The sequence below is a fragment of the Eumetopias jubatus genome, unplaced genomic scaffold, assembly GCF_037043125.1.
Source record: "Eumetopias jubatus isolate StellerSeaLion01/CBP00866 unplaced genomic scaffold, mEumJub1_p1.0 scaffold_11, whole genome shotgun sequence".
NCBI lineage: Eukaryota > Metazoa > Chordata > Mammalia > Carnivora > Otariidae > Eumetopias > Eumetopias jubatus.
This window is the reverse complement of record NW_028274817.1, coordinates 22,981,288-23,125,466: the sequence shown is the minus strand read 5'-3', so window position 1 is coordinate 23,125,466 and position 144,179 is coordinate 22,981,288. Positions and strand designations below refer to the sequence as shown.

The 144,179-nt window shown below is 37.7% G+C and overlaps 1 pseudogene; it reads right to left on the bottom strand.

Annotated features, from left to right (window-relative positions):
- Positions 1 to 74,820: 74,820 nt before the first annotated feature.
- LOC114223763 (metallothionein-1 pseudogene) lies at positions 74,821 to 75,005 on the bottom strand (annotated as a pseudogene).
- Between the last annotated feature and the right edge of the window lie 69,174 nt (positions 75,006 to 144,179).

Below are 144,179 nucleotides of genomic sequence, written 5' to 3'. Positions count from 1 at the left end.
AAAAGCTTTGCACAATCTTGCAAGAATGAAATCTGTTTAAAACATAAGATAACCCCGTATAACTACTTTTTCCCATGTAATGCTTGTTAGCATCCCACAAAATTAGTGATCCAGGCAGCATGCTTTAAAAAATGCTGGCCTAGCTCATTAATGGTACTGCTCATCCCAGAACTAAACTGCTTGCCAAAACCTTTGCAGTAATATGTAACTCATTTTTAATAATGTAATTATTCAGGTATTTCTAATGTCATCACTTTATAATGCCAAGTTAATGAAAGAGAAATCAAATAAGGAATTTGATTAATTCTGTACATCTTGGGTTTTGTGCCAGTATTGTTTTTCTTGAAGGACACATAGATTATTCTAAAGAGAACACATTTTAATAATGTTCTATATATACACTGTGTTTTAAAAATTTTGAATAAATAGGTTTACTATGCTTAACATTATTAAATTTATTATTACTGGTGTTGATCACCTTTTATATAACTGTTGGTCATTTGTATGTATGTTTTCTTTGGGAAAATATCTGTTCAAGTCCTCTGCCCATTTTTAAATTGGATTATTTAGTTGTTTTGTTTTGTTTTGCTATTGAGTTGTATGAATGAGTTCTTTGTTCACTGATTATCAAGGAAATTCAAATCAAAACTACAATGTGATATCACCTCATACCTGTTAGGATGACTATTACTTATAAGACAAAAGATACCAAGTGTTAGTGAGAGGATGTGGAGAAAAGGGAACACTTGTGTACTATTAGTAGGGATGTAAATTGGTATAGCCATTATCGAAAACAGTATGGAGTTTCCCCCAAAAAGTAAAAATAGAACTACCATGTGATCCAGCAATTCCACTTCTAGGAATAAATATCCAAAAGAAATGAAATAAAGATCTCAAAGAGGTATCTCCACTATCATGTTCATTGCAGCATTATTCACAATACCTAACATATGGTAACATATCTTGTAGCCATAAGTGTCCATTGATGAATGAATGGATAAAAAAAATGTGGGATATATACACAATGAAATATTATTCAGCCATGAAAAATAAGGAAATCTTGCCATTTGTGACAAAATGAATGAACCTGGAGAACACTATGCCAAGTGAAATAAGCCAAAGACAAATATTGAATGATTTCACTTTTCTGTGGAATCTAAAAAAGTAGAACTCATGGAAGCAAAGAGTAGAATGGTGGTTGCCCGGGACTGGGAATGGGGGAAATAGTTATTGGTCAAAGGATACAAACTTTCAATTATAAGATGAATGAGCTCTGGAAATCTAACGGATAGCATGTTGACTGTGATGTTGTGATTTAAATAAGAAATAAATACTTGGTGTTTGGCCTGTTTCTAGCATAGACCTTCTAAAACCCTTGGAATTTCCTAAGTGTAAAGAGATAAAGAACATTTATTTTAGGGGTGCCTGGGTAGCTCAGTTGGTTAAGTGTTTGCCTTTGGCTTAGGTCATGATCCCAGGGTCCTGGGATCTAGCCCTGCAAGGGCTCTATGCTCAGGGGGAGTCTGCCCCTACTTCTGCTCCTCCCCACATGCTCTATCTTACACTCCCAAATAAATAAATAAAATCTTTGGAAAAAAATTTATTTTAATAAATGATCCATGAATTGCTTATTGTGAAATACTGGTTTCTGGTGATATAGGTTTCTTTTGTTATATTAATGAGGTGGTTTTGGAATGCTTCTAGGTCACCTAAAGAGGTGGGACAGTTGCCAAGGCAACCAACCCTGTGATTGAAGGGTTGGAACTTTGAGGCCCACCCCTTGACCTCCAGGGAAGGGAGAGGGGCTGGAGGTTTAATTGATAGCCAATGGCCAAAGATTTAATAATCATGCTTTTATAACGATGCCTCCATCAACACCCCAAAGAACTAGGTTTGGAGAGCTTCTAGGTTGGTGAACACATGGAGGTGCAGGGAGAATAAAGCACCTGGAGAGGGCATGGAAGTTCTGCACACTTTTCCCATGCTTTGACCTATGCATCTCTTCCATCTGGCTCTTCCTAAGTTATATTTTTTTCAATAAATCAGTGACTTAGTAAGTATAATGTTTTTCTGAGGTCTGCAAACTGCTGTAGCCAATTACTCAAACCCAAGGAGGGAGTTATTGAAACTTTTAATCTATAACTGGTCAGTCAGAAAAACAGGTAATGACTTGGACTTGGAATTGGCATCTGGAGTTGGGCAGAGGGGTGGGGGGCAATCTTATAGAGCTGACTCCTTGACATATAGGATATGACACAATCTCCAGGTAGATAGTGTCAGGATTGAGTTAAATTGTAGGACACTCAGCTGGTATCAAAGGATTACTTGTTGGTGTGAGGAAACCCCACTCCCCTCCCACACACATCCACATGTTGGAATTAATGACCAGAATCTCTAGTGGCTATAGTTAATTATATCATTTTGTATACTTGAAATTTGCTAAGAGCATAGATCTTAAGTGTTGTCACCACACACACACACACACACACACACACACACACAGAGGTAACCGTGTGAGGTGATTGATAAGTTAATTAGCTTTATTATGGTGATCATTTCATAATGTGAATATATATTAAATTATCAAATTAGACCCTCTGAATATATACATTTAATTTTTATGTGTCAGTAGTATTTGAATAAAGCTGGAAAATATTAAATTAACCTATTAATTTACACCAAAATTTTACTGAATATAGTTATCATTACAAAAATTAAATGATATTGATTCCTCAGAAATTAGCAAAAAATTATTATTTATATTCTGTTTCCATAAATTATATGGAATATAATTTATATTTATATTTGTAATCTGATATTTATCTTAATTCATAGCTAAAAATGTAAACTCATATAACAAACTTGGTGAGAAATAGTTTCCCAATCTCCAGGTGAACCACCTTCTACAAGCCTTCTTCTACAATGATTAGAGAAAATTAGCCCAACTGATTAGGTACAATGAAGTAAATATTTTAAATATTGGTCTAGTTATAGACCAAAATCTGAACAATTTTCACATAATACTAATGTAATCAGACATGCGGTAGTCTTGAGGGGTGGATGGACAGGAAATTTGGGTGGGTAACAAAGTTGTTTGATAGTAGGCTGACATAGCTAACGTTTTCACTTTTTAAATGATCATACTGGCTTAAAAGAGTAATAGAAAAATAAAATCAATGTATATTGGAATATTAGTGATGAACATAAGAAAATGAAACACAAGAAAGTTTATAATATTAGAATGTATAATATTATGGTTGATATTGAATACTAACTGATATGTACCATTTCAGACTTAGCTATTTAATGTTATACCTTGATCTATTTTGGGAAATGAACTAAAACTTTATCTTGTAATTCTGGCTGCAAAGGAAACTACTGTATTTTTTGTTTGCTTGTTTTATCTACTTTTGACCTTGCAAATGTAGGTCAGTTTAGTAGCTGAGGAAGACTGTTGAAATCTGCTCTTTTTTTCAGTGTGCATTACATGAGAGTTATTCTTATGAGAAAAAGTAATGTACATACTGACAGAATCCCACTCTTCCCAGATAACCAAGAAGTTATCCTTATATTAATGCAGTAAAAAGAATAATAGTATTTTTAATATTTACCTCTTGACTTTGAGTGGCCAGTTGTCTCTATTCATTCATAAATAATAAGCTGTATTCCCTCCCTTATCTCCTGACAAAATTCCAAAGCAAATGTTAGTTAGTTAAAAATAGCAATCAGTAGGCAGAAATATTGCCAAGAAGAGCTATATAAAGGCATCCTAAAAACACCTGAAGGAATTAGCAATGATGGGAGCTCAGTGGAAATTGCATGTTGGTGATTAATTGGCTCCCTGCCATGCTCTTACCTTCTGCCTTCAACTTCATTCTCCATAATTGAGAAGCTTCTGTTGGGAGCAAAGCCTGTCTAGAGATAATCCAAGATGCCACAGGAGGTCACGAGGCTAAGAGTGGTAGGCCTAGTGCACTGGGGCCTCTTTGCTGGAAACCATAATTCACTACTAGGTTAAGGACACTATATATGATGCACTATCTCATTAATCGTCTCTGCAACTACACTAGGCAAACATTGTATTATTATCCCATTTTACAGAACAGGTAAACTTTTACTAGGTAACATTTCACACTGACTCATCCATGAGGAGGTAATATACTTTGGAGCATCATATTTCTGGATACCAGGCCACTTTTTGCAGCCAAGGGTGGTTTGATTTTTTTAAAAACATTTCTGAAACTCAGATTCTTAATCTGTAAAATAGAGATATATAATAAACCTTATATCACAGAGTTATCAGGAATAAAGGAGATGATGCATGTAACATACTAAATATAGTACCTTGCTCATAGTAAGTGCTCAATACCTGAAAATAATATATTTTATATTTTTACCAAAACTTGTGTGAAATATTATTTTTTTAAAGATGTTTATTTTATTTTGAGAGAGAGAGAGAGAACACAGAGGAGAGTGAGAGGGAGAAGCAGACTCTTTGCTGAGCAGGGAGCCCAATGCAGGGCTTGTTCCCACAACCCTAAGGTCATGACCTGAGCCGAAGGCAGATGCTTAACCGACTGAGCCACCCAGGCGCCCCTGAAATATTATTTCTAAGATTATTTCCATAAAATATACAAGCCTCAATAGAAAACTATATAGTAGATCATTTGAGCTTATGCATATAGATAATTATAGATTATAATTTCAATAAATGACTATTTTTATAATTTTAGCATTACTCAGCATGATTTTCTTATATAGTTCCTATAGTCCTGTAGAGAAGTAGAATAGCATACTGGTTAAAATATGGCTCAGAGTTAGACAGCCTGTTTGAACAATCTAGGATCTATCATTTACTAGTTGGCTGAGTTTGGACAATTATTTAGAATTTATGTGTTTCAATTTCATCATTTAAACAAAACAAGATGTTATCATTATTACTATTAAATGAGGTAATATGTGTAATGTTCCTTGTTCATAGTAACTACTCAATACATAGTAGCTATTATTATTCTTCCCTCAACAAAGTCCATTTGTATTAGTATCATATTGCTCCCATACCAAATTACCACAGATTGAGTGACTTAAATTAACACAAGTTTATTTTCTTATAATTCTGTAGTCTGACATGGATCTCACTGGGCTAAAATCACAGTATTGATAAAGCTGTGTTCTCTTCTGAAGGCTTTAGGGGAGAATTCTCTTCCAATTTCATTCAGATTATTGGTAAATTCACTTCATTGTGGTTATAAGACTGAGCATCCTGTTTCCTCACAGGCTATCAGCATAGAGACATTCCTGCTTCCATAGATCACCAGTATTCCTTGGTTTGTGGACTCCTCCCTCCATCCTCAAGGTCAGCAATAGTGGGCTAAGTCTTTCTTACATTTCAAATCTCTCCTGCCATCCTTCCATCACATCTCTGATTGACTCATCAGTCTCCCTTTTCTACTTTTAAGGGTTATTGTGATTACATTGGGTCTACTTGTATAGTGCAGGATAATCTCCCCATATTTGAGGTTCTTCACCTAAACTCCATTTTTTTTCAGAGTTTCACTTGCCATGTAACATAAAAAATTTATAGGTTTGGAGGTTAAGACATGGACATACTTAGGGTGAAAAGAGCATTATTCTGCCAACCACACTATAAGACTACATTTTCCAGTTCTCTCTGAAATGTGTACTTATAATAATAAATTCAGAATTTTATGCACATGCAGTCAGCACTTAAAAATAAAACTTTCTGGTTATTGTGAAGAGGTAAAAGTATGCCTCAGTTATTTAAGATAATTATAAAAGGTATTGATACTTTAGAATAATCGTATAGTGAATGTATAAATATTGAGAGCTATTTGACACATTGAGAGAATTTGTTTTCATAAGTTTATATTTATACCACTTCTCAAAAACTTATCATGTAATGAAGGAATGCCTATAATCTACTATTAATTGTCAAAACAAGTCCAGTGTAATTGAGATAAAAGCAATACATTTCCTTACACTATGGGCAAAAATTCTCTAAATTTGTAATTGTAACAAGAAGCTTATTTCATATCTTTCATAGTTAATTTTCTATCCATTTCTATAAATTGAACATTGATTATTATAACTCTTACAAATGCATTTAAGATGAACTTAGAACAAATGTATACAGTTTTGCAAATGAATAATAAATTTAATCACTAATTCCATTTAGAAAGTAGCTATCATTTGTCAGACTTTCTCTACATAATGGGAATTTAACAAAAAAACAGATATGGCATGCTTGGTATGGGACACAGATGAATGTTGATAAAGTTATGCACTAGGAGCAGTAGGAACACAGGGGGCTAATCCAGCTTCTGAGTTGTAGATCAGAAAACTTTAAATGGCAGAGGTGAAATATGTTATTAGAAACAGTAGTTAGGGGAACCTGTGAAGTATGTTATTATAAACAGTAGTTAGGGGAGTCTGGGTGGCTCAGTTGGTTAAGCGTCCAACTTTTTTTTTTTCTTTTGAGATTTTATTTATTTATCTGTCAGAGAGAGAGAACATGCACTAGCAGGGGGAATGGCAGGCAGAGGGAGAAGCAGGCTCCCTGCTGAGCAAGGATCCCAGTGCAGGACTTGATCCCAGGATCCTGGGATTATGACCTGAGCCAAAGGCAGATGGTTAACCGACTGAGCCACCCAGGTGTCCCTTAATGTCCAACTCTTGATTTCAGCTCAGGTCATGATCTCAGGGTTGTGAGACTGAGCCCCCACATCAGGCTCCACACTGAGCATGGAGTCTGCTTAAGATTCTCTTTCTCCCTCTCCCTCTTCCCTTCCTCTACTTCTATGTTTCCTTTCAAAAAAAAAAAAAGCTACCTAGATTTTTAGGTTAGCTGTTCATGTAATAGAAGTAAAATAGCCATGGCTAAATCTATTTGTATTAAAAAAATTGAAGAGTACAGAAAGATGGCAGAATAAGAGTACCCTAGGCTCACCTCATCCCACAGATAAAACTAGATAATGCTCACATCAGTGTACATAACCCAGAAAATGACCAAAGATGGAAGAATAAAATCCACAACTAAATGTAGAGAAGAGACCACAACAAAGAGGGTAGGAAAGGAGACAAGAAAGAGATAAAGAGTTTCCCAAGGAAAAGTTAAAGGAATTTATGACCACTAAAGCAACCCTATAAGAAATGTTAAAGAGGACTCTTTGAGTGAAAGGAAAGACCATAAACAAGAGTAAGGAAAGTAGGAAGCACAAAAATAGTAAAAATTAGTATATTTGTAAAAATCACTCAAAGGACTCACAAAAAAAAAAAAGATATACAATATGACACCATATACCTAAAATGTGGGGAGGAGAGGAGTAAAGAATGGGTTCAAACTTAAGCAACCATCAACTTAGTATAGATTGCTATATACAGAAAATGTTACATACAAACTGAATGGTAATCACAAATCAAAAACCAGTAATAGATACGCAGGAAGAAAAAGGAATCCAAGTATATAATTAAAGAAAGGTAACTAATCATGAGAGAAGAGAGCAGGAGAAGAAAGGAATGGAATAAAACTACAAAAACAACCATAAAACAAGTAACAGAATGGCAATAAATACATACCTATCAAAATTAATTTGAATGTTAATGGACTAAATGCTCCAATCAAAAGACATAGCATGACAGAATGGATAAAAAAAAACAAAACCCATCTATATACTCCCTACAAAAGACTCATTTCAGACTTAAAGGCACATGCAGATTGAAAGTGAAGGGTTAGAAAAGCACTTAACACGCAAATTGATGGGTACCAATACTTGCATTGGACAAAATAGACTTTAAAACAAAGACTGTAAAAAAAGACAAAGAAGGACACTTTAAAGGGGACGGGGTGCCTGGGTGGCTCAGTCGGTTAAGTGTCTGACTTGATTTTGGTTCAGGTCATGATCTCAGGGTCCTGGGATAAAGCCCTGTTGTCAGGCTCTGCACTCAGCGTGGAGTCTGCTTGAGGATTCTTTCTCTCCCAGTGTCCCTCCTCCACTCTGTTTCTCTCTAGCTCTAAAAATAAATAAAAAGTCTTTACAAAAAATAATAAAGGGGACAATCCAACAAGAAGATACAACAATTGTAAATATTTATGCCTCCAAATGAGAGCACCCAAATACATGAAACAGTCAATAGCAAACATAAAGGAAGTAATACAATAACAGTAGGAGACTCTAACACCCTACATAAATAGATGGACAGATCATCCAAACAGAAAATCAACAAGGAAACAGTGACTCTAAATGACACATTGGACCACATGGATATAGTAGATATATTCAGAACATTCTATCTTAAAACAGCAGAATATACATTCTTTTCAAGCACGCATGGAACATTCTCCAGAATAGATCGAATATTAGGCTACAGAACAAGTCTCAATAAATTCAAAAAGATCAAAGTCATCCATTTCATCCTTTCTGACCACAACACTATGAAACTAGAAATCAAACCCAAGAGAAAAATCTGGAAAAAGCACAAATACATGGAGATTAAGTAACATGCTACTAAACAATGAATGAACCAACAAAGAAATCAAAGAAGTAATAAAAAAATTCATGACAACAAATGAAAATATAATGGACCAAAACCTCTGGGATGCAGCAAAAGCTGTTCTAAGAGGGAAGTTTATAGCCATACAGGCCTACCTCAAGAAGCAAGAAAAAACTTAAACAACCTAAGCTTACCACAAAAGGAGCTAGAAAAAGAACAAACAAAACCCCAAAGTAGTAGAAGGAAGGAAATAATAAAGATTAGAGTAGAAATAAACAAAATAGAAACAAAACAAAACAAAACAAAAAAAACAGTAGAACAGATCAATGAAGCCAGGAGCTAGTTCTTTGAAAAGATCAATAAAATGGATAAACATTTAGCTAGACTCATCAAACAGAGAGAGAACTCAAACAAAATCAGAAATGAAAGAGGAGAAATAAACAACACCACAAAAATACAAAGGACTATAAGAGAATATTATGAAAAATTATATGCCAACAAATTGGACAACCTAGAAGAAATGGATAAATTTCTAGAAATACATAACCTCCCAAAATTGAATCAGGAAGAAATAGAAAATTTGAACAGACCAATTACTAGCAATGAAATTGAATCAGTAATCAAAAACTCCCAACAAACACAAGTCCAGGACCAGATGACATCACAGGTGAATTTTACCAAACATTTAAAGAAGAGTTAATATCTATTCTTCTCATACTTTTCCAAAAAACAGAAGAGGAGGGAAAGCTTCCAAATTCATTTTATGAGACCTGCATTTCCCTGATACCAAAACCAGAAAAGACACTACAAAAGAAGGGGGGGTGGACTACAGGTCAATATCTCTGATGAACATAGATGAAAAATTCTCAACAAAATATTAGCAAACTGAATCCAGCAATACATTTTTTAATGTAATGTAATGTAAAACAATCATCACGATCAAATGGGATTTATTCCCGGGAAGGAAAGGTGGTTCAATATTCAGAATTAATCAATGTGATGCATGATATCAACAAGAGAAAGGATAAAAACCATATAATAATTTCAATAGATGCAGAAACAGCATTCGACAAAGCACATCCATTCAACAACAACAACAACACAAAACCAACAAAGTGGGTTGGGCCATAAAGGCCATCTATGAAAAACCCACAGCTAACATCATATTCAATGCTGAGAAACTGAAAATTTCCCCCTAAGGTCAGGGACAAACAAGGATGTCCACTCTCACACTTTTATTCAACAAAGTATTAGAAGTTCTAGCCACAGGAATCAGACAAGAAAAAGGAAAAAAAGGCATCCAAATTGGTAAGGAAGAAGTAAAACTTTCACTATTTAAAGATGACATGATACTATATATAGAAAACCCTAAAGATTCCACCAAAAAACTACTAGAACTGATACATGAATTCAGTAAAGTCATAGGACACAAAATCAATGTACAGAAATTTGTTCTATTTCTATACACTAATAATGAAGCAACAGAAAGAGAAATTAATAAAACTGTTCTGTTTACAATGGCACCAAAAAGAATAAAATACCTAGGAATAAACTTAACCAAGGAGATGAAAGACCTGTATCTGAAACTACAAAACATTGATGAAAGAAATTGAAGAAGACACAGATGAGTGTAAAGATATTCCATGCTCATGGATTGGAAGAATAAATATTGTTAAAATGTCCATCTACCCAAAGCCATCTATAGATTTAATGCAATCTCTATCAAAATACCAACAGCAGGGCCACCTGGGTGGCTCAGTTGGTAAAGTGTCTGTCTTCCACTCAGGTCATGATCCCAGGATCCTGGGATTGAGCCCCACATCGGGCTCCCTGCTCAGTGGGGAGCCTGCTTCTCCCTCTCCTCCTTGCTTGTGCTCTATCTCGCTATCTCTGTCATTATTTCCATCTCTCTTCCTCAAATAAATAAGTAAAATCTTTAAAAAAAAACCAACAGCATTTTTCACTGAACTAGAACAATCATAAAATTTGTATGAAACCAAAAAGACCCAGAATAGCCAAAATGATCTTGAAAAAGAAAATCAAAGCTAGAGTTATCACAATGCCAGATTTCAAATTATACTACAAACCTGTAGTAAACAAACAGTGTGGTACAAAAATAGACACATGGATCAATACAACAGTATAGAAAGCCTAAAAACAAACCCACAATTATATGGTCAATTATTCTTCAACAAAAAAGACAAGAACATGCAATGGGAAGTCTCTTCAACAAATGGTGTTGGGAAAACTGGACAGCTACATGCAAAAGAATGAAACTGGACCACTTTCTTACACCATATCCAAAAATAAACTCAAAATGGATTAAAGACCTAAATATGAGACCTGAAACTACAAAAATCCTAGGAGAGAGCACAGGCAGTAATTTCTCTGACATCAGCTGTAGCAACATTTTTCTATCTAGATAGGTTTCCTGAGGCAAGGAAAATAAAAGCAAAAATACGCTATTGGGACTACATCAAAATAAAAAGCTTCTGCACCGTGAAGGAAACAACAAAATTAAAAGACAACCTACTGAATGTGAGAAGATATTTGCAAAAGACATATTTGATAAAAGGTAAGTATCCAAAATGCATGAAGAACTACAACTCAACACCAAAAAAATAAATAGCTAAAAATCCAATTAAAAAATGTGCAGAAGACATGAACAGAAATTTCTCCAAAGACATGCAGATGGCCAACAGACACATGAAAAGATGCTCAACAGCAGTCATCACCAGGGAAATGCACACCAAAACGACAATGAGATATCACTTCACACCTGTCAGAATTGCCAGAAACAACAACAGGAGAAACAGGTTTGGGTGAGGATGTGGAGAAAAAAGGAGCACTTGTGTACTGTTTGTGGGAATGCAAACTGGTGCAGCCACTGTGGAAAACAGTATGGAGGTTCTTCAAAAAATAAAAATGATCTACCCCATGATCCAGTAATCACACTACTAGATATTTACCCAAAAATGCAAAAACACTAATTTGAAAGGGTATGTGCACCCCTATATTTATTGCAGAATTATTTACAATAGCCAAATTATGGAAGCAGCCAGTGTCCAATGACAAATGAATGGATAAAGATGTGGTATATATAATATATATTTATATTTATAATATTACTATATACTATATATTATATTATACTATTATTCCATTAATCCAATATAATAATATTCCATTATGTATGTTACATTATAATATGGAATATTAATATTATTATTATACTTATATTTTATCAATAGTATTATATTTATATTATATTATAATATATTATAATTACATATAAATAATTATAATATAGATATAATAATCCATTATATAACACATATATACATATATAAATAATGGAATATTATTATAATAATGGAATATATTATAAATATATATTATATATAAAATATGTAGCATATATAAAACATACGTATATATATAAATAATGGCATATTATCCAACCATATAAAGAATGAAATCTTGCCATCTGCAATGACATGGAGGGAGCTAGAAAGTATAATGTTAAGTGAAGTAAGTCAGAAAAAGACAAATACCATATGATTTCACTTATATGTGGAATTTAAGAAACAAAACAAAGGAGAAAAAAAGAGAGGCAAACCAAGAAACAGACTCTTAACTCTAGAGAACAAACTTGATGCTTACCAGAGGGGAGGTGCGTGGGAGGATGGGGGAAATAGGTGATGGGGATTAAACAGTACACTTATCATGATAAGCACTGAGTAATGTATAGAATTGTTGAATTACTATATTGAACAGCTAAAACTAATATAATACTATATGTTAGCTATACTGGAATTAAAATAAAAAATGTACTGGGTGTTATATGCAACTAATGAATCATTGAACACTACATCAAAAACTAATGATGTTATCTTGGCTAACTGAACATAATAAAAAAATGTAATAAAATTTTAAAATTTGGGTAGTACATATAAGATGCATGTATAAAGAAGGAATATTCAGTGATTTGATACGTATTTCCCCATTATTTGAAAGAAAGAGAATGAGTACATGCCAAAACAAAATCCCCTCTTATTCTCCTATGTATTGTATTGAATAACAACACAGGTAAATTACTGAGGGTAGAGATGAAATTAAACTTATGTATTTCAAGGATTCAGGGGGAAAAACTATGTATATATTTCTGTGGAATACATCATGAAAACCACAAGAACTGTACTTAGTAAAACTGAACTGTAGTTTTCAAAATGTTATAATAATGAAATAAACACACAAGTTAATTTAGGAGATTAAAAAGTAACATTTTATCAACAAGTCCTTGATTTATGGATAGAACTTGTTAAATTTTATTGGCACAGTTTCCTATTATGCTTTCTGCAACAGCATTTTTAATTTTAATCTCCTGTGATAATAACTCAACAGAGTAGTTTGCCAACATTTTTGTTGTTGCTCCTGTTGTTTTGTAGGAGTTTAAAACTTTTACTGTTAATATCTTTATTATTTTAAAAATCAGACTGCTGGATGGGAAGAAAAGACATTTTTTAATGGAACATGGCCTTGGTCATGATTGTATCAAATCATAACTCCAAGAGTGTATTCACTGGCTGAAAGTAGTCAGTTTTTGGCCAAGTTAACATCTTGAAATTATTCTTACACAAGTGACTGTAAAAATTTCCATCCCATTTTAGTACTTTAGGTGAACATGAAAGCCTAATGCGAAGCCTAACAGTTAAAAAAGAAAACTGTACATATTATAGGGTTTAAAACAAATTTGGCTGAAGTTTTTCAAACATTAATTTTAAATATTTTTTGTGATGTTATCTATAAAAGCATACTTTCCAAATCCCTCCTGGGTGATTATCAGTGAATTGTTTAAATTTCCACTGTATCCTCCTTTCAGATCGGCTAACTGTCCATTCACTACTTTTTTAGGCTGAGCCCCTGGGCCAGTATCACTTAAGTATTAAGTGATAAGTTAAGTATTCACTTAACTATCCCTGGCACATTTAGAGCTATACTTTCAGTGCAGCTCAATGAAGCCTTCTGCCATATGTGATGACCAAGTTAAATTATGGTAATAAATGAACAATAGGATAGAATTAGCTGGTAGTAGAACCAGTTATGAACACTAGCAAGGTCAGATAGGTAGTCAGAAATATTATTTGATTTCATGATTTCATATATTTTCACAAACACACTGTTTTTGTCACTTTGTGCAATTTTTATTAGATAAATGTTATTTCAAGAACAGTAAGGCCAAACCTAAGGACAATTTTTCATGCATGTGTGCACCCATCCAAAATTTATTGAGCACTCACTGTGTGTCAGTGTATTAAGGATGGGTGGATACAAAAATATTAACAGATGGTCATGATTCAATCCAGTAGTATTACAATGGTGAGATGAACCACTTTCTAGAAAAATACAAAGGAGAAAATAAAATTATATTGGGTGAGGGGCCAGCAAGAGGGACACATACACATTTGGAAAGGTAAATCGGGCCATATTGAGAAGGGCTTTGTTAATTGCACTGAGGAGGTTGAAATCATGCCATAGAAAATAGATATCTGCCCTGAAATTGGTAATTAGATAGGGCTCCATTGTTAAGTAATGCTAACAAGATCCCAAATGACAATGCTTACAAATATATGGTTTATTGCAGAAATATGATACAACATAGAAACCACAGTAAAGTTAATAAATGAATTACAGTTGAAGGCTGTCTCGGCATTAGGTCTGGAAAGGTTGGGCACAAGTTTCAGTTGTGTTCCTTTTTCTTTTTTTCTTTTTTTTTCTTTTTTTAAAGATTTTATTTATTTATTTGAGAGACAGAGAGAATGAGAGAGAAAGCACATGAGATGGGGGGAGGGTCAGAGGGAGAAGCAGACTCCCTGCTGAGCAGGGAGCCCGATGCGGGACTCGATCCAGGGACTCCAGGATCATGACCTGAGCCGAAGGCAGTCGCTTAACCAACTGAGCCACCCAGGCGCCCTGTGTTCCTTTTTCAAATCCATTCTTGCTATGTAATCTGCAAGACTCTGGGGTCCTCACTGAGACCAGGTGAAAGTCATCAATTTCACTCTTAACAATAAACAATGCTGAAAAGTAGAGACAAATCCCTCAGAAACTCCTTGGATCTACAATGATAAAAAAAAATACATGCCTTGGGGTGCCTGGGTGGCTCAGTTGTTAAGCATCTGCCTTCGGCTCAGGTCATGATCCCAGGGTCCTGGGAACGAGCCCCGCATCAGGCTCCCTGCTCAGTGGGGAGTCTGCTTCTCCCTCTCCCACTCTCCCTGCTTGTGTTCCCTCTCTTGCTGTGTCTCTCTCTGTCAAATAAATAAATAAAATCTTTAAAAAAAAATACATGCCTTCACCAGAGATCAGTGCCAGGCAGGGATATTTCTTATTTCAGTATAATAGCCCAGGTCAATTCTAAGCCTGCTAGAATTAACCCTCAGAGCGTAGTATTTAGTGGAGATTTCTGGGCACAGGATGAAAAAATAATCACCACAGATATTCTTTGACTATGCATTGCATTTTCAATTTAAATTAAAGTGAGGAAGTGAGAATTTTCTAGGGACCTTTCTTCCATGCTGAATATGAGTTTCTAGGAGTGACAAAAAGGAAAAAAAAACTATTTTGAATGTTTTTGATTCATATCAAATTTTAAAACTATATTATGATGAACACATAGTCACTTTTAAATGTATTCTTAAAATTTAAATTATTTCTGCATTTTAAAATTTAAACATGTGGTTAACTACAATTAAAAGGAATGCATAGTATTTTTGAATAGTGAAATGCGAAACAATGCCTTCTCAATCTGAATGTCACTATTTCTGTTCTATTCTAATTTTTCTTAGAATAAATCCAAATGTTCTTAATATGACCTTCAAGATCCAGCATGCTGTGACCATGACTTACCTATACCAATATCATTATACCCAATGACTCTTTTTATAACTATTTGTTATCTACAGTTCTGACTAAAGCCTCCATCACAATTTTGCAAACAAAGCACCAAGAGTGGACACTTTTATTTTGATCCCGATCTTAGGAAAAAACATTCACTCTTTCACAATTAAGTATGATGTTAATTATGGGTTTTTTTTAGATGGCCTTTATCAGGTTGAGGAAGTTTACTTCTATTCCCAGCTTCGATGTTTTTATCATAAAAGGATATTTGGTTGCATCAAGTGTTCTTTCTGCATCTGTTGAGATGATGATGGGGCATTTTTCTTTTAGTTTATTAATATGGTGTTTACACTGATACATTTTTATGTTGAACCAACCTTCCATTATTTTATGATAAATCCCAATGATCATGGTGTATAATTACATTCATATATTGCTGGATTCAGTTTGCTAATATTTTGTTGAGAACTTTTGTATTTATATTCATACAGAATATTAATCTGTACTTTTCTTGTCACAGGCTGTCTTTGTCTGGTTTTGTATCAGGATAACACTGGCCTTATTTAATGAGTTGGGAAATGTACTCTCCTACTCTAATTTTTTGGAAGATCTCATGTAAGATTGGTGTTGATTCTTCAAATATTTGGAAGAATTTACCAGTGAGCCTATTAGGGCTTGATATTTTCTTTGCTGTAAGTTTTTTTTCATTTTTGTTTGTTTGTTAAATGACTAATTCTATCGCCTCACTTGCTTTAGGTGTATTCAGATTTTTTATTTCTTCTTATGCCAGTCTCAGTTGTTCATGTCTTTTTAGGAAGATGTCCATTTCATCCTAGTTATATAGTTATTTGGCTTTCAATTGTTCATAATATTGCTTTAAAATAATTTTTCTGTAAAGTCTGCAGTGATGTTCCTTCATTCATGCTTAATTTAAATAATTTGTAATGCCCCCTTTCTTTCTTGTTCATTGTAGCTTACCAATTTTGTTGCTTTCATCAAAAAACTAACTTTTATTTTCATTGATAAATCTCTTTTATGTTTTCTATTTCATTAATTTCAGAATTTATTATTTTCTTTCTTCTTTCTTGGCTTTTGTTTGCTCTTTTGTTTTAGTTTCTTAACATGTACACTTAAATTATTGACTTGACATCTTTCATTCTTCCTAACATTGGTATTTACAGTTATAAATTTCCTTCTAAGCATTGCTTCTGCAGTATACCATAAGTTTTGGTATGTTGTGTTTCCATCTTCATTCCTCTCATAGAGTTTTTTATTTCCTTTTTTTAAAGATTTTATTTATTCATTTGAGAGAGAGAGAGCACAAGAAGGGAGAGGGGCAGAGGAAGAAGCAGACTCCCTGCTGAGCATGAAGGCAGATGCTTTACTGACTGAGCCACCCAGGCAACCCTGTTTTTTATTTCCTTTGTGATTTCTTCTTTGATGCATTGGTTATTTAAGAATGTGCTGTTTAATTCCCACATATTTGTGAATTCCAAAATTTCCTTCTATTAATGATTTCTATTTTCATTCCATATGATCAGAGAAAACACTTTGTATGCTCTCATCCTTTTAAATTTGTTGAGACTTATTTTATGAGCTAAAATATAGTCTGTCTAGAAAAATATTCCATGTGCACTTAAAAAGAATGTGTGTTCTGGTGTTGGGTAGAATTTTCTAAAAATGTTTTTTGGTCTAGATGATTTGTAATGTTGTTCAAGTATTCTATTTCCTTGTTGATATTCTATCTAGTTGTTTTATCCTTTATTTATTTATTTATTTATCTATTTATTTTTAAAGATTTATTTATTTATTTTAGAGAGAGAGTAGGGGAAGGGGCAGAGGGAGAGAGAGAATCTCAAGCAGATTCCCTCTGAGTGGGGGAGCCCAATGCGGGGCTCAATCTCAGGACCCTGAGATCATGACTTGAGCCAAAATCAAGAGTTGGACACCTAACCGAGTCACACAGGCACCCCTGTTTTATCCATTATTTAAAGTAAGGTGTTGAAGTCACCAACTATTATTGTTGAATTGTCTATTTCTCCCTTCAATTCTGTCATATTTGTTTAATGTATTTTGGAGTTCTGTTAAGTGCATATAAGTTTATAATTGTTATCTCCCCAATGGATTTATTCTTTTATCACAAAAAAATCTTTGTTTCTAGTACCAGTTATTATCTTATTGTCTTTTTTGTCTTCTACTAGTATAGACACTCCAAGAAGAGTGAACAGTCTCTCCCCTGTGAGCTTTAGGTATTCCTCAGATCATGCTGTCTGCCCCTGGGTTGTTTGCTTGCCTTATCTAAGGAAGTAGGGCAGTGCCCTCAGGGCTCTATCCCAGCTAAGCCTGGGGACCTCTAGCACTCCAATCTTTGAGCCTCACTAGTTGGAAAAACTCATAAAAATCAGCCCCTCTCCTTTTCCCTGCCAATGCCTTTGTGAAGTGTTATGCCTGTGTGATTCCCTGTGTGCTCCCCTCTCTCTCACCTTTCTCTGAGACCAGGGCTCTTTCCCCTCTGCAGGACACATAATCTGTTTCTCCTCAAACTATGTCTCTGCACTTCCTATCTTCCTCGAAGTGGCCTCTTCTTTCCCTGTAGTTGTGGATTTTGCTCTATCAGTCCTCAGGTCAACTTCTGGGAGTGCATCTGTGAGAAGTGGCTTTTCTAGAGTTGCCTCTCCAGGGACAAAGGAGCTGACAGGCACCATTTTTGTTCCTCTGCCCCTCAGCATAGATACAGAACCACCTGCTGAGGATGGTTCACCCCAAAACTGTCTGCCTAGCCTGCTTGCTCCAAATACTGTGCCCCTGTACTCTGGGGAACTTGCCCTTCTCGGTCAACCTGGCATCAGTCCCAGTGCAGTGAGACACTGCCCCAGAAGACCAGTACAGGCCCCTGTCACAGCATGTCCTTAAATTTTGGAGTTTTAAAAGTCAGCAGACTTGGTTGAGACAGAGCTCAAATTGCACTGTGCTGCTCTGGCAGGTAAACAACCCAGAGACAGACAGTGTGAAAATAGTAATCTGAAAAACACCTGGGATGTATGGGGAGAGAATATTCACTCTTCTGGGAGTGCTTCCCTGAGAGCAGCAAGCATGGAGACCCCTCTCTAGAGACAAAGGAACTGGCTGGTGCCATGTCCCTTCCCCACCCCTCAGCATAAAACAGCTTCAGTAAATAGCACAACCCCAACACTTGTTGCCTAACTTGCTTACACCAAGTCTCATCCCCTTGCACACTGTTGGTACTGCCCTTCTCTGGCAAGTGTGCCTTAGTCCCAGTGCAATGGGCCCTTTGCCCAGAAAACCAACAGAAACACACACACACACACACACACACACACACACACACACACACACACCACCATGTCTTCTGACCAGAAAGTTCTTCAAGACTTCAGTCCTAGAGAAAGTACCATCAGGTCACATTTAAGAAGCCAACAGGAGCACACCTAGTTAAAAATTGCCCATTCTGGCCAAGGACCACACACTGCCCACTGAAGACAAGGAAAGCCTCTACAGATGACTGGCCAGAAGGATAGAGCAACCAAGACACAGCAGCAGAGCACAAGGCAAACACTGGAGACACTTCCCAAAGCACCAGGCTCTGGACACTATATGACCCCTTCTTCATAAAGGCATTACACACAGAAGCAGGAAAGATAACTGGCTTTTGTAATACATAGAAGAAGACATAGACTTAGGCAAAATACCAATATGGAGGAATTCATCCCAAAGAAATAACAAGAAAAGGTCATGGCCAGAGATCTAATTGAAACACATATAAGTAATATTCCCAACGGAGAATTTAGAGTAACAATCATAAGTATACCTGCTGGGCTTGAGAAGACAATGGAACATTCAGGGAAGTCCTTACTACAGATTATAAAAGAGTTAAAAAACATTCAGAAATGAAAAATGCAATAAATGAGATTCAAAACAGACTAGATGTAATGGACACATGGATGGAAGAAACAGGAACAAATAAGTGATATGGAAGACAAACTAATGGAAAATAATGAAGCTGAAAAAAGAGGAAGAAGAATTATGGATCATGAGAATAGATTTAGGGACTCAGTGACTCCATCAAGCATAATAACATTCCTATCATAGGAATCCCAGAGAAGAAGAGAGAGAAAGGGGGACAGACAATTTATTTAAAGAAATAATAACAGAAAACATTCCTAATCTGGGAAAGGAGACAGACATCCAAGTCCAGGAAGCACAGGGAACTCCCACCAAAATCAACCAAAGCAGGCCAACACCAAGATTTATTGTTATTAAATTTGCAAAATATAAAAATAAAGAAAAAAAAACGTAAAAGTGGCAAGACAGAAAAAGTCCCTAGCTTACAGAGAGGACCCATAAGGTTATCTACAGATCTCTCCACAGAAACTCAGAAACCAGAAGAGAGTGGCATGATATATCCAACATGCTGATTGGGAAAAATCTTCAGCCAAGAATACTCCGCAACAGGCTCTCATTCAGAACAGAAGGAGAGATAAAGAGTTTCCCAAACAAAAACTAAAGGAGTTTTTGACCACTAAACCCGACACAGAAGCAACATTAAAGGGGATTTTTTGAGTGGAAAGGAAAGATGAAAAATGACAAAGACTAGAAAGGAACAGAAAATCTCTGAAACAACAAAACAAGTAATAAAATAGCACTAAATACATACCTATCAATAATCACTCTGAATGTAAACAGACTAAATGGCTCATCAAGATATAGGGTGTCAGAGTGCATTAAAAAACAAGACCCATTGATATGCTGCCTATAAGAGACTCATTTATTTTTTCCCTTTATTTTTTTTATTATGTTATGTTAGTCACCATACAGTACATCATTACTTTTTGATGTGGTTTTCCATGATTTATTATTTACATACAACACCGAGTGCTCATTACAACATATGCCCTCCTTAATACCCATCACTGGGCAACCCCATCCACCTACCCACTCTCCTCTAAAACCCTCAGATTCTTTTTTTTAATGTTATGTTAGTCACAATACATTACATCATGAGTTTTTGTTGTAGTGTTCCATGATTCATTATTTGCATATAACACCCAGTGCTCCATGAAATACGTGTCCTCCTTAATACCCATTACTGAGCTTACCCATCCCCCCACCCCCACCCCTCTAAAACCCTCAGTTTGTTTCTCAGAGTCCATAGTCTCTCATGTTTCATCTCCCCCTCCAATCCCCCCTTCATTTTTCCCTTCCTTCTCCTAATGTCCTCCATGCTATTGCTTATGTTCCACAAATCAGTAAAACTATATGATAATTGACTTTCTCTTCTTGACTTATTCACTTAGCATAATCATCCAAGTTGATGCAAAAGTTAGGTATTCATCCTTTCTGATGGCTGAGTAATATTCCATTGTATATACAGACCACATCTTCTTTATCCATTCATCTATTGAAGGACATCTCAGCTCTTTCCACAGTTTGGCTATTGTGGACATTGCTGCTATGAACATTGGGTTGTTATGGCCCTTCTTTTCACTACATCTGTGTCCTTGGGGTAAATACTCAGGAGTGCAATTGCTGGGTCATTGGGGAGTTGTATTTCTAATATTATGAGGCACCTCCACACTGTTTTCCAAAGTGGCTGTACCAACTTCCATCCCCACCAACAGTGTAAGATGGTTCCCCTTTCTCCACAACTTCTCCAACATTTGTTGTTTCTTGCCTTGTCAATTTTGCCATTCTAACTGGTGTGAGGTGGTATCTCAATGTGGTTTTGATTTGAATTTCCCTGATGGCTAATGATGTTGAACATTTTTTTCATGTGTCTGTTAGCCATTTGTATGTCTACTTTGGAGAAATGTGTCTGTTCATGTCTTCTGCCCATTTTTTTGACTGGGTTATTAGTTTTTTTGGTGTTGAGTTTGATAAGTTCTTTATAGATCTTGGATACCAGCCCTTTATCTGATATGTCATTTGCAAATATCTTCTCCCATTCCGTACATTACCTTTTAGTTTTGTTAACTGTTTCCTTTGCTGTGCAGAAGCTTTAAATATTGATGAAGTCCCAATAGTTCATTGTTGCTTTTGTTCCCTTACCTTTAGAGACACGTCTTACAAGAAATTGCAGCAGCCAAGGTTGAAGAGGTTGTGCCTTTGTTCTTCTCTAGGGTTTTGATGGATTCCTGAATCACAGTTAGGTCTTTCATCCATTTTGAGTTTGTCTTTATGTATGGTGTAAGAGAATGGTCCAGTTTCATTCTTCTGCATGTGGCTGTCCAATTTTCCCAGCACCATTTTTTGAAGAGACTTTTTCCCCTTCGATATTCTTTCCTGATCTGCCGAAGATTAGTTGACCATAGAGTTGAGGGTCCATTTCTGGGGTCTCTATTCTGTTCCATTAATCTATGTGTCTGTTTTTGTGCCAGTACCATACTGTCTTGATGATTACAGCTTTGTAATAGAGCTTGACATTAGGCATTGTGAAGCCCCAGCATTGGTTTTCTTTTTCAAGATTCCCCTGGTGATTCTGGATCTTTTCTGGGTCCATACAAATTTTAGGATTGTTTGTTCCAGCTCTGTAAAAAATGTCGATGGTATTTTTGACAAGGATTGCACTGAAAGTGTAGATTGCTCTGGGCAGCACAGACATTTCAAGAATGTTTATTCTCCCAATCCATCAGCATGGGACATTTTTCCATCTCTTTGTGTCTTCCTCACTTTCATAAGTGTTCTGTAGTTTCTAGAGTATAGATCCTTTACCTCTTTTGTTAGGTTTATTCTGAGGTATCTTATGGGTTTTGGTGCTATTGTAAATGAAATTGATACCCTAGTTCCTCTTTCTATAATTACATTGTTAGTGTATAGAAAAGCAACTGATTTCTGTGCATTGATTTTGTATCCTGCCACATTACTGAATTGCTGTATGAGTTCTAGTAATTTGAGGGTGGAGTCTTTTGGATTTTCCACATAAAGTATTATGTCATCTGCAAAGAGACAGAGTTTGACTTCTTCTTTGCCAATTTGAATACTTTTTATTTCTTTTTGTTGTCTGATTGCTGATGCTAGGACTTCTAGTGCTATGTTGAACAATAGTTGTGAGAAAGGGCATCCTTGAGCATAGTCAGTACCTCTTCAACATCGGTCACAGCAACTTCTTTTAAGACACATCTCCAAAGGCAAGGGGAAAAAAAGCAAAAATGAACTTTTTGGACTTCATTAAGATAAAAAGCTTCTGCACAGCAAAGGAAACAGTCAACAAAACAAAGAGGCAACCCATGGAATGGGAGAGGATATTTCCAAGAAGACATTACAGATAAAGGGCTGGTATCCAAGATTTATTAAGAACTCAAACTCAACACCCAAAAAACAAATAATCCAGTCAAAAAATGGGCAGAAGACATGAACAGACAGTAGACATGTGAATGGCTAACAGACACATGAAAAATTGTTCAACATCATTAGCCATCAAGGAAATTTAAATCAAAACCACATTGAGATACCACCTTACACCAGTTACAATGGCTAAAATTAATAAGGCAGTAAACAAGCAATGTTGGAGAGGATGTGGAGAAAGGGGAACCTTCTTACACTTTTGGTGGGAATGCAAGTTGATACACCCACTTTGGAAAACAGTGTGGAGGTTCCTCAAGACATTAAAAATAGAGCTACCCTATGGCCCAGCAATTGCACTACTGGGTATTTACCCCAAAGATACAGATGTAGTGAAACAAAGGGGCACATGGCACCCAATGTTCATAGCAGCAATGTCAAAATAGCCAAACTGTGGAAGGAGTGAAGATGCCCTTCAACAGAGGAATGGATAAAGAAGATGTGGTCCATATATACAATGGAATATTACTCAGCCATCAGAAAGGATGAATTCCCACCATTTGCATCTACATGGATGGAACTGGAGGGGATTATGCTAAGTGAAATAAATCAAGCAGAGAAAGACAATTATCATATGGTTTCACTTATATGTGGACCATAAGGAATAGCATGGAAGACATTAGGAGAAGGAAGGTAAAAGTGAAGGGGGGGAATCAGAGGGGGAGAGGAACCATGAGAGACTATGGACTCTGGGAAACAAACTGAGGGTTTCAGAGGGGAGGGGGCTGGGGGGCTGGGTATTAAGGAGGGCAGGTATTGCAATGAGCACTGGGTGTTATACACAAATAATCATGGAACACTATATCAAAAACTAATGAAGTACTTTATGGTGACTAACATAACATAATAAAAAGCAATTAGCATATCACAAAAAAATACATGCTTTCAATTATACATATTTATGTAATTGTGACACATCCTCATTTCGTAATACCATACCTCTTGAACTAAATAAAGTCCTATGTGAATTCTTGATATCTATTACTTAAATATGATAGAGCACTCATTCTGATATAATTAGAAAAATACTGAAACTATTGAAAAATCAAAAGTAGCTTTCATGGTTTATTGCTTCCTTCACACAATTTTCTAAAATGTTTCAGAACTTCCAATGACGTTTTATGTACATCTTAATGTGAAGCATCAATGTGCTGACGGATTATTGACATACTCATATGTCAATGTGAGGAATTTTTAAATCACCATAATACAGAAGATAAACTTTCAAACGTTCTAGAATTAATCACTGTAGCCACAAACTGAAATATATGACAGATGAATCAACCATTCAAGAATGATATTCACTGTTAGCATTTATAATGAGAGTCAATAAAAACAGTGTTTTATTTGAAAAAATTTAAAAATCTGTTTCTTAACAAAGTAAATTTAATTAACAATGGTTTTAATTAAATATAATAATAATTTAAAATATATATTTGAGTATTCCTAAGCACTTCAACTTACTTAATTACAATGATTATGATTTGAGTGTCTACCATGTGGTTCGTGTTGCACATTACAGAATCTCTCTATATACACAAACACTGTACAGATATTTACATAAATATAGATAGATATAAATATATATATGTATGTATGTATAAAATATTTACTATTCACAAATCTGTGAGATAGATAGCATTATTCCCATTGAGGTTGAGTTTCCTCAACTTGAACATTTAGAATAATTCTGTGTACCATAATTTATCTAATGAACTTGAGTCTGTGCTTTATTCCAGGAGGCAGAATTCATCTATCTAGTTAGAAATTAAGTTAGTGGTTTCTCTTGGAGGGATAGGAAGTGGAAGGGAGCCTACAAGAAGGTTTCTGAGTATTGGGGTTCTATTTCTTTATCTGAGTACTAGTTATATATGCATGTCAGGTTTGTGAAAATAATTCAAACTGTAATGTTATGATATGTGGTTTTAAATATATATATATTAAATCAAAATTTAAATATTAAAAATAAATACTTTAACTTTATTTTCAATGATATTTTCCAGGAATATTTGCAAGTGAGAAAAACATTTTATTTCTAATTGTGAAAAAAATTAAAAATTTTATTTATTCATTTGTCAGAGAGAGAGAGAGAGAGAGCATGAGCAGGGGGAGTGGCAGGCGGAGGGAGAAACGAGCTCCTGGTTGAGCAAGGAGTCAGATGATGGACTCCATCCCAGGACCCTGGGATCATGACCTGGGCCGAAGACAGATGCTTAACTGACTGAGCCACCCAGGCATCCCCCTAACTGTGAAAATTTAAATATCTAGAAGAGAATGAAATTTTTTAAGAAAGAGAGAGAGAGCAAATAGGGGGAGGGGTAGAGGGAGAGAGAGAATCTTTAGCAGGCTCCATGTCCAGTGTGGAGCCGAATTCAGGGCTTGATCTCACAACCCTGAGATCATGACCTGAGCTGAAATCAAGAGTTGGACACTTAGCTGACTGAGCCACCCAGGCACTCCTAGAAGAGAACGCCTTTTGAGTAATAAGCCACCAATTCTAAAAACATATAGCATAAGAGGAAGTTTTAATCATTAATTATCTTGTTTATGAGTTGTTTTGTTTTTCTATAAAATTTAATATAGTCTATTTCAATCTGATTTGGTCTTAACAGAGTTAAGGATAAGAGTCCTTGGGCTGTACTTCTAACTTAAATATTTTGGGTAAATATCTTTGGTATTCAACTAAAATACCACAACAAACTGTATATTAAGATCAAGTTTGATTTCAGTAAGCCAAGTGACAAAATTTCTTGTGGCATAGTTGTAGGTGAAAGACAAAAACGTGGTCTGAATGATAAAAGTGTTAGGTAGATTAACATTTGAATAAACTCATATCAAAGATATCAAGTAATCAACCAGTGTTAACTTGGAAAATATTCTCTAGCAGAATAACTTGAGACTCTATCCTTAACAATTTCTGATCCAACATAGTGAACAAAGACATTAATGTTCTTAGAAGTTCTCTTTATCAAATATTCAAATGCCCAAATCTAGGGAAGAAATCTAACATGGTGGATTCCAGTTGAAATTAAAAATTATCTTGACTAGCTAATACATGCAGGGTAATCCACTGATGTTAATTTAATCAATCACACAAAGGATTGAGAAGTTCGTGTGAAAGAAATAAATTTTCAGTTAGCTGCTAAAATAAATATAATCTTGGATAATTATTATGTATAAATATAATATCAATCAACATTTCCAAAAATGTGTTTGTGGAATCTTAATAAGTACCTAATGAAAAAATGGTAATTGAAAATTACTGGGTTTAACAATTAATCAGTTTTCTTACTGCAATATTTCTCAGACCCTTTAATGAACAGTGAAAAACTTTTTGCTGTGGAGCATTTGAGTGACTGGTGTTTCAGGAAAACTTGTGAAAACTTGTGATCAGGGAATGCACTATAATACATTCCTGAACTCAACCCCAGAATAAGGCAAGGGAATAACAGCAACAACAATGACTTTAAGGACTGAAGTTGGGATTTCCTACTATGAATTTAACTATTTCCTATCTCTGCTTCCTTCTTGGCTTCCTTTCACAGACAGGTCTTCTCCATATTATAGGTAAGATAGCCACCAGTAGCCTCATATTCAAATCCTCCTGTGTAACCACAGTAGAAAGAAGCTTATTTAATCTGGAATCAAATTGTAAATTCCAGGGAAGGACTCTGGGTAACATGACAAACTCCCGGAACAATTGATGTTATCTGTGAGGTGGAATATGTTGATTATCTAGGCTTTAGTGAGAGGTCTATACCTGAGGCAGAGAACCCTTGGTACCATAAATGATAGTTCTAGAAGATACACATGGAATGGAGAAGACATTATTTAAAAAACATTATTAGAGAAACTAAAACAATATACTTCTATAAGACTTCCATGTTACATGCAATAAATAGTGGAATATTTAAAATAATTTTGACAGTTATACATGTAATACAGATTTAATGAAGAAAAAATGGAAAATAGAGGAAAAAAGAATAAAGGAGATGTTCAGAAGTAGCTTTAATCTTTTCAATCAACAGAACCACTATTAATATTTAGGGAGTTCAATTAGAGTGATAAAGAATTTTATAAGCCAAGTTTGGTTTCTACTCTGGTTTCACCAAGTGTTATGTAGCTATGTGACTTTAGGTAAGCTTGTTAATCTCTCTGCATTTCAATTTCTTCTCTGCTCCATAGGAATAAAAATATTGTCTGTGGTTGTTGTGACGATTACATAAATAATTTATCTAAAGATCCTAGCCCTGTATTTGTCTTATATTAAGTACTAAATATATGGCAGTTTGTTAGTTATTTTTACTGTTGTTATTTGGACATATTTCTTATGTTTCTTGTATAATCTTTGCATGTGATCGCTCAAAAAAAAAAAAGCCACTTTCACTAGGAAATTTATAATGGCAGAGATTGCCAGGCACCAATTCTGACAATGACAGAATATCTATACATTTCCTATACAAGTTTCATTAAGTAGAACTACTTGAGTCCATCAAGATGAACTAACTACAAATATATATCCTCAGGTAGATGGGTGATTTTTTTATTTGTTTCTAACAATATAACATTTTGACATCAGATATCTTTTTTTTTAATTCCAGTATGGTTAACATATGGTGTTATATCAGGTGTACAATATAGAGATTCAACAATTCCATACATCATCCAGTGCTCATCACAAGAAGTGCACTCCTTAATCTCCATCACCTATTTCACCCATCCCCCCACTCACTTCCCCTCTGGTTACCATCAGTGTGTTCTCTAAAATTAAGAGTCCTTCTTGATTTCTCTCTCTCTTTCCCTTTGCTCATTTGCTTTGTTTCTTAAATTCCACATATGAATGAAATCATATGGTATTTGTCTTTCTCTGACTGACTTATTTCGCTTATCATTATACTTTCTAGCTCCATCCTATCTTATATTATTACAATAAAAGATACTTTGTGTTTTTATCTTGGTCATGGATTTGTTCTGTTTACCTCAAAAGGAGATCCAGGTAATGTTCCCTCCCTTTCTCCCCCTTCCACCACCCCACACACAATACAGAAGGGCAAAGGGTGCACTCATATTTCATATATGTTAAAACTTGGGCTTCATCTTTAACAACACCCCCTACGTAGTCTAATTCTAGGTCATATGATTCAGGAATCAGCATATATGACTACATCTAGAACAGAACTAAGATTAAAAGTCAAAATTACAAGGATTCAGGCTTGATCAAAAATAATACATATATTATGGCAATTTCAAAATGACCAACATGAATAGGTTGCTTCAATGTAAGCTTTTCACACTGATAGTGTTAAGTAGAGGATTTCTTTACCAGGCTGTTAAACTAAACACAACATAAATTTCTCATTCCAATATATTTTTTAAAGATTTTATTTATTTGACAGAGAGACAGCAAGAGAGGGAACACAAACAGGAGGAGTGTGAGAGAGAGAAGCAGGCTTCCTGCTGAGCAGGGAGCCTGATGCAATGCAGGGCTCCATCCCAGAACCCTGAGATCATGACCTGAGCCAAAGGCAGACGCTTAATGGCTGAGTCACCCAAATGCCCCTCATTCCAATACTTCTAAAGAAAAATTACATGGTACAATCTTTTCAGTCTCAACTTCAGGCCCTGACATTCTGTAGCATTGTGCTTCGAAAACTTAACTTTGGTACAAAGTTATGCAAAGTCAGAATATAAATAAGATGCATCTTACTGTAACATCAATTGCACCCAAAAAACTCACTTGAATCTTCATCATGGTGAAGGGAGCCTGCTTCTCCCTCCCCTGCTTCCCCTGCTTGTGCTTTCTCTCTGTCAAATAAATAAAAAATCTTTTCAAAAAAAGCCTGATGGATTATTTAAAAAAAAAAAGGATCTTTAATTTTTATTTAAACAAATACATATTAGGGACTAGCATACAAAATCATGTGAAGTTTTAAAAGGACACTAAAGATTCAAGAAAATGATGAATTTCTTGTAAGCCATTTTGGACTAGTTTCCCTCTAGGAACTCCTATAGATTGTGTATTCATTTCTCTGTTATTGGGTGTGCTTGAGAGAGAAAATTTATAAACTATGTAAGGTCTTGGTTCTAGAGACAATTTGTTTTTTTTTTTAATTTTTTTATTGTTATGTTAATCACCATATATTACATCATTAGTTTTCGGTGCAGTGTTCCATGATTCATTGTTTGTTCATAACACCCAGTGCTCCATGCAGAACGTGCCCTCCTCAATACCCATCACCAGGCTAACCCATCCCCCTAACCCCCTCCCCTCTAGAACCCTCAGTTTGTTTTTCAGAGTCCATCATCTCTCATGGTTCGTCTCCCCCTCTGACATACTCCCCTTTTCTTCCTCTCCTGTTATCTTCTTCTTCTTCTTTTTTCTTAAAATATGTTGCGTTATTTGTTTCAGAAGTACCGATCTGTGATTCAACAGTCTTGCACAATTCACAGCGCTCACCGTAGCACATACCCTCCCCAATGTCTATCACCCAGCCACCCCATCCCTCCCACCCCCAACCACTCCAGTAACACTCAGTTTCTTTCCTGAGATTAAGAATTCCTCATATCAGTGAGGTCATGTGATACATGTCTTTCTCTGATTGACTTATTTCACACAGCATAACACCCTCCAGTTCCATCCACGTCGTTGCAAATGGCAAGATCTCATTCCTTTTGATGGCTGCATAATATTCCATTGTGCATATATACCACTTCTTCTTTATCCATTCATCTGTCGATGGGCATGTTGGCTCTTTCCACAGTTTGGCTATTGTGGACATTGCTGCTATAAACATTGGGGTACACCTACCCCTTTGGGTCCCTACATTTGTGTCTTTGTGGTAAATACCCAGTAGTGCAATTGCTGGATCGAACGGTAGCTCTAATTTCAACTGTTTGAGGAACCTCCATACTGTTTTCCAGAGTGGTTGCACCAGCTTGCATTCCCACCAACAGTGTAGGAGGGTTCCCCTTTCTCCACATCCCCGCCAACATCTGTCGTTCCCTGACTTGTTAATTTTAGCCATTCTGACGGGTGTGAGGTGGTATCTCATTGAGGTTTTGATTTGGATTTCCCTGATGCCGAGCGATGTTGAGCACTTTTTCATGTGCCTGTTGGCCATTTGGATGTCTTCTTTGGAGAAATGTCTGTTTATGTCTTCTGCCCATTTCTTGATTGGATTATTTGTTCTTTGGGTGTTGAGTTTGATAAGTTCTTTATAGATTTTGGATACTAGCCCTTTATCTGATATGTCATTTGCAAATATTTTCTCCCATTCTAGACAATTTGTTTTTGTTAATTCTCTTACATCTATCTATCATCTATCTATCGTCTATCTAAGTATAGTTGACACACCATGTTACATTAGTTTTAGGTGAACAAATTAGTGATTTGACAAGTTTATACATTATGCTATGTTCACCGCAAATGTAGCTACAATCTGTCCTGTGACATCACTATTATAATATCATTGATTATATTCTTTATGCTCTGCTTTTTATTCCCATGACTTATTCATTCCATAACAAGAGGTCTGTATCTCCCTTTCCCCTTCACCCATTTTGCCCACCCCCTTCAACCATCTCTTTGTTCTCTGCTTATAGTTCTGATTCTGCTTTTTGTTTATTCATTTTTTTAGATTCCATTTATGAGTGGAATAAAATGGTATTTTTCTTTCTCAGTCTGACTTACTTCACTTAGCATAATATCCTCTAGGCCCATCCATATTGTCTCAAATGGCATGATGTCATCTTTTTTTAATGGCTGTGTGCTATTCCATTGTGTGAATATGTGTGTATGTGTGCATTTTCCTTATCCACTCATCTATTGATGGACATTTAGGTTGCTTCCATGTCTTAGCTATTATTATTAATGCTGCAATAAATATTAGTGGTGTATATATCTTTTTAAGTAAGTATTTTTGATTTCCCTGGATAAATGTTCAATAGCAGAATTATTAGATCATATGGTATTTTTATTTTAAATTTTTTGAGGAATTCCACTGTTTTCCACAGTAGCTGTACTAATTTACATTCCCATCAACAGTGCATGAAGGCGCCTTTTTCTTCACATCCTTGCCAACACTTGTTTCTTGTCTTCTTGATTTTAGTCATTGTTTTTAGAGACAATTTGAACCCATAATGAATATAGTGCTGAGAAAAATTAGTGAAAGATATAGACCTGGTCTTCAGCAAAATGACAATCAACTTAAAAATAGTACATGTTCATTAATTTTGAAAGTTGCTTGATTTTCCCTACCAAAAATGATGTTTTGTCTTATGATTTAAGCTAATTAAGGAAAATATAATACTTTTATCATTTGTCTTTCTATGAAAAACAATACTTCCAATAAGGGATTAAGTTTGCCATCAAAGGCTGTAAAGCACTTCAACTTACACATCTGTTTTACAAAACAAAACAAAAACATTAAAAACAGACAAAAAACACCCCAGTTATCACAAATAGCATAGACTATATATGTCAGGTTCTCTTAAATTTAACTGATTGATTCTTAGGTATATATATATATATATATATATATATATATTTTTTTTTTTTTTTTTTTTTTTTTTTTTTTTGAGAAGGAGCATGCTTTATTGGGGAGAGAGCACTGCATTTGACCAACAGATGAAGGCAGTCTGGTGCACATCCAACACATCACTCTCAGAAAGGTACACAGGAGGTTTTGATAAGAGAAATCAACTGGATCATGAGTTCCTCTGGGCAGCTTCCCCAAACTCAGCCCTCCAAGAGGTCAAGACACTCCCAGTCATTTCCTTGAAGGCAACTGTGGTCAGCTAGAAATAGAGCCCACCAGGGTGCCTTCTTGGTTTTGATAAAGAACATTTTCTTTAGATTTTTTGGTTTTCATTTGTTACTTTTATTCTGTGTTCTCTCAAGGCCATCAGACCAACTTCTATACTGATTATCTTGATGTCAGTATCAGAGAAGTCATCTTTAGCTGTGATCAAGTCATGCAAGTTTACATAATTGGTCAGCATTATCCTGCATATGTGGATCTGAAAGAAGTGCTTCTTAGTCTTTCATCAGGGGGAAATGGATCTTCTGTAAATGCGGCCTGTTCTGATAAGTGCTGGATCCAAAGTTTGTATTCAATTTGTGGCCATGATAACTTTCACATCACTCCTTGAATCAAATCCATTCAACTGGTTCAACACATCCAATATTGTTCACTGAATTTCTCTCTCATCACTGGACTTTGAGTCATATCTTTTTGTTCCAGTGGCATCAATTTTATGAAAACATGATGGATGGTGCATGTTCTTCAGCAACTCAAAACAATTCTTTTTTTTTTAATTTTATTATGTTATGTTAGTCACCATACAATACATCATTAGTTTTTGATGTGGTGATCCACGACCGATTATTTTTGTATAACGCCCAGAGCTCCATGCTGTACGTGCCCTCCTTAATACCCATCACCAGGCTAACATATCCCCCCCTCCCCCTTCCCCTCTAAAACCCTGTTTGTTTCTGAGTCCATAGTATCTCATGGTTCATCTCTCCCTCTGATTCCCCCCCTTCATTTTTTGCTTCCTTCTCCTAATATCCTCCATGCTATTCCTTATGTTCCACAAATAAGTGAAACCATATGATAATTGACATTCTCTGCTTGACTTATTTCACTTAGCAAGATCTCCTCCAGTCCCATCCATGTTGATGTAAAAGTTGGGTATTCATCCTTTCTGATGGCTCAGTAATATTTCATTGTACATATGGACCACATCTTCTTTATCCATTCATCTGTTGAAAAGCATCTCAGCTCTTTCTGCAGTTTGGCTATTGCAGACATTACTGCTATGAACATTGGGGTGCATATGGCCCTTGTTTTCACTACATCTGTGTCTTTGGGGTAAATACCCAGGAGTGCAATTGCTGGGTCATAGGGTAGCTCTATTTTTAAATATTTGAGGAACCTCCTCACTGTTTTCCAAAGTGGCTGTACCAACTTGCATTCCCACCAACAGTATAAGAGGGTTCCCCTTTCTCCACAACCTCTCCAACATTTGTTGTTTTTTTCCCTGTCCATTTTTGCCATTCTAACTGGTGTAAGGTGGTATCTCAATGTGGTTTTGATTTGAATTTCCCTGATGGTTAATGATGATGAACATTTTTTCATGTGTCTGTTAGCCATTTGTATGTCTTCTTTGGAGAAGTGTCTGCTCATATCTTCTACCCATTTTTTGACTGGATTATTTGTTTTTTGGGTGTTGAGTTTGAGAAGTTCTTTATAGATCTTGGATACCAGCCCTTTCTCTGTAGTGTCATTTGCAAATATCTTCTCCCATTCTGTGGGTTGCCTCTTTGCTTTGTTGACTGTTTCTTTTGCTGTGCAGAAGCTTTTTAACTTGATGCAGTCCCAAAAGTTCATTTCTGCTTTTGTTTCTCCAGTCTTTGGAGATGTATCTTGAAAGAAGTTGCTGTGGCCGATGTCAAAGAGGGTACTGCCTATGTTCTCCTCTAGGATTTTGATGGATTCCTGTCCACATTGAGGTCTTTCATCCATTTTGAGTTTATCTTTGTGTATGGTGTTAGAGAATGGCCAAGTTTCATTCTTCTGCATGTGGCTGTCCAATTTTCCCAGCACCATTTATTGAAGAGACTGTCTTTTTTCCATTGCATGTTTTTTCCTGCTTTGTCGAAGATTATTTGACCATAGAGTTGAGGGTCCATATCTGGGTTCTCTATTCTGTTCCATTGGTCTATATGTCTGTTTTTGTGCCAGTACCATGCTGTCTTGGTGATCACTGCTTTGTAATATACCTTGAAATAGGGCAACGTGATGCCCCCAACTGTTTTTCTTTCTCAACATTTCCTTGGCGATTCGGGGTCTTCTCTGATTCCAAACAAATTTTAGGATTCTTTGTTCCAGCAGTTTGAAAAATGTCATTGGAATTTTGATCAGGATGGCATTGAAGGTATAGATTGCTCTGGATAGCATAGACATTTTAACAATGTTTTGAACTTGGCATACTATATTTTAATTCCCAGATGTCTGCAGCATACAGCTATGATGAGCATTAAGTAGATGTATATGAGTTGCTTTGAAACTTGCCAAGTTCTATATTGATATAACATGTACTTTTGTTAATTAAATGATGTCTTTGCACATGAGGACAATGACTGTATTTGCATAATTTTATTTTATCTAGAACCTAGCATGGTTTCCTTATTAAATCATGTTATGATACTATTGTTGAAATGATGTAATGTATTTAATGGCTTAGTTAGCCATATGTAAAAATCAGCATCTAATTATTCATTTGAGCTGTCTAAAAAAGAATATTATCAGCTGGACCAAATACTAAAAAATACAACCAGGAAGATGTGTTCCCAATATAATTTCCCAATGCTCTGCTTAAATATCTCATTGTTTATTCTACCTCAAGGGTAGCTGAGAAAACTCATTTGGACCCATAGTCTAGAACTTAAAGGGTAACCTCCAGCTAAGTAAAACTAGGGAAAATAAAATATTTGGAGAAAATAAACTGGAAAGGGATACTCCTTTGGGATTTGAAATGCACAATAATATCAATTCATTATAATTATAACACTGAAATTTAACTAAATTTATTTATAGTGAGGAGTAATGACAAATGATTTTTAAAAAGAAATACAATGGTTCTATGTATATAGGCCAAGTAGAGATACTTCAACTTGAAAGTATTTTGGAGAATTGGACTTTCTGGTTTCTGTATTTCTGTATATAATCTTCATCTCTCATAGGCGTGAAGGCCTAATGTGATACATGCAAAAGTGTGACTGTAAAAGGAAGGGGTTTGTTTCTTAAATGTACAAATGGGATTATTTGCACATCATCGGTTGTTCTGATTTCCTCTTCAGATCAATTGTTGCCAACATAGGCAACTAACCAGAGAACAACAGATGATATGAGGAAAAAAAGCAGCTACCTCTTCAATTCTTTATTTTAATTTGCATTTATCAGCCCAGGCCGTATTAGAGTCTCTTAAGAAGTTATATTTCAGTTGTATAGAAGTTCTAAAGGATCCTATGAAAGTGGACATAACAGTATCCTCTCTAGCCAATTAATTCATCTGTTTCCCAGAGAAATAATGTGATCTTACTCATCCAGGTCCTTTTGCTTTGATGTCCCTACATCTCAGAGGGCCATATGGTAACTCAACTCAACTACCAGCTTTGACAACTCTTTCTTAGCACTTTCCTTTCCCCAGAATGATTGTACTTTATGGCAAGAGTGAGCAAGATGTACAGTGTTCTCCATTTAGGAATTGTTACTTTTGGTACATTTTAACCTTTTCTGCATGAATTAAAGCACTAATGAGGTACTCAGCAGAGGTGTAGCAAGTAAAATTGAAATCAGGTCTTTCTTTTTCTCTGAATATCATTTATATTTGCTCTAGGTTAAATCAAAGACAATATGTTAATATATAATTCCTCATAGCATAAATAGGAAATAAGAAAGAAATACTAATTAAAGGAGGGATCTTTAAAGAACAGTGACACAGGCGCCTGGGTGGCTCAGTTGGTTAAGCGACTGCCTTCGGCTCAGGTCATGATCCTGGAGTCCCGGGATCAAGTCCCGCATCGGGCTCCCTGCTCAGCGGGGAGTCTGCTTCTCTCTCTGACCCTCTTCCCTCTCGTGCTTTCTATCTCTCATTCTCTCTCTCTCTCAAATAAATAAATAAAATCTTTAAAAAAAATAAAGAACAGTGACACATATGCCTTTATGAATAAATTTTAGGGGGTAATAAGGAGTTACTTAAGTAGTTTTGTGTAAGACAACCTAACCATAAAAACATTCAGCTGCACTGAAATATTAATGAATACCTTTAAGCATACAAAGTACATTATGGTTCTGTCCAGTGGGGAACTTTAGAAAATGTCAGGAAATCAACCTTCTCTTATAAATGTTCATAGAATAGTCTATAACCACATTGTCAAATTTATAATCACTTCCACCTGTGTTTCTGACCTCATCCCAGGTAGTTTTCCCTAGGACTTGTCTCCATTGATTATCCCCTCTCCATTTTCTCCCTTCAATTTCTCCTTTATAAGGATACTTTCCTATATCCTATACTCACATGTTCAAGCATCTCTAATTTAAAAAATAACATGAAATAAATTCCTTCCTTAAAGAAGTCTTTTTGTCTTGCTATTTTCACTTCCCTTTCTTTGTCTAATCCTTAAAAGTCTGTCTTCCTTCCCAGTTTCTATTTCTTCATCTTGCACTCTTCCCTGGCCACTGTACTCTGGCTTCTACTTTTACCACTTTGTTGAATCTGATTTCATTAATAGGAATAACTTTCTGATGTAAAATCTTTTTTATGTTAACTTCTAGAAGACATTTGATAGTACATATTGTCCCTATCTATCTGAAACTTTTTTTTAACCAATTTCCACAATATTTCTTGGTTCTTACCTTACTTTTCTGACCATTCCTGCTTAATCATGTTCAGTAATTCTCTCCCCCAGCACATTACATCTTCACCCTTGATGCACCCTTATTGCATCACCTTATGCTTTACTGAGTTCATAAAAGCCATCAGAAGAGAACTGCATCATCTACCCTCAACCAAATCTACAAACTCACCTGCATCAGTATTCCTATTTCTGACTGCTTCTTCTTATAATGGAAAAAGTTTAACTTTTCCTATTGAAGATCATTCACTTCCTTTGTGCGATGAAAGAAAACCAAGAATATATCTTGTAATTAAAGACAATAAAGAGGAGTATTCTAAGAAAAGAATGTTTAAATTTTCAAATATTTTTATTGCACTAGTTACTCCTTTTCAGTTTTCTCTGCTAGTTCTTCCTTATGTACCCAATCCCAAAACAATGATGAACCTTAATCTTGAATGCCAGGAACTTGAAACTCCCTCCTCTTTTCTCTTCTCATTTTAAACCTCTCCTCTTTTTAAGTGATCTTGCTCATCCATGGGTTTATCCATTGATGACTTCTAAATTCAAAACTATAATCTAGAACATACAGCTACAGACATATATACAACTTTCTACTTGACCTATCCACTTGGACAACTAATGGACAAGTCAAACTCAGCCATTGCCAAAATAACTTTATTGATTTCTCACTCACCAACCTGTTCTTTTCTCAGTGTTCTCCATTGCAGTAAATGGAATTATCATCCTCACAGTTGCTCAGACTCAAAGTCTACAAATGATTTTTATTCTTCCCTTTCCTTAGCAAGTTCTATACTCTATATCTATATCATCTATATCTATCTATATCTATATCTACCTATATCTATACATCCAGAATATATCTCAAACCAGTCTACCTTTATCTCCACTAATACTACCTGAAAATAAGACATCATCCTCTTTTGCATGGACTATTGTAATAGCTTACTCCTGGTCTTCCTGTTTCTTCCACTCTTACCTCTTTGCAATCTATTCTTTAGAAAGCAATTGAGGTGATATTTTTATGTATAAATTAGATCATTGGACTTTTCTCCTAAAAACCCTTCAATGTTTTCCCATTAATCTTTTTTTTTAATATTTGAATGCAAAATTTTGTTATTTTTTTGCAAACCCTTGTTCTTTTTTTAAATTTGAATTCCAGGATAGTTAACATACAGTGTTATATTAGTTTTAGATATATAATATAGTGATTCAACAATTCCATACATCACCCAGTGCCCATCATGACAAGTGAACTCCTTAATGCCTATTTGGCCCATCCCCCCACCCACCTCTCCTCTGGTATCCATCAGTTTGTTTTCAATAATTAAGAGGCTGTTTCTTGGCTAGAACTAACCTATGATCCAGTAATTGCACTACTAGTTATTTACCCCTAAAATACAAAAGCACTAATTCAAATGGATACATGCATGCATCCTTATGTTTATAGCAGCAATATTTACAATAGCCAAATTATGGAAGTAGCCTAAGTGTCCATTGATAGATGAATGGAAAAAGATGTGATTATATATATATATATTATATATATATATTATTCAGCCATAAAAATGAATGAAATCTTGCCATTTGCAATGATATAGATGGAGCTAGAAAGTATAATGCTAACTGAAATAAATCAGCCAGAAAAAGATAAATACCATATGATTTCAATCATATGTGGAATTTAAGAAACAAAACAAATGAACAAGGGAAAACTACTCCCTGCAGCCTGCAAGCCTTTGTGGTTTAACTTTTATCTTCTTCTCTAGTCTCATCTGATGCTTCTCTTCCCTTTGTTCATCTTGTTCCATCTCAATGTCTTTTTGCTGTTCTCTACCCTTAGAAAGCTTTTCCCTAAAAAAAAAAAAAAGGAAAGAAAGAAAGCTTTTCCCTGACTTCTCATTTTTCAAGTCTCAGATTAAATATTATCAAAGCTCTCTTCCTAAATTAGCTTATTGATTCTATTCCTCCCCATGTCTACACTCACTGGCCAATTATTTTCTTCATCACTCTTAACACAATTTTGTTTAATGTTTTTATTTATGGGTTTACAAGTTTAAGACCTATCTCACCACAAGGAAGAAAGAAAGTCCCATGAAAGCAGGATCATCTGTCTTTTTCATTGCTGTATTTCAAGTGCCTTCTATTGTGCTTGGTTGTTCAATAAATATTTGGAAAGCACAAGACAATGGTTAGGAGCATGGACCAAACATTTCATTGGTTCTACCTCTTATTGGTTGTGTGATTTGTCAAGTCACTTAACCTCTCTGAGACTTTTAATTCATCTATAAAATAAAAATAATAATAGTATCTATCTCACATTATTATGGAGATCAAATGCAATTGTTATTATTAAATAACAATTTGGACAATTTGGACATATTGCACATTCAAGAAATATTAACTATTTTTAATTGAATTACTAACACTTAACCAGTGAATGTGGATTTTCCTCATGTATCATCTTGGACATGTTCTATATAGTCTTCCTGGAAATTTTCATTCATATTCATGGCTTCAATTTCTACCTATAAGCTAATTCTTCCCAATGCTGCATCTCTAAGCTTTTTTCCAGAACTACAAATTCTAGCTGTATACTCGATATCTCCACTGAATGCTCCATATTAAACTCAAACTAAAAATGTGAATGTATGTGAGTTTGATTCATCACATTTCCTGCATAATCTCCTTCTTTTGTAATCTGTATAATGACCATCTTCCCATTTGCTTTCAAGTTAGAACATTAAAGTCAATCTAGAGTTATGTTCTTCCTTGGAAAACTAAGAAGTCTTATCCTAAATCCATTATACTGCATCATATATGGCAAAGAAGTACATTTCGAAGCAAAAAAAAAAAAATTTCAGAGAGGCAATTTCTTTGAGATAAGATCCTCTCATGCTACCCAAATTCTCTTTGATGGAGATGAGTGAAGGGTAGACTATGCCACCCCAAAATGTACCACTTTGGCATAAGGATTATTTTGAGGGGAGGGCAACTGAGAAGCAGATACAAGAAAAGCTCTCTACTCTCCCACTATATGTCTAAAAGCAGGATGTAAATTTGTAAAAGTGCTCTCCCTCTCTACCATGAAGAACAGAAATTAATTATTGGAGACAACTCTAGACCCTTATCAGCCCAAAGACAGTACAAGAGGAATCTACATAACACACCTTGCTAAATTTCCCCATATATTTGCCTTCACATAATTTGCTATGCCTTAAGACTCAACGTCCTTTTTCTTTGTCTTGTCATGTCTCTAAAAATTTATTGTTCTTTTGTAAATGTTGAATAAGCCCAAGTTCTAATCATCACTTTGTGTTATCCCATGCATATGTAAGATGCACACATTAATAAACTTCTGTTTGTTTTTCTCTTGTTAAGCTTTTTTTTGTTAGTCTAATTTACATGGCCCCAGCCAGAGATAAAAGATGAGTAGAGGAAAAATGATTTTTTCTTCCCACACATACCCAAGGGTATACTCAACCTAGAGTTTTTTAATCCTTTGACACTTGGCATTAATAATTAGAATTTAGAAAAAAACTAAACTAGATCAGTTGAACATTCCACTCTTTTCCAGAACTGTCAACAAGCAATTTGTGTGGGAATACACCCAAATTAAAGCCTCCTGGAAATATGTAATTCTTTTATTTCCTCTATAACTATTACAGTATGTAAGTGAGATATAAAAACAATTAAAATGAAAATGGGGAGTAAATTAAATCCAGAAAAAAAAAGATGGTAAATGAGAGGAGAGCAATTACATTAGCAATATTTTCTCTGTTATGTCTATAGTTTTCATACCACTTCACTGGCATTAGAGTTATGACCAAAATAACATTTCAGAACCAATGTTTTTATTTTCTTCATGTACATTTTTAGTGAACAAAACATTTAGAGAATGAAATATTATTAATATTTGGTCATAGCTCATGACAACAAAGAACTTAATAATAGTTGAATTTTAAGGCATGGAAAAAATAAATACAGTGTGACTCATTCAGCAGTGAAATAAAATTACTATAGATATAATGTGCTATTGTCCTATTAACTTTCCCAAGAGAACCTGTAAAAAATTCTATGACTAGAATAGATTCCATTACCACATTCATTGCTAAACTGCCTCTTTTTTTTTCTTTAAAGTGGCAGCAAGTAGTTCTTGAGATAGTTGTGCTGTGTAGATATGCTTCATATCTCTGATGGTGGATAAGGCATTCCAATTTTGCAGACTATAATAAGAAAAACAGTAATTATTATTACAATAGCAACTCCTAAGAATCCCCACTTTGTGGAAGAGAACCATGTGGCTGGGTTAAGCCACTGCAGATTGTTAGAAAGAGATTGCCAAGCTTCTCTTTGAAGCTTATGATTTCCCACCAGGTGAGGATTTGATCCCTTAGCTGCTGAACATCAAAAGTTAAATTATCATAGAGTGATCCATGCATTTGTTTCTTTATCTTTTCTCAATCATGTATGGTCTGGTTCCAGGGCATGGGCATAACACTGATGGAGCTGTGAGCCCAGTCACATAAGAGGCCTTCCTGATAGGCTGAGGCTTCTTGTTTTTCCCCAATATACTCAATAGCAGCTTCCATTGGTTGAAGACGTTCTAATATTTTTTGATCAATAGTTTGTTGAAGTTGAAATTCCCTTGTGATATTAATAGCCAGATGATCCACAAAGGCCGCAGTCTGAATCCAGTGAGAAAGAGAGGCAACTGCCACACTAGTAGCGGTAATAATTGAGATAGCCATGATAATGCCAGCAATGAGTAGACCCAAGAAGTGCTTGGGTCCTCTGATGACAGATAATGCCTGATTCAAAATGCTAATGGATTTAGATTCTTCCCAACCTCTGGTAAGATTAACAGACATAAAGGAATAGGCCTGCCTCCCTAGTACCAAGACTGAGGAGGATCTAAGTTCAGATAAGTTAGAATATGAAAAGCAGGCAGTACAGAATGCACAAGTGGAGTGATTAATAGAGATAATGAAATGATCTTTGTCTTTATACAAGGACAAGTTACTGAAAACTAAGACAGATGGGTGAGGAATGCATAAGATAATTTGCTCAAAGAGAGTCAGAAATAAAGTCATAGAGTAATTGGAGGTGTTATTTTTGTAAACGGCATGCCAGGCTTTGAAGGGAAAAAATTAATGTCCTAGTCTCTGTAAGACTGGATTGGAAATGCTTCGAGATGTAGGGAGGGGGCGCTAAGCCCTCTCCCTTGCCATTTTATTGGATAAGAACTGTAGAAGGTACAAGAATGGTCAGAGGACCAGTTGCAAAGAGAGATATTACAAGACACATACAAGTGAAGGACTCAATAGGTCCCCAATTGGTGATACTATATGGTCCTAGCCATGAAATGTGGAGAACCTGCCCTCTGCAAGACTCCCATGTGATTTGACCACTGGATGGGGTCCATTTGTTATTTTGTTTACAGGGAGGCTGGTTGGAATGACTCAAATTGGTGGTGATAACACCATGAGATATACTTACCATAGAGAGGTAGGTTAAATTAACCCTTTGGTTGTCAGGAGGAGGAATGTAATGTAAAAAATTGAATCATAGGTCTAGCACAGAGGATATTAGTAGTGGAGACACAAGGGTAGAATGGAGGAATAAACAGTAAAGTTGAGACTGAGGTTCAAAGTTCCATTGACATTAGGGGTGTCAAAGGGCATGGGAATTCCTCCCACCAGATTAGTGGCATTGTTGAAAATAGGAAAAGAGACATCAGCTCAAGTAACAGGTTTCCAGGGCGGGGGGTGGATTTATAACAGGCTCAATAAAAGGACACAAAGCACCAAGGCATCAGCAGAATAAAGACAAAAATACATACCATGGGAGAACCGGTGTTAAGCACAGATACCATGGCCAAGAACATGTTTTCAAGAGTAGAGGGTTTACCGGTCTGTTGTAGAATCTCCTCAGTTTTCTAGGTCATCTTCTTGAGGTCTCCCCAGGTCATGAATTTGGCCTTGTGGGTACCGGGGAGGAGCATGATGGGTGGCTGTTTTTCTTCTTGATTCAGGTGACTCATCTGAGGGACTGGATTCTGGCTGTGCCAGGCCATGGTAATGTTTAATGTTTCTAGTGGGAATCCACACTGGTCAGTCCTTAGTGGAAACCCAAGTATAACCTCACCCCCACATTATGAGTTCTACTGGTCCTTGCCAAATGCTTATGTTTGGGTCCTTCCAGAGTACTTGGGCATGTGTTTTTGATAGGGAGTGAAGTTTAAAATATTTTTTGACGCAGAGTTTCAAAATCAGAATTTTTAAATTAAAAAGATTTAGAGTAAGCAATGCTTTCTGTAATTCTGCTATAGGACCCATATCTCCCTCTTTTTGTTTTGTATCATGCGTTTAAGGGTAGAATGTGCTCTCTCAATAATAGTCTGATTATGACTGATTTGTCTCCTAATAGCTTGCTGTAATTTATTGATGAATTTGATAAAAGGTTCTGTGGGGACCTGCTTAATAGAGGCAAAAAAACCTTGAGGAGTGCCCTGATCAGGGGTTCCATTCCCAAGCTCATTTTGCACAAAGAGAGCATTGGTCAAAGACTCGAGGGTCCATAAGAAGTTGTTGTCCTAAATCTACATATGAACCTCTCCCCTGAAACATATTAGCCACTATAGGAACTCCTGCTAAGTTATTGAGCAGCTTGTTGTTCACATAAATTGTCATATTCAGTATGCCAGACCAAATACTAAGGGGTCCCAAGTACTGCTTTACATAAAAGCTTTGTTTACAAATGAATACTTTATCACATTTCTGTAAATCATTGATATATTAAGAGAAAGTTTCCTTAATCTGGAAGAGCAAACATTAGAGAATCAGCAATGTTTTAAATAAGAGTCCCAAAACTGTAATAATCTTTTAGTTCATTTAGTCCCATATTACTAATTCTTGTTTAATTTGAATGCAGCTTTAGTTAGTTCTGGAAGTTTTTACCCATTTAGTTTTTTAGATTTTTTAAGATATCAAAACCCGGTATTTGCCCTAAGTCCTTTATATGAATTTCCTTGAATATGAACCTTATTTTGTAAGAGAATAAGAACAATTATAAATGACAAAAACTCAGAAATGGACATTGATAATGATCTGGTATGAGAATTCTTTATGATGCAATTGACAAGGAAACTCAGTTATTTCTGTGACACATGAAACACTTCAATAGCCAGAATACTGAGTGTTGATGACCTTATACCAGAAGGTAACATACCAAACAAGCGTAGTCAATGAGACTTTGTTCATGATTTAAATCTTGAGGAAGTTTGTTAAAGCCTTAGAAAGGTTTAAAGCACATGCCTAAATAGGATTACAGATCATTACAAAACTCAATTTTTATTTAACCAAGGTGACAATGAGAGATTCCAAAGGCAAATATGTAAGGTTATATAGTTGTTAGCAAAACTTAGCTCCTTTAATATTGAGAAGTTTAAATTAAGTAATTGAAGACCTGATAATGACATAACATAGAAACTGGTTTTCTGGGCAGACAAAAGAGAAAAAAAACAACTTTGTTGACATTTTCTTATCAAGATTAGACAAAGGATTCAAGAAAACTTTTGCCTTTTGAACAGAGAGAATTTCAATCTTATACCACTATACTTTTAAAATCCTTTTAATCTTAAATCCATCCTGACCACACCTAAAATTCTTTTCCAAAGATTTCCCTTCACAACTTCTACAGCTTTCCTTTGCATTCAGATTTTGTCCCAAGCCATTTCCTTCCAAATAACAATCTCATTTAGGACAAAATTACCTTCTTTTACCTTCAACAAAAATGCATTCTCAGGTGCCTGGGTGGCTCAGTCGTTAAGCGTCTGCCTTCAGGTCAGGTCATGATTCCAGGGTCCTGGGATTGAGTCCCACATCGGGCTCCCTGCTCGGCGGGAAGCCTGCTTCTCCCTCTCCCACTCCCCCTGCTTGTGTTCCCTCTCTCGCTGTGTCTCTCTCTGTCAAATAAATAAATAAAATCTTTAAAAAAATGCATTCCCATTCCTTATATCTTTCTTACATATCTCCGACTTTTCTACATACAGAGTTGTTTCCCTTATTTCCATCAGTCTTACATTTAGTAGAATTTTGCATTTTTTTTAAGAAACCTTAGTCTCCAGTGAAGACTAAGTAGTAACCAATTGTGAACTGTCACACCAGAATTCTTTAGAGGGCAAATTTATGAATCAATTAAGAATGAAACATGTTTACCAACAGATTTTAATATCCTTAGTTTCTGTGCAATAAAAAGTCAAAAGTACAAACCTACACCCAGTAATCAATGATTTAACACTTCATCCCATTTGGAAAAGAGCTAGATGTTCAATGAATTCAATCTTGTTTATCATCCAAGCAAAACTTTAAAGTTTCAGATTACCAAAGACTTTGAAAGTTATCTTAACTTCCATGAAAACTTTGATGAGACAGACAATTAACCATCATTTTAGTGATCTTTTTGCTAACAAATTTCAACAGAGAAAACATGAGCTTATTAGACCTTTAGTAAACCTTGATAGAATAAGTTTTACATTTAATGCTGATAACCTTAAAGACATGTCTATCTTAATTAAACTGACAAACTTAACTTAGTTCAAATGCTGAATTATGTTCCACTTGGATCCTCCCCATTGTCAATTTTTACCTGAGACACTGGTGGGGAAATCTAGAGTGGGGAGATTAGGTCCAGGGGGTGCTCTTCTTGCTCCTTGATCGTGAGGGGAAAAGGAGCTATGGTGCCTGAGGTACTGAGGATGGTCTAGAAGATAGTTATGCAGGCCACACACAAGGTGGTGCAGAAACAGAAGGGGGAGGGGAAGGCAGAAAAGGCTAAGTGCTGCCAGAAGGCAGAGAAAGGGTTCTGGGTTCTAGAGTTCATCAACTTCAACAAAGGAGCAAATGCCATGTTTTCCTGCCAACTAGGGGAAATAGGTAGTCCATGTCAGTCCAGAGAAGACAGGGAATTTCCCCAAAACAAAGGAAAGGGAGTTTTGACATCTGCTTGGGAATATTCCTTAACATCCCCATCCTGAGGTAGACTTAACCACAGTTGTCTGCAGTTATAACCATTAACCCGGGAAGTAAGTGTGGGAGAAGCCCCCACAACTATTAGGAAGAACAGTGAGAGAGAGACTCAACAGTCTCCTTTGTCTGGGATGGCCTATGTTTTCCTCCAGTAACTTGGGTTTACTCGGAGGAGACCTGTTTAGATAATTATCATCCAGTATGTCAGGAGAGAGTTTACTAGCCAAATGGCATTCAGGCAAATACATTCTGCAAGAGGCCCTTAGGTCCTGGTGTAGAGCAATGAAGGCTTAGGTACAAGCGATGAAGGTACCCTAGGTCTATTTACCTTATTTCATGCAGAGGAGATCTAACTGAATAGATCCCTCTGAGACCATGCAGTGTTACAGGAGATCAGTCCTTTCCTAAGTTTTGCAATCTGAATTGTTTCCAGTGGTTTAGAAGGTACCCCAAAGGAGAGTCCTTGGGAACTGAAGAAAAGAGAAGGTCCATTGCCTAGAAAATCCCCCTGACTTTGAGGTGGCATCCCACACAGGATATGTCAGAGGTTCCTGGTGTCAAAGCAACCTGAGGTGTCCCCCAAACAAAATCACTATGACTACCGCCACTGATATAGGCCCTTGTAGGAGGGAGGCCTGCCCTCCCCTCTGCTTCCCCATCACATTCTAGACTATGATGGTTGCTGGTGTATGGACCAAAATACCATGCCTTGAAGGTCATGCCTTATTATACTTTGCCTTGAAGAACCCCCTACCTGGTTTTTAACCCATGGAAAACACTAGAAGTTTTACAAGGGGAAATTATCCAATTTTGCCGCTTAAGTCGTTAGTAGAGGACATTGACGGAAAACAGTAAAAATAGAAATCCATCATGGTCTAAGCAACGTACCAACACATGTAGTCTTTACAGCCAACTTCCTTAGGAAATGGTCCTCTGTAAGTATTGCTTCCCAGATGTAGCCCCCAGTAAGGATCGACTAAGTGGGGAGCAAGAAGGGGGAAGGTGGTGGAATTTCCTAGTCGGGGGCAAGAGAAGACCTTCCTCTTTGTTGGGTCTAACTTGAGAAGTTAAAGGGCTAATTTGGGGAACTGCAGGAGTCCTAGGTCACCCTTCTTTTTCTTTAAATATGTTTGAGTTGTCCTCAGTATGTAAAGGGGCCAGGGCAGACCTGATTAGACCCTACATAGTAAGGGAAGCAAGGGACACCTTTTTACCTTGTTTACGGCAATATTTCAAGTTCTTTCCAATTCTCTCCCTTACTTCTAAATCTAAAGTTCCTCAGTCAGGGAACCATGGATTTTGTTCAATAACAATTTCCTCCATTACAGAGGCCCGCTCACCTTAAGAAACTATTTCTCATTTATAGTAGCCCTGTTAGCCTTTAAAAGTTGCTTTAAAACCCTAATATATTGTCTCTGTTCAAGAGAGAGGTTTTTCCCCATATCTGGAGTACTTAGAGACCTTTTAATTCCATAAAAATACCCAAGCCTGAAACTTCCTGAACTCGGCCATGAACCAATGCCAACTTATTGCACACAGATTTTTCGTTTTTGGGCTGTCTGTATGGCGTCCGTTGCAAGATGATCACGTCAGGGTCACCACTTGACAGGAATGGCCAGCAATCCCTGTACTGTTGGATGAAAGATTTTTTTTAAAGATTTTATTTATTTCTTTATTTGAGAGAGAGAGAATGAAAGAGAGAGAGCACATGAGGGGGGGAGGGTCAGAGGGAGAAGCAAACTCCCTGCTGAGCAGGGAGCCTGATGCGGGACTCGATCTGGGGACTTCAGGATCATGACCTGAGCTGAAGGCAGTCGCTTAAACAACTGAGCCACCCAGGCGCCCTAACGAATGAAAGAATACTCCAAACTTTGCTGTGAAAGAGAGAAGGCAAGGGGGTCAACACTCAGAGATGAAGACCCTTTGCTCTTCTCTGCTCCCACTTTTATTGGTCCTTCAGGATAATCATAAATCTTTATCACTGTTTCTCAAGCATGTGCTGTGTGACAAGGGGTCTCATCAGAACTAGGAAGATCTGGGGTGCCTGGGTGGCTCAGTTGGTTAAGTGACTGCCTTCGGCTCAGGTCATGATCCTGGAGTCCCGGGATCGAGTCCCACATCGGGCTCCCTGCTCAGCAGGGAGTCTGCTTCTCCCTCTGATCCTCTTCCCTCTCGTGCTCTCTATCTCTCATTATCTCTCTCTCAAATAAATAAATAAAATCTTAAAAAAAAATCCTAAAAAAAAAAAGAACTAGGAGGATCTGCTTACAGGAAAGATATGATATGCTACTCTGCATGTTCTATGAGTTCTGCTAAACATAGCCTAGGGGACAATGCATATATATCTTAGATCATAGGGCTGCTGTTTAGGCTAAGAAAGCCTTGGGGAAGGCAACTCCCTGTGGCATTCCTATAGCAGAGTGGTCAGGCAGGCCTCAGCATTCCAAAGGCCTACGCCCTTCTCCAAAATCTTCCCTGCCCTCAGTGGCCTCCATGTTATATTTTAGCAAGCCAGGTATTATGGATGGTTTCATGCTCTACATTAACCCCAATACTAAACATTTTCCCTCCACAGACTATTTCCCATTTCAATCAACTTCTGTGCATGAGAGACAAGCAAGGCCTATAAGGAATAAGGGGGCACAAAGTTCATAACATATACCAATTCTATGTGAATCAGACCTTACAGAGATGATATTTAATGAGCAATGGTGCCAATGAAAGCATTTATAAATGTCTACCTTCTCATACTATATCAACTGCTACTTAAAAGACATACAAAAGGTAAACCCCAGAAATGCTCTCTACCTTTGGACTTTGTGACACTATTTCCTGATTTTCCTCTTACTCACTTTTCTTAATCTCCTTGTTATAGACTGAATGTTTGTGTGACTCCAAAATTCATATGTTAAAATTCTAATGCCAAATGCTATGGTATTAGGAGGTGGGTCTTTGGAAATAATTGGGTCATGATACTGGTGCCCTTGTGATTGGGATTAGTGGCCTTATAAGAGACCACAGAGATATCTCTTACCTTCTTTCCACCATGTGAGGACACAGGAAGTTGGTAATTTGCAATTGGAAGCAGGATTTCATCAGACACAGAAATCTGCTGGCTCCTGGATCTTGGACTTATAGCCTTCAAAACTGTGCGAAATTAATGTTTATTATTTGAACCAACCAGTCTATGGTATTTTTGGTATAGCAGCCCAAATTGATGAAGACACTCCCCTAAATGTTGCTCTTCTTTTGTGTCTTAAATTTAGGTGTTTTCCAGGATGGCAACCATGGTTATCTATTTTTTCTCCATATTTTTCTGAGTAATTTAATTGATTCCCAGAGCAGATTATTTTCTTCCCAAGTCTATATCTTTAATCTAAACCTTTCTTACAAGTTATAGGCCCCATTGGTCTAATGGCTTTATATCCAATAGATATCATACAGATCCTGTAAATTCAAAATTTCTTTTCTTACCTACAACCTACTTCTCCTCTTGCATCTGATATTTTCTCATTCACCATGCCAATCAGTTGCTTAATCTTATTCAATCTACCTCATAAACTCACTTGAATCCATTCTTCCTACTATCTATACAGATGGTTATCTGGTTATCTCCAACCAACTGCTTTAACAATACTCTCTTTCAGTATATGCCCCACACTGATGTCAGACAAATATAAATTAAAAATCAAAGCGTGTTGGGGGAGAAGAAAAGATGGCGGAGGAGTAGGGGACGCTATTTCAACTGGTCCCCGGAATTGAGTTGGATATTTACAAGACCACTCTGAGCACCCATGAAATCAACCTGAGATGTAAGAAAATATATCTGGATCTCTACAAACAGAATATTGTGGGCAGTTGGTCTCGAGGTAAGAAACAGCAAGCCTTGATTCCATAGGCAGATATCAGAGGATAAATGGCAGTGGGAGGGAGCCTAGCCATGGGGATCCTACACCGCTGGTGAGCGACAGCCTCACATACTGGGGATGGAGCACAGACTCGCAGACCGGTAGTGGTGGGGAAAGGACTTTAGGGCAGCCCCCGGGATGCAAACCCAGAGCTGTGGGGTCATGCTTGTGAACTGAGAGTGGCTGGCGGTTTTAGAAGCACAAAGGGCAGAGACGTGCCCCAACCTGGAGGCAAGATTGGGAGCACTGGAGAGTGGTGCACAACCCAGGACGCTGAAGTTTATAGCAGCGTGGAGAGAAACAAAGACAGTATGCCCTGGAGAGCTCACTGAAGAACAGACTGCAATCTCTCTGCTCTGAGGCAGAGGGTTGGAAACGGTCTTTTCTGCTCTGAATCTCGGAGGAGATGTGGAAAGCTGCCAGGGAAAGCCGCCAGAGAACAAAAGCACCAATAAATTAATTCCCACTGAGCCCATACCCCACCACAGGGGGGCAGGGCAACTCTGCCCAAACAGGGTTGCTGGAGTAACAGCACGGCACGTCCCTTCCCCAGAAGACAGCCTGGGAAAACAAGAGGCCAGCAACCCTAAGGTCTCTAGAAAACAGGTACATCTTCTTTGGGTTCTGGTCAATAATTTGGATTCTATATATTCCCTCAACCACCCATCAACAGAATGACTAGGAGAAGGAACCCCCTAAATAGAAAAGACTCAGAGATTATGATTTATGCAGCAGATTTACAAATGGATGCAGACATACAAGATGTCAGAGATGGAATTCAGGCTAGCAATTGTGAAGACAATAACTAGAATGGAGAAATCAATTAATGGCAACATAGAGTCTCTAAGGGCAGAAATGAAAGCTGAATTGGCAGAACTTAAAAATGCTATCAGTGAGATCCAATCCAATCTAGATAATCTAACAGCTAAGGTAAGTGAGGCAGAAGAACGAATAAGTGACCTGGAAGACAATATAACAGATAAAAAGGGAAAGAGGAGGCCAGGGAAAAACAAACTCAGAATCCATGAAAATAGAATCAGAGAAATAAGTGACATCATGAAACGTTCCAATGTCAGAATAATTGGAATCCCAGGGGAAGTGGAGAGAGAGAGGACTAGAAGATATATTTGAGCAAATCATAGCTGAGAATTTCCCTAATCTGGGGAATGAAACAAACATTCGTGTCCCAGAGGCAGAGAGGACCCCTCCCAAGATCAGGGAAAACAGGCCAACGCCCCGGCATGTAATAGTAAAACTCACAAATCTTAGAACCAAGGAAACCATCTTAAGGGCAGATTTCCCCCTCTAGGGGGAAGAGATTCCTTACGTACAGAGGGAGGAACATCAGAATAACATCAGACTTCTCCACAGAGACCTGGCAAGCCTGAAAAGCCTGGCAAGACATATTCAAGATACTAAATGAGAAGAACATGCAGCCAAGAACACTTTATCCAGCAAGGCTGTCATTTAGAATGGATGGAGAGATGCAGAGCTTCCAAGACCAGCAGAAACTGAAAGAATAAGTGACCACTAAGCCGGCCCTGCAAGAAATATTAAGGAGGGTTCTATAAAAGGAGAAAGACCCCAAGAGTGATATACAACAGAAATTTATGGGGACACTCTATAAAAACAACGTCTTCACAGGCAACATGATGACAATTAATTCATATCTTTCAATAATCACTCTCAACGTGAATGGCCTTAAATGCTCCATTAAATGGCACAGGGCTGCAGATTAGATAAAAAGACAGGACCTATCCATATGCTGTCTACAAGAAACTCATTTTGAACCTAAAGATACATACAGACTGAAAGTGAAGGGATGGAGATCCATCTTCCATGCCAAAGGACCTCAAAAGAAAGCTGGGATAGCAATTCTTATATCAGACAAATTAGATTTTAAACTAAACTCTGTCGTTAGAGACACAGAAGGACACTATATCATTCTTAAAGGATCTATCCAACAAGAAGATCTAACAATTGTAAATACCTATGCCCCCAACATTGGAGCAGCCATTTATATAAGCCAACTGTTAACCAAAATAAAGAGTCCTATTGATAACAATACGTTAATTGTAGGAGACCTCAATACTCCACTCTCAGCAATGGACAGGTCATCTAAGCAGAAAATCAACAAGGAAACAAGAGCTTTGAATGATAGTTGGGCCAGATGGACCTCATAGATATATACAGAACATTCCAACCTAAAACAACAGAATACTCATTCTTCTCGAGCACACATGGAACTTTCTCCAGAATAGACCACATACTGGGTCACAAGTCAGGTCTCAACTGATACCAAAAGATTGAGATAATTCTTTGCACATTCTCAGACCATAATGGTTTAAGACTGGAACTCAATCACAAGAAAAAGTTTGACAGAAATTCAAACACTTGGAAGCTAAACACCACTCTGCTCAAGAATGTTTGGGTCAACCAGAAAATCAAAGAAGAACTTAAATAATTCATGGAAATCAATGAGAACGAAAACACATCCGTCCACAACCTATGGGATACTGCAAAGGCGGTCCTAAGGGGGAAATAGATAGCCATCCAAGCCTCACTCAAAAAAACAGAAAAATTCTGAATTCACCAACGAACTCTACACCTTAAAGAATTAGAGAAAAAGCAACAAAAGATGCCTAAGCCGTGCATTAGAAGAGAAATAGTTAAGATTAGGGCAGATATCAATGAGTTAGAAAGCAGAAACACAGTAGATCAGATCAAGGAAACTAGAAGTTGGTTCTTTGAAAGAATTAATAAGATCGAGAAACCACTGGCCAGACTTATCCAAAAGAAAAGAGAAAGGACCCAAATTAATAAAATTATGAATGAAAGGGGAGGGATCATGACCAACACCAAGGAAATAGAAACAATTATTAGAAATTATTATCAACAAGTATATGCCAATAAACTGAGCAACCTGGATGAAATGGAGGCCTTCCTGGAATCCTATAAGCTGCCAAGACTGAAACAGGAAGAAATTGACAAACTGAATAGGCCAATAACCAGTAACGAGATTGAAGCAGTGATCCAAAACCTCCCAAAAAACAAGAGTCCAAGGCCTGATGGATTCCCTGGGGAGTTCTATCAAACATTCAAAGAAGAAATAATACCTATTCTCCTGAAGCTGCTTCAAAAACTAGAAACAGAAGGAAAACTTCCAAACTCATTCTATGAGGCCAGCTAATCCCCAAACCAGGCAAAGACCCCATCAAAAAGTAGAATTTCAGACCGATATCCCTGATGAATATGGATTCCAAAATTCTCAACAAAATCCTAGCTAATAGGATCCAACACTACATTAAAAGGATCATCCACCTGGACCAAGTGGGATTTACCCCTGGGATGCAAGGGTGGTTCAACATTCCCAAATCAATCAATGTGATGGACACATTAATAAGAGGAGAAAGACCATATGGTCCTCTCAATTGATGCAGAAAAAGCATTCGACAAAGTACAGCATCCTTTCCTGATTAAAAGTCTTCAGAGTATAGGGATAGAGGGAACATTCCTCAAGTTCATAAAATCCATCTATGAAAAACCCACAGCGAATATTATCCTCAATGGGGAAAAGCTGAAAGTCTTTTCCTTAAGATCAGGAACACGTCAAGGATGCCCACTCTCGCCACTATTGTTCAACATAGTACTAAAAGTCCTAGCAACAGCAATCAGACAAGAAGAAGAAATAAAAGGTATTCACATTGGCAAAGAAGAAGTCAAACTCTCTCCTTTCACAGATGGCATGATACTTTATGTGGAAAACCCAAAAGACTCCACCCCCAAATTACTAAAACTCATCCAGCAATTCAGTAATGTGGCAGGATACAAAATCAATGCACAGAAATCAGTTGCTTTCGTATACACTAACAACGCAACTGTAGAAAGAGAAATTTAGAGAAACGATTCCATTTACAATAGCACCAAAAACTATAAGATACCTCGGAATAAACCTAACCAAATAGGTAAAGGATGTATACTCTAGGAAGTACAGAACACTCATGAAAGAAATTGAAGAAGACATAAAAAGATGGAAAAATATTCTATGCTCATGGATTGGAAGAATAAACATTGTTAAAATGTCTATGCTACCCAGAGCAATCTATACCTTCAATGCCATTCCGATCAAAATTCCAATGACATTTTTCAAAGTGCTGGAACACAATCCTAAAATTTGTATGGAATCAGAGAAGACCCCGAATTGCCAAGGAAATGTTGAAAAAGAAAAACAAAGATGGGGGCATCTCGTTGCCCAATTTCAAGCTATATTACAAAGCTGTGATCACCAAGACAGCATGGTACTGGCACAAAAACAGACATATAGACCAATGGAACAGAATAGAGAACCCAGATAGGGACCCTCAACTCTATGGTCAAATAATCTTCGACAAAGCAGGAAAAAACATGCAATGGAAAAAAGACAGTCTCTTCAATAAATGGTGCTGGGAAAATTGGACAGCCACATGCAGAAGAATGAAACTCGACCATTCTTTAACACCATACACAAAGATAAACTCAAAATGGATGAAAGACCTCAATGTGAGACAGGAATCCATCAAAATCCTCGAGGAGAACATAGGCAGTACCCTCTTTGACATCAGCCACAGCAACTTCTTTCAGGATACATCTCCAAAAGCTAGTGAAACAAAAGCAAAAATGAACTTTTGGGACTTCATCAAGATAAAAAGCTTCTGCACAGTAATGGAAACAGTCAACAAAACAAATAGGCAACCCATGGAATGGGAGAAGATATTTGCAAATGACACTACAGAGAAAGGGCTGGTATCCAAGATCTATAAAGACCTTCTCAAACTCAACACCCACAAAACAAATAATCAAGTCAAAAAGTGGGCAGAATATATGAACAGACACTTCTCTGAAGGAGACATGCAAATGGCTAACAGACACATGAAAAAATGTTCATCATCATTAGCCATCAGAGAAAGTCAAATCAAAACCACATTGAGATACCACCTTACTCCAATTAGAATGGCAAAAATGGACAGGGAAAGAAACAACAAATGTTGGTGAGGTTGTGGAGAAAGGGGAACCCTCTTACACTGTTGTTGGGAATGCAAGTTGGTACAGCCACTTTGGAAAACAGTGTCGAGGTTCCTCAAAAATTTAAAAATAGAGCTACCCTATGACCCAGCAATTGCACTCCTGGGTATTTACCCCAAAGACACAGATGTAGTGAAAACAAGGGCTTTATGCACCCCAATGTTCATAACAGCAATGTCCACAATAGCCAAACTGTAGAAAGAGCTGAGATGCCCTTCAACAGATGAATAGATAAAAAAGATGTGGTCCATATACACAATGGAATATTACTGAGCCATCAGAAAGGATGAATACCCAAATTTTACATCAACATGGATGGGACTGGAGGAGATTATGCTAAGTGAAATAAGTCAAGCAGAGAAATTCAATTATCATATGGTTTCATTTATTTGTGGAACATAGGGAATAACCTGGAGGACATCAGGAGAAGGAAGGGGAAAATGAAGGGGGTGGGGAATCAGAGGGAGAGATGAACCATGAGAGACTATGGACTCTGAGAAACAAACAGGGTTTTAGAGGGGAGGGGGGAGGCAGGATTGGTTAGCCTGTTGATGGGTATTAAGGAGGGCATGTATTGCATGGAGCACTGGGTGTTATACAAGAACAATGGAACATGGATCAGCACATCAAAATCTAATGATGTATTTTATGGTGACTAACATAACAAAATTAAAAAAAAAAGTATATCAAAGAATGTTAACCACTTGATAAAAATTCACCAGTAATTTCTTAATTGGGGTAGAAGGAGGAAGGTACAGAGTATACTGGAACCCAACTCAGCATGGATGGGAATAAGATCTCTATATTTTAAACATATATATTAAATTTAAAATTAAGCAAATATTAAATTGTTCCTTAAAAGGAACAAATTAATTATTTTAAAAATTAGGAAAATAACAGGAATGCAGAAAAAATGGTTTAATAAAATGTTTAAAATTAATAAGTATATTATAAATATAAAAATATAAGAATATGAAAATTTTAGACAAAGAAATGTACCCAAATGACAATCCTAAGACAAATTTACTCAAAAATATCACGTTAAGTAGACATGTGGAGGAAGATATGATGACAGACTACAAAGAGATTCAAAAATACACAATACTGTTTTATGGTTCTCCGAAGAAACAGAACTAATAGAAGATCTATATATGTACAGGTATGAAGAGAGAGAGAGGGAGGGGGAAAGGGAGGGAAAGAGAAAGACCTAGAGAGAGATATTTTTATGAATTTGCTCACAAAGATATGGGATTTAGAAAGTCTGTAATTTGTAGAGCTGGCTGGCAAGGTTTTGAGTCCACGGGACAGGCTAGCAGGCTGTAAACTCAGGCAAGATTTCTATGTTGCGATCTCTTTTCCCCGTTTTATGGAGGTGTAACTGGCAAATAAAATTGTGTATCTTTAAAGTGTAAAACATAGCAATCAGACATACATATACTTAGTGAAAGGATTACCACAATCTAGTTAATTTACACATCCATCACCTCACATAGTTATTTTTATTTTTGTGGTGAGAATGTTTAAGGTTTACTCTCTTAACAAATCTCAATACACAACACAGTGTTATTAACTATAATCATCATGCTGATACTTAGAGCTTATTCATTATATAGCTGAAGACATATAGTCTTTGACCAGAATCTTTCTATCCCCCCACCACCACCTAGCACTTGATACCCACCATTGTACTTTCTGTGTCTATACATGTGACTCTTTTTTTTTTTTTTAGATTCCCATATAAATGAGATCATAAAGTACTTGTCTTTGGCTAATTTCACTTATTGTACTATCTTATAGGTTAATCCATGTTGGTATAAATGGCAGGATTACTTTTATTGTGATGGCTGAATCATCATCATCATCATCACATACCACTTTATCCATTTGTCCATGACAGACATTTAGATTGTTTCCATATCTTGCCTATTGTGAATAATACTGTAATGAATATGGGAGTACAGATATTTTTCTGAGATACTGATTTTGTTTCCTTTAGATATATACCCAGAAGTGAGATTGCTGGATCATATGGCAGTTCTATTTTTAATTTCTTGAGGAAACTCGATACTGTTTTTCATAATGGTAATGGCAATTTGCATTCCTGCCAACAGTGTACAGGGATTGTCTTTCTCTACATCCTTGCCAACACTTGTTCTCTTTTGTCTTTTTGATAATAGCCATTCTAACAAGTGTGAGGTGATACCTCACTGTAGTTTTGATTTGATTTTCCCCATAATTAGTGATGTTGAGCCGCTTTTCATGTACCTGTTGTCCATTTATATATGATCTTTTTTTTATGCTACATTTTTTTTTAATTTTTTATTGTTATGTTAATCACCATATATTACATCATTAGTTTTTGGTGCAGTGTTCCATGATTCATTGTTTGTTCATAACACCCAGTGCTCCATGCAGAACGTGCCCTCCTCAATACCCACCACCAGGCCAACCCATCCCCCTACCCCCCTCCCCTCCAGAACCCTCAGTTTGTTCCTCAGAGTCCATCATCTCTCATGGTTCGTCTCCCCCTCTGACATACTCCCCTTTTCTTCCTCTCCTGTTATCTTCTTCTTTTTCTTTTTTCTTAAAATATGTTGCGTTATTTGTTTCAGAAGTACAGAACCGTGATTCAACAGTCTTGCACAATTCACAGCGCTCACCGTAGCACATACCCTCCCCAATGTCTATCACCCCAGCCACCCCATCCCTCCCACCCCCAACCACTCCAGTAACACTCAGTTTCTTTCCTGAGATTAAGAATTCCTCATATCAGTGAGGTCATGTGATACATGTCTTTCTCTGATTGACTTATTTCACTCAGGATAACACCCTCCAGTTCCATCCACGTCGTTGCAAATGGCAAGATCTCATTCCTTTTGATGGCTGCATAATATTCCATTGTGTATATATACCACTTCTTCTTTATCCATTCATCTGTCGATGGGCATCTTGGCTCTTTCCACAGTTTGGCTATGGTGGACATTGCCGCTATAAACATTGGGGTACACGTACCCCTTCGGGTCCCTACATTTGTGTCTTTGTGGTAAATACCCAGTAGTGCAATTGCTGGATCGAACGGTAGCTCTAATTTCAACTGTTTGAGGAACCTCCATACTGTTTTCCAGAGGGGTTGCACCAGCTTGCATTCCCACCAACAGTGTAGGAGGGTTCCCCTTTCTCCACATCCCCGCCAACATCTGTCGTTCCCTGACTTGTTAATTTTAGCCATTCTAACGGGTGTGAGGTGGTATCTCATTGAGGTTTTGATTTGGATTTCCCTGATGCCGAGCGATGTTGAGCACTTTTTCATGTGCCTGTTGGCCATTTGGATGTCTTCTTTGGAGAAATGTCTGTTCATGTCTTCTGCCCATTTCTTGATTGGATTATTTGTTCTTTGGGTGTTGAGTTTGATAAGTTCTTTATAGATTTTGGATACTAGCCCTTTATCTGATATGTCATTTGCAAATATTTTCTCCCATTCTGTTGGTTGTCTTTTGGTTTTGTGGACTGTTTCTTTTGCTGTGCAAAAGCTTTTTATCTTGATGAAATCCCAATAGTTCATTTTTGCCCTGGCTTCCCGTGCTTTTGGCGATGTTTCTAGGAAGAAGTTGCTGCGGCTAAGGTCGAAAAGGTTGCTACCTGTGTTCTCCTTTAGGATTTGGATGCACTCCTGTCTCACGTTTAGGTCTTTCAACCATTTGGAGTCTATTTTTGTGTGTGGTGTAAGGAAATGGTCCAGTTTCATTCTTCTGCATGTGGCTGTCCAATTTTCCCAACACCATTTGTTGAAGGGACTGTCTTTTTGCCATTGGACATTCTTTCCTGCTTTGTCAAAGATAAGTTGACCATAGAGTTGAGGGTCCATTTCTGGGCTCTCGATTCTGTTCCATTGATCTATGTGTCTGTTTTTGTGCCAGTACCATACTGTCTTGATGATGACAGCTTTGTAATAGAGCTGGAAGTCCGGAATTGTGATGCCGCCAGCTTTGCTTTTCTTTTTCAGTATTCCTCTGGCTATTCTGGGTCTCTTCTGGTTCCATACAAATTTTAGGATTATTTGTTCCATTTCTTTGAAAAAAGTGGATGGTATTTTGATGGGGATTGCAATGAATGTGTAGATTGCTCTAGGTAGCATTGACATCTTCACAATGTTGATTCTCCCAATCCATGAGCATGGAACGTTTTTCCATTTCTTTGTGTCTTCTTCGATTTCTTTCATGAGTATTTTATAGTTTTCTGAGTACAGATCCTTTGCCTCTTTGGTTAGATTTATTCCTAGGTATCTAATGGTTTTGGGTGCAATTGTAAATGGGATCGACTCCTTGATTTGTCTCTCTTCTGTCTTGTTGTTGGTGTATAGGAATGCCACTGATTTCTGTGCATTGATTTTATATCCTGCTACTTTACTGAATTCCTGTATGAGTTCTAGCAGTTTTGGGGTGGAGTCTTTTGGGTTTTCCACATACAGTATCATATCATCTGCAAAGAGTGAGAGTTTGACTTCCTCTTTGCCGATTTGGATGCCTTTGATTTCTTTTTGTTGTCTGATTGCTGTGGCTAGGACTTCTAATACTATGTTGAATAGCAGTGGTGAAAATGGACATCCCTGCCGCGTTCCTGACCTTAGGGGAAAAGCTCTCAGCCTTTCCCCATTGAGAATGATATTCGCTGTAGGTTTTTCATAGATGGCTTTTATGATATTGAGGTATGTACCCTCTATCCCTATACTCTGAAGAGTTTTGATCAAGAAAGGATGTTGTACTTTGTCAAATGCTTTTTCTGCATCTATTGAGAGGATCATATGATTCTTGCTCTTTCTTTTGTTAATGTATTGTATCACATTGATTGATTTGCGGATGTTGAACCAGCCTTGCAGCCCAGGAATAAATCCCACTTGGTCCTGGTGAATAATCCTTTTAATGTACTGTTGGATCCTATTGGCTAGTATTTTGGTGAGAATTTTTGCATCCATGTTCATCAAGGATATTGGTCTGTAATTCTCTTTTTTGATGGGGTCTTTGTCTGGTTTTGGGATCAAGGTAATGCTGGCCTCATAAAATGAGTTTGGAAGTTTCCCTTCCATTTCTATTTTTTGGAACAGTTTCAGGAGAATAGGTATTAATTCTTCTTGAAATGTCTGATAGAATTCCCCTGGGAAGCCATCTGGCCCTGGGCTTTTGTTTCTTGGGAGATTTTTGATGACTGTTTCAATTTCCTTAGTGGTTATAGGTCTGTTCAGGTTTTCTATTTCTTCCTGGTTCAATTTTGGTAGTTGATACATCTCTAGGAATGCACCCATTTCTTCCAGGTTATCTAATTTGCTGGCATACAGTTGCTCATAATATGTTCTTATAATTGTTTGTATTTCCTTGGTGTTGCTTGTGATCTCTCCTCTTTCATTCATGATTTTGTTGATTTGGGTCATTTCTCTTTTCTTTTGGATAAGTCTGGCCAGGGGTTTATCAATCTTGTTAATTCTTTCAAAGAACCAGCTCCTAGTTTCGTTGATCTGTTCTACTGTTCTTTTGGTTTCTATTTCATTGATTTCTGCTCTGATCTTTATGATTTCTCTTCTCCTGCTGGGTTTAGGCTTTCTTTGCTGTTCTTTCGCCAGCTCCTTTAGGTGTAGGGTTAGGTTGTGTATTTGAGACCTTTCTTGTTTCTTGAGAAAGGCTTGTATTGCTATATACTTTCCTCTCAGGACTGCCTTTGCTGTATCCCAAAGATTTTGAACAGTTGTGTTTTCATTTTCATTGGTTTCCATGAATTTTTTTAATTCTTCTTTAATTTCTTGGTTGACCCATTCATTCTTTAGTAGGATGCTCTTTAGCCTCCATGTATTTGAGTTCTTTCCGACTTTCCTCTTGTGGTTGAGTTCTAGTTTCAAAGCATTGTGGTCTGAAAATATGCAGGGAATGATCCCAATCTTTTGGTACCGATTGAGACCTGATTTGTGACCTAGGATGTGATCAATTCTGGAGAATGTTCCATGGGCACTAGAGAAGAATGTGTATTCCGTTGCTTTGGGATGGAATGTTCTGAATATGTCTGTGAAGTCCATTTGGTCCAGTGTGTCATTTAAAGTCTTTATTTCCTTGTTGATCTTTTGCTTAGATGATCTGTCCATTTCAGTCAGGGGGTGTTAACGTCCCCCACTATTATTGTATTGTTGTCAATGTGTTTCTTTGCTTTTGTTATTAATTGCCTTATATAATTGGCTGCTCCCATGTTCGGGGCATAGATATTTACAATTGTTAGATCTTCTTGTTGGATAGACCCTTTAAGTAGGATATAGTGTCCTTCCTCATCTCTTATTACAGTCTTTGTTTTAAAATCTAGTTTGTCTGATATAAGGATTGCCACCCCAGCTTTCTTTTGGTGTCCATTAGCATGGTAAATGGTCTTCCACCCCCTCACTTTCAATCTGGGGGTGTCTTTGGGTGTAAAATGAGTCTCTTGCAGACAGCATATTGATGGGTCTTGTTTTTTAATCCAATCTGATAGCCTGTGTCTTTTGATTGGGGCATTTAGCCCATTTACATTCAGGGTAACTATTGAAAGGTATGAATTTAGTGCCATTGTATTACCTGTAAGGTGACTGTTAACTGTCTGTTGTCTGTGTTCGTTTCTGCTCTTTGCTGCTTTTAGGTTCTCTCTTTGCTTAGAGGACCCCTCTCAATATTTCTTGGAGGGCTGGTTTCGTGTTTGCAAACTCCTTTAGTTTTTGTTTGTTCTGGAAGCTTTTTATTTCTCCTTCTATTTTCGATGATAGCCTAGCTGGATATAGTATTCTTGGCTGCATATTTTTCTCGTTTAGTGCTCTGAAGATATCTTGCCAGTCCTTTCTGGCCTGCCAGGTCTCTGTGGATAGGTCTGTTGCCAATCTAATGTTTCTACCATTGTAGGTTACATATCTCTTCTCCCGAGCTGCTTTCAGGATTTTCTCTTTGTCTCTGAGACTCGTAAGTTTTACTATTAGATGTCGGGGTGTTGACCTATTTTTATTGATTTTGAGAGGGGTTCTCTGTGCCTCCTGGATTTTAATGCCTGTTTCCTTCCTCACATTAGGGAAGTTCTCTGCTATTATTTGCTCCAATATACCTTCTGCCCCTCTCTCTCTCTCTTCTTCTTCTGGGATCCCAATTATTCTAATGTTGTTTCGTCTTATCGTATCACTTATCTCTCGAATTCTGCCCTCGTGATCCTGTAGTTGTTTCTCTCTCTTTTTCTCAGCCTCTTTATTTTCCATCATTTGGTCTTCTATATCACTGATTCTCTCTTCTGCCTCATTTATCCTAGCATTTAGTGCCCCCATTTTTGATTGCACCTCATCAATAGCCTTTTTGATTTAGATTTGGTTAGATTTTAGTTCTTTTATTTCTCCAGAAAGGGTTTCTCTAATAACTTCCACGCTTTTTTCAAGCCCAGCTAGTATCTTTAAAGTCATGATTCTGAACTCTAGGTCCGACATCGTACTAATGTCCGTATTGAGTAGGTCCCTGGCTGACGGTACTACCTCTTGTTCTTTTTGCTGAGGTGATTTCTTTCGTCTTGTCATTTTGTCCAGAGGAGAATAGATGAATGAGAGAACAAAAGGCTAACAGGTTTACAACGTCCCCAGCAAATATACTGTATAGAAATCAGAAAAGACCTGAAACCAGGGGAAAAGAAAGGGAAAGAAAGAAAAAAGAAAGAGAAAAAGAAAAAAAAAGAAATAAAAAGATAAAAACAAAAACAAAACAATTCAAAAAAGGCAGAATATGATCAAATATGATCAGGCTAGTGCATAGATCAGTGCCACACACTAGATTTTGGGCGTATTTTGGTCTGTTAGAAAAAAGTGCCTCCTAAAATTTTAAAGGAAGAAAGACATATATGTACAAAATAAGGGTTGATACAATGAAGGGATGGAAGATGAGTGTAAAGATGAAAATTATAAAAGATTTTATAAAAGGACTTGGTAAGATAAGTTGTTTGAAAAAAGAAAGAAGCTTTAAGGAAAAAAAAAAAAGGAAAAAGGGAGAGAATGTGATCAGGCAGGAGACTAGAACAAAGCCATACAGTAGTGGTTTAGGGTATATTTTGATCTGTTAGAAGAAACTGTACCTCAAAATTTTAAAGAGAGAACAACTTATATATATATGCCAAAAACAAGGATAACTACTATGAAGGGATAAAATATGACTCTAAAAATGAAAAAAAATGAAAAATGTTTTTTTTTTTTAAAAAAGGGATTTATAAGATGTTGGTTGAAAAAGGGAAAAAGAAAAATAAAAAAAAGTCAACAAAAATTAACTTTGATGAAATAATGAATCATGGTAAAAAAAAAAAAAAAAGAAGAAGCCATGAATCTATGTGCAGTATTCCCCTAGCGCTGGAGTTCTCCTATTCTCCTTGATCGATCAACTTGGTCTTGGCTTGCTGGCTGTTTGTGCTGATCTTCTGGGGGAGGGGCCTGTTGCTGTGGTTTCCAAATGTCTTTGCCGGAGGCGGAATTGCCCCGCCCTTATCGGTCCGGGCTAAGGAAGCTGCTCCAGTTTGCTCTCAGGAGCTTTTGTTCCCTGCAAGCTCTCGGTACAGCTTTGGAAGACCAGGGTGAAAATGGCGGCCTCCCAGTCTCTGCCCGGAGGAGCCGAGAACTCGGGGCCCCACTCCTCAGTATGCCCCCAGAGAAAAGCAGTCACTCCCGTGTCCCCGGTCTCTGGCCGCACTCCGTGCTCACCCGGCCTGTGATCAAGCGTTGCTATATCTGGCACCCGACCCCGCTCGGAGTCTCCAAACCCAGCAGATCCCTGCAGTGCGTTCCCGCACCGCTCCTCCCCGGGAAGGAAGGGGAGTCTCCCCGGATCTGCTGCTTGTTGGGTCCCTGCTGGGGGAGCCGTGCCCCGACTGGGCCGCAGATCACAGTTTGTGGCAACCCAGAGCTGAGAGCCCGCGACTCTGCTCCGTCTCTGCAGCCGGCTTCCCCTCTCCGATACCTGGGAGCTCTGGCGCATGCAGGCACCCCCGGTCTCTCTGTGATCCCAAGGGTCCTGAGACCACACTGTCCCGGGAGGATTCCACCCCCCGCTTAGCCACTGCAGCGACGTCCCTCCGCTGAGCCAACTTTTAAAAGGTCCGATTTTGTGCTCCGCAGCTCTAGCACTTGCCAGAAGCGGCCGGCGGAGGCCCCTCCCCCGCCGTCTATCCTCCCGAATATCGCCTCGGATTCACTTCTCCGCACGCCCTACCTTCCAGTAAGTGGTCGCTTCTCTGTTCAGAGAGTTGTTGCTACTCTCCTGTTCGATCTCCTGTTGAGTTCGTAGGTGTTCAGAATGGTTTGATCCCTATTCAGCTGAATTCCTGAGACCAGACGAAATCTAGGTCTCCTACTCCTCCGCCATCTTGCTCCGCCCCCGACAGGCAGGTTTGAGTAAGTTTCCATGATTCTTTCAAATGTTAGTTGAATCATTGAATCACTAAACTCTATCCCTGAAATTAATAATACACTATATGTTAACCAACTTGAATTTAAATTAAAAAAAAAACAAACATTAGTCAAAAGCTGCACTATAATATATTTATGCATTTTCCTTATCATCTTAGTATATTGATTTAAGTACTTAATACATATGCATAATTTACATTTCCAAGGGTTAATAAATTGAGTTAAACCCCAAATGATTTGAGGTAAATGTGATTTCCATCTCTTTTATTTTTAGTTCTATGTCAGGTCACACATTCATTCACTAAATGGTGAGCAGAAAATTTCTCATCCAGGGTGGCTAAAATACACTATTTGTATTAATGACTTAATAACACTTAAATAAGTTTTCTAATGCACCAGATGAAAGCCAAGTTGTTTTTAAAGATTTTATTTTTATTTATTTGAGAGAGAGCAAACGAGAGTGAGCATGAACAAGGGGAGGGGCAGAGGAAAAGCAGACTCCCTGCTGAGCAGTGAGCCCAATGCAGGGCTTGATCCCGGTACTCCAAGATCATCAGATGCTTAAGTGACTGAGCCATCCAGGTGACCCCCCCCCAAGTTCTGTTAATAAAAGATGAGAAAAATTCAAAAATAGCATCAAAAATAAGCAGAAAATTTGAAAATATGCTAAATTTACACCAATATAAGAAATCTACTTTAATTTGAAATGTGAAAGAAAAGCCACAACTAAATCATACAAGAACCCAAAGTTCAATGAGTAACCAGAATAAAATCTCAGAGTTATATGTTTAAAATCTTCTTTACAGGCTATAACCTACTTTAATAGGTATTTTACATTTAAAATTATTTAAAATGTTAAACAATGTTTATTTCACAGTAGATAAACATTATCTGTAGAAAAAGAGAATTAATCTTGATTCAGTATATATGCACTTTTTTTCAGTATCAAAGGAGGACTGATCTTTTTACATTTTTGTGATAAAATCTCAGACCTTAAAAGACTGAAGTTGGGGTCCAGACATACTGTGGGGAAAAATGTTAACTCTTGTAATAAAAGGACCAAATTCAGGACCTTGACCTCTGCACAAGTGAGTGATAATTCACAGAGCTATTCTCCAGAGAATTATTGATTATTGATTATTGATGGGAAAAACCAATTGACATTCTTCCCTGAGAACTGAAAAGTTTCCATTGTGGACTCCCTCATGTAAATTGTAACAAATGGTCTAGGATATACATGGCAAATCTGAACAAAGATAAAACTTGCCAATACCACAACTATTGCCACTCTAACTCTATAGTGAAACCAGAGTGTAAATTTTAGGATAAGATCAATCTCCCTAGATTATAGTAGGAACAGAAGATTCAGTACAATTAATCTAACACACTATTGAATATGATATAGAAAATTCAGTACTAAATATAAAAACAAATTTTAAAATCTTAAGTAAAAGTAAAGACTAATAGAGTTTTTAAAAAGAAAACATATACTTTTAAAGTAAACTAGCATGCTATGATAATCAGAGAAAAAATAATTCTTTTTCTATTTTTCTTTATAAATGAATATTCAATTTTCCAATTCATTTTTAAAAAATATTTTATTTATTTATTTGACAGAGAGTGAGAGAACACAAGCAGGGGGAGCAGCAGGCAGAGCGGGAGGGAGAAGCAGGCTCTCCGCTGAGCAAAGATCCCAAAGTGGGGTTAGATCCCAGGATCCTGGGATCATGACCTAAGCCAAAAGCAGATGCTTAACCAACTGAGCTACCCAGGTGCCCTTCCATTTCATTTTTCTATAACAGTTTCATTCAATATGCTGAATATTGAGTAACTACCATAATCTAGAAGCTGTTAGGTTTAAAAGTACATCTATGAATAAGAAATTTCTTATCATTTTGCAATATATACATATATCAAATCATTATATTGTACAACTGAAACTCATATAATGTTATATGTCAATTACACCTCAATTTTAAAACAAGGGAAAAAAAGAATTTTCTTTGTCCTTGAGACTTAAATCCACTTGGGAAGACAAACATGTCCTCAATATAATACAACAAAACAAACTCAATAACAGGATAATATATAAGGTGACCCGATAGCACTGAAAATGATGGAGAGAGGGAAATAGGAAATACTTCAGAGATTACATGATACTTGGTCTATATCTTGAAGCTTGAGGAATTTTTTAAGTATACAAGAAGATAATCTAGGCAGAAGGATCAATTTTTGAATTTTTATTTAATTAACTTTTATTAAGCTTGAACATTTCTATATGTTTATAAGTTCATTTTTTTACTTGTTTGAAAAATTCATTTATAGAAAATACTTTTTTAAGTATGTACTATTTGCTAGAAGCTAGAGATAAAGCAATAACTAAGACAAAGCCTTATACCTCAAAGATTAGAGTCTAGTGTGAGATATTTGTTGTTTCATTGGTTTGTAAGAACCTTGTATGTATTAAGGAAAATATCCCTTTGTCATGTAATGGGAAAATTTTTCCCAATTCTATATTGGCCTTTTAACTTTTAAAATTATTTTTCTTTTGTCTCCTTTTATATTATTTTATCTTTTGATGTTGGGGTATACAAATTTTATTTTATTTATTTTTTTAAGATTTTATTTATTCATTTGAGGCACAGAGATAGAGATAGAGCGAGAGCACACACGCATGAGCAGGGAGAGAGGCAGAGGGAGAGGGAGAAGCAGGTTCCCCGCCGAGCCAGGAGCCTGATGTGGGGCTGGATCCCAGGACTCTGAGATCATGACCTGAGCCAAAGGCAGACGCTTAACCATCTGAGCCACCCAGGCGCCCCCTGGGGTATACAAATTTTAAATATCAATGCCATCCTTACCCTTGATGTTATGCTTAAAAAGGTTTTCCCTACTCCAAATTTATATAAGCTTCATCTATATTTTTTCCTTTTTATTTTCCTTTTTTTAAGAGAAAATTTTTAAAATGGCATAATATAGAAACAGATAAAGGAAATAGAAAAAGTTAATATCACGTTAATCCCTGTGTCCTTTATTCCCCAATATCTAAAAATGAACTTTTATAGTATGGGATTCATCTTTTGTTTTTATTAGATTAAAAGGTAGAAATCCATGGGGATTAGGTAAAAAACTCACTCAGAAATAAAATAAACTTACAGTTTTTATAGCTATCTGTGTATCTTAGGACAACAGAAGTCAGCCAGACTAGGGGCATCTTACTAGCTTGCACTGCCCCTGCTTTGACATAGCACAGGTTTGACACCATGTGTATAAAGCAGGATCCTTTCTCTGTATTATCTGCATACCTGGCCTGTTTCCCAGAAATGCTGCTATGATCAAGATTGGCCTGCTATCCCATAAATGCTTCCATATCCAGTCACTCTGAGCAAAGAGGCCTCTTCCAATTACTTTCTAAAGATACAGATGTGGGGGCAAAGAATGAACTCTTGCCGTTTACATTGAGTGAATCACATTTTGGGGGCCCTTTTTCTCAGTCCAGCCTCTCCTGACTCAAACATTTCTGGCATGTAAATGTCATAGGTTGCAGATAGGATGCAGACACTATTTTTATATATTATATAATCTTTTGGTAATTTGAATGGGAATTTTGAAACTGGGATTGGGGGAATTAAAATGTTTCTGCTCAAATTTCCAAGCTGAATGCCAGGTTTTCATTTGAATTTTAGAATGCAAACTTATCATGACTAGTATATCACCTCTCTCTAGATTCATTCAATGAATACATTGCTTGCTTTCTAATTTAGTTTTCTAAATTCAACAAATTTTTTCTTCTTTAAATTTTTTTAATTTTTTATTGTTATGTTAATCACCATATATTACATCATTTGTTTTGACGTAGTGTTCCATGATTCATTGTTTGTGTATAACACCCAATGCTCCACGCAGAACCTGCCCTCTTTAATACCTATCATCAGGCTAACACATCCCCCACCCCCTCCCCTCTAGAACCCTCAGTTTGTTTTTCAGAATCCATTGTCTCTCATGGTTCGTCTCTCCCTCCGATTTTCCCCCCTTCATTCTTACCCTCCTGCTACCTTCCTCTTTTTTTTTCTTAAAATATATTGCATTATTTGTTTCAGAGGTACAGATCTGTGATTCAACAGTCTTGCACAATTCACAGCGCTCACCATAGCACATACCCTCCCCAATGTCTATCACCCAGGCACCCCATCCTTCCCACACCACCCACACTCCAGTAACCCTCAGTTTGTTTCCTGAGATTAAGAATTCCTCATTTGAGTGAGGTCATATGATACATGTCTTTCTCTGATTGACTTATTTCACTCAGCAAAAAACCCTCCAGTTACATTCATGTCATTGCAAATGGCAAGATCTCATTCCTCTTGATGGCTGCATAATATCCCATTGTATATATATACCACCTCTTCTTTATCCATTCATCTGTCGATGGACATCTTGGCTTTTTCCACAGTTTGGCTATTGTGGACATTGCTGCTATAAAATTCGAGGTGCACGTACCCCTTCGGATCCCTACATTTGTATCTTTGGGGCAAATACCCAATAGTGCAATTACTGGATCATATGGTAGCTCTATTTTCAACTTTTTGAGGAACCTCCATACTGTTTTCCAGAGTGGTTGCACCAGCTTGCATTCCCACCAACAGTGTTAGAGGGTTCCCCTTTCTCCACATCCCCGCCAACATCTATCGTTTCCTGACATATTAATTTTAGCCATTTTGACTGGTGTGAGGTGGTATCTCATTGACGTTTTGATTTGGATTTCCCTGATGCCGAGCAACGTTGAGCACTTTTTCATGTGTCTGTTGGTCATTTGGATGCCTTCTTTGGAAAAACTACTGTTCATGTCTTCTGCCCATTTCTTGATTGGATTATTTCTTCTTTGGGTGTTGACTTTGATACATTCTTTATAGATTTTGGATACTAGCCCTTTATCTGATATGTCATTTGCAAATACCTTCTCCCATTCTGTCGGTTGTCTTTTGGTTTTGTTGACTGTTTCTTTTGCTGTGCAAAAGCTTTTTATCTTGGTGAACTCCCAATAGTTCATTTTTGCCCTTGCTTCCCTTGCCTTTGGCGATGTTTCTAGGAAGAAGTTGCTGCACTTAGGTCGAAGAGGTTGCTGCCTGTGTTCTCCTTTAGGATGTTGATGGACTCGTGTCTCACATTTAGGTTTTTCAACCATTTTGAGTCTATTTTTGTGTGTGATGTAAGGAAATGGTCCAGTTTCATTCTTCTGCATGTGGCTGTCCAATTTTCCCGACACCATTTGTTGAAGAGACTGTCTTTTTTCCGTTGGACATTCTTTCCTGCTTTGTCAAAGATTAGTTGACCATAGAGTTGAGGGTCCATTTCTGGGCTTTCTATTCTGTTCCATTGATTTATGTGTCTGTTTTTGTGCCAGTACCATACTGTCTTGATGATGACAGCTTTGTAATAGAGCTGGAAGTCCGGAATTGTGATGCCGCCAGCTTTGCTTTTCTTTTTCAACATTCCTCTGGCTATTTGGGGTCTTTTCTGGTTCCATACAAATTTTACGATTATTTGCTCAATTTCTTTGAAAAAAGTGGATGGTATTTTGATGGGGATTGCATTGAATGTGTAGATTGCTCTAGGTAGCATTGACATCTTAACAATATTTGTTCCTCCAATCCATGAGCATGGAACCTTTTCCATTTTTGTGTCTTCCTCAATTTCTTTCATGAGTATTTTATAGTTTTCTGAGTACAGATCCTTTGCCTCTTTGGTTAGATTTATTCCTAGGTATCTTATGGTTTTGGGTGCAATTGTAAATGGGATTGACTCCTTAATTTCTCTCTCTTCTGTCTTGTTGGTGTATAGGAATGCCACTGATTTCTGTGCATTGATTTTATATCGTGCCACTTGACTGAATTCCTGTATGAGTTCTAGCAGTTTTGGGGTGGAGTCTTTTGGGTTTTCCACATACAGTATCATATCATCTGCAAACAGTGAGAGTTTGACTTCTTCTTGCCGATTTGGATGACTTTGACTTTTTTTTGTTGTCTGATTGCTGTGGCTAGGACTTCTAATACTATGTTGAATAGCAGTGGTGATAGTGGACATCCCTACCACGTTCCTGACCTTAGGGGGAAAGCTTTCAGTTTTTCCCCATTGAGAATGATAATCGCTGTAGGTTTTACATAGATGGCTTTTTTGATATTAAGGTATGTACCCTCTATCCCTATACTCTGAAGAGTTTTGATCAAGAAAGGATGCTGTACTTTGTCAAATGCTTTTTCTGCATCTATTGAGAGGATCATATGATTCTTGTTCTTTCTTTTGTTAATGTATTGTATCACGTTGATTGATTTACAGATGTTGAACCAACATTGCAGTCCAGGGATAATCCCACTTGGTCGTGGTGAATAATCCTTTTAATATACTGTTGGATCCTATTGGCTAGTATTTTGGTGAGAATTTTTGCATCCATGTTCATTAAGGATATTGGTCTGTAATTCTCATTTTTGATGGGGTCTTGTCTGGTTTGGGGGTCAAGGTAATGGTGGCCTCATAAAGTGAGTTTGGAAGTTTTCCTTCCATTTCTACTTTTTGGAACATTTTCAGGAGAATAGGTATTAATTCTTCTTTAAATGTTTGGTAGAATTCCCCTGGGAAGTCATCTGGCCCTGGGCTTTTGTTTGTTGGAAGGTTTTGGATTACTGCTTCAATTTCCTTAGTGGTTATAGGTCCGTTCTGGTTTTCTATTTCTTCCTGGTTCAGTTTTGGTAGTTGATACATCTCTAGGAATGCACCCATTTCTTCCAGGTTATCTAATTTGCTGGCATATAGTTGCTCATAATGTGTTCTTATAATTGTTTGTATTTCCTTGGTGTTGATTGTGATCTCTCCTCTTTCATTCATGATTTTGTTGATTTGGGTCCTTTCTCTTTTCTTTTTGATAAGTCTAGCCAGGGGTTTATCAATCTTGTTAATTCTTTCAAAGAACCAGTTCCTAGTTTCGTTGATCTGTTCTACTGTTCTTTTGGTTTCTATTTTATTGATTTCTGCTCTGATCTTTATTATTTATCTTCTCCTACTGGGTTTCGGCTTTATTTGCTGTTTTTTTCTCTAGCTCCTTTAGGTGTAGGATTAGGTTGTGTATTTGAGACCTTTCTTGTTTCTTGAAAAAGGCTTGTATTGCTATATACTTTCCTCTTAGGACTGCCTTTGCTGCATCCCAAAGATTTTGGACAGTTGTGTGTTCATTTTCATTGGTTTCCATGAATTTTTTAAAATTCTTCTTTAATTTCCTGGTTGACCCATTCATTCTTTAGTAGGATGTTCTTTAGCCTCCATGTATTTGAGTTCTTTCCGACCTTCCTCTTGTGATTGAGTTCTAGTTTCAAAGCATTGTAGCCTGAAAATATGCAGGGGAAATGTTAGTCTTTTGGTACTGGTTGAGACCTGATTTGTGATCTACGAGGTGATCTATTCTGGAGAATGTTCCATGGGCACTAGAGAAGAATGTGTATTCCATTGCTCTGGGATGGAATGTTCTGCATATGTCTGTGAAGTCCATTTGGTCCAGTGTGTCATTTAAAGCCTTTATTTCCTTGTTGATCTTTTGCTTAGATGATCTGTCCATTTCATTCAGGGGGGTTTTAAAGTCCCCCACTATTATTGTATTGTTGTCAATGTGTCTTTGCTTTTGTTATTAATTGCCTTATATAATTGGCTACTCCCTTGTTAGGGGCATAGGTATTTACAATTGTTAGACCTTCCTGTTGGATAGACCTTTTAAGTAGGATATAGTGTCCTTCCTCATCTCTTATTACAGTCTTTGGTTTAAAATCTAATTTGTCTGATATAAGGATTGCCACCCCAGCTTTCCTTTGGTGTCCGTTAGCATGGTAAATGTTTTTCTACCCCCTCACTTTCAATCTGGGGGTGTCTTTGGGTCTAAAATGAGTCTCTTGTAGACAGAATATTGGTGGGTCTTGTTTTTTCATCCATTCTGATAGCCTGTGTCTTTTGATTGGAGCATTTAGCCCATTTATATTCAGGGTAACTATTGAAAGATATGAATTTAGTGCCATTGTATTGCCTGTAAGTTGACTGTTACTGTATATTGTCTGTGTTCCTTTCTGGTCTATGCTGCTTTTAGGCTCTCTCTTTGCTTAGAGGACCCCTTTCAATAATTCTTGTAGGGCTGGTTTCGTGTTTGCAAATTCCTTTAGTTTTTGTTTGTCCTCCTTCTATTTTATCTCTCCTATTTTCAATGACAGCCTAGTTGGATATAGTATTCTTGGCTACATATTTTTCTCGTTTAGTGCTCTGAAGATATCATGACAGTCCTTCCTGGCCGCCAGGTCTCTGTGGATAGGTCTGTTGCCAATCTAATGTTTCTACCATTGTAGGTTACATATCTCTTCTCTCCTTCTATTTTCAATGACAGCCTAGTTGGATATAATATTCTTGGCTACATATTTTTCTCGTTTAGTGCTCTGAAGATATCATGACAGTCCTTCCTGGCCTGCCAGGTCTCTGTGGATAGGTCTGTTGCCAATCTAATGTTTCTACCATTGTAGGTTACATTTCTCTTCTCCCGAGCTGCTTTCAAGATTTTCTGTCTTTGAGACTCGTAAGTTTTACTATTAGATGTCAGGGTGTTGACCTATTTTTATTGATTTTGAGAGGGGTTCTCTGTGCCTCCTGGATTTTGATGCCTGTTTCCTTCCTCACATTAGGGAAGTTCTCTGTTATAATTTGGTACAATATACTTTCTCCCCTCTTCCTCTTTCTTCTTCTGGGATCCCAATTATTCTAATATTGTTTTGTCTTATGGTATTGCTTATCTCTCGAATTCTGCCCTCATGATCCAGTAGTTGTTTATCTCTCTTTTTCTCAGCTTCTTTATTTTCCATCATTTGGTCTTCTATATCACTGATTCTCTCTTCTGCCTCATTTATCCTAGCAGTTAGTGCCCCCATTTTTGATTGCACCTCACTAATAGCCTTTTTGATTTCGACTTGGTTAGATTTTAGTTCTTTTATTTCTCCAGAAAGCGTTTTTCTAATAACTTCCATGCTTTTTTGTAGCCCAGCTAGTATCTTTAAAATCATGATTCTGAACTCTAGGTCCGACATCGTACTAATGTCCGTATTGAGTAGGTCCCTGGCAGACGGTACTACCTCTTGTTCTTTTGGTTGAGGTGATTTTTTTCTGTCTTTTCATTTTGTCCAGAGGAGAATAGATGAATGAGAGAACAAAATGCTAACAGGGTAACAACGTCCCCAGAAAATATACTCTAAACAAATCAGAAAAGACCTGAAACCAGGGGAAAAGAAAGGGAAAGAAAGAAAAAAAAAGAGGAAAAAAAGAAAAAGATAAAGATAAAAACAAACAAAAACAGAACAAAACCAAAAAAAAGAATATGATCAAATATGATCAGACTGGTGCATAGATCAGTGCCACACACTAGATTTTGGGTGTATTTTAGTCTGTTAGAAGAAAGTGCTTCCCAAAATTTTAAAGAAAGAAAGACTGATATATGTACAAAATAAGGGTTGATATGATGAAGGGATGGAATATGACTGTTAAGATGAAAAGTATAAAAAAATTTATAAAAGGAATTGATAAGAAATTGTTTGAAAAAAGAAAGAAGAAGTTTTTAAAAAATGAAAGAAAAGAAAAGAAAAAAAAGGGGTAGAGAATGTGATCAGGCAGGATACTAGAACAAAGCCATACACTAGAGATTTAAGGTATATTTTGATCTCTTAGAGGAAACTGTATCTCAAAATTTTAAAGAGTGAACAACTTACATATATATGCCAAAAATAAGGGTAACTACTATGAAGGGATAGAATATGATTTTAAAAATGAAAAATAAAAATGTTTTTTAAAAAAGGGATTGATAAGATGTTGGTTGGAAAAGGGAAAAAGAAAAATTAAAAAAAAAGACAGTTAAAAAAATTAACTTTGAAAGACTAAAGAATCATGGTATAAAAGCCATGAATTCTATGTGTAGTATTCCCCTAGCACTGGAGTTCTGCTGTTTTCATTGATCAGTAAACTTGGTCTCGGCTGGCTGTTCTTGCTGATCTTCTGGGGAGGGGCCTGTTGCCATGGTTCCCAAATGTCTTTGCAGGAGGCAGAATTGCCCCGCCCCTTTCGGTTCGGACTAAGTAATCTGTTTGGGTTTGCTCTCGGGAGCTTTTTTTCCCTGCAAGATTTCCGTACAGATTTGGAGGAGGAGAGTGAAAATGGCAGCCTCCCAGTATCTGCCCTGGAGGAGCCGAGAGCTTGGGGCCCCACTCCTTAGTGCACCCCCAGAGAAAAGCAGTCACTCCCGTCTCCCCGGTCTCTGGCCACACTCTGTGTTCACCCGGCCTGTGACCGAGCATTTCTATCTCTGGCACCCGACTCGGTGTGCAGTCTCCAAACCCAGCAAATCCCTGCAGTGTGCTCCTGTGCTGCTCCTCCCAGGGGAGGAAGGTGAGTCTCCCCAGATCTGCCGCTTGTTGGGTCCCTGCTGGAGGATCAGTGGCCCGACTGCCTCACCTATCACAGTTTACTGCAACCCCGAGCTGAGAGCCCGCGCGTCGGCTCTGTCTCTGCAGCTGGCTTCCCCGCCCCCATACCTGGGAGCTCTGCAGCACTCAGGCACCCCCGGTCTTCCTCTGACCCCGAGGGTCCTGAGACCACAGTGTCCCGTGAGGGTTCCAACCCCTGCTTAGCCACTGGAGCGACGTCCCTCAGCAGAGCTGACTTCTAAAAGTTCCGATTTTTTGGATACTTCTAATAAAATATAAATAATAATTTGTAGTCATTAAGGAGCACTTCTAAAAGTGCTCTATCACTTGCCAGAAGCAAGCCGATGGCAGCCCCCTCCCCCGCCATCTATCCTCCCAAACATCACCTCGGATTCACTTCTCCGCACGTCCTACCTTCCAGAAGGTGGTCGCTTTTCTGTTCAGAGAGTTGTTGCTATTCTTTTCTTTGATCTGTTGAGTTCCTAGGTGTTCAGAATGGTTTGATCCCTATCCAGCTGAATTCCTGAGACCAGAGGAAATCCAGGTCTCCTACTCCTCTGCCATCTTGCTCCGCCAAACTCAACAATTTTTACTATACCTCATGTGCTTCATAGAAACAGGAATGTAGCAAACAGTCAGGGTACTATGAAAATTGTTTTAAAACTGCACGCATGTACACATGGCTGTATTTACATCGGGCACAGGCTCCCCCACATCAGGCACATCAACTGCACTTGTCCGATGCGCCTTTGCAGATGCAGCCCTGGGCACACTTGGCAAGCCCACGGGACAGCAGGAGCAGCAGCTCTTCTTGCAGGAGGTGCATTTGCACTCCTTGCATTTGCAGGAGCCGGCACACGTGCAGGAGCCACCTGTGGAGCAGGAGCAGTTGGGGTCCATTTCTAGTTGAGTCAAGGACGGAGGTCCAAAGCAAGCGGCACAGAGATACACAGCTGAGGTCTGGAGGTGTGGTCTCTAATTATTTTGATTGGTTTTTTTGCGTGTTGTCAATCTATACATGAAATTTCTAAGATTTCTAGCGATATTGAAATATATCACCTCCTTAATGACTACAACTTATTATTTATATTTTATTAGGACAGAATTTAACAGTATCTACAAATTCAACATTTCTGTCTCTTCAGGTGTATGTATAAATATGTGGAGTTCAGTCTCCCTACATGCTTATAATTGATATTATTTTAGAAGATTAACCTTTACCACTCATTTCTTCAGTACACTCAATATCCTTGAAATTAATAGCAAATCAAATGCTGAACAAAAACTAAATTATATAATCTGACAACAAAGATTTTTGATTTATTAATTTTGTCTACACTTGTATTTTGACTTCCCAAATACTCATTCACAAATGTGTAAAGCAACACAATGTAATTTTAAACAAAACAAATGCTTACATTTCACTGTGTTATATGCTTGTTATTTTAAACTGATTTTGGTTTTGTAATATAAATTTTATTTTAAAAGTTAAGTCTGGATCTGAAGATTAACTTAATTATATCAGATGCTATTCAATATGTCAAAATGGCCATTTGTTCTATTTTTATTCTGTTTTTTAGAATGCAAACTTTTTATGCATGCAACATTACTTTTTTGCAATAATATAGTTATAGGTACTGTTGTGGACTGGAATGATCCCCCATCCCCCAAAATTCATATTTGAAGACCTAATCTCCAATGTGAATGATTTGGAAATAAGCTCTTTGGGGAGGTACTTAAATTTAACTGAGATCATAACACTGCTATTTTTCTTCTTTAGATCCCCCAGTTGATTATAATAAACAGCCAGGGTAAAAAAAAACAGTTTAAGGCAGTGGTTCTCAAAAAATGGTTCCAGACCAGCAGCAACAGCATTACCTAGGAATTTGTTAGAAATGCAAATTCCTAGGCCTCACCACAGAACTACTGAATCAGAAACTCTGGGATAAGGGATCTGTGATTTACCAAGAGATCCAGGTGATACTGGTATATACTAACATTTGAGAACCACTATTTTAGAGTGTTCTGAAGTAAAGTACTTTGTCTCTTTAAGAAGAAATTGGCTTAAAAATACATGAATGTAAGTATAGCCTTGATAAGAAAAGATAGATTAAGAAAACAGTGAAATATCAGTAAAAATAGATTATTCAAAACACAATGAATAAGCAATCTGCTTAACCTAATAAGCACTTAAATATCCCATCCAAAAAAGCACACATTATTTCAAGTGCATATATAACATTCATGAAATGTAATTTTCAATAAATTTCAAAAATCCACATATACAGATGACATTCTCTGACCACATCTCAATAAATTAGAAATCAATAAGTAAAAGATAGTAACAATAAAACCCTAACAATAAGTTCTTGCTTTAATATAAATTTAGGTTGCTTATAAAATGTGCCATTTTAGGGGGAAGGAGTTAAGGTGGTGGAGTATTAGGGGGACTCTGGGCTTGCCTTGTCCCTCGAACACAACTAGATCAACATCAAATCATTTTGAATAACTAGGAAATCAATCTGAGGATTAAGAAAACAATCTGCACAATTGGAGGGAGAGAGTGTGACAGATGCAAGGTTCAGAGACCAGAATTGGGGGAAAGAAAAGCTGTGGTGCCACAGAGGGGAAGGAGCCCTTTTCAAGGAGAGAAGTCAAGGAAAGAGTGGGAGAGAAGTAGTGTGTAGGGTTCCCATAAGACACTGTGGTGTGGGGATTCCCTGAGTCACACTGGGAGAGAACTGGAGCACGTTTGGAAGAAAGTATGCTGCTTCTCCAAGGATAAAAGGCCCACTGGATGCTACTGAGTGGCTGTTCAGCAGCAGGAGACAGAAGTGAGCACAGAAGGCAGATAACCTGGTTGCAGCTTTTCTCTGTGCTTCACCATAGACTTGGCACCTGCACAGGCAGGTGACTGCTTTTCTGGGACAGAATGGTGCCAGGCATAGTGCTGCAAGGATCTCTTCCAAGGGAGGGGAGTGGGTCCACACCTTGCCAGGTCCTTTAAGATTTGGAGTTTTGAATCCCAGCCCTCAGCCAAAAATAAAGCACAGAATAACCGTGGCTCCAGGTGGGCAGACTGTCCAGGCACAAACAGGTTGAGGGCAGGGAATTGATGAAAGCTTGGGACATAGGAGAGAAGATTGTTCACTTTTCTGTGAAGGCCTTCTGAACAGCAGCAGTCGTGAGTTCCCTTCACCAGGGATGAGAGGGTGGTGTGATGTCATCTTCAACAATCCCCACCCCTGCCCACCAGCACACTTGAAATTCAGAGAGAAACACAGCATCTCCAGTGGAGGCTGGAGCCACTTACACCAAACCCTGCTCCCTACACCCAGCAAGGATGTCTTTCCAGGGCTGATCTGACTGTGAGCCCAGCCAGTGCAGCAGGCCTCTCCTCCAGAAGATGAGCACAGGCATCCTGCATGCACCAAGTCTACTGATCATAGAGTGTTCCAAAGTGGGAGCTTCAGTTCTGATGGAAATAGGACCCAGCTTTCATTTTTTTAATTTTATTTATTTAATTTTATTTCATTTACTTTATTTCATTTCACTGCTATTTTTTTCTTTTTTCTTTAGAATCAGGTTTATAGCTTTTTGTGCATTAGTTGGTTTATTTGTTTCATTTTTCATTTTCTGGATTAGGCATTTTTTTTCTTTTTTCCTTTTTTTCTTTTTCTTTGGAATCATGCTTATAGTTTTATGTTTTTCTGTTTGCCTTTTTGTTCCTTTTCCTTTTCTCTTTTCTTGTATAGGCTTTTTTTTTTTTAATCAAGCTTATCTTGACAAACAAATTAAACCACACCTAGTTAAAAGTCCAAACACTCCCCACTGCAAGCAAGGAGGAACTCTGCAGAGGACTGATTTTTGGGAAAGAGCAGCCAAAATACAACAGTGGAGTGTACACAGCATATACCAGAAACACTTCCTGAAGTGCCAGACCCTGGACAGTGTACTATCCCTTCTTAATATAGTATTACTCTCAGGAGCAGTAAACATAGCAAGCTTTCATAATACACAAAAGACAAAAACCTAGACAAAATGACAACACAGAGGAATTCCCCCCAAAAGAAAGATCAAGAAGAAATCATAGCCAAGAATTTGCTCAAAACAAATAAAAGCAATCTATCTGAAGAAGAATTTAGAACAACAGTGATAAGACTACTAGCTGGGGTTGAAAGAAGCATAGAAGACATCAGAGAAACACTGGCTACAGAGATAAAAGGTGTAAAAACCAGTCAGGCCAAAAAAAAAAAAGGCTATAACTGAGATGCAAAACGGACTGGATTTAATCACAATGAGGATGGAAGTAGCAGAGGATTGAATAGGTGATATAGAAGGTACAATTATGGACAATAAAACTGCAAAGAAGAGGGAAAGAAAACTATTTAATCATGAATATAGACTTAGAGAACTAAGCGATTCCACAAAGTACAATAATATCCATATTTCAGAGGAGTCCCAGAAGAAGAAGAGCAGGAAAGAGGGGTAGACAGTTTATTTGAATAAATTATTTATAGCTGAGAACTTCCCTAATCTGGGGAAGGAAACAGGCATTCAAGTCCACGAGACATGGAGAACTTTTTATTCAACAAAATCAACAAAAATAGGTCAACACCAAGATGTATCATAGTGAAACTTGCAAAATACAAAGACCAAGAGAGAATTCTGAAAGCAGCTAAAGACAAAAGGTCCTTAACCTACAAGGGTAGACACATAAGGTTAACTGCAGACCGGTCCACAGTAACTTGGCAGGCCAGAAAGCAGTGTGATGATATTTCAACATGCTATGTGGGAAAAATATGAAGCCAATAATACTTTATTCAGCAAGGCTGTCATTCAGAATAGAGGGAGAGACAAACAAAAACTAAATCAGTTTGTGAACGCTAAACCAGCTCTGCAAGAAATATTAAAGGGCACCCTCTGAGCAGGAAAGAGAGACCAAAATCAAAAAAGACTAGAAAGGAACAGAGACAATCTACAGGAACAGTGACTTTACAGGTAATACAATGACACTAAATTCATCAATAATAACTTTGAATATAAATGGATGCAGGTCTTTAATCAGAAGACATAGAGTATCAGAATGGATAAAAAATAAGATCCACTGATATGCTGTCTACAAAAGACCTATTTTAGACCCAAAGAAAGACACCTCCAGATTGAAAGTGAGGGACTGGAGAATGTATAAAGAACCTATCAAACTCAACACCCAAAGAAAAATGATCCAATCAAGAAATGGGCAGAAGGCATGAACAGACATTTTTTTCCAAAGAAGACCTCCAAATGGCCAACAGACACATGAAAAAGTGCTCAACATCACTCGGCATCAGGGAAATCCAAATCAAAACCTCAATGAGATACCACCTCACACCAGTCAGAATGGTTAAAATTAACAAGTTAGGAAATGACAGATGTTGGCGGGGATGCGGAGAAAGGGGAACCCTCCTACACTGTTGGTGGGAATACAAGCTGGTGCAGCCACTCTAGAAAACAGTATGGAGGTTCCTCAAAAAGTTGAAAATAGAGCTACCATACGACCCCACAGTTGCACTACTGGGTATTTACCCCAAAGATACAAATGTAGGGATCCAAAAGGGTACATACACCCTGATGTTTATAGCAGCAATGTCCACAATAGCCAAACTTTGGAAAGAGCCAAGATGTCCATTGACAAATGAATGGATAAAGAAGATGTGGTATATATACACACAATGGAATATTATGCAGCCATCAAAAGGAATGAAATCTTGTCATTTGCAACGATGTACTTGGAACTGGAGTGTGTTATGCTGAGCAAAATAAGTCAATCAGAGAAAGACATGTATCATATGAGCTCACTGATAAGAGGAATTCTTAATCTCAGGAAACAAACTGAGGGTTGTTGGAGTGGTGGGGGTGGGAGGGATGGGGTGGCTGGATGATAGACATTGGGGATGTTATGTGCTATGATGAGCACTGTGAATTGTGTAAGACTGTTGAATCACAGACCTGTGCCTCTGAAACAAATAATACATTATATGTTAAAAAAAAAAAAAGAAGGGGCGCCTGGGTGGCTCAGTGATTAAACATCTGCCTTCGGCTCAGGTCATGATCCTAGGATCCTGGAATCAAGCCCCACATCGGGCTCCCTGCTTGGCGGGAAGCCTGCTTCTCCCTCTCCCACTACCCCTGCTTGTGTTCCTTCTCTCGCTGTGTCTCTCTCTGTCAAATAAATAAAATTTTTATTAAAAAAAAAGAAGAAGAAGAAGATAGCAGGAAGGGAAAAATGAAGGGGGGGAAATCGGAGGGGGAGACAAACCATAAGAGACTATGGACTCTGAGAAACAAACTGAGGGTTCTAGAGGGGATGGGTGGGGGATGGGTTAGCCTGGTGATGGGTATTAAAGAGGGCACATATTGAATGGAGCACTGGGTGTTATACACAAACAATGAATCATGGAACACTACATCAAAAACTAATGATGTAATGTATGGTGATTAACATAACATAATAAAATTAAAAAAATTAAATTAAATTAAAAAATAAAGTAAAAGAGTTTGAATACAAGAAAAGAAAAGAATGTGGGGGTGGAGAACCATCTATCATGCTAATGGACATCAAGAGAAAGCTGTAGTAGCCATAGTTATATCAGACAAACTAGATTCTAAACCAAAGATTATAATAAGAGATGAAGGGCACTATATCATAAAAAAGGGGGTCTAACAATTGGAAATATGTATACTCCGATGTGGGAGCAGCCAAATATAGAAATCAATTAATAACAAACATAAAGAAACTCATTGATAATAGTATGATAATAGTAGGGGACTTTAGTACCCCACTGACAACAATGGACAGATCATCTAAGCAGAAGATCAACAAGGAAACAAAGTCTTTAAATGACACACTAGATCAGATGGACTTAACAGATATATTCAGAGCATTTCAACCTAAAACAACAGAATACACATTCTTTTCAAGTGCCATGGAACATTAGCCAGAATAGATCACATACTGGGTCACAAATCTGGCCTCAACCAGTACAAAAAGATTGAAATCATACCATGCATATTTTCAGACCACAATACAATGAAAGTTGAAGTCAGGCACAAGACAAAATTAGGGAAAACCACAAATACATGGAGGTTAAAGTACATCCTGATAAGGAAAAATCTGTGTCCTAAGATGGCCAAACGAGGCAGCAAGGGAGTCCTAGCCCCTGACCCAGGGCTCTTCCGGGTTCTTCTCCCTGCTCTGCTTCCTGAGCTCACCAATCCAGGTTCCTCTCCTTGCCCTGCTTCGAGCATGAGCCAAGAGTGCCCAGTATGTGGAGGTAGAAGTGTATAAATTACCCCCTAGGTTTGTGCTTGGGACTCAGACCTTTGGAGATCACTCTCCTCTGAGCCCACCAGCATTAAATAAACCTCCTATCCTCCAAGGTCTCCGAGTGCTGCTTGGTTCTTCCATTGGGCGATCCAGTCCAAGTTGCATAACAATCCTACTAAAGAATGAATTAGTTAACTAAAAAATTAAAGAAGAAATAAAATGCATGGAAGCAAATGATAATGAACACATGACATTCCAAAACCTTTGGGATACAACAAAGGTGATACATAGTAATACAGGCCTTCCTCAAGGAAAAAACTCTCAAATATACAACCTAACCTTCCAACTAAAGGAGCAGCAAATAAAGCCTAAAAACAAAGAAGGGAAATAATTAAGTAAAGAGCAGAAATAAATGATACAAATGACAAAAAGAAACAGTAGAATAGATCAATGAAATTAGGAGCTAATTCTTTGAAAAAATTAACAAAATTGGTGAACCCCTAGTCAGACTTATCAAAAAGAAAAGAGACAGGTGCCTGGGTAGCTCAGTCATTAAGCATCTGCCTTCAGCTCAGGTCATGATCCCAGGGTCCTGGGATTGAGCCCCGCATCAGGCTCCCTGCTTTGTGGGAAGCCTGCTTTTCCCTCTCACGCTACCCCTGCTTGTGTTCCCTCTCTCACTGTGTCTCTCTCTGTCAAATAAATAAAAATAAAATCTAAAAAAAAAAGAGAAAGGACCCGAAGAAATAAAATCATGAATGAAAGATGAGTGATCACAGCCAACACCAAAAAGTACATACAATTATAAGAGATTATGAAAAATTATGTCAACAAATTGGGTAATCTGGAAGAAATGGATACATTCTTAGAAACATATAAACTACTAAAACTGAAACAGGAAGAAAGAGAAAACTTGAACAGACCCATAACCAGCAAGGAAATTTAAGCAGTAATCAAAACTCTTCCAACAAACAAGAGTCTAGGACCAGATGGCTTCCCAGCAGAATTCTACCAAACATTTAAAGAAGAGTGAATACCTATTCTTCTGAAGCTGTTTCAAAAAATAGAAATGGAGGAAAACTTCCAAACTCGTTCTATGAGGCCAGGATCACCTTGATCTCAAAACCAGACAAAGACCCCACCAAAAAAGGAAAATTACAAACCAATATTCTTGATGAACATGGATGCCAAAATTCTCACCAAGAGGGGAGAAAAAAGATGGCCAATGAGAAAGAGATCTAAATTTCATCTGGTTCCAGGAATTCAGTTCGATAGTTATCAAACCATTCAGAACACCTACAAACTCAACAGGAGATCAAAGAAAAGAACAGTAGCAATTCTATGAACAGAAAAGTGACAACTTTCTGGAAGTTAGGACGTGCAGAGAAGTGAATCCAAGATGATTTTCTGGGAGGTAGACCGCGGTGGGGAGGGAGTCTCTGTCAGCCAGCTACTGCAAGTCATAGAGCAGTGGAGCACAAATTCAGAACTTCTAGAAGTCTGCTCCACTGAGGGAAGTCTGCTCCACTGAGGGATGTCACTCCAGTGGCTAAGTGGGGAGTGGAACACTCACTGGAACAGTGTGGTCTCAGGACCCTTGGGATCACAGACAGACCAGGGGTGCCTGAGTGTGGCAGAGCTCCCAGGTATCGGAGTGAGGAAGCCGGCTACAAAGATGGAGCTAAAAATCGGGCTCTCAGCTCGGGGTTGCCATAAACCGTAATCTGCAGCACAGTTGGGCCACTGCTTTGAGCAGGGACTCAACAAGTGGCCAATCTGAGGAGACTCCCCTTCCTCCCCCAGAAGAAGTGGCACAGGAGCCTGCCACAGAAATCTGCTGGGTTTGGACACTCCAAACGGGGTCGTGTGCCAGAGATAGAAGTGCTCGGTCACAGGCCGGGTGAGTGCAGAGTGCGGCCAAAGACCAGAGAGACAGAAGAGATTGACTGCTTTTCTATGAGGGCTCACTGAGGAGTGGGGCCCCGAGCTCTCGGCTCCTCTGGGACCAGAGATTGGGAGGTCTCCATTTTCACTCTTGTCCTCCAAAGCTGTAATGGAAAGCTTTCAGGGAACAAAAGCTATGGAGAGCAAACTCAAGCAGATTACATAGCCTAGCACCTGGTAAGAGCGGTGTAATTCCGCCTCAGGCAAAGACATTTGAGAATAACTGCAAAAGACCCCTCTGCCGGAAGATCATCAAGAACACCCAGCCATGACCAAGTTTACTGATCAATAAGGACGGAAAAACCCTAGCACTAGGGGAATACAGCATATAGAATTCGTGGTTTTTTCCCCAGGATTTTTTAGTTTTTCAAAGTTAATTTTTAAAATTTTCTTTATTTTTCTTTTCCTATATTTTTAGTTGAATTTTTCTTCTTTCCTTTTTCAACCAACATCTTATCTTGTCAATTCCTTTTTTAAAATCTTTTTTGATTTTAATTTTTACAGTCATATTCTATCTCTTCATTGTATTTAACCTTATTTTTTGTATATATATACACACACACACACATACAGACACACACACACACACACACACACACACACACACATATTTTACTTTCTTTAAAATTTTGAGATACAGTTTCTTCTTACAGACCAAAATATACCCCAAATCTATTGTATGACATTGTCCTAGTCTCCACTCAATCACATTCTATCTCTTTTTTTTCAAATTTTTTTCATTCTTTTTTCAACCAACTTCATATCTAATCAATTCCTTTTTAAAAACATTTTTTAATGTTCATCTTTGCAGTCATATTCCATCCCTTCATCATTTTAACCCTTATTTATATATATATATATATCAGTTTTTCTTTCTTCAAAATTTTAGGAGGCACTTTCTTCTAACAGACCAAAATACACCCAAAATCTACTGTGTGGCTCTGTTCTATTCACCAGCCTGATCATACTCTTTTTTTTTTCCCCTTTCTTTTCCCCCTGGTTTCAGGTCTCTTCTGATTTGTTTAGTGTATATTTTTCTGGGATTGTTTTTACCCTTTTAGCATTTTATTCTCTCATTCATCTATTCTCCTCTGGACAAAATGACAAAACAGAAAAACTCACCTCAAAAAAAAGAACAAGAGGCAGTACGGACTGCCAGGGACCTAATCAATACAGACATTAGTAAAATGTTGGAACTAGAGTTCACAATGACGATTATGAAGATACTAGCTGGGCTTGAAAAAAGCATAGAAGATATAAGAGAATCCCTTTCTGGAAAAATAAGAGAACTAAAATCTAACCAAATCGAAATCAAAAAGACTATTAATGAGGTGCAATAAAAAATGGAGGCTCTAACTGCTAGGATAAATGAGGCAGAAGAGAGAATTAGTGATATAGAAGACCAAATGACAGAAAATAAAGAAGCTGAGAAAAAGAGAGATAAACAACTACTGGATCACGAGGGCAGAATTTGAGAGATAAGTGATAACATAGTGAAACAACATTGGAATAATTGAGAACCCAGGAAAAGAAGGAGAGAGAGGGGCAGAAGGTATATTGGAGCAAATTATAGTGGAGAACTTCCCTAATTTGGGGAAGGAAACAGGCATCAAAATCCAGAAGGCACAGAGAACCCCCCTCAAACTCAATGAAAATAGGTCAACACCCTGACATCTAATAGTAAAACTTACAAGTCTCAGAGACAAAAAGATCCTGAAAGCAGCTTGGAACAAAAGGTCTGTAACCTACAATGGTAGAAATATTAGATTGCCAGCAAAACTATCCACAGAGACCTGGCAGGCCAGGAGACAGGCATGATATACTCAGAGCACTAAATGAGAAAAATATGTGGCCAAGAAACTATATCCAGCTACACTGTCTTTGAAAATAGAAGGAGAGATAAAAAGGAGCCCTACAAGAAATATTGAAAGGGGTCCTCTAAGAAAAAAAAGAGACTAGAAGTAACATAGACCAGAAAAGAACACAGACAATATACAGTAACAATCACCATAAAGGCAATACAATGACATTAAATTCATATCTTTAAATAGTAACCCTGAATGTAAATGGGCTAAATGATGCCAATCAAAAGACACAGGATATCAGATTGGATAAAAATACAAGACCCATCAATATACTGTCTGCAAGAGACTAATTTTAGACCCAAATACACTTCCAGGCTTAAAGTGAGGGGGTGGAAAAATACTTACCATGCTAATGGACATCAAAAGAAAGCTGGGGTGGCAATCACTACATCAGACAAATTAGATTTTAAACCAGAGACTATAAAAAGAGATGAGAAAGGACACTACATCTTACCTAAAGGGTCTATCCAAGAAGAAGATCTAACAATTTTAATATCTATGCCCATAATATGGGAGCAGCCAATTATGTAAGCCAATTAATAACAAAATCAAAGAAACACATCAACAATAATAGAATAATAGCAGGGGACTTCAACAACCTCCTTGCTGAAATGGACACATCATCTAAGCAAAAGATCAACAGGGAAATAAAGGCTTTAAATGACACACTGGACCAGATGGACTTCACAGATATATTCAGAACATTCCATCCCAAAGAAGCAGAATACACATTCTTCTCTAGTGCCCCTAGAACATTCTGCAGAATAGATCACATCCTGGGTCACAAATCCGGTCTCAACCAGTACCAAAAGATTGGGATCATTCCCTGCCATGTGTTCAGACCACAATGCTTTGAAACTAGAATTCAATCACAAGAGGAAAGTCAGAAAGAACTCAAATACATGGAAGCTAAAGAGCATCCTACTAAAGAATGAATGAGTCAACCAGGAAATTAAAGAAAAATTTAAAAAATTAATGGAAACAAATGAAAATGACAGCACAACTGTTCAAAATCTTTGGGATGCAGCAAAGGCAGTCCTAGGAGGAAAGTATATAGCAATACAAGCCTTTCTCAAGAAACAAGAAAGGTCTCAAATACAAAACCTAACCCTACACCTAATTGAGATGGAGAAAGAACAGCAAATAAAGCCTAAACCCAGCAGGAGAAGAGAAATAATAAAGATCAGAGCAGAAATCAATAAAATAGAAACCAAAAGAACAGTAGATCAACAAAACTAGGAGCTGGTTCTTTGAAAGAAAGAATAAGATTTATTAACCCCCTGGCTAGACTTATCAAAAAGAAAAGAGAAAGGACCCAAATCAATGAAATCATAAATGAAAGAGGAGAGATCACAACCAACACCAAAGAAATACAAACAATTATAAGAATATATTATGAACAACTATATGTCAGCAAATTAGACAATCTGGAAGAAATTGATGCATTCCTAGAGACGTATAAACTACCAAAACTGAACCAGGAAGAAATAGAAAACCTGAACAGACCCATAACCACTAAGGCTATTGAAGCAGTTATCCAAAATCTCCCAACAAACAAAAGCCCAGGGCCAGATAGCTTCCCAGGGGAATTCTACCAAACATTTAAAGAAGAATTAATACCTATTCTTCTGAAACTCTTCTAAAAAATAGAAATGGAAGGAAAACTTCCAAACCATTTTATGAGGCCAGCATTACCTTGATCCCCAAACCAGACAAAGACCCCATCAAAAAGGAGAACTACAGACCAATATCCCTGATGAATAAGGATGCAAAGATTTTCACCAAAATACTCACCAGTAGGATCCAACAGTACATTAAAAGGATTATTCACCATGATCAGGTGGGATTTATCCCTGTCTGCAAGGTGGTTCAATATTCACAAATCAATCAATGTGATACAATACATTAATAAAGGAAAGAACAAGAACAATATGATCCTCTCAATAGATGCAGAAAAAGCATTTGACAAAGTACAGCATCCTTTCTTGATCAAAACTCTTCAGAGTACAGGGATAGAGGGTACATACCTCAATATCATAAAAGCCATCTATGAAAAACCCACAGCAAATATCATACTACATGGGGAAAAAAATGAGAGCTTTTCCCCTAAGGTCAGGAGCACGGTAGGGATGTCCACTATCATCACTGCTATTCAATATAGTATTAGAAGTCCTAGCCACAGCAATCAGACAACAAAAAGAAATCAAAAGCATCCAAATTGGCAAAGAAGTCAAACTCTCACTCTTTGCAGATGATATGATACTTTATGTGGAAAACCCAAAATGCTCCACCCCAAAACTGCTAGAACTCATACAGGAATTCAGTAAAGTGGCAGGATATAAAGTCAATGCACAGAAATCAGTGGCATTCCTATACACCAACAACAAGACAGAAGAAAGAGAAATTAAGGAATCAATCCCATTCACAATTGCCCCCTAAACCAAAAGATATTTGGGAATAAATCTAACCAAAGTGACAAAGAGCCTGTACTCAGAAAACTTTAGAATACTCGTGAAATAAATTGAAGAAGACACAAAGAAATGGAAAAATGTTTCATTCTCATGGAATGGAAGAACAAATATTATGAAAACGTCTGTGCTACCTGGAGCAATTTACATATTTAATGCAATCACTATCAAAATACCATCAACGTTTGAACTTTAGGAAAGATGGTGGAGGAGTAGGGAACCCTATTTCAACTGGGCCTCGGAATTGAGCTGGATAACTATTAGACCATTCTGAGCACCCACGAAACCAGCCTGAGATGTAAGATGATCTGGATCTCTACAAACAGAATATCACAGGCGGTTGGTTTCGAGGTACGAAGTGGGGAGCTGTGATTGTGCAGACAGATATTGGAGGATAAACGGCAGCGGGAAGGAGCCTGGCTGTGGAGATCCTACACTGCCAGTAAGCAACAGCCTCACGCACTGGGGACAGGGCACAGACTCGCAGACTGGTAGTGGCAGGGAAAGGACTGTAGGGCAGCCCCCAGGGTGGAAACCTGGAGCAGCAGGGTCACGCATGCAAACGGGGAGCGGTTGGCATTTTTAGAAACACAAAGGGCAGAGACATACCTCGACCTGGAGGCAGGACTGGGGGAGCTGGGGAGGGGTGCACAAACCAGGCCGCTGCAGGTTATAGCAGCATGGACAGAAACAGAGACAGTGTGGCCTGGAGAGCTCACTGAAGAACAGACTGCAGTCTCTCTGCTCTGAGGCAGAGGGTTGGAAACGGTCTCTTCTGCTCTGACTCTTGGAAGAGATGCAGAAAGCCACCAGGGAAAGCTGCCAGAGAACATAAGCCCCCAAATCTGTTTCCAGCTAAGCCCATCCCCCACCACAGGGGGGCAGGGCAACTCCGCCCAAACAGGATTGCCTGAAACAGTGCAGCAGGTCCCTCCCCCAGAAGACAGGCTGGGAAAAAAAGAGGCCAGCAACCTTAAGGTCCCTAGAAAACAGGTGCATCTTGCTTGGGTTCTGGTCAATAATTTGGACTCTATACATTCTCTCAAACACCCATCAACAGAATGACTAGGAGGAAGAACCCCCAAAATAGAAAAGATTCAGAGATTATGACTTATGCTGCAGATTTAAAAATGGACAAGGTATAACCAAGATGTCGGAGATGGAATTCAGGCTAGCAATTGTGAAGACAATGGCTAGAATGGAGAAATCAATTAATGGCAACATAGAGTCTCTAAGGGCAGAAATGAAAGCTGAATTGGCAGAACTTAAAAATGCTATCAGTGAGATCCAATCCAAACTAGATAATCTAACAGCTAGGGTAAGTAGGGCAGAAGAATGAATAAGCGACCTAGAAGACAAAATAATAGATATAAAGGGAAAAGAGGAGGTCATGAAAATAGAATCAGAGAAATAAGTGACACCATGAAGCATTCCAATGTCAGAATAATTGGAATCCGGAGGGAGTGGAGAGAGAGAGAGGACTAGAAGATGTATTTGAGCAAATCATAGCTGAGAATTTCCCTAATCTGGGGAATGAAACAAACATTCACGTCCTAGCGGCAGAGAGGACCTCTCCCAAGATCAAGGAAAACAGGCCAACACCCCAGCATGTAATAGTAAAACTTGCAAATCTTAGAACCAAGGAAACCATCTTAAGGGCAGTTAGGGGGAAGAGATTCCTTATGTACAGAGGGAGGAACATCGGAATAACATCAGACCTATCCACAGAGACCTGGCAAGACATATTCAGGGTACTAAATGAGAAGAACATGCAGCCAAGAATACTTTATCCAGCAAGGTTGTCATTTAGTATGGATGGAGAGATGCAGAGCTTCCACGACTGGCAGAAAATGAAAGAATATGTGACCACTAAGCCGGCCTGCACTAAATATTAAGGGGGGTTCTATAAAAGGAGAAAGACCCCAAGAGTGATATACAACAGAAATTTACAGGGACAATCTATAAAAACAACATCTTCACAGGCAACATGATGGCAATAAATTCATATCTTGCAATAATCACTGACAACGTGAATGGCCTAAATGCTCCCATAAAACGGCACAGGGTTTCAGATTAGATAAAAAGACAGAACCCATCCATATGCTGCCTACAAGAGACTCATTTTGAACCTAAAGATACATCCAGACTGAAAGTGAAGGGATGGAGATCCATCTTCCATGCCAAAGGACCTCAAAAGAAAGCTGGGGTAGCAATTATTATATCAGACAAATTAGATTTTAAGCTAAAGTCTGTAATTAGAGACACAGAAGGACACTGTATCATTCTTAAAGGGTCTATCCAACAAGAAGATCTAACAATTGTAAATATCTATGCCCCCAACTTGGGAGCCGCCATCTGCATAAGCCAACTGTTAACCAAAATAAAGAGTCATATTGATAACAATACGTTAATTGTAGGAGACCTCAATACTCCACTCTCAGCAATGGACAGATCATCTAAGCAGAAAATCAACAAGGAAACAAGAGCGTTGAATGATACTTTGGACCAGATGGACCTCATAGATACTTACAGAACATTCCAACCTAAAACAACAGAATACTCATTCTTCTCAAGTGCACGTGGAATTTTCTCCAGAATAGACCACATACTGGGTCACAATTCAGGTCTCAACTGATACCAAAAGATTGAGTTTATTCCCTACATATTCTCAGGCCACAATGCTTTAAAACTGGAACTCAATACAAGAAAAAAATTGACAGAAATTCAAACACTTGGAAGCTAGACACAACTCTGCTCAAGAATGTTTGGGTCAGGGTCAACCAGGAAATCAAAGAAGAACTTAAACAATTCATGGAAATCAATGAGAATGAAAACACATCGGTCCAAAACCGATGGGATACTGCAAATTCTGTCCTAAGGGGGAAATATATAGCCATCCAAGCCACATTCAAAAAAATAGAAAAATCCTGAATTAACCAACAAACTCTACAACTTAAGGAACTGGAGAAAAAGCAACAAATGATGCCTAAGCCATGCATTAGAAGAGAAATAAAATTAGAGCAAAAATCAATGAATTAGAAACCAGAAACCCAGTAGATCAGATCAATGAAACTAGAAGTTGGTTCTTTGAAAGAATTAATAAGATCGATAAACCACTGGCCAGACTTATCCAAAAGAAAAGGGAAAGGACCCAAATTAATAAAATTATGAATGAAAGGGGAGAGATCATGACTAACACCAAGGAAATAGAAACAATTATTAGAAATTATTATCAACACCTAGATGCCAAAAAACTGAGCAAGCTGGATGAAATGGAGGACTTCCTGGAAACCTATAAGCTGCCAAGACTGAAACAGGAAGAAATTGACAACCTGAACAGGCCAATAACTAGTAAGGAGATTGAAGCAGTGATCCAAAACCTCCCAAAAAACAAGAGTCCAGGGCCTGATGGATTCCCTGGGGAATTCTATCAAACATATGCTAAGTGAAATAAGTCAAGCAGAGTAAGTCAATTATCGTATGGTTTCACTTATTTGTGGAACATAAGGAGTAACATGGAGGACATTATGTGAAGGAAGGGAAAAAATGAGGGTGGGGGAATTGGAGGGAGAGATGAACCATGAGAGACTATGGACTCTGAGAAACAAACAGGGTTTTGAGGGGGGGGGAGGGGACATTTGTTGGCCTGGTGATGGGTATTAAGGAGGGCATGTATTGCATGGAGCACTGGGTGTTATAGGAAACCAATGGATCATGGATCACCACATCAAAAACTAATGATGTATTGTATGGTGACTAACATAACATAATAAAATTTTAAAAATTAGCATCAACTTTTTCCAAAGAAATGGAACAAATAATCCTAAAATTTGTATGGAACCAGAAAAGACCCCAAATAGCCAGACAAATGTTAAAAAGAAAACAAAGCCGGGGGCATCACAATTCCGGACTTCAAGCTCTATTACAAAGCTGTAATCATCAAGACAGCATGGTACTGGCACAAAAACAGACACATAGATCAGTGGAACAGAATAGAGACCCCAGAAATGGACCCTCAACTCTATGTTCAACTAATCTTCGACAAAGCAGGAAAAAATGTCCGATGGGAAAAAGACAGTCTCTTCAACAAATAGTTTTGGGAACATTGGACAGCCACATGCAGAAGAATGAAACTGGACCATTGCCTTACACCACACACAATAATAGACTCAAAATGAATTAAAGACCTCAATGTAAGACAGGAATCCATCAAAATCCTTGAGGAGAACTCAGGCAGCAACCTCTTCGACCTCAGCTGCGGCAACTTCTTCCTAGAAACATTGCCAAAGGTAAAGGAAGCAAGGGCAAAAATGAACTATTGGGACTTCATCAAGATAAAAACTTTTGCACAGCAAAGGAGACAGTCAAGAAAACCAAAAGACAACCAACAGAATGGGAGAAGATATTTGCAAATGATTTATCACATAAAGGGCTAGTATCCAAGATCTATAAAGAACTTATCAAACTCAACACCCAAAGAACAAATAATCCAATCACAAAATGGGCAGAAGATATGAACAGACATTTCTGCAAAGAAGACATCCCAATGGCCAACAATCACATGAAAACATGCTCAACATCACTCGGCATCAGGGAAATCCAAATCAAAACCTCAATGAGATACCACCTCACAACAGTCAGAATGGCTAAAATTAACAAGTCAGGAAATGACAGATGTTGGAGAGGATGCAGAGAAAGGGAAACAGTCTTACACTCTTGGTGGGAATGCAAGCTGGTGCAGCCACTCGGGAAAAGAGTATGTAGGCTCCTCAAAAAGTTGAAAATTGAGCTACCTTATGACCCAGCATTTGCACTACTGCGTATTTACCCCAAAGATACAAATTTAGTGATCCGAAGGGGCACTTGCACCCCAATATTTATAGCTGTAATGTCCACAATAGCCGAACTATGGAAACAGCCAAGATGTCCATCAGCAGATGAATGGATAAAGAAGATGTGGTATATCTATCTATCTATCTATCTATCTATCTATCTATCTATAGATAGATAGATATATTTAATGGAATATTATGCAGCCATCAAAAAACCATGAAATCTTGCCATTTGCAATGACATGGATGTAACTAGAGGGTATTATGCTAAGTGAAATAAATTAATCAGAGAAAGACAACTATCATATGATCTCACTGATATGAGGAATTTGAGAAACAAGACAGAGGATCATAGAGGAAGGGAGGGAAAAATGAAACAAGACAAAACCAGAGAGGAAGACAAACCATAAGAGACTCTTAATCTCAGGAAAAAAACTGGGGGTTGCTGGAGTGGAGGTGAGTGGGGGGGATGGGGTGGCTGGGTAATGGACACCATATACTATGGTGTGCTCTGTGAATTTTGTAAGACCAATGAATCACAGACCTGTACCCCTGAAACAAAAAATACATTATGTTGATAAAAAAAATTAAAAAAAATTCTCACCAAGATACTAGCCAATAGCATCCAACAGTACATTAAAAGGATTATTCACCATGACCAAGTGGAATTTATTCCTGGGTTGCAAGGATGGTTCAACATCCACAAATCAATTAATGTGCACATTAATAAAGGGCAAGACCCATATGATCCTCTAAAAAGATGCAGAAAAAGCATTTGATAAAAGACACCATCCTTTCTTGGTTAAAACTCTCCACAGTGTAGGGATAGAGGAAACATACCTCAATATCATAAAAGCCATACTACAAACAACCCTCAGCTAATATCATCCTCAATGGGGAAATGAGAGATTTTCCCTTAAGGTCAGGAACACAACATGGATATCTACTCTCACCACCGTTGTTCAACATAGCACTAGAAGTCCTAGCCTCGGCAACCAGACAACAAAAAGAAATAAAAGGCATTCAAATTGGTAAAGAAGAAGTCATACTCTCACTCTTCACAGATGACATGATACTTTATGAGCAAAACACACAAGACACCACCCAAAATTGCTAGAACTCATACAGGAATTCAGCAAAGTGTCAGGACATAAAATCAAAGCAGAGTTCAGTTGCATTTCTATATGCTAGCAATGAGGCAGAAGAAAGAGAAATCAAGAAATTGGTCTCATTTACAATAGCACCAAAACCCGTAAGAAACTGAGGAATAAACCTAACCAGAGAGGTAAATGATCTGTACTCTGAGGACTACACAACACTTACTAAAGAAATTGAGGAAGACACAAAGAAATGGAAAAACATTCCTTGCTCATGGATTGGAAAACAAATATTAAAATTTCTATATTACCCAAAGCAATCTACATGTTCAAAGCAATCCCAATCAAAATAACACCAGCATTTTCCACAGAGCTAGAACAAACAATCCTAAAGTTTGTATGGAACCAGAAAATAAAGTGTAAATCCAGCAGGAAAGGAGAAATAATAAAGATTAGAGCAGAATTCAGTTGTTAATTTTAGCCATTCTGACTAGTGTGAGGTGGTATCTCATTGTGGTTTTGATTTGTATTTCCCTGATGATGAATGATGTTGAGCATTTTTTCATGTGTCCATTGGCCATTTGTATGTCTTCTTTGAAGAAATATCTATTCATGTCTTCTGTCCATTTCTTGACTGGATTATTTGTTTTTTGGGTGTTGAGTTTGATAAGTTTATAGATTTTGGATACTAGTCCTTTATCTGGTAAGACCTTTGCAAATATCTTCTCCCGTTTTATCGGTTGTCTTTTGGTTTAGTCTACTAGTTCCTTTGCTGTGCAAAAGCCTTTTATCTTGATGAAGTCCCAATAGTTCATTTTTGCCTTTGTTTCCCTTGCCTTTGGAGACATGCCTAGCAAGAACTTATTGCAGCCAATGTCAAAGAGGTTGCTATGTTCTCCTCAAGGATTTTGATGGATTCCTGTCTTACATTTAGGTCTTTCATCCATTTTGAGTTTATCTTTGTGTATGGTATAAGAAAATGGTCAGGATTCATTCTTCTGTGTGTGGCTGTCCAATTTTACTACACCGATTGTTGAAGAGACTGTCTTTTTTCCATTGGATATTCTTTCTTGCTTTGTCGAAGATTAGATGACCATAGAGGTGGGGGTGCATTTCTGGGTTCTGGGTTCTGTTCCTTTTACCTATGTGTCTGTTTTTGTGCCAGTACTATACTGTCCTGATGATTACAGATTTATAACACAGCTTGAAGTCCAGAATTGTGATGCTTCAAGCATTGATTTTTTTTTTCATGGTTGCTTTGGCTCTTCAGGGTCTTCTCTGGTTCCATACAAATTTTAGGATTGTTTGTTCTAGCTCTGTGGAAAATACTGGTGTTATTTTGATTGGGATTGCTTTGAACACGTAGATTGCTTTGGGTAATATAGACATTTTAATAATAATAATTTTCCTTTGTCTGGTTGTGGGATTAAGGTAATGGTGGTCTCATGGAACAAGTTTAGAAGTTTTCCTCCATTTCTATTTTTTGAAACATTTTCAGAAGAAAGGTATTAGTTCTTTAAATGTTTGGTAGAATTCTGCTGGGAGGCCATCTAGTCCTAGACTTTTGTTTGTTGGAAGAGTTTTGATTACTGCTTCAATTTCCTTGCTGGTTATGGGTTTGTTCAAGTTCTCTATTTCTTCCTGTTTCAGTTTTGGTAGTTTATATGTTTCTAGGAATGTATCCATTTCTTCCAGATTGCCTAATTTGTTAGCATATAGTTGCTCATAATATGTTCTTATATATTTTTTGTGTTTCTTTGGTGTTGGTTGTGATCTCTCCTATTTCATTCATGATTTTATTTATTTGGGTCCTTTCTCTTTTCCTTTTGATAAGTCTGGCTAGGGATTTATTGCTCTATTAATTCTTTCAAAAACCAGCTCCTAGTTTCATTGATATATTCTACTGTTCTTTTGGTTTCTATTTCACTGATTTTTCCTCTAATCATTATTCCTCTTCTCCTGCTGGATTTAGGCTTTATTTTCTGTTCTTTCTCCAGCTCCTTTAGGTGTAAGGTTAGCTTGTGTATTTGAGTTTTCTTGTTTCTGGAGAAAGGCTTATATTGTTATGTACTTCCCTCTTAGGACTGCCTTTGCTGCATCTCAAATGTTTTGAAGTGTTGTTTTCTCCTTTTCATTTATTTCCATGTGTTTTTTTAAGTCTTCTTGAAATCCTGGTTGACCCATTCATTGTTTAGTAGGATGGTCTTTAACCTCAATATATCTGTGCTCCTTCCAAACTTTCTCTTGTGATTGAGTTCAAGTTTTAAAGCATTGTGTTCTGAAAATATGCATGGTATAATTTCAATCTTTTTGTACAGGTTGAGACCCAATTTGTGACCCAGTATGTGATCTATTCAGGAGAATATATCATGTGCACTTGAGAGGAATGTGTATTCTGTTACTTTAGGATGAAATAAATGCTCTGAATATATCTGTGCAGTCCATCTGGTCCAGTGTGTCATTTAAAGCCCTTGTTTCCTTGTTGATCTTTTGCTTAGATGATCTGTCCATTTCTGTAAAATGTTTGATTAAATCACTGGTCAAGGGTGATTAAACTCAATCTCTAGCTCTTTATCCTCTGTGGAGGTTGAGGAGTGGGGCTGAAAGTTACCCTCTAATAAAACGCTTGATTCCTCTGTCAACCAGCCCCCATCCTGAAGCTGTCTAGGGGTTGCCCAGAGTTGCTTCGTTAGCATAAATTCAGGTATGGGAGAAAAGGGTGTGTTATAAATAAGAAAAGATATTCCTATCACTCAGGAAATTCCAAAGGTTTGAGATGCTCTGTGCCAGGATCAGGGACAAATACCAAATATATACATATGTTTTGTTTGTTTGTTTGTTTATACTGCAGGCAACTCTCTGGTCTTTGACCACAGTTTCCTTAGGCAAAGGTATCATAAAAGTCAAGAGATACTGTAATATTACTGGAGTCCATTCAGTCATTATCAGTCCAATCCATCGTTATATCCTGTGAAAATGCTTCCCAAGGTGGGCCTTTCCGATTTGCAGGCTTCCACTTGATCTTGCCAAGTTCCAGAAGCAGGTGTGGTCTCAGTGTTATGTGCTTTCACCCTTTCAAGCATCTGGTATAATTGAGCTAAGAGACAATATCATGTCTTGCTCTGAGCCTCTTTCAAGGTGTTAATCTAATATTGGATTTCCCTCATTACTTAACACATTTATTCAATCCTTTATCCTCAGCTACTGTTCCTTCTCTCCATTTATAGTCAAAGTTTTCCACCGTTTGAAGGAGCATTAAGTTTGGCCACTGTGCTAGCCTAGATTGCAGACAAAAATAGTTGTCTAGTAGGTACCTCTCCCTCAGTCCCATTCATATAAGGTAGAGTTTGTAGATATAAAACTAGTGGGCTATTTTTTAAAATATTTTTGTTTGTTTGTTTGTTTAAAGAGAGAGGGAGAAAGAGAGAGCATGTGAGCAGGGGGAGGGGCAGAGGGAGAGGGAGAGAGAGAATCTCATGCAGACTCCCCACTGAGCATGGAGCCTACACAGGGCTGGATCTCACAACCCTGAGATCATGACCTGAGCCAAAACCAAGAATTGGATGTTCAAGCAACTGAGCCACCCAGGCAGCCCTAGTGAGCTATTATTATCACTAGGCAAATATAAATATAGCTATATTTATAGCTATATTCATTATAAAACCCAATTTTGCCAGATGGGGTGAAGGCACAACCTGCTTAGGAATTTTAACATAAAGTTTTAAAAAGATAGTTAGAATTTTTTTGCTTAGGGAGTTGTTCCTGTTTCTGGCACTTGCAGTTTCAGCGCTGGTCCTGTGACCACTGTATGTGTAAGAAAAATAGAGTTGAAGTGATGAGGGAAGAAAAAATTATAGTCATCATACCAGCATCCTCTCATCTTAGGAAGAACTGCAGTCATACCAGGATCCTTCCCCATACCTTCATCCTTAGATCTACCAGAGAAACAGGAGAGTGTCTAATGGGGACATTCCCTTAGCCCCCTTTTGTTGAGTGTGAGCCCACATTCATGAAGACATGTAAGCCAGCCCTTGATGCCCATATCTCTTTCTGTTTTAGAAAGCCAAAGTTTCAATTGCCAGTTTCAGATATCTATCAAACTATTACTCTTAGGGGAATCTCTCTTTCTCCCTTGCTGGACATTATGGGCCATGAATATTTGGTCTGAATAATGTAACTCAGAGGTCCAAACTGTTGCATTATCTTCTGTTTCAGTTCTTTTATAGTACTCTAAACATATACATCTACTACTGCGTAAGCAAAGCCTAGTCCAGACTCAATGTCTATGTCTGTCAACACCCATTGGTAGCCACCTGGGCCTACTGGTGTAGTCTGACTTGACAGCCATGTTAAGAGGTGCCCCCTTCCTCCCAGGGAATCTGCAATTTCTGTCTCTTTTTGGCAGACAGAACAGTTTTTGATTGGTATGTTATGCCTCTAAAGGTGCAAGAAGAACATGTCTAGATTCAGCCTATCTCTGTATTGCTACAGTAGCCCTATATCTACTTATTTCATGGACTCAGGTGGTTACCTTAAGTGAGCAGACCGGGATATCTATTTGTCAACTCCAGTCACCTTCTGAATAAAAAATAAGATTCTTCTGATAAGCACTGATATGTCTTTAATGCACCCCTCAAATTTTCATAGTCGTTTCCATAGGACAATGCCTTATACAGGTATACCTTTTAATAGACCAGTTTTTCATTGCTTTTCTGATGGCCATATAGCCAGGCCATTGGCAACTGCTAATGAGCTGGTAAAATCTGAAACATTATGGCAAACAGCATACAACTCATTCCATTGAGTTGATTTGGTTTTATCTTCTTTGATCACAGTAGCGGCCTTCCAAAACAGGTTGTTGTTCATTCACTTTGGAACTGCCATCCATAAACCAAAGAGCTCTTCATTGGCCAGTTAACAGATTTGTTATAGGGCCCTGTCTAAGTGACAATAGAATCTGGCAGATTTTCACATGGTTCCAAAGTCAATCCCAGGGGAAAATTTTACCTGCCTAATATGCTGAGGAACTCCCTACATTCCCTCAGTAGCATATTCCTGTACAAATCATTTCCATTTTATTATGCAACTTTTCTAGGCACTGCCCTCTCCATTAGAGTATCTCTCCAATATTACACACAACATTGCAGGTATTTCCAGTTTCAAAATTATTTATGTACTTCAATTATAAGGGCAGTTTCAATTGATGTCACATAACAAACAAGTAATTACCTCTCAAATGGAAATTTTCTACTCTGAATTTCCTATAGTTGTTGTCGGGAGGCACTCATGGGCTTTTACCATGAGCCCCAATCTAGGGTTCATATATGTCCATCATAACAAGAATTTGTTTATACCAGCACTCCAGGTTCTATTCTCTACTGTGTGGGCTTAGGAAACCTTATTCACTTCTATTTAGCATGTCCAATTAATATTGCTTGAAGGGTAGATTTGCATGTCTTCTGTACTTCATCAACAGGTTTTGGTTCTACAGTACTAGGCAGAGTGAGTATTCCCAGTCAGGCATAATATCTATTCCCATAAAACATTCAGTTAAAGGAGACATGACACTTTCACATAAACCATGTTTAAAAACATTTCAATTTTCATTCAAACTTCTACCTTAATCCTATCAACCTTTACATCTCTATAGTCTCTCACTCAAATTGGGGCCTGTATTAGGATTTATCCGATAGATTTTGGTACCATAGTCGATGAGGATCCCATGTGACAGAGTCCCAGAAACATCTCTTCTCCACTCTCCGACCATTTTGCCTATTAATGTGCATAAGGCTTTGACACCTTGGAAGCAGTCTGGCCAAGGGACCTTTTGTTATTCTGCCTATCACCTCAGGCAATTCCAGGATGGGTTCCTATTATAATTTTTGCCTTCCAGCTTTTTTTAAAAATTTTTTATTGTTATGTTAATCACCATACATTACATCATTAGTTTTTGATGCAGTGTTCCATGATTCATTGGTTGTTCATAACACCCAGTGCTCCATGCAGAACGTGCCCTCCTCAATACCCATCACCAGGCTAACCCATCCCCCCACCCTCCTCCCCTCTAGAACCCTCAGTTTGTTTTTCAGAGTCCATCGTCTCTCATGGTTCATCTCCTCCTCTGACTTACTCCCCTTCATTCTTCCTCTCCTGTTATCTTTTTCTTTTTCTTTTTTCTTAAAATATGTTACGTTATTTGTTTCAGAAGTACAGATCTGTGATTCAACAGCCTTGCACAATTCACAGTGCTCAGCATAACACATACCCTCCCCAATGTCTATCACCCAGCCACCCCATCCCTCCCACCCCCAACCACTCCAGTAACACTCAGTTTGTTTCCTGAGATTAAGAATTCCTCATATCAGTGAAGTCATATGATACATGTCTTTCTCTGATTGACTTATTTCACTAAGAATAACACCCTCCAGTTCCATCCACGTTGCAAATGGCAAGATCTCATTCCTTTTGATGGCTGCATAATATTCCATTCTGTATATATACCACATCTTCTTTATCCATTCATCTGTCGATGGACATCTTGGCTCTTTCCACAGTTTGGCTGTTGTGGACATTGCTGCTATAAACATTGGGGTGCACGTACCCCTTCGGGTCCCTACATTTGTATCTTTGTGGTAAATACCCAGTAGTGCAATTGCTGGATCGAATGGTAGCTCTAATTTCAACTGTTTGAGTAACCGCCATACTGTTTTCCAGAGCGGTTGCACCAGCTTGCATTCCCACCAACAGTGTAGGAGGGTTCCCCTTTCTCCACATCCCCGCCAACATCTGTCGTTCCTTGACTTGTTAATTTTAGCCTTTCTGACGGGTGTGAGGTGGTATCTCATTGAGGTTTTGATTTGGATTTCCCTGATGCCGAGCGATGTTGAGCACTTTTTCATGTGCCTGTTGGCCATTTGGATGTCTTCTTTGGAAAAATGTCTGTTCATGTCTTCTGCCCATTTCTTGATTGGATTATTTGTTCTTTGGGTGTTGAGTTTGGTAAGTTCTTTACAGATTTTGGATACTAGCCCTTTATCTGATATGTCATTTGCAAATATTTTCTCCCATTCTGTCGGTTGTCTTTTGGTTTTGTGGACTGTTTCTTTTGCTGTGCAAAAGCTTTTTATCTTGATGAAATCCCAGTAGTTCATTTTCGCCCTGGCTTCCCGTGCCTTTGGCGATGTTTCTAGGAAGAAGTTGCTGCGGCTGAGGTCGAAGAAGTTGCTACCTGTGTTCTCCTTTAGGATTTTGTTAGACTCCTGTCTCACGTTTAGGTCTTTCAACCATTTGGAGTCTATTTTTGTGTGTGGTGTAAGGAAATGGTCCAGTTTCATTCTTCTGCATGTGGCTGTCCAATTTTCCCAACACCATTTGTTGAAAAGACTGTCTTTTTTCCATTGGACATTCTTTCCTGCTTTGTCAAAGATAAGTTGACCATAGAGTTGAGGGTCCATTTCTGGGCTCTTGATTCCGTTCCATTGATCTATGTGTCTGTTTTTGTGCCAGTACCATACTGTCTTGATGATGACAGCTTTGTAAAAGAGCTGGAAGTCCGGAATTGTGATGCCGCCAGCTTTGCTTTTCTTTTTCAATATTCCTCTGGCTATTCGGGGTCTCTTCTGGTTCCATACAAATTTTAGGATTATTTGTTCCATTTCTTTGAAAAAGGTGGATGGTATTTTGATGGGGATTGCATTGAATGTGTAGATTGCTCTAGGTAGCATTGACATCTTCACAATGTTGGTTCTCCCAATCCATGAGCATGGAACGTTTTTCCATTTCTTTGTGTCTTCTTCAATTTCTTTCATGAGTATTTTATAGTTTTCTGAGTACAGATCCTTTGCCTCTTTGGTTAAATTTATTCCTAGATATCTAATGGTTTTGGGTGCAATTGTAAATGGGATAGACTCCTTGATTTGTCTCTCTTCTGTCTTGTTGTTGGTGTATAGGAATGCCACTGATTTCCGAGCATTGATTTTATATCCTGCTACTTTACTGAATTCCTGTATGAGTTCTAGCAGTTTTGGGGTGGAGTCTTTTGGGTTTTCCACATACAGTATCATATCATCTGCAAAGAGTGAGAGTTTGACTTCCTCTTTACCGATTTGGATGCCTTTGATTTCTTTTTGTTGTCTGACTGCTGTGGCTAGGACTTCTAATACTATGTTGAATAGCAGTGGTGAGAGTGGACATCCCTGCCGCGTTCCTGACCTTAGGGGAAAAGCTCTCAGCCTTTCCCCATTGAGAATGATATTCGCTGTAGGTTTTTCATAGATGGCTTTTATGATATTGAGGTATGTACCCTCTAACCCTATACTCTGAAGAGTTTTGATCAAGAAAGGATGCTGTACTTTGTCAAATGCTTTTTCTGCATCTATTGAGAGGATCATATGATTCTTGGTCTTTCCTTTGTTATTGTATTATATCACGTTGATTGATTTGCATATGTTGAACCAGCCTTGCAGCCCAGGGATAAATCCCACCTGGTCGTGGTGAATAATCCTTTTAATGTACTGTTGGATCCTATTGGCTAGTATTTTGGTGAGAATTTTTGCATCCATGTTCATCAAGGATATTCGTCTGTAATTCTCCTTTTTGATGGGGTCTTTGTCTGGTTTTGGGATCAAGGTAATGCTGGCCTCATAAAATGAGTTCGGAAGTTTTCCTTCCATTTCTATTTTTTGGAACACTTTCAGGAGAATAGGTATTAATTCTTCTTTTAATGTCTGATAGAATTCCCCTGGGAAGCCATCTGGCCCTGGGCTTTTGTTTCTTGGGAGATTTTTGATGACTGCTTCAATTTCCTTAGTGGTTATAGGTCTGTTCAGGTTTTCTATTTCTTCCTGGTTCAGTTTTGGTAGTTGATACATCTCTAGGAATGCACCCATTTCTTCCAGGTTATCTAATTTGCTGGCATAGAGTTGCTCATAATATGTTCTTAGAATTGTTTGTATTTCTTTGGTGTTGGTTGTGATCTCTCCTCTTTTATTCATGATTTTGTTGATTTGGGTCATTTCTCTTTTCTTTTTGATCTGTCTGGCCAGGGGTTTATCAATCTTGCTAATTCTTTCAAAAACCAGCTCCTAGTTTCGTTGATCTGTTCTACTGTTCTTTTGGTTTCTAGTTCATTGATTTCTGCTCTGATCTTTATTATTTCTCTTCTCCTCCTGGGTTTAGGCTTTATTTGCTGTTCTTTCTCCAGCTCCTTTAGGTGTAGGGTTAGGTTGTGTATTTGAGACATTTTTTGTTTCTTGAGAAAGGCTTGTATTGCTATATACTTTCCTCTCAGGACTGCCTTTGCTGTATCCCAAAGATTTTGAACAGTTGTGTTTTCATTTTCATTGGTTTCCATGAATTTTTTTAATTCTTCTTTAATTTCCTGGTTGACCCATTCATTCTTTTGTAGGATGCTCTTTAGCCTCCATGTATTTGAGTTCTTTCCGACTTTCCTCTTGTGATTGAGTTCTAGTTTCAAAGCATTGTGGTCTGAAAATATGCAGGGAATGATCCCAATCTTTTGGTACCGGTTGAGACCTGATTTGTAACCTAGGATGTGATCAATTCTGGAGAATGTTCCATGGGCACTAGAAAAGAATGTGTATTCCGTTGCTTTGGGATGGAATGTTCTGAATATGTCTGTGAAGTCCATTTGGTCCAGTGTGTCATTTAAAGTCTTTATTTCCTTGTTGATCTTTTGCTTAGATGATCTGTCCATTTCAGTCAGGGGGATGTTAAAGTCCCCCACTATTATTGTATTGTTGTCAATGTGTTTCTTTGCTTTTGTTATTAATTGCCTTATATAATTGGCTGCTCCCATGTTCGGGGCATAGATATTTACAATTGTTAGATCTTCTTGTTGGATAGACCCTTTAAGTAGGATATAGTGTCCTTCCTCATCTCTTATTACAGTCTTTGTTTTAAAATCTAGTTTGTCTGATATAAGGATTGCCACCCCAGCTTTCTTTTGGTGTCCATTAGCATGGTAAATGGTTTTCCACCCCCTCACTTTCAATCTGGGGGTGTCGTTGGGTCTAAAATGAGTCTCTTGCAGACAGCATATTGATGGGTCTTGTTTTTTAATCCAACCTGATAGCCTGTGTCTTTTGATTGGGGCATTTAGCCCATTTACATTCAGGGTAACTATTGAAAGGCATGAATTTAGTGCCATTGTTTTGCCTGTAAGGTGACTGTTAACTGTATGTTGTCTGTGTTCCTTTCTGATCTTGCTGCTTTTAGGCTCTCTCTTTGCTTAGAGGACCCCTTTCAATATTTCTTGGAGGGCTGGTTTCATGTTTGCAAATTCCTTTAGTTTTTGTTTGTTCTGGCAGCTTTTTATCTCTCCTTCAATTTTCAATGACAGCTTAGCTGGATATAGTATTCTTGGCTGCATATTTTTCTCGTTTAGTGCTCTGAAGATATCTTGCCAGTCCTTTCTGGCCTGCCAGGTCTCTGTGGATAGGTCTGTTGCCAATCTAATGTTTCTACCAATGTAGGTTACATATCTCTTCTCCCGAGCTGCTTTCAGGATTTTCTCTTTGTCTCTGAGACTCGTAAGTTTTACTATTAGATGTCGGAGTGTTGACCTATTATTATTGATTTTGAGAGGGGTTCTCTGCGCCTCCTGGATTTTGATGCCTGTTTCCTTCCTCACATTAGGGAAGTTCTCTGCTATTATTTGCTCCAATATACCTTCTGCCCCTCTCTCTCTCTCTTCTTCTTCTGGGATCCCAATTATTCTAATGTTGTTTCGTCTTATCGTATCACTTATCTCTCGAATTCTGCCCTCGTGATCCTGTAGTTGTTTCTCTCTCTTTTTCTCAGCCTCTTTATTTTCCATCATTTGGTCTTCTATATCACTGATTCTCTCTTCTGCCTCATTTATCCTAGCATTTAGTGCCCCCATTTTTGATTGCACCTCATCAATAGCCTTTTTGATTTCGACTTGGTTAGATTTTAGTTCTTTTATTTCTCCAGAAAGGGTTTCTCTAATAACTTCCACGCTTTTTTCAAGCCCAGCTAGTATCTTTAAAGTCATGATTCTGAACTCTAGGTCTGACATCGTACTAATGTCCGTATTGAGTAGGTCCCTGCCTGACGGTACTACCTCTTGTTCTTTTTGCTGAGGTGATTTTTTTCTTCTTGTCATTTTGTCCAGAGGAAAATAGATGAATGAGAGAACAAAATGCTAACAGGTTTACAACGTCCCCAGCAAATATACTGTATACAAATCAGAAAAGACCTGAAACCAGGGTAAAAGAAAGGGAAAGAAAGAAAAAAGAAAGAGAAAAGAAAAAAAAAAGAAAAAAGATAAAAACAAAAACAGAACAATACAAAAAAAACAGAATATGATCAAATAATATCAGGCTAGTGCATAGATCAGTGCCACACACTAGATTTTGGGCGTATTTTGGTCTGTTAGAAAAAAGTGCCTCCTAAAATTTTAAAGGAAGAAAGACATATATGTACAAAATAAGGGTTGATACAATGAAGGGATGGAAGATGACTGTAAAGATGAAAATTATAAAAGATTTTATAAAAGGACATGATAAGATAAGAAGTTGTTTGAAGAAAGAAAGAAGATTTAAGAAAAAAAAAAAGGAAAAAGGGAGAGAATGTGATCAGGCAGGAGACTAGAACAAAGCCATACACTAGTGATTTAGGGTATATTTTGATCTGTTAGAAGAAACTGTATCTCAAAATTTTAAAGAGAGAACAACTTATATATATATATGCCAAAAATAAGGGTAACTACTATGAAGGGATAAAATATGACTCTAAAAATGAAAAATAAAAAATGTTTTTTTTTAAAGGGATTGATAAGATGTTGGTTGAAAAAGGAAAAAGGAAAAATAAAATAAAAAAGAAAACAGTCAACAAAAATTAACTTTGATGAACTAATGAATCATGGTAAAAAAAAAAGCCATGAATTCTATGTGCAGTATTCCCCTAGCGCTGGAGTTCTCCCATTCTCCTTGATCGGTAAACTTGGTCTTGGCTTGCTGGCTGTTCATTCTGATCTTCTGGGGGAGGGGCCTGTTGCTGTGGTTCCCAAATGTCTTTGCCGGAGGCTGAATTGCCCCGCCCTTGTCGGTTCGGGCTAAGGAAGCTGCTCCGGTTTGCTCTGAGGAGCTGTTGTTCCCTGCAAGCTCTCGGTACAGATTTGGAGGACCAGGGCAAAAATGGTGGCCTCCCAATCTCCACCCGGAGGAGCTGAGAACTCGGGGCCCCGCTCCTCAGTGCGCCCCCAGAGAAAAGCAGACACTCCCGTCTCCCTGGTCTCCGGCCGCACTCCGTGCTCACCCGGCCTGTGACCGAGCGTTGCTATCTCTGGCACCCGACCCCGTGTGGAGTCTCCAAACCCAGCAGATCCCTGCGGTGCGCTCCCGCGCCGCTCCTCCCTGGGAAGGAAGGGGAGTCTCCCCAGCTCTGCCGCTTGTGGGGTCCCTGCTGGAGGAGCAGTGGCCCAACTGGGCCGCAGATCACAGTTTATGGCCACCCCGAGCTGAGAGTCCGCGCCTCGGCTCTGTCTCTGCAGCCGGCTTCCCCGCTCTGATACCTGGGAGCACTGGCGTACTCAGGCCCCCCCGGTCTTTCTGTGACCCCAAGGGTCCTGAGACCACACTGTCCCGGGAGGATTCCACCCCCCACTTAGCCACTGCAGCGACGTCCTTCAGCCGAGCCAACTTCTAAAAGGTCCGATTTTGTGCTCCGTGGCTCTAGCACTTGCCAGAAGCGGCCGGCGGAGGCCCCTCCCCTGCCGTCTATCCTCCCGAATCTCGCCTCGGATTCACTTCTCCGCACGTCCTACCTTCCAGTAAGTGGTCGCTTCTCTGTTCAGAGAGTTGTTGCTACTCTCCTCTTCGGTCTCCTGTTGAGTTCGTAGGTGTTCAGAATGGTTTGATCCCTATTCAGCTGAATTCCTGAGACCAGACGAAATCTAGGTCTCCTACTCCTCCACCATCTTGCTCCGCCTCCTGCCTTCCAGCTTTTTAAATTGCTCCAAACTGGAGTAAATAAAGCATATTTATTTGGGGTCTTTTAATGCAGGGCACTAGCAGGTCTCATTGGTTCATCTAACCTTCTATAGTGCTGTTTTAAAACCTTTGTTTGAATGCCTTTTTTATTCATCCCATTTCTTAATAACCATCTAAAGATTTCCACCCTGCTGGAAAGAGTCCCTTGACTCTCCCCTCTACCTCTCCTCACTTACTCATTAATTAATCTAATGCTTTTATTAGCATCTGTAAGACCCATAAGGGAAAGCTGAGTCAGCAAATCCCATAAGACTTATCCGACTTTTGTTCTGTTTTGCAGCAGTAAGTTTATGTGGGATACCTATGCAAAAGGAGACCCCTGAATCACAGCATTTATCATGACCTGGGTAAAGGGCATATTTAGTGGGTGAATATCCCTGTCATCATAAAGCTTGTCCCACATGGCTTGCATAGGAAGCATATGAACTGCTTCATCTGGGGTGTTCCCCCTGGCATTTATAAAGGAAGTCAGATAGCTTCCTTCACAGAGTAGACAGACTTTTCAGTGGGTTTTATCCATTCCACCAGACTGGCTGCTTCCTCAGGAATAACGTACTATATTAGGTTAAGGCTGCCATAACAAAATACCACAACTTGGGTGGCTTAAACAACAGAAATTTATTATCTCACATATTTGGATGCTAAAAGTCCAAGATCAAGGTGCAAGCAGGGTTTGGTTTCTTCTGAGGTCTCCCTCCTTGGCTTGCAGATGTTATGTCTTCATATGTTTTTCCTCTGTGTGCACACCTCTGATGTCTCTCTGTGTGTACAAATTTCAGCTTCTCCTAAAAACACCAGTCAGATTCAATTAAGACCCATTCATATGTTCTCATTAATCTTAATTATCTCTTTAAAGGTCCTATCTCCAAATATAGTCACATTCTGAAGTACTCTAATGAGCTTCAACATATGAATTTGAGGGGAACACAATTCAGCTCAAAATCCCGTGCTATCTGGACCCCCGAATTCATGTCCTTCTCACATACAAAATACATTGACCTTCTTCCCAACAGCCCAATGTCTTAAACCATTCCAGCATCAACTTTAAGTCCCAGATGTCATGTAAATCAAGTGTGGGTGAAACAGAAAGTATGATTCATCTGAGACAAAATTTCTCTCCAGCTGTGAATCTGTGTAACTTAACAAGCTATCTGCTTCTAAATTATAATGGAGAGACAGGCATAGGATATACATTTCCATTTCAAAAGGGAGAAATTGGGGAAAAAAGGGAGTCACTGGTCCCAATCAAGTCCAAAACCAAGCAGGGCAAATATAAGGCTCAAAAATAATACTCTTTGACTCCGTTCTCTGTACTCCAGGCCCACTAGGGTAGTGGTCATAACCCCTCAGCTCTAAGTGGCGGTCCCTGAGGTCCAAGGGCCAATTCAGCCCATGCCACTTGTGTATCTAGATCATATATACCCATGTGTGTTTGTTTTATAGTGAGCTGTGAGTCCTGTTTAAAACCATACATGCCTTTCCACACTACAGCATTCAAAGCCTCTAAATTATTCAGTCTAAATCCATTTTGGTAAAGGTTCTTCAGGGAGCTGATGGTACTGATCCATAAAATGAGACCATTCATTTACACAGTGCTCCCCAGTTTCAACCTTGTCCCTCATGGACTACGTTCTTTTTTTTTTTTTATTATTTTATTATGTTATATTAGTCACCATACAATATATCATTAGTTTTTGATATAGTGATCCCTGCTTCGTTAATGAAAAATGACAAAGACTAGAAAGGAACAGAGAAAATCTCTGAAACAACAAAACAAGTAGTAAAATAGCACTAAATACATATCTATCAATAATCACTCTGAATGTAAACAGACTAAATGGCCCATCAAGATATAGGGTATCAGACTGCATTAAAAAATAAGACCCATTGATATGCTGCCTACAAGAGGCTCATTTTATTTTATTTTTTCCTTTATTTGTTTTTTTATTATATTATGTTAGTCGCCATACGGTACATCATTACTTTTTGACATAGTTTTCCATGATTCATTATTTGCATAAAACACCCAGTGTTCATTACAACACATGCCCTCCATAATACCCATCACCAGGCTAACCCATCCACCTCCCTGCTCCCCTCTAAAACCCTCAGATTCTTTTTTTTACGTTATGATACTCACAATATATTACATCATGAGTTTTTGATGGAGCGTTCCATGATTCATTATTTGCATATAACACCGAGTGCTCCATGTAATACCTGCCCTCCTTAATACTTATCACCAGGCTAAACGATGCCCCCAACCCCTTACCTTCTAACACTTCAGTTTGTTTCTCAGAGTCCACAGTCTCTCATGGTTCATCTCTCCCTCCGATTTCCACCCCTTCATTTTTTCCTTCCCTTCTTCTAATGTCCTCCATGCTATTGCTTATGTTCCACAAATAAGTGAAACCATATGATAATTGACTATCTCTGCTTGACTGACTTATTTCACTTAGCATAATCTCCTCCAGTCTCATCCATGTTGATGTAAAAGTTGGGTATTCATCCTTTCTGATGGCTGAGTAATATTCCATTGTAGATATGGACCACATCTTTATCCATTCCTCTGTTGAAAGGCATCTCGGCTCTTTCCACAGTTTGGCTATTGTGGACATTGCTGCTATGAACATTGGGGAGCATATGACCCTTGTTTTCACTACATCTGTGTCTTTGGGGTAAATACCCAGGAGTGCAATTGCTGGGTCATAGGGTAACACTATTTTTAATTTTTTGAGGAACCTCCACACTGTTTTCCAAAGTGGCTGTACCAACTTGCATTCCCAAAAACAGTGTCAGAGGGTTCCCCTTTCTCCACAACCTCTCCAACATTTGTTGTTTCTTGCCTTGTCAAATTTTGCCATTCTGACTGGTGTAAGGTGGTGTCTCAATGTGGTTTTGATTTGAATTTCCCTGATGGCTAAAGATGATGAACACTTTTTCATGTGTCTGTTAGCTGTTTGTATGTCTTCTTCAGAGAAGTGTCTGTTCATGTCTTCTGCCCATTTTTTGACTTATTTGTTTTTTGAGTGTTGAGTTTGAGAAGTTCTTTATAGATCTTGGACACCAGCCCTTTATCTGTAGTGTTATTTGCAAATATGTTTTCCCATTCTGTGGTTTGCCTCTTTGTTTTGTTGATTGTTTCCTTTGCTGTGCAGAAGCTTTTTATCTTGATGAAGTCCCAAAAGTTCATTTTTGCTTTTGTTACCTTAGCCTTTGGAGATGAATCTTGAAAGAATTTGCTGTGGGCGATGTCCAAGAGGTTACTGCCTATGTTGTCCTCTAGGATTTTGATGGATTCCTGTCTCACACTGAGGTCTTTCATCCATTTTGAGTTTATCTTTGTGTATGGTGTTAGAGAATGGTCGAGTTTCATTCTTCTGTATATAACTGTCCAATTTGTCCAGTAATATTTATTGAAGAGACTGTCTTTTTTTTTTCCATTGCATATTTTTTCCTGCTTTGTCAAAGATTATTTGACCACAGAGTTCAGGGTCCATATCTGGGCTCTCTATTCTGTTCCATTGGTCTATATGTCTGTTTTTGTGCCAGTGCCATGCTGTCTTCGTGATCACAGCTTTGTAATATAGCTTGAAATCAGGCAATGTGATGCCCCCAGCTTTGTTTTTCTTTTTCAACATTTCCTTGGTGATTCGGGGTCTTTTCTGATTCCATACAAATTTTAGGATTGTTTGTTCCAGCACCTTGAAAAATGTCATTGGAATTTTGATCAGGATGGCATTGAAGGTATAGATTGTTCTGGGTAGCATAGACATTTTCACAATGTTTATTCTTCTGATCCATGAGCATAGAATGTTTTTCCATCTTTTTGTGCCTTCTTCAATTCCTTTCATGAGTGTTCTGTAGATCCTAGAGTATAGATCTAGTATAGACCTCTTTGGTTAAGTTTATTCTGAGGTATCTTACGGGTTTTGGTGCTATTGTAAATGGAATCATTTCTTTAATTTCTCTCTCTACAGTTTCATTGTTAGTGTATAAGAAAGCAATTGATTTCTGTGCATTCATTTTGTATCCTGCCACATTAGTGAACTGCGGTATGAGTTCTAGTAATTTGGGGGTGGAGTCTTTTGGATTTTCCACATAAAGTATCATGTCATCTGTGAAGAGAGACAGTTGACTTCTTCTTTGCCAAGGTGAATACATTTTATTTCTTTTTGTTGTCTGCTGTTGCTAAGACTTCTAGTACTATGTTGAACAAGAGTGACGAGAGTGAGCATCCTTGTCATGCTCCTGATCTTAAGGGAAAGACTCTCAGCTTTTCCCCATTGAGGATGATATTTGCTGTAGGTTTTTCATAGATGGATTTTATGAACTTGAGGAATATTCCTTCCACCCCCATACTCTGAAGCATTTTATTCAGGAAAGGATCCTCTATTGTGTCAAATGCTTTTTCTGCATCAATTGAGAGGACCATATGGTCCTTCTCTCTCCTCTTATTAATGGGTTCTATCACACTGATTAATTTGAGAATGTTGAACCACTCTTGCATCCCGGGGATAAATCCCACTTGGTCATGGTGGATAAACCTTTTAATGTATTGTTGGATTCTGTTAGCTAGGATTTTGTTGAGGATTTTGGAATCCATATTCATCAGGGATATCGGTCTGAAATTCTTCTTTTTGATGGGGTCTTTGCCTGGTTTGGGGATTAAGGTAATGTTGGCCTCATAGAATGAGTCTGGAAGCTTTCCTTCTGTTTCTATTTTTTGAAACAGCTTCAGTAGAATAGGTATTATTTCTTCTTTGAATGTTTGGTAGAATACCCCAGGAAATCCATCAGGCCATAGACTCTTGTTTTTTCAGAGGTTTTTGATCACTGCTTCAATTTTGTTATTGGTTGTTGGCCTATTCAGTTTGTCAATTTCTTCCTGTTTCAGTCTTGGGAGTTTATAGGTTTCCAGGATATAGTTGTTGATAATAATTTCTAATAATTGTTTCTATTCCCATGGTGTTAGACATGATCTCTCCACTTTCGTTCATAATTTTATTAATTTGGGTCCTTTCTTTTTTCTTCTGAATAAGTCTGGCCAGTGGTTTATTGATCTTATTAATTCTTTCAAAGAACAAGCTTTTAGTTTCATTCATCTGATCTAGTGTTTCTGATTTCTAATTCATTGATCTCTGCTCTAATCTTCATTATTTCTCCTCTAATATGTGGCTTAGGCATCGTTTGTTGCTTTTTCTTTAGTTCTTTAAGGTGTAAAGTTAGTTGGTGAATTTGGGATTTTTCTTTTCTTTCTTTCTTTTTTTTTTTTTTTTTGTTTGGGGTTCTGATGGCTATGTATTTCCTCCTTAAGACTGCCTTTTCAGTATCCCATAGGTTTTAAACCGATGTGTTTTCATTCTCATTGGTTTCCATGAATTGTTATGTTCTTTGATTTCCTGGTTGACCCAAACATTCTTGAGCGGAGTGGTCTTTAGCTTCTGAGTGTTTGAATTTCTGCCAAATTCTTTCTAGTGACTGAGTTCCAGTTTTAAAGCATTATGGTCCGAGAATATGCAGGGAATAATCTCAATTTTTGCTATCAGTTGAGACCTGATTTGTGACCCAGTATGTCTTTTCTGAAGAAAGTTCCATGTGCACTGGAGAAGAACGAGTATTCTCCTGTTTTAGGGTGGAATGTTCTGTATATATCTATGAGGTCCATCTGGTCCAGTTTGTCATTCAAAGCTCTTGTTTCTTTGTTGATTTTCTGCTTAGATGATCTGTCTATTGCTGAGAGTAGAGTATTAAGGTCTCTTACAATGTATTGTTGTCAATATGACTCTTTATTTTCGTTAACAGTTGGCTTATGTAGATAGCTCCTCCCATTTGGGGGTGTAGATATTTACAATTGTTAGATCTTCTTGTTGGATAGACCCTTTAAGAATGATATAGTATCCTTCTGTGTCTCTAACCATAGTCCTTTAGTTTAAAATCTAATTTGTCTGATAGAAGAATTGCTACCCCAGCTTTCTTTTGAGGTACTTTGGCATGGAAGATGGATCTCCATCCCTTCACTTTCAGTCTGGTTGTATCTTTAGGTTCAGAATGAGTCTCTTGTAGACAGCATATGGATGGGTCCTGGCTTTTTATCCAATCTGCAATGCTGTCTCATTTTATGGGAGCATTTAGGCCATTCACGTTGTCAGTGATTATTGAAAGATATGAATTTATTGCCATCATGTTGCCTGTGAAGACCTTGTTTTTATAGATTGTCCTTGTAAATTTCTGTTCTATATCCCTCTTGGGATCTTTCTTCTTTTATAGAACCCCCTTAATATTTCTTGCAGGGCCAGCTTACTGGTCACATATTCTTTGAGTTTCTGCCAGTCTTGGAAACTCTGCATCTCTCCATCCATTCTAAATGACAACCTTGCCAGATAAAGTGTTCTTGGCTGTGTGTTCTTCTTGTTTACTACCCTTAATATGTCTTGCCAGGCCCTTCTGGCTTGTCAGGTCTCTGTGGATAGGTCTGACGTTATTCTGATGTTCCTCCCTCTGTATGTAAGGAATCTCTTCCCCCTAACTGCCCTTAAGGTGGTTTCCTTGGTTCTGAGGTTTGCGAGTTTTACTATTACATGCCAAGGTGTTGGCCTGTTTTCTTGATCTTGGGAGGGGTCCTCTCTGCCTCTAGGACATGAATGTTTGTTTTGTTCCCCAGATTAGGGAAGTTCTCAGCAATGATTTGCTCAAATATATCTTCTATTCCCCTGTCTCTCTCCACCTCCCCAGGGATCCCCATAATTCTGACATTGGAACGTTTCATGGTGTCACTCATTTCTCTGATTCTATTTTCATGGATTCTGAGTTATTTTTCCCTGGCCTCCTCTTTTTCCTTCTTGTCTATGAATTTGTCTTCTAGATCTCTAATTCGTTCTTCTGCCTCACTTACCCTAGCTTTAGATTATCTAGATTAGATTGGATTTCATTGATAGCTTTTTTAATTTCTGCCAATTCAGCTTCCATTTCTGTCCTTAGAGACTCTATGTCGCCACTAATCGATTTCTCCATTCTAGCTATAGTCTTTCCAATTGCTACCCTGACTTACATCTCCAACATCTTGCTTATATCTGAATCCACAAATCTGTGGCCTAAATCATAGTCTCTGAGTCTTTCCTATTTTGGGGGTTCCTTCTCCTAGTCTTTCTGTTGATGGGTGGTTGAGGGAATGTATAGAGTCCAAATTATTGACCACAGCCCAGGCAAGATGCACCTGTTTTCTATGGACTTTAGGGTTGCTGGCCTCTTGTTTTCCCAACTTGTTCTTTGGGGAGGGGCCAGCCATACTGTTACTCAGGCAACCCTGTTTGGCAGTGTTACCCTGCCCCCCGTGGCAGGGGTTGGGCTCAGTGGAAACTGTTTTTTGGGGGCTTTTGTTCCTTGGTGTTTTTCCCTGGTGGCTTTCTGTGTCTCTTTCAACAGTCAGAACAGAAGAGATTATTTCCAACCCTCTGCTTCAGAGCAGAGAGATCACAGACTGTTCTTCAGTGAGCTCTCCAGGCCACACTCTCTCCATTTCTGTCTGTGCTGCTATAAACTGCAGTGTCCTGGGTTGTGCGCCCCTCAACAGTGCTCCCAGTCCTCACCACCAGGTCAGGGCATGTCTCTGCCTTTTGTGCTTCTAAAACTGCCAGATGCCCCGAGTTCGCACATGCAGCCCCACTCTTCCAGGTTTCTGCCTGGGGGGCTGCCCTGAAGTTCTTTCCCTATTGCTACTGGTCTGCAAGTCTGTGCCTGGTCCCCAGAGTGGGAGGTTATCGCTCACCAGTGGTGTAGGATCCTGAAAGCTCGGCTCCCTCCCACTTCCTTTTATCCTCAGATATCTGCCCGCGGAATCACGGTTCCCCGCTTTGTACCTTGAAACCAAACGCCTGCTATATTCTGTTTGTAGAGATCCAGATCTATCTTCTTACATCTCAGACTGATTTCGTGGGTGTTCAGAATGGTCTGGTAGATATCCAGCTCAGTTCCAGGGACCAGTTGGAATAGGGTCCCCTACTCCTCTGCCATCTTTTCCCTCTCTTCAATTTGTGAGTTTTGATGCTCTTGAAATCAAGACATTTGCTAGAGAATGTAGGTGGGCTACTCAACTGACTGACAAATTAAGTGTGGTTTGTATCACCTCTTGTTGCAAGGGAGAAGTAGTACATGTTCAACCATTAAAATCTCATGGACTACCTTATTAATGACCAGAGTCTTAGAGGTACTATCTATTGTCCTTGCATAATATTTCTGTTTGTTGGTGGTTTCCGAGCTAGTTGTTAAAACTCAGACTGATTGAAAACTGAGCTTGGTTCAGCATCACTGTCCAACTCAGCACTCTCTTTTAATTTCATCTTAGCTATTACAGATAACAATAACCAAAGTATTCTATGTTTTATTTTTTCTTATCTGTTTCTGTTTCTTTATACAATGAGTAAACCAGCACCCTAGGTGTAGTGGTTAATTTTATGTGTCAACTTGACTGGACTAAGGGATGCCCAGATAGCTGGTAATACATTGTTTCTGGGTGAGTTTTTGAGGCTATTCTGAAAGAGCTTAGCATTTGACTCAGTAGACTGAATAAAGAGATATGCCCTCATTAGTGTGGGCCCAAATCATCCAATTTGTTTGGGCCCTGAATGGAACAAAAAGATGAAGGAAGAGTTAACTCTATCTTTCTCTCTCCTCAGTCTTTTAGGCCATCCATCTTTTCCTCTCCTCAGGCATCAGAGATCCTTGTTCTCTGGCCTTTGGCTTCTGGGACTTATACCAGCAGCCCCCTGGTCCTCAGGCCTTTGGTCTCAAACTAGGAGTTACACCATTGGTTTCCCTGATTCTCAGGCCTTTGGAATTGGACTAAATTATACCTGTGTCTTTCCTGGTTTTTCAGTTTGCAGATTGCAAATTGTGGGACCTCTCTCTCTCCATAACCATGGGAATCAATCAATTCCTATAATAAATCGTCAATTATATTTATCTATCTATCATTTATCTATCCTCTCTCTCTTATTGGTCCTGTTTCTCTGGAGAATCCTAATACACCAGAAGTTGCATCCATCTCTAAATTCCGTCAGTCAATTTAACCTTTAGTGACTTACTGAAACATAGTTGCCATCCCATACCATATGTGACTATGTGGCCACCCAGGAATCAAAACTTCCTCATCATCCACGCTTTCATCCTTTCTCTTCCCAATCCACATATTTTGTGAGTTAAGGCCATTCTAGCTCATCTCATGTTTTCTGACACCAAATGCTCGGTTTTTTCTTACATTAAATATGTTGTTCTTTCAACAGCAATTCTAGGAGCTTGAGGGGGAAGAAACGGATAACACTAAATAAGATGTGGAACCCAAGAATAAGAATGGGTTTCGATAATAGGGTAAATGTGAGTTTGATATGGGATATGCTACATTTGATGCACCTAGTGGACCCTTCTAATAAGCTCATATAAGTATGTTTCTGAAATACATATCAAGTTTAAAGATATAGATTTTAAAGCTATCTGTGCCTTAGTTATATATAATGTCATTTGGTTGCATAATTTATTTGGAAAAACATTGAGCAGAAGAGATGAGCAAGGATAAGACTTTTGGAAAACATTAATATTATTTTAAAGTTGGAAGAAAAGAAACCAAAGAAGATTGAGAAGAGTTTGAAAGTGGTAGAAAAAATATGTGAGAGAAGGGATCTCTGGAAGAAAGGGTTTTGCATCAACTGCTAAAGATAGATCAAGTAGTGTAGTCATTTAAGGGACCACTGGAGTTAGCAATCAAGGGGTCATTAGTTTAAAAGCAAAAAGAGGTCAATGATGACTTTAACAGTTTCAGTAAAGTAGTTGGGACAAAAACCATTATGGTGTTATACTGTACACCTGAAACTAATATAACACTCTATGTTAACTATACTGGAATTAAAAAAAGGAAATCACCATGGTAGCTTGGAAAGTGAAAGGAAGCACGGAGTCATACAGAACTAAATAGACTTTCAAAATTTTGCTGATGAAAGAAAAGAAGAAAATTGGGAATTACATTGAGGGAATTACTAAGTTGGGGAAGGTGTTTCTAAAATGGACAATCCTATATATTTTTATATGCCTAAGTGAGGAAATCAATGGAAAGGAAAAAACAAAAATAAGAAGGCATAATAATTCAGTTAAAGTTCTGGAATAGTCTTGAGGAAATTGGAAAAGAGCACATTAGGAATAGTTACCTGTAGAAAAGACAAAACCTCTTTCACTCTAGATAAAATTAGAGCTACTCAGTAGATGCAGAAACAGAATTTCACAAAAATCCATACCCCTGTGTGAAAAAAAAAACACTTAAAAATGAGGAAAATAAAGGAGTTTCCTTTTACAACTTGATAGCAAACAAACAAACAAACAATCCAATTTGAAATGGGCAAAGCATCTGAATTTGGTATTTGTTCAAAAAAGGCATACAGGTGGCTGACAGGCACAAGAAAAGATGCTCAGCATCACTAATCATAAAAAAAAAAAAATGCAAACCAAAACCACAATGAGCTCATCACTTCACACCTAGTAGAATGGCTATTATGAAAAAAACAAGAACCAACATTTGGCAAGAATAGCCAAAGAGGCAAAGGCTCTGTATTCAGAAAACTATAGAACACTCTGAAAGAAATTGATGAAGACACAAAGAAATGGAAAAAATGTTCCATGCTCATGGATTAGAAGAACAAATATTGTTAAAATGTCTATGCTACCATGATCAAAAACCTCCCAAAAAACAAGAGTCCAGGACATGATGGATTCCCTGGAGAATTCTACCAAACATTCAAAGAAGAAAAAATACCTATTCTCCTGAAGCCGTTTCAAAATAGAAACAGAAGGAAAACTTCCAAACTCATTCTATGAGGCCAGCATTACCTTAATCCCCAAACCAAGCAAAGACCCCATCAGAAAGTAGAATTTCAGTTGAATATGGATTCCAAAATCCTCATCAAAACCCAGCTAATAGGATCCAACAATACGTTAAAAGGATCATCCACCACGACCAAGTGAGATTTATCCCAGGATGCAAGGGTGGTTCAACATTCGCAAAGCAGTGTGATAGAACACATTAATAAGAGGAGAGAAGAGCCATATGGTCCTCTCAATTGTTGCAGAAAATGCATTTGACAAAATGTAGCATCTTTTCCTGATTAAAATTTTGCAGAGTATAGGGATAGAGGGAACATTCCTCAAATTCATAAAATCCATCTATGAAAAACCCACAACAAATATCATCCTCAATGGGGAAAAGCTGAGAGCCTTCCCCTTAAGATCAGGAACACGTCAAGGATGCTCACTCTCACCACTCTTGTTCAACATAGTACTAGAAGTCCTAGCAACAGCAATCAGAAAACAAAAAGAAGTAAAACGTATTCAGATTGGCAAAGAAGTCAAACTCTCTTTTCACAGATGACATGATACTTTATGTGGAAAATCCAAAAGACTCCACCCCCAAATTACTGGAACTCATACCGCAATTCACTAATGTGGCAGGATACAAAATCAATGCACAGAAATCAATTGCTTTCTTATACACTAACAATGCAACTGTAGAGAGAGAAATTAGAGAAATGATTCCATTTACAATAGCACCAAAAATGATAAGATAACTCGGAATAAACCTTACCAAAGAGGTAAAGGATGTATACTTTAGGAACTACAGAACACTCATGAAAGAAATTGAAGAAGACACAAAAAGATGGAAAAATATTCCATGCTCGTGGATCGGAAGAATAAACATTGTGAAAATGTCTATGCTACCCAGAGCAATCTATACCTTCAATGGATCCCGATCAAAATTCCAATGACATTTTTCAAGGTGCTGGAACAAACAATCCTAAAATTTGTATGGAATCAGAAAAGACCCCGAATCACCAAGGAAATGTTGAAAAAGAAAAACAAAGCTGGGGGCATCACATTGCCTGATTTCAAGCTATATTACAAAGCAGTGATCACGAAGACAGCATGATACTGGCACAAAAACAGACATATAGACCAATGGAACAGAATAGAGAGCCCAGATATGGACCCTGAACTCTATGGTCAAATAATCTTTGACAAAGCAGGAAAAAATATGCAATGGAAAAAAAAAAAGACAGTCTCTTCAATAAATATTGCTGGGCAAATTGGACAGTTATATACAGAAGAATGAAACTCGACCATTCTCTAACACCATACACAAAGATAAACTCAAAATGGATGAAAGACCTCAATGTGAGACAGGAATCCATCAAAATTCTAGAGGACAACATAGGCAGTAACCTCTTTGACATCACTCACAGCAACTTCTTTCAAGATACTTCTCCAAAAGCTTGTGAAACAAAAGCAAAAATGAACTTTTGGGACTTCATCAAGATAAAAGCTTCTGCACAGCAAAGGAAACAGTCAACAAAACAAAGAGGCAATCCACAGAATGGGAGAAGATATTTGCAAAGGACACTACAGATATAGGGCTGGTATCTAAGATCTGTAAAGAACTTCTCAAACTCAACACCCAAAAAACAAATAATCCAGTCAAAAAATGGGTAGAAGATATGAACAGACACTTCTCCAAAGAAGACATACAAATGGCTAACAGACACACGAAAAAAATGTTCATCATCTTTAGCCATCAGGGAAATTCAAATCAAAACCACATTGAGATAACACCTTACACCAGTTAGAATGGCAAAAATGGACAGGGAAAGAAACAAAAAATGTTGGAGAGGTTGTGGAGAAAAGGGAACCTCGTACACTGTTGGTGGGAATGCAAGTTGGTACAGCCACTTTGGAAAACAGTGTGGAGGTTCCTCAAAAAATTAAAAATAGAGCTACCCTATGATCCAGCAATTGCACTCCTGGGTATTTACCCCAAAGACACAGATGTAGTGAAAATAAAGGCCATATGCACCCCAACATTCATAGCAGCAGTGTCCGCAATAGCCAAACTGTGGAAAGAGCCGAGATGCCCTTCAACAGATGAATGGATAAAGAAGATGTGGTCCATATATACAATGGAATATTACTCAGCCATCAGAAAGGATGAATACTCAACTTTTACATCCACATGGATGGGACTGGAGGAGATTATGCTCAGTGAAATAAGTCAAGCAGAGAAAGTCAATTATCATATGGTTTCACTTATTTGTGGAATAAAAGGAATAGCATGGAGGACATTAGGAGAAGGAAGGGAAAATTGAAGGGGAGAAATCGGAGGAAGAGAAGAACCATGAGAGACTATGGACTCTGAGAAACAAGCAGGGTTTTAGAGGGGAGGGGGTGCGGAGATGGGTTAGCCCGTTGATGGGTATTAAGGAGGGCATGTACTGCATGGAGCACTGGGTGTTATACAAAAACAATGGATTGTGGATCACCACATCAAAAACTAATGATGTATTGTATGGTGACTAACATAACATAATAAAATTAAATTAAATTAAATTTTTAAAAGTCTATGCTTCCTAGAGCAATCTACACATTCAATGCAATCCCTATCAAAATATCATCAACTTTTTTTCACAGAACTGGAACAAACAATCCTAAAATTTTATGGAACCAGAAAAGACCCCTAATAGCCAAAGGAATTTTGAAAAATAAAATCAAAACTGGTGGCATCAGAATTCTGGACTTCAAGCTCTATTACAAAGCTGTAATCATCAAGACAGTATGGTACTGGCAAAAAAACCAGACACATTGATCAATGGAACAGAATAGAGAACCCAAAAATTGACCTTCAACTCTATGGTCAACTAATCTTCGACAAGGCAGGAAAGAATATCCAATGGAATAACGACAGTCTCTTCAACAAATGGTGCTTTGAAAATTGGACAACCACATGCAGAAGAATGAAACTGGACCATTTCCTTACACCACACACAAAAATAGACTCAAAATGAATGAAAGACCTAAATGTGAGACAGGAATCCATCAAAATCCCAGAGGGGAACTCAGAAAGCAACCTCTTTGACCTCGGCCTCAACAACTTCTTGTTAGGCACGTCTCCAAAGGCAAGGGAAACAAAGGCAAAAATGAACTATTGGGACTTCATCAAGATAAAAAGCTTTTGCACAGCAAAGGAAACAGTAGACAAAACCAAAAGGCAACTTACAGAATGGGAGAAGATATTTGCAAACGACATATCAGATAAAGGGCTAGTATCCAAAATCTATAAAGAACTTATCAAACTCAACACCCAAAGATCAAATAATCTAATCAAGAAATGGGCAAAAGATATGAATAGACGTATCTCCAAAAAAGACAGACAAAAGGCCAAAAGACACATGAAAAAATACTCAACATAAGCTTGGCATCTGGGAAATGCGAATCAAAACCACAATGAGATACCACCGCACATCAATCAGAATGGCTAAAATTAACAATTCGGGAAATGACAGATGTTGGCAAGGATACAGAGAAAGGGGAACCCTCCTACACTGTTGGTGGGAATGCTAGCTGGTGCAGCCACTCTGGAAAACAGTATGGAGGTTCCTCAAGACCTTAAGAATAGAGCTACCCTATGACCCAGCAATTGCACTACTGGGTATTTACCCCAAAGATACAAATGTAGTGATCCAAAGGAGCACCTGCACCCCAATATTTATGGCAGCAATGTCCACAATAGCCAAACTATGGAAAGACCCCAGATGTCCATTGACAGATGAATATATCATAATATATATTCATATATTGATATCTATAAATAGATAGATATAGATACCTGTACTCAGATGTGATATATATATGTATATGTATATACTTTTACATATATATATTTGTGTGTGTATATATATGCATACAAACAATGGAATATTACGCAACCATCAAAAATGAAATCTTGCCATTTGCAATGATGTGGCTGGAACTAGAGGGTATTATGCTAAGTGAAATAAATCAATCAGAGAAAGACAATTATCATATGATCTCACTGATATGCGGACTTTAAGAAACAAGACAGAGGATCATAGGGTAAGGGAGAAAAAATGAAACGAGATTAAATCAGAGAGGTAGATAAATCATAAGAGACTCTTATACATAGGAAACAAACTGAGGGTTGCTGGAGGGGAGAGGGGTGAAAGGATGGAGTAACTGGGTGATGGGCATAGGGGAGGGTATGTGATGCAGTGAGCATTGGGTATTATATAAGACTGATGAATCACAGACCTGTACCCCTGAAACCAATAACATATTATATGTTAATTAATTGAATTTAGATAAAAAAGTTTTAGAAAATAAATAAAATTTTTCTTACATTTAGTCCACTCTATCATGTTATTACTGCCAATTTTCAATGATCTGTTATACAGATTGTTATATAACAATCATTTGTTTTATGAAGTAGGAAGAATCTAAATTTGAATATAGGCAAAAAGATCTGTGTTCCATATGATCAAACTGTAAGGTTCAGAAGGTGGCTATGATGGAATAGTGGTGAAAATCCATAGAGTAGAAAGAAAGAGTAACATTTATACATGAGAACAAACTTTTAAAAGTGATGACAAGGAATTGATTGCCTTGAATTAAGAAACATAGAATAACAAACAAACTACACAGAAGTCAACCTTTGTAAAATAAAATCCTTCAGAAGTATTAAAGTTATATGTGTGCCTTAGTATTCCAACTCCTAATACATTGCATGCATGGGTAAAAGTCATGTAAAAATGTCTTTAAAGACTAAGTGAGACTATCTGCATTTTATTCATATCTGATTGTTTCCTTCAAAGCCCCCAAACAACAGAAAGTCCCTAATGTAATTTCTAGAAGTTTTATAGTGCTGCATTAAGGTCTTCATATTGAAATGCCAATGATAGACCTGCACTGAATTAAAGGACTGATAGAATCTGGGAGGATGAATCTATGGTACACTGCTGTGTCAGCAAACTTGCCATTTGCTGAATAAGAGCTGATAAATAGCAAAATCAATTTAAACAATCATAACAGTTAATCCATTCTAGCAGGCATTGCCAACTCCAGAGAGTGCATATGCTAGATATTAAAATAAGTGCTAAAGGCTAGAAAAAGAATATTTGCAAACTTCTTTGCTTGTATATTTTTTCATATAGCTTAATATCTTTTTTACTAAATGCAGATATTTAAAATATTTTTTGATAATGTGTTTAATATCCTTCATTCAAATCATTGTTATCTTATCTCATATCCATAAGGTATTGCTGATAAAGACAACAATAAAAAGTATTACATGTCTGACTAGGAAAATAATTTTAATTCAAATGCTCCCTTAATTACAACATCCCATTGCTCTGGTCCAATATAATTTTTCTTATTAGAGTTTGAAAACATCCTTCCATATAACTCAATTTTTTTAAATGTATGCATTTCTTTGAAATAAAAGACACATAAGAAAGAACATTTATTACAGGAACCAGCATTTTCGTGGCATGAACTAGGCAATATACAAATGGTTGGGTTTAAAAGCAAACCAGTTCTGAGATGTACAACATTAATAGTTTTATTTTAGGAGATTTTATTAAAAAACAAATAATGTATTGCTTATCTTTGAAACCATGTCATATTACAAATATTGCTTATCAGGAAAACTTTTGTTCTCTCACCTTTCCTTTAAATGGAATATAGTTACACTAAGTGCCAGCAAACGGAGCTCAAGCAGCAAATCCTCTGAGAGAAGTTAGAAGCAAGACATTCACAATGGATTCTTTATAAGTTGACAGGAAATATCAAAGCCAAAAATTAATACACTACTCTGCAGAGAATAAGCTGTCTTACAGGTTTAATCTCAAAAATTTAACTTGGCATTGGTATTGACATACATACACACACACATACACACACACACATATGTGTGTGTGTGTATATGTATATATTTTTTATATATTTATATATTTATATATTATATATTTATATATTTTTTCAATTAAGATCCTGACTCCAAGGACATTTAACAACCATTCTCTTTGTGTCGGGTAAAACACATGGAAATTCTAGTCTGTGGGAAATGGAGGAATTTGTCTGTAAATCCAGACATTTACTAGTGGAACCAGAACCACAGTGCCACTCAACTGATCAGCTAAGCCAATAGCAGAGTGGCTGTTCTTTACAGGATATACAATTATGAGGTACTCTGTTCATATTATTTCTAAATCATCCTTCAGTTTACACAAACCCTCTCTTCTTAATTGTGGCTCCAGTTAGCCTCAGAAATACTGAATCATAAATCAGATTAGAATTTAAATGCTGTGAAAATTCACTGCCTTGCAATATTTAACAAGTCTAGCCTTTTACTCTCACTCTTTGCTCTTTTGGATCTAAGGTGCATGTTTGCATCTTTTCCTTACAGAGGCTAGACACAATGTGCTTCTGTTGGTACAGAGCTTAAGTATAATCTGGGTGCTTAATAATTAATCAACCACCACCAGGGCAACTGGTGAGAGGGCAAGAGTAAGTAATTTAAAAAGGAATGACATTAAAAAAGAAAAAAAGGAATGACATTTGACTGGAGCTCAGGATTATTGTGGTGAACAGAGTGTATGAAGAATTCAAGTTTAAAAAGATCCAGAAGGAAAGAGAAAACATGATTTCAAAGAAATATAACATTATGGAGAAAAAAACTACCCAGCCTTTAGGATGTCTTCAATAAGCATGTCCAGACAAATGAAAATCCATTCTGCTTTGAAAATGCTATCCAATGTGATTCTAAAATCTTCTGACATAACAATGGCACTATTAAATTATTCTCACCATCTGAAAATTACTTGTTCACCAAACTCTCAGTCTATGGTTTCTTACCCTAGTTCTTGGCACATAATACATATACAGTATATTTTGTTGAAACAATCCTCTTATAATTTTTTTTTGTAAAAGCACCATTAGCTTAATCACATAGTCAATCCATGGTCTAACAATGTCCTCTGGATATTGTTACGGGCTGGACTGTGTCTCCTCAAATTTCATATGTTGAAGTCCTAACCCCCATTACCTAACAATGTGACAATATTTGCAGACAAGATCTTCAAAGAGGTAATTAAGTTAAAATGATATCGTTAGGATAGGCCATAATCCAATATGATTGGAGTCCTTACAAGAAGAAGAAATTTGGACACAGACATGTACAGAGGGAAGAAAATGGGAAGACACAGGGAAAAGATAATAACCCTTCCCTTATAATAAGCCCTTCCCTTGAAGCCTTCAGAAGATACCAAACCTAATGATACTTTGATCTTGGAGTTCTAGCCTCCAGAGTTATGAGAAAATAAATTTCTGTTGTTTAAGTTACCTAGTCTGTGGTGCTTTATTATGACAGCCTTAGCAAATTAATTAATTCTTTTTCAGTTGTGCATAAATTATGAGATATTTCCTTTTTTGAAATTGTTTCAAAAGGACTATGTTATTAGTCATAATCATATTTAGATAAAATTAAGAAATATCACTGACACATTCCTATAGACTCTTTCCCAGGATCCCTTTTGCTACACCCATCCTGACCATGTCTATCTGAGCCCATCCACACTAGTGTATTTAAGATTACCTTGGACCCATTGATGAAAGTTAACACAAAAACTTGCCTAATCCCATGAAATTGACCTCCCAGCAGTTAGACACAATGTCTTAGATGTAATACATAGCAGCATACATGAATTCTAAAAACAGTGTTTAGTAAAATAAATAAGAAATAGAATATTTCATAACAAGAGGTGGTTTGACACAGTGGTTAAGAGTATAGATTCGAAAGCCTCATGTATGTTTTTTTATACCAGTTCTTCACTTTCTAGCTGTGTGTATGACCTTGGCAAGTTACTTAAACTCTTTATACCTTAGTTTCCTCCTCTGTTTATGGGGATAATAATAATACATACGTTATAATGTTGTGATAATTAAATGAGTTAGTACATGTCAAGGTGCTTAGACCAGTCAGTGTCTGGCACATGGAAATTATTATGTTATTGCTAATTACAATTACTTAAAATTAGTGCCATTTATATAAATTAAAAACACATGCATATAAAATAATAATACAAAACATACCTTCAAACAAAAAATACATATTAAACATATTATAATGGTTATCTATAAATAAGGAGGAATAAAAAGTGAAAAATTAAGATAAAACAAATGAATTGAGTAAGTGAATGAATGAATGAATGAATGAATGAACAAACAGGCAGAAGAGGAGTTTTACACAGGTTGGTTATTAATAATGTGCTCTGAACTAAGGAATATGATTAAATCGACACCCTTTATTTGAGTTCAAAAGAAAAAGGAAGGAAAGAAGGAAGGAGGGAGGGAAGGAAAGAAGGAAGGAGAGAGGGAAGGAAGGAAGGAAGGAAGGAAGGAAGGAAAAAAGGAAGGCAGCCTGACTTTCCAGTCCCAACATACATAAATGGATTTAAAATATACAACTCAGAAGTATCATTTAGAGTCCTGAAGTTGGCATGTCTGCAGAACACACAACATTTGTTGCTAAAAAAAAATCAAGTTCAGAACCCCATACCTGTTCAAATGATTACTTCCTGAGTAATCAAAATATCTGTTGGAGAGTTTAGCCTTAGGTCCTTGAATATCACTCTGGGGACCAAAAAAATCAGTATATGACTAATTTCAAAGAGGTAGGGATAAATACTCTTATATTGGATACTGATAGAAAAGTTATTTTTAGGAGTGCCTGGGTGTCTCAGATGGTTAAACATCTGCCTTCGGGTCAGGTCATGACCTCTGGGTCCTGGGATCGAGCCCCACATAGGGCTCCCTGCTGAGCGGGGAGTCTGCTTCTCCCTCTCCCTTTGCCTCTCCCCCTGCTCCTGCTTGCTCTCTCTCTCTGTCATGAATAAATAAAATCTTAAAAAAAGAAAAGTTATTTTTAGAAATTTCAAAAAATTTAAACCAATCCATTTTTGAGGGAGCCTGGGAGGATGGGTGAACTAGGTGACGGGATTAAGGAAGGCACTTGTGATGAGCACCAGGTGATTATGGAATTGTTGAATCACTGTATTGTACAATGAAACTAATATAACACTGCATGTTAACTAGCTGGCATTAAAATAAACATGTAAAAAAATCCATTTTCTTCTCCTCTCCTCACAAAATTATGCCTTGCAATTACTAACAGATACATTCTGTGCTTTCCTCTATTATTATAGACCAATGCTAAAGCTGTTTTTTAAAGGACCCTTTTAAAATGAAGACATGGCTAAAAATAGGCACTGTGTTTAAAAAGCTTGTGCATTAGGATGTTTCAGGGCAATTTACTGTTATTTTTGTCAGCTTAAACACCAGGTATTTTAAAAGTCTTAATTGTTAAATATGGAAGAAGATGAAAGTAAACAAAGGAATGATTTATTAGTCTTTCCATTGTAACCAAACAAGCCCTGATTTTTTTTTAAAGATTTTCTTTATTTATTTATTTGAGAGAGAGAGAATGAGAGACAGAGAGCACGAGAGGGAAGAGGGTCAGAGGGAGAAGCAGACTCCCTGCTGAGCAGGGAGCCCAATGTGGGACTCGATCCCGGGACTCCGGGATCATGACCTGAGCCGAAGGCAGTCACTTAACCAACTGAGCCACCCAGGCGCCCAAGCCCTGATTTATAATAAGTTCCTTTTCATTGTACTTTTCTAATACCTTCTTCTCTCTGAGTTCAAACCCCTATACAAAGATTAGTTCATTTATATTTACAATGTCCCCCTAAGGAAGGTAGTAGGGTTATTATCACTATCTCCATGAAAAGATGAACAATGGAAGAAAAAGGACAGTTTGTAGATGAAATAATTAAGCTATATAAATTTCCATAGGATCTCTGTACTATATTACCTCACATACATATCTTGTGTTGTTGAGCTTTTTCATGAATAAACATATTGTCTTCTCAGCTAGTGCATAAGCTTCTCCAGTTTATGAAAGCATATTCTGTTTTCTTTTTGTTTTGAGCTATTCACTGAACTAAGTATATAGAGCTGAGCATATGACAGGTAGCTAATAAATGTCTACTGATGAATGTTTATTTGGAAAAGATGACTGTATTCTGCTTCTTAAATTACTGACATGCAAGTAGGGTAGGCCCAGAACTTCACTGCCACAATCACCCTTCATTTCCATCATGGATGAAAACAATAGCCTTCAAGTAAGGCTATTTTTCTAAATCCTGTAATATATAACATTGCTTCAATATGTAGGTTATTAATTGGGAACTGACTTTATTTTTTTTGGGGGGGACTGACTTTAAAGGAGCACATGAAAATGTCATAATAATACAGAATATTAGAAGTAGATTGACAGCACTCTAGACTTGAATCCTGTAAGAATTACAATTTCATTTAGGCAAGATGAGTAAGTTCCAGAGATCTAATGTACAGCAATGTGACTATGGTTAACAATACTGTATTGTATACTTGAAATTTCCTAAGACGGTCAATCTTAAGTGTTCTTACCATAAATGCAGACAAAGTAACTATGTGAGGTGATGGATGAATGCCATATGCTGCTTTTTCTCATTTCTAAGCATTTGTGTTCTTTGTTATTTAAGACTAGAATGCCCTTCCCCTATTGTCTAAGATATTCTCACTCATTCTTCAAAAGCCATTTCAATAACATCTCCTCATCAAAGTCCTCTCTGAAAGGCAGGAAGGCAGAGACTGTATCTGAGATAGCTACATGTATGTGGAGTGAGAATTCATGCATGAGAATGAACATTCAACAATAGGATGCTTCTCAGATTTAAACAACGATTGCTTCACCTTTTAAAATTTTTGCTTCAAATTGTGACAAAACCTTTAATTTTTATATCCTTTCACCAGAAAGAAGATAAATTTGTTTACAAACAGATAAACAGCAAAATTCTTTTGGCAATCAGACTATGCATTTTGATAAAATTGTTACTCCCTCAGAGCTAAATGATAATACTGAGGGGCTTTTCTTATGTCTATTAAGAATCAATTGAGTGCCTTCATTTCTATAATATACCACAAACATTTACCTTTCAAACAAATGTATCAGGCAGTTTAAAGTCCATAAAGAGGTCTGAATTTTTATTTTAAATACTCAGAAATCTTGTAGCTTTTATGTATCTGGTGATATTCATAAACACACTAAAGTATAATTACAACTAAAAATGGCTTTTTTGTTGTCAGAAGAATACTGTTTCTTGTACAGATTTATCATTAAGTTTGTATATCAACCTGACACCATAGCAATCAGATAAAACTGTATAAGATTTTTTGTTTTAAAGATGTCATTCTCTTAAATTTAACATATTCTTTCCTAGAAAAGCAGTTTCACCTTCTTTGTATAAGCTATCAAGATAATTTCAAAGAACATTACCAAAAAACAAAGAATTAATGAATCATCATCTAACAGGCATGAAGTATACATGAACTGGATAAAAATAAACTTCTACAAAGACTTTCTTTTATATCACAGTATTACAATTTGCCTCTTTGTGGCACCTATTTTTCATTAATCAACAAAAGCTAGATTCAAAAATTAAGGTTGTATTCTTATTTAGCAATCCAGTTATTAATTTTTTTAAATAGACATAATAAAAAATAAGATGTGATGACCTGTGGATAGTCTTTTACAACTTCATTTTCACATCCCTTATAGATACTCATGGTAAATGTCTCTTTCATGTTTTAATTAGTACAAATAGAAGCACAGATAGATTGAATTAACCTCTAGTAATGAAAAAAATGCATTTTCAGGAGTAAATATATTTTCAACTATGAATGATGCATTCTGAATATAGTTAGAAGAAAAATTTCACTTCATTTCATTTTACATTATTCATTGTAGGTGGATTATGTGGCATAAAATGGCAAATAATACCTATATGAGTTTGAACTACAAGATATGTAGAATTGGGTATCCTCTCAACAGTCAATAAATAAATAATAATGACAACACTAACATTATGAAAAATGATTAATAATCCTGGCAAAGTTAGAACAATATCTCTTAACTAAAATCATAATAAAATCAAGAAGTGCACTTCATAAAAGAAATATTTTTCTTAGCAATTTCATTACCCAATGTTATCATTTCAATGGGTAATTAATTGTCCTTGTTGAAAGAATTAAATTCCGATAATTGCCTTTCAATGCAAATGCACTTCATTCATTCAAAAGAAGGCCAGTTTATTGAAGAAGTCTGCTTCACTCTGAATTCAAATTTAGCCTCACTTCTTAGATTTATTAAGCACTACTCTGACAACAAGCAAACTTTATAAATGGCTACTTATATTACAAATTCTGGGAGAAAATATGCTTTATGTTCATTTTAGTGTATAACAAATTGTTTTCCTTGCTACTACAATTTATTGCTATTTTAAATAACACTTTGCCTTTATTTTGTTTAACCTTTTTCCTAAGTCTTAGGTCTAACTGATATGTCCAATTATTGAACAATCCTGTCCTTGTTTAGCCAAAATTGGCTGAAAATGATGATTGAGACACAATTAAAGAACACTTCTTTCTCAGCAAAACTTCTTCTCTTTTTATTATTATTATGTTCAGTTAGCCAACATATAGTACATTAGTTTTTGATATAGTGTTCAACAATTCATCAGTTGCATATAACAACCAGTGCTCATCATAACATGTGTCCTCCTTAATACCCATCACCCAGTTACCACATCCCCCCACTCCCCTCCCTTCTGTAACCCTGAGTTTGTTTCCCAGAGCCCAGAGTCTCTCATGGTTTCTTTCCTTCTCTGATTTCTTCCTCTTCAGTTGTCCCTCCCTTCCCCTGTGGGTCCTCCACACTATTCCTTATGCTCCACATATGAGTAAAACCATACAATAATTGCTTTTCTCTGCTTGACTTATTTCACTTAGCATAATCCCCTCCAGTTCCATCCATGTTGATGCAACTGGTGGGCATTCATCCTTTCTGATGGCTGAGTAATATTCCACTGTATATATGAACCACATTTTCTTTATCCATTCGTCTATTGATGGACATCTCAGCTCTTTCCACAGTTTGGCTATTGTGGACATTACTCCTATGAACATTGGGGTGCAGGTGCCCCTTCTTTTCACTACATCTGTATCTTTGGGGTAAATACCCAGTAGGGCAATTGCTGGGCCATAGGGTAGCTCTATTTTTAATGTCTGGGAGGAACTTTCATACTGTTTTCCAGTGTGGCTATAACAGCTTGCATTCCCACCAACAGTATTAAGAGGGTTCTCCTTTCTCCACATCCTCTTTAACACTTCTTGTTTCCTGTCTTCTTAATTTTAGCTATTCTAACTGGTGTAAGGTGGTATCTCATTGTGGTTTTGATTTGTATTTCCCTGATGGCTAGTGATGCTGAACATTTTTTCACGTGTCTGTTAGCCAATTGTATGTCTTCTTTGGAGAAGTGTTTGTTCATGTCTTCTGCCCATTTTTTGACTGGATTATTTGTTTTTTGGGTGTTGAGTTTGAGAAGTGTTTTATAGATCTTGGATACCAGCCCTTTATCTAATTATCTTCTCCCTTTCCAAGGATCGCCTCTTAGTTTTGTTGACTGTTTCCTTTGCTGTACAGAACTTGTTATCTTGATGAAGTCCAAAAAGTTCTTTTTGTTTTGGTTTCCCTTACCTTTAGAGATAAGTCTCGAAAGAAGTCGCTGTGGCCAATGTCAAAGATGTTACTGCCTATGTTCTCCTCTAAGATTTTGATAGATTCCTGTCTCACATTGAGGTCTTTCATCCATTTTGAGTTTATCTTTGTGTATGAGGATGGTCGAGTTTCATTCTTCTGAATGTGGTTTTCCAGTTTTCCCAGCACCGTTTATTGAAGACACTGTCTTTTTTCCATTGGATAGTCTTTCCTGATTTGTTGAAGATTAGTTGACCATAGAGCTGAGGATCCAATCTGAGGTCGCTATTCTATTCCATTGATCTATGTGTCTGTTTTTGTGCCAATACCATGCTGTCTTGATGATCACAGCTTTTTAATATACCTTGAAGTCAGGCATTGTGATGCCCCCAGCTTTGGTTTTCTATATCAACAATCTCCTGGTGATTCAGGGTCTTTTCTGGTTCCATACAAATTTTAGGATTGTTCCAGCTCTGTGAAAAATGTTGATGGTATTTTGATAGGGATTGTACTGAAAGTGTAGATTGCTCTGGGCAGCATAGACATTTTCACAATGTTTATTCTTCCAATCCATGATCATGGAATGTTTTTCTATCTCTTTGTGTCTTCCTCAATTTCTTTCATAAGTGTTCTGTAGTTTCTGGAGTATAGATCTTTAACCACTTTGGTTAGGTTTATTCCTCGGTTTTTTATGGTTTTTGGTGCTATTGTAAATGGAATAGAATCCTTAATTTCTCTGTCTTCAGTCACATTGTTAGTGTATAGGAATGCAACTGATTTCTGTGCATTGATTTTGCATATTGCCCCATTGCTGAATTGTTGTATGCGTTCTAGTAATTTGGGGGTGGAGTCTTTTGGGTTTTCCACATAAAGTATCATGTCATCTGTGAAAAGAGAGAGTTTGACTTCTTTGCCAATCTGAATACGTTTTATTTCTTTTTGTTGTCTGCTGTTGCTGGGACTTCTAGTACTATGTTGAACAATAGTGGCGAGAGTGGGCTTCCCTGTCGTGTTCCTGACCTTAAGGGAAAAGCTCTCAGTTTTTCCCCATTGAGAATGATATTTGCTGAGGGCTTTTCATAGATGGTTTTTATGATATTGAGTTATGTTCCCTCTATCCCTATATTTTGAAGAGTTTTAATCAGGAAAGGATGCTGTATTTTGTCAAATGCTTTTTCTGCATCAATTGAGAGGATCATATGTTTCTTGTCTCTTCTTCTGTTAATGTGATCTATCACGTTGATTGATATGTGAATGTTGAACCACACTTGCACACCAGGAATAAACTCCACCTGGTCATGGTGAATAAAACTTTTAATGTACTGTTGGATCCTATTGGCTAGTATCTTGGTGAGAATTTTGGCATCCATGTTCATCAGGGATATTGGTCTGTAATTCTCGTTTTTGGTGGGGTCTTTGGTGTTGGGATCATGGTAATGCTGGCCTCATATAACAAATTTGGAAGTTTTCCTTCCATTTCTATTTTTTGGAACAGCTTCAAAAGAATAGGTATGATTTCTTCTTTAAATGTTGGGTAGAATTCCCCTGGGAAGCCATCTGGCCCTGCACTCTTGTTTTTTGGGAAGTTTTTGATTACTGTTTCAATTTCTTTGCTGGTTATTGGTCTGTTCAGATGGTCTACATCTTCCTGTTTCAGTCTTGGTAGTTTATAAGTGTCTAGGAATGCATCTACTTCTTCCAGATTGCCTAGTTTGTTGACATATAGCTGTTAATAAGTTCTAACAATTGTCTCTATTTCCTTGGTGTTGGTTGTGATTTCTCCCCTTTCATTCATGATTTTATTAATTTGGGTCCTTTCTCTTTTCTTTTGGATAAGTCTGGCCAGAGGTTTATTGATTTTATTCTTTCAAAGAGCCAGCTTCTAGTTTTCTTGATCTGTTCTACTGTTATTCTAGTTTCTATTTCATTGATTTCTGCTCTAATCTTTATTATTTCTTCTCTTCCTTGGTTTAGGCTTTATTTGCTATTCTTTCTCCAGATCCTTTAGGTGTAAGGTTAGCTTGTGCACTTGGGATTTTTCTAATTTTTTTTGAGAGAGGCTTCGATGGCTATGTACTTTCCTCTAAGGACTGCCTTTGCAGTATCCCATAGGCTCTGAACCGATGTATTTTGCTTTTCATTGGTTTGCATGAATTGTTTTTGTTCTTCTTTAATTTCCTGGTTGACCCATTCATTCTTTAGCAGGATTTTTTTTTTATTATTTTTTTGACAGAGAGAGACAGCAAGAGACAGAACACAAGCAGGGGGAGTGGGAGAGGGAGAAGAAAGCTTCCTGCCAAGCAGGGAGCCCCATGTGGGGCTCAATCCCAGGACCCTGGGATCATGACCTGAGCCGAAGGCAGATGCTTAACGACTGAGCCACCCAGGTGTCCCTAGCAGGATCTTTTTTAACCTCCAAGTTTTTTTTTTTTTAAGATTTTATTTATTTGAGAGAGAGAGAATGAGAGATAGAGAGCACGAGAGGGAAGAGGGTCAGAGGAAGAAGCAGACTCCCTGCTGAGCAGGGAGCCCGATGCGGGACTCGATCCCAGGACTCCAGGATCATGACCTGAGCCAAAGGCAGTCGCTTAACCAACTGAGCCACCCAGGCGCCTGAACCTCCAAGTTTTTTATTTCCTTCCAAATTTTTTCCTTGTGATTGAGTTCCAGTTTCAAAACACTGTGGTCTGAAAACATGCAGGGAATAATCTCAATCTTTTGTTATCGGTTGAGACCTGATTTGTGACCCACTATGTGATCTATTCTGGAGAAAGTTCTGTGTGCACTGAAGAAAAGTAAGTATTCTGTTGTTTTAGGATGGAACATTCTGTATATACCTAGGAAGTCCATCTGGTCCAACGTGTCCTTCAAAGCTCTTGTTTCTCTATTTATCTTCTGTTTAGATGATCCGTCTATTGCTGTGAGTGGAGTATTGAAGTCTCCTACTATTAATGTTTTATTATCAATATGATTCTTTATTTTGGTTAACAGTTGGTTTATGTAGTTGGCTGCTCCCACACTGGGGGCATAGATATTTACCATTGTTAGATTTTCTTGTTGGATAGACCCTTTAAGATTGATATAGTGTCTCTCTACATCTCTTTCTATGGTCTTTGTTTTAAAATCTAATTTGTCTGATATGAGAATTGCTGCCCCAGCTTTCTTTTCAGGTCTGTTGGCATGGTAAATTGTTCTCCATCCCCTCATTTTCAATCTGGAGGTGACTTTAGGTTCAAAATGAGTGTCTTGTAGACAACATATGGATGGGTCCTGCTTTTTTATCCAATCAGAAACCCTGTGTCTCTTGATGGGAGCATTCAGCACATTCATGTTAAGAGCAAATATTGAAAGATATGAATTTAGTGCCATCATATTGCCTGTAAAGTCCCTGTTTCTATAGATCGTCTGATAATTTCTGGTCTATATTACTTTTGGGGTCTTTCTTCTTTTATAGAATCACCCTTAATATTTCTTGCAGGTCTGGCTTGGTGGTCACATATTCTTTCAGTTTCTGCTAGTCCTGGAAGCTCTTTATCTCTCTGTCCATTCTGAATGACAGCCTTGATGGATAAAGTATTCTTGGCTGCATGTTCTTTTCACTTAGTACCCAGAATATGTCTTGCTAGCCCTCTCTGACTTGCTAAGTCTCTTTGGATAGGTCTGATGTTATTCTGATGTTCCTCCCTCCATACATAAGAAATCTCTTCCCCTAGCTGCTCTCAGGATAGCTTTCTTGGCTCTGAGATTTGTAAACTTCACTATTATGTGTCAGAATGTTGCTCTATTTTCATTGATTTTGGGAGGTGTCCTCTGCATCTTGGACACAAATGCTTGTTTTCTTCCCAAGATTAGGGAAGTTCTCAGCTATGATTTTCTCAAATATGCCATCTAGTCCTCTCTCTCTCTCCACCCCCTCAGGGATCCCAATAATTCTGACATTGGAACATTTCATGACATCGTTGATCTCTCTAGGTCTATTCTCATGGGCTGCTAGCTGCCTATTCTTATCTTTCCCAACTTCCTTTCTATCAGCTTATCTTCTAGATCCCTGATTCACTCTTCTCCCTCATTTATCCTGGCTGTTAGAGTATCCAGTTTAGACTGTATCTCATTCATATCATTTAAAAAAAGATTTTATTTATTTATTTGACAGAGACACAGCAAGAGAGAGAACACAAGCAGGAGGAGCGGAAGAAGGAGAAGCAGGCTTCCCACTGAGCAAATAACCCAATGTGGGGCTCGATCTCAGGACCCTGGGATCATGACCTGAGCTGAAGGCAGAACAGATGCTTAACACTGAGCCACCCAGGTGCCCTCATTCATAGCATTTTTATGTTTGGCCTGATTAGATCTCATTTCTGCCCTTAGAGATTCTATATTGTCACTAATGCTTTTTTCAATCCTAGCTATTGATTTCATGTTTGCTACCCTTAAGTCTGTCTTTGACATCTTGCTTATATCCATATCCATTAGATCTGTGGCAGAGGACATTGTCTCTGGTTCTTTTCTTTGTTGAGAGTTCCTCCTCCTAGTCATTCTGTTTAGGGATGGTTGAGGGAATGTACAGAGTCCAAAATATCAAGCATGACCCCCACAAAATGCACCTAAAAATAATCCAAGGTGGTTGAAAGCTACAACAGATATGCCACCAAAGCCAAGATGATCCAAAACAATAAAAGAAAAAAGAAAAGAGGGGGGGTGGGGAGAGAGATTAAAATATGTGAGGGTGGGCACAATAGTGTGATCTGCCTGTTTCTGTTTGATTCTTGGTCTGTGTGTTAGAAGACCCTATATCCCAAAATTGCAAAGAAATCAGATATTGCATATACAGCAAGATAAAATTGAATAGAGTGAAAAACGGGCTAGTATTGGGCATAAATCTATAAAACATATATGTGAAAAAATAAAACTTAAAAGCAACTTAAAAACATAGGTTGGGAAATACGAATCTATTTGAAATGGGAGCAGGGTTAAAAAAAAAAAAAAACCAAACGTAAAATTTTAGCCTGAGGCATAAAAGAGTTATGAGGGAACACCTGGTGCTCCCTATATTGTTTTCCCCTGGTGTGGAGTTTTACAGTCCTGTGGGAAATAAGCATATCATTCACCTGTTCTTCCAGTCTGTCTTCTGAGGAAAGGGCCTGCTCCTCGGCTTCTTAGGTGTCTTTGCCTGGGTGGAGTTGCCCCACCCCTTGTCAGGGGGATGGGCTTAATGTGAGCTGGTTGCTGTGTGGCTTTTGTTCCCTGGTGTCCTTCTGCTTCTCTTTAGAGGGACAGAACAAATATGGCCATGCAGGAGTCTCCAGCCCAGAGCCACAATGTCGTGATCCACACTCCTCAACAAATCCTCCAGGTCAATCATTCTTTACCTCCACACACACCAAACTCCACAAACTCACACATCTCCTGGAGGAGGCTTGTTGCATTGATTCTCAAATGTCTTTGCCCCAGGTGGAATTGCTCTGCCCTTGCCTGGGGCCAGGCTAAGTAATCTGCTCTGGTTTGCTCTCTGTGGCTTTTGTTCCCTGAATGCTTTCCACACAGCTTTAGAAGATGAGAATGAAAAGGGCAGCCCCTCAATCTCTGGCCCCAGAGCCAAAAGTTCAGGGCCCTACTGCTCTGTGGGCCCTCAGAGAAAAGCAGTGAGTCACTCCTGTCCCCCTGGTCTCTGACCGCACTCTGTGCTCACACAGCCTGTGACCCAAATGTTTCTTAGGCACCCAACCCGATTTCAAGTCTCCAAACCCTGCAGATTCCTTCGGTGCACTCCCAGGCCACTCCTCCTGGCGGAGGAAGGGGGCTCTCCTTGTTTCTGCTGATTGTTGGGCCCTTGTTCAAAGAGCAGTGGTCCAACTGTGCCACAGATCACAGTTTATGGCAACCCTGAGCTGGGAGCCCACTTCTGGGCTCACTCTTTACAGTAGGCTTTCCCGCTCTGCTACCTGGGACCTCTGTTGCACTCAGGCACCCCCGGTCTTCCTGTGACCCCGAGGATTCTGAGAGTACACTGTCCCAGTGAGGGTTCCACCCCATGCTTACTTAGATGCCTGAATAAAGTCCCTCACCAGGGAAGACTTCTAAAAGTTCTAATTTGGTGCTCCACTGTTCTATCACTTGCTGGTAGCTGGCTGACAGAGGCTCCCTTCCCCTATGGTCTATCTTCCCATATATCACCTTAGATTCACTTCTCTGTACCTCCTACCTTGCAGAAAATGGTTTTTTTACTATTCATCAAGTTGCAGCTATTCTTTTCTTTGATCTCCGGTTGAGTTCACAGGCGTTCAGAGTGGTTTGATAGCTATCTAGCTGAATTCCTGGTACCAGACAAAATTTGGGTCTCCTATTCCTCTGCCATCTTGGACTCTTCCACTTGATTTGCTGAAGAAAATGCCTCCCTGTTCTGATGAGCAGGAAGGAGAGTCGAGTAGCTAGGTTATGACATGTTCTGTACAAAACTAAAAGCACCATGAATCCTTTGGTAGAGAGTTAACATAGCAGGCAGTGTTTCAGCAACCCTTGTTTCCATTGCCTCAGCAAGGCTTCTTAAGAAAAAAAATTTTTGTTGTTCCCCTTTGTCCCTCTTTGTTCCCTATCACTGATAATTTTTGATGCTACAGGTATGTAAAGAGCAAGGCAAATTATATTGTATACCTGTTCTGGGCAAGTTTTACTTAAAGGAGACAAAACAATTCTCAGTTTGTCTTTGTGCACATAAGCATCTTATAAACCTTAAAATATTCTCATAAAGTACTCTGCATATATAGTAATTCTTTCTGGATATTTTAAAAAAGAGTTAACATTTACTCTATTTTATAAATGATAGCATATGGGAAATCTTACGAAATTCAAGTAGTTCCACCAGGAACTATGTCCTAAAGTCCCTGACCTTTATTTATCCAAGAAATCATGAGTTACCCTATAAAACTTGTGTGCAGATTCACATACACACACACACACACACACACACACACACACACAGAAGAGAAGCTTTCAATCTGACTCTATTAATTAAAGTCATGTGTGTATATGGGCCAAGCAAATATCTGATTGGAAATCCTGCTAACCAAACTATAGAGTCTAATGGCAAATAAAGATCTAAGCAGGCAAAGGGTTAGAATCAGAGGTGGGGTGTACCTCATGGAAGTAGTTTAAAACAAAGAAATATAAGCAGTCTGACAGATCAGAAAAAAACAAAAAGAGTAGAAATTTACAAGTGTTTAGGAAACAGGTCATAATGTCTGATTTTAAAATAGTATTTATTTCCTTTCTACCCTATTTTTATGTTTTCTTTTGTGCATGGGTGACTCTGAGCAAACAAGTGTTCAGAGACTTTCAGGTAAATTGTTATTCTGAATTAGGCAGGATTTAGTCCTAAATGCGAATTGATGTAAATGTACAGTGAACTGTGAGCAAATTAATTAGTGGTGTGTCTGACTGTATCATCAACCATAATAAAGATTTCTTTAAACTGAAGTTCTCTTATTTTATTATAGTCAGTACTACCTGCTGGCATGGTAATGTATATATGCATTTCACTAGTTTATATTAAGTATGCAAGCTTACTTTCCTAACTTGCACCCTCCCTTAATAAAGTTTTTATTCATAGAATGAATGTATTTACAAGGTACAAATACTTAAGCTAAAAAGTGAGAAACCATTTTGATGGAACTATAAACAGGATCTTAACAAATAGATCACAGCTAGTTTTTTCATTGCTGTTTCATGTTCTTGCCATACACATGCAATTCTGAACTATGCATACAATTATAGATATCACAAATATTTCTAGAGTATTTATTTTATTCCATTCGGGCTTCTATAACAAAAATACCATAAACTGGATGGCTTATAAATAATAAACACTTATTTCCCATAGTGCTGGAAGCTGAGAAGTCCAAGATTATGGTGCCAGCAGATTCCATTTGGTGAGAACCTGTTTCCTCATAGGTAACTGTCTTTTTGCTATAACCTCACAGGACAGAAGGGGCAAAGGAGCTCTGGGGTCTCTTTTATAAGGGCATCAATCCTATTCGTGAGGGCTCCACCCCCATGACCTAAGCACTTGTCAAAGGCCCCGCCTCCTAATGCCATCACCTTGGATATTAAGTTTCAGCATATGAATTTTGGGGAGGTACAGTCAGTCCTTAGAATTCTGTTCCACCACAGACCGCATTCATGTTCTTGTATGTCATCAACTCAGAAGTCTAAATCCAAAGTATCATCTAAATATCATCTAAATCACATATGGGCAAGACTCAAAATATGATTCATCCTAAGGCAAATTATTTTCCTTGCTGTGAACCTGTACAATCAAAGACGTTATGTGCTTACAAAATACAATGGTGGGACAGCATATGGTAGACATACTCATTCCAAAAGGAAAAATAAAAGAAAGAAAAAAAAAAGAAGTAATGGGTTTAAGATGTCTAAAACCTAATAGGGCAAATGACACTAAATGCCAAGACTTAGTGTCCCACCTTCTGGACATAATGGAGCCTAGTGTGCCCCCATGGCTTTGCTGTCTACAACTCAAGCAGCAGCTCATGGATTGGAGTAGTGTGCCCGGGATTCTGGTCTGGGGTAAAGTGAGTCACTCTGTCCCCACAGCCCAGCGTTGCCCTATTTGTGGCTTTCTGATGTGGCTCTTCTCCCTCAGCCATTCTCTCCCTGGGCTCTGAGGCTTTCTGGGGCATCCTTTGAAATCTAGGTGGAGGTAACCATGTCCTGCCACTTCTGCAATCTCCAGAGACAGCACCTAGCTGATGCTGCCAAGGTTTACCACCTGTGGCCTCCAGGGGGACAGCAATCTCAGCTCACACTGCACCTGGGCCCACCAGAACTGCACCTGGGATTGATGAGATGCTCAGAGCCAGAACACTGGGAACTGAGCCTTGAAATTATTGTGCCCTTCAAGCCCTTCTTTCTGGACCCCAGATGAGAGGGGTAGATCCTAGTGATCTCAAAATTGCCTTCAGGGTTATAATTCCATTGTCTTGGACAGTAGGTCCTAGCTTCTCTTGAGATGGTCAATCCATACTAATTTACACATCAAATTTGGCTATACGCTTTTTGTTCTCTCTCAAACAAGCTTTCTCATTTCTTTCAATATGAATAGGCTGAGAATGTTCCAAACTTTTAAGTTGTGCTTCCTTTTTGATTAACAATTCCATCTTTAAATCATTTCCCTCTTCTCACATTTTATTATGAGCATTAAAGAGAAGCCAAGTTGCACCTTCAACAACGTGCTTAGATATTTCTTCAGACAAATATCCAATGTCATCACCCATAAGTTCGTTTTTGTTTTGTTTTGTTTTGTTTTTAAGTAGGCTCCACGCAGAGCCCAACCTGGGGCTTAAACTCACAACCCTGAGATCAAGACCTGAGCTGAGATCAAGAGTCAGACACTTAACCGACTGAGCCATTCAGGTGCCCCCCCATCACCCACAAGTTCTACCTTCCACAGAATACTAGGACATAAACACAATTCAGCCAAGATCTTTACCACTTTATAACAAGGATCACCTTTCCTCCAGTTATCAATATGTTGTTCATTTCTGTCTGAGACCTCATTAGAGTGAACTTTACCATCTGTATTTCTACCAACATTCTGTTCATAACTGAGACATACCAGAGACTGGAGTCAGGTCCCCTCAACCCTAACTGCAAAATTCAGCATTCCTTGATAGCTGAAACTCTATGTGCCCTGAATAGCATATCTTGCAGGCATGTGGAGGTAAGATGCTTACCAAAAGTAAGGGCTCAACTAGGAAGGCTGGTGAAGACTGGACCAAACCAGTCTGTGCCAAGATGGACCCCAGTGTTGACTTTTAACCAGCTTTCTCTCTCATTATAATACAAAAAATCATGCCCAGGGTGGAGTTTCAACATGCTAATTACACATGCAATACATGAAAAAGCATGACTTCAGGTGCACAGGTACCAATAAATCCTCTCCTCTATATGCTTAAATGTCACCTTTTTCCCACCTAGGTCTCTTTAAAGCTCTCCTTGGGGAATCAGCCTGAGGATTCTTTCCTTTGTGCTTTCTCCTTTGTACTGGAGCATAAGCCCTAATAAAAGCCTTGCCTGGAATTCCCATTTGGTCTGTTGTCAATTTCTATTGCTTAGAGAGATGAAGGGCCTGGTTCAGTAACATAACCACTTAGGTTTTCTCTAAGAAGACTGAAGTTACAGCTCTCTACTATCTTTGAGCCCTCACCAGAATCACCCTCAGCAGTTCCTTCATGTCAATGTAGGCCTTTTCTAGCATGCACTTCCAAACTCTTCTAGTCTCTACCCATTACACAGGTCCAAAGCTGCTTCTAGATTTTTAGTTTGGTTACAACCGTACTCCACTCTCAGTATGAATTTTCTGTCTTATTCTGTTTAGACTGTTATAACAAAACTATCACAAACCGGGTGGCTTATAAACAATAAATATTTATTTCTCACAGTTCCAGAGGCTGGAAGTCCAAGGTCAAAGAACTGACAGATTCAGTGTCCAGTGGGGAGAACTTTCTGATTCATAGATAGTGACACCCTTTGGCTGTGTCCTTACAAGGCAGAAATGGCTAGGGATCTCTCTGTACCCAATTCCATCAGGGTACAAATTCCACTCACAAGAGGATTGCCTTTATGATGTAATTGCCTCCTAATGCTATCATCTTAGGGGTTAGGATTTCAACATATAAATTTTGGGGGGACACAAACATTCAGACCATACCAGTACTCTTATTTTAATAAAACTAAATATATTTGCATAAATGGATCAGCAGGAGGATGAAAGCAGTTAACTCAGGAGAAAGCAAAGAAATAGTAAAATATTCCAAATATTCAGATTTCACACCATTAAAGGATCATCCAAATTCTTTAAAACTAAACAGGTATAATATCAAATATTACTGTGTGTAAGTGAATATATGTTTGAGTTTGTTAATATCTTGTAAAATACTATTAAATGTGTTTGAAAGATAACCATTTGGTTTTAAACTGACTTAATCTTTCTTAAGGTTTTCATTATAATGACACCCAATATTAATATGCTTAGAAACTTATAGTATTAAAGAGAAGAACTCTTGATGTTCTTTTGAACACTTTCATTATAATTATAACTATTTTCTATTCTCACAACTTCCCATAGTTTGCAAACAAGGTTTGATTCATCAAGAGTAAAATTTCTGTCTCCTTATCAATTACACTAAAAATATTCTTAGTTAAGTGATAGCAGTTAGCAAGTCAGTACCGATTTCCTTGCTTTGGGTTCTGAGATCAGTTGAAATAAATTATACACTGATTGAAGAGGTGAGGAACACCACATAAGGATACCATTCAAAAGAGATAATTTGTTATTCATATGAACAAGTTTAGATAACAACACTTTTGAAGTACTTTCAAATGATTCCTAGTCATATGATTGATTAATATTAGTTCATATTAATGCATGGTCAATTACCACAGCCTATCCCCAAATTCTCATCTGGAGATACTTCCTCTGAAAATAGATGACCATTATTTCCACTTATGCCTCCTGGGCCACTCTTGGCATTTGCAATATATACAGAATTCTTCCACATACAGGAAAATTGTTAGACAGTATTTCCTCAACTATGTTTTATAGAATACTAATCCAATGAGTTTCCCTGTTAAAAAAAAGAAGGTTTTTCCTAGTGAAGTATGCTTTAGAAATGCTATATATCATACCCTCCTCTTGGAGATTTACAATGCACCTGATGACATGAAAAGCCCTGAAAGGAAGGGGGTAGTTTGGTATTGTTTAACCCAGTATTTGTCAATGAAATTTGTTCACAGAAAACCATTTCTTATGGAATGTATATTTGCAACCCAAGGGAACAGGATAGAAATTAAGAAGTGCTGGCTTAAGAAATTCTCAAAAGAAGATATTAAATATTGACTGATTAAATCTTATTAGTACTGAAATATATACCATGGTATAATGATATATCAGGAAACCCAATAACATAATAAATAATCTATTTGGTATTTATAAATAAGGAAGACTTTTAGAAAAATGACTGAAATCCATGGGTAAACATGAAATATGATCTAATGATTTTTCTCAAGTTAATTCACAATAAGACTAAAAAAGTAAAATTAATTAGGCTCAACAAATACCGTTATGGTGAAAATATAAGAAAGATAATGATCTTCAAATTTTTAGTTCCATTTAAAATTAAATTCTATGCATATCAAAAAATTAATTTACTGATAGTATTGGTGAGGTTGTGGAGGATGAGAATTATAAAAGTGTGAAGTGTTGTGATATTTTAAAAGTTGAATTTAGTGATATATACAAAGTTTAAATTGTGTATATTGATTGATCAAAACAATTCACTGCTAGGAATTTACACTACACATATACATTATATGGAAACAAAGTGCATATATCTTTGCTATATGTTACTTGCAATAACAAAAAATAAAAGCAATCTAAACATCTATTTATAAAAAATGCATATGTGAATTATAGTGAATCCATATACTTGAATGCTGCGTCATCATCCTAATGTGGAGAGATTTCAGAGTTATATTCTTAATAGCACTATGGTTAAGATTATGGACTCCAGACCCTGATACCTGAGTCCAAATCCTGGTTATGTTACTTATTAGTTGTGTGACTTTGGGAAATTATTTAACCTCTCTTTGTACCCAAGTCACAGGGTTGTTCTGAGAACTAATGCATGTTAGATATTATTAATAGTCACAAAAACAACATGCAGAGAGTTCTATTTCCCAGGTGAGATGGAGTATGTTGTAATGGACCAGTGATCCTACAAAGATCACCCAAAAAAGCAAGATTGGAAATAAAGAAACAACATAAATCATCAGTTTAAACACATTAGAGCACTGTAGAAGCCAGAAGGAGGAGGGAAAATATTCTGGATAATAGAATCCTGAAGAGGTGAGCAGATATTATATAGCTGCTTTCCTCAATTTGCCAATTCTGGTTATAAGCCAGAGGCTAATAATCTGAGCCTAGTCTGGATAAAT